This window comes from Saccoglossus kowalevskii, chromosome 19, assembly GCF_978046115.1.
Source record: "Saccoglossus kowalevskii chromosome 19, keSacKowa6.1, whole genome shotgun sequence".
Lineage (NCBI taxonomy): Eukaryota > Metazoa > Hemichordata > Enteropneusta > Harrimaniidae > Saccoglossus > Saccoglossus kowalevskii.
Genome location: NC_140659.1, coordinates 24,542,440 through 24,686,618, shown reverse-complemented (window position 1 = coordinate 24,686,618; position 144,179 = coordinate 24,542,440). Strand labels below are relative to the sequence as shown.

Sequence of the window (144,179 nt, the reverse complement as noted above, 5' to 3'; positions counted from 1 at the left end):
GACATTTATACTGCTAGTAATGAGAACCAGATGTTAGTAATACTGTCTTTAGAGTCTGCGTGGTGTATCGTCAATCGATAATTTGTTTATATTACGTAGTTAAAGAATTACTTCATTCGTCAAATGTCTTTCTGCAACAAATTCCATACTATTTGCGAACTTTTATGAAATCCATATTATGTTATACAGTACATTGAGATTAGTACAGTACAAATATATCTAATCGAGGAACAGGTTTACTAGAACTTTTCTTGCCAAATTGTGCTTAGATATGTTGTCGTATTATATTTCATGAACAATTTATGTTTCATGTTTGCGACTGACACCGCGTACATGCATTATTGTTTGCCGAACATGAAATAATTTTGTTATTGTTTTGTAAGTACTATGACTTCATTATTCTTATCCATTTCCGTCGGAATTATTTACACTAAATTTTAGCCAGTATTTGAAAAAAATAGGTATATTATTGCAATGTTGCGTCCTATTAGGGACTAATAAGCGCATCTATCTAGGGCCAACACGAGTGCATAAGGTATATTACAAAAACGCCTACTCTTGTTACCAGTATAGTATGTGTCGAAATATGGGGAATTCCTTAATTGAGCAGCTATTTCATCAGGGAAATCTTTTAAATAGTACAGTTTACATTCAGTATTCCCAGGACTTTTTCACCCTAGCCCATTGTGTATCTACCCAGTACTGTGCCATGTTATCTGTGTTTGATGACCGATTCTCTACTTGATAGGTGATTCTACTTACTCTAGACGAGCAGGTAGTGTATGCGCTTAATTCCTGGTACTTACTTACTTACACGCCTTGGAGTGCATCAGAAACGAAGTTTTTTATGAACAGAAACAAATTGCATTGTCCTCATTTATATACAATTATACGCCAATAACACTCGAATTATTGAATCATTGCTCTTCTTTAATAGCGTCAAAATTCATTACTTGCGAATACGAATGCCAGACTATGGATATGTTTGATCTTTAATGCAAAGACATCACTACGATCCCTTAACGATATGCAGTCAAACACAGTTAATGTTCAGTTTCTGGTCTCTTCTTCACCCACTCTGCAATCTTTGGCAATGCTAATACTCGATCCTTCAAAGCCTTCTGTTTTGGATAGCTGTCCAACATTTGGGGATTCAACATCTTTGTCATCTCCCACGTCACGACAAAAGCAATGTCTGCTATAGTCACCTGCAAGTGAGAAAACGTCCAATATTAGGGTATTGGTATATACCACGGATTGTTGCCGTACCTTGGCTGTATGATATTTATAATAATACTGATAAGTGTAAATATTGCTTGTTAAACACTTGGTATACGTGTGAATGCATCAAGGTGTGTGTAGCAGACTTTCTATACATTGCTAGTGTAAGTTTGCAAGAAAGGTTTCTTTATAATATTTGTTAGTAACCTTTTTTTAATGTTGATGCGTCGCTCGCCTATTTGGTAAACTCACTGTGAATTAGTTTAAAATGTTGACCTGGTTATTGATTTCAGCTACAGATGTATAACATGTATAAACCCGTCTACATTTCTTTATACTATTTGATGTGGGAGTACAATTCTTAGTATAGATAATATGTACACATAAGACATTCTGCAATGCGACATCGACTCCCAAACCATCATAGATAGCATGTAATTTCAAGGCCATACGACATAGCATAAATGTAACGCAAAAGGTTACATTTACCTCATTTCCCACGTAGTATCCATCTCCTCCATTGTTTGCGACGAGAATTTTCTCTAATCCACCATAAATTGCTGGGCAAGTTTTAGTGTTGTACTCCTCGACAGCGGCAGCCTACAACAGGAGAAGGCATGTATAATAGTTATTGTCCATATTATTAGCTAGAATCGGGTAAATGTCGCATGCTAATCGAAGTCTCACTGGGACCGTAATTTCATGCATTAAGTGCAATTATTGATTTGGTATGTATAAAGTTAAAATCCACTTTACACATAACATTTTATGCTGAAAGTATTGTTAACTTATATTTTCAAATTATTTTGTTTTATTTGTTTTCGATACGGCACGTGTAGAGCATACCGTCAGGATATTGATACATATTACACGTTTAATTACACAGTACAGCTGTAAACACAAATGCGCTTTTAAAGCAGGAGGGTCCTCACCTGAGCACGCGCGGGAATTGGGTCCCGAGCGACGTTAACAACATACGCTAAAAACGTAAAGGTTCATGGGTAAACGCTTGTTTGTAAAGAATGACACGCTATGGCCACCTGACGCATGCGCAGGTGACGACTCCGCCGCTTTAAATAACATTACAATTATTTTGAACATTATTAGCGCGGCCGTAATCGTGTTAATTACACAGCCAATTCAAATATATCATCCAATTCGCGTGATTTCGCGAGCTCGAATGTGAACACAGTCCTCCACGACCCCAGGCTGGATTCTACCGAGAAATCGCGGCGTATTTTACCTCGATAAAAGGCATAGGTCTGATTGGAGGCACTGAACACGTAACAACTGGTCAAACAAAATGCAGTGTTGTGTAGCCGATCGCGACGACACATTTTGGCGGCCTTTCCGCAGTTCCCACTTGCCAGGATTATCTTCGTTATGTAACCTAGTACTGAACAAAAACTATAGTTGGTTAAACTACTTATTTAGACTATCACTTGACGGTTGAAATCTATGTTTATATTATCCCAAGAGCATATAGCTTGCATTATGCACATCGATATTAGCGCACATTTCACGGTGGCGTATTTCATAGCTGAAAAATTGGCAAAAAAATAAATAGATTTAAGTAACAGATTGCAAATTAGTCAATTTCTGGCTGGGAAAAAAATCTTCTGTAACGAACAATTTGGCTGGAAAATGTTTTGAAGAAAATATCTCTAATATTGCCAGAGAGGGCGCACTTGAATATACGTTGGCTCCTCTGTGTAGTAGAGAAGGGGTGACCGAATAAACTTGGCTGGCAAATATTATTTAAATGTACATTACATTATTTTGCAATATCTAAAAAGGAGACCAAAATTACGCTGCTTCGTTAAGACGTGATTGAAAGAAATAGTCAATCACTGTGTTTTAGATGATCATAGCTAATTACGCAAACAAAGCAATTTCAACTATATTCTGAATATTATCACACCGTTAAAGTGGCATAGTCGTTACAGTGCGTCATGTTCGCCATCGTTTTCACTAAGTTTGACCACAGTGCGCTTTAATATACACGTCGCTGAAATAATAAATAACATGAGAAGGTTTTGAAATTGTGCCGCCCCACCGATAATCCCAACATTTAATACTATAAAAAAAACACTACAATAAATTCTAACACGATATATATCACTATTACTTATTAAATCCAGGATGGTTTTTATTTTAGGGGGGTACCTTAGCATCTTCATCTGCTGCAAAATACCATTTGCCTGCCACTTTGAGTAAATCCCCGAAGGCATCCATAATCATGTCAACTTTGGCTTTCTCCAAGTTATTTTTCCCAGAAAATCCTGAAAGACGTAAGTAGTAAACATACAGTGGGTTGAGATTACAGAGTCGTGTGTAACATTACTTGGTTTAATTGGTATAGACAACTCAGAATAAAAAAAATACATGAACTTTGTTGGAACGTAGAATAGTTAAACTGAAATCAAACTTCAAGCATGCGTATTGCATTGACACTCACCAAATTCGTTGCCCAAGTAACGGGCAATAGCGCTTGACTGGGCCAACATCACTCCGTCCACTTCTAGACACGGGACCGTGCCAAATGGAAACTCTATTACATGGAGAAAATAAAATATCACATGTAAGTGGGCATACAAATAAGTACGAGAAACGCTTTTATGGCGCTTTCATGTTATGGAGAGCGGTAAACGAGATATTGTTGGCAATGTTGAGGGCGAACTTACACACAGGCGTATGTAATGTGACCATGAATATTACACAAGCGTAAATTAGCTATCAGTTAGGTAACTGAAGCCGAAAAATTAAAAGAAATAATTATTAACAATAGTTGTTTCTGCGCCGGCAATACAAATAACATGTCTGCCGTTTTAGTTTGTCGTAACCTGATGTGGTAACTATGAAATTAAAATAGGCAGGGTGGTCTTCTTATGTTGCTTTACCAGCGCTGGATGCAAGGTTAAAACCACAGTTATGTCATGTCAGCATACTGGCCAAAGTAAGTTCGAATATTGATTGGAATCACATCACTAAACTGTCAGCAAAAAATAACATGCAAGGCTATGATACCAGTCTATTCAATTATTCAATCGTTAGAACAATATAACATAGTTGAACTCTGGTGACCTTGCCCTTTGTTATATAATACAATTCCCTTTATCATAGTTTATTTCAATATGAATATGCATTGTCATAATTAATTTTGAATACAAACAAGTTTTGGGGTTGAACCAACAGTGGGGAATCAGTCTGCCGAATGTCCCTAAAAGATGTAAATATCTTACAAAAACATTGGTGCCTTATTTGTTTAATTATTTTAAGGGACATAATTTTATAGCTTTATTCAAAGTAATTCAGATATTTTAGTATAAAAACAAATGTCTCATTGCAAAAAAAGTGCTGCATTTAGATGTGAATAGATTCATAAAACATGCAAGATAACAGAACATTTTAGCTGGCTTTAGTCCAAGTATTTTGTACAGGTGTCTGTCAAAAATTAATGATTCACTGAGACAAATATGAACTGCCTCATTGTGTGACTACTGTATTATATGAAAAGTAAAAAAACACACCCTTTATGAATAGCTATCATGTTGCAAGCTCTGCTTTGTAATGCAAATCAACTTAAATAGTTAGTTGGTGTCCAGTGGAGGGAGAAGTCAACAGTACTGTTGCCTCCTGAGAATCTACATCTTCAAACACTGCAATCTTTGAAGTGCGTTTTTAAACTAGTATTATAAAAAGTCTATCATTCTGTTCTAATAGCTGAAACATATTCCTGTGAGTTTCCATTTGTCGAATGAACTGTTTGTCAAATACAGAATACATATATTTTAGAATAATTTTCTTTTTAAAATGTAGATGAAATGTTTTGCTTTTAATGTACTTTTTATGTATTGTTTTTGATTTGATAATTTTGAACTAAACAGATTTTCTATTAGCTTCAGATCTTGATCAAAGTTAGACACTCATTTCATAGGAGTGCTTATATTGATTTTCTGACATCTTGTTTTCTGTAAAGATTTTATTGGTAGGTTTGCAAATGTGTATCAGACTGTGCAATCTCTCCATGAGTTGGTTTTGAAACCCATAAATCATTTGCTTCATTGAACACATACAACAATGCATATTTCCACTGAGATCAGTGACCTTTGATGTGTATCACCAGTGATCAGTCAAGTAGAAACACTCAAAATATTTTATCAGATTTTCTCAATTTTTGCATAATATTTTCAATACAGGACATCTGTTGTTCAAACTCATGGAAGATTTTATACTGATGAATAAGGTGACCAAGTTTGATAAAGTTTGGAATAGAATTAGTAAAGTTATTATGCACACAATAACAATTATTAACGACGACGACGACAACAACAACAACGACAACGCCGGACAAAATTTTCCCCTTAATATACCTTTCCCTTCCATCTTTGATGGTACGGGCAAGGTAAAAAGTGATTCGCCAGTAAGTTTAGCTAGCGGAACTGAGGAAGTTTACGGACGTGAATTGCGTGTATTCTATTAATTTAATTTGTGTATTGGGTTTATACGTAACTCTGTTTAGCAGTCATGCCGAAAGTATTTGCTTTGTTGCATTTAAGGTATTGTGGTTAGCGACGTTCTGTATTCATGTGTAGCGGATCTAGTGCTGACTATATGGGTCGCATACTATGGGATGCAGTTTATGTAAATTAGGTAAAGAAATGCATGATTCATTCTGGTATGGTGAATCTAAATTAATGCAGTGTAAAAGACTTGTCAAACTTGTTGTTCGGCGTCAAACAAAAAGACGCATTGTTTTTATTGAATTTGTGGTTTAAATAATAGTGTTTGTATTCTAACTTATACAAACACAAGGACGCATTATATTTGATGGACATACCAATTTTGCATAAAATATGTCCATGCAAGACCGAGACAGGTTCCGGAATAGCAGAAATGCTTAATTTTGATGAATTGTTAGCACTAAAGTGGCCGCCATTAAACAAATACTTGTGTTTATGTATGATGATGATGTTATATATATATGTGAAGTTTGAATATAATCGGCTCATGAATGTCAGAGATACAGAGAATGTATTTATCATCAGCTCCACCTACTTTTTTTTCAAAAATAAAGAAAAAATGCGTCGAAAATATGAAGGAATTATGCAAAATACGTCAGTTGAAGTTAAGGTAGCGAGACTATTATTTGCGTTGAAAATTACGATTTTCACATTTGTTTATTAATTGATGAAATGCACTATAAACTTTCATCTGATAAAGTCAACGTAACCTAGAATGTCATGTAAGTTGGTTAAAATATAGATTTTCTGAAGGGAAGCAAGGCAGCTTCAGTAGTGTTTTCCCAAATCAACAACACAGGTTTAATCTGTGTGCCTATAAGTTTCAAAGATATACTCAAGACAAAGCAATGTTAGGATGTGTTATCAGTAGCTATCTGACACACAATGAGTGTTTCCAAACATTTGAGTGGTTTGTCTCCGCCCCTGTTTATTTCACAGATTAGTCATTTGCATATGAATGTGTCAAACACAAGGTCACACAGCCACTGAAAAAAAATCATTGATTTTGGTGTTTTCATCTGCCCGATTTTATCGAATTACACCTACTCCATTCCTTTATTTTTTGGTTTCCAATAGCCTTATACATTTGAATGCCCCTACAACATGTTAAAACAGACCTTGATGTGAAAACAAATCGCTTGTGCCGATAAACAAGCTTAAAAATCTGTGATGTGACTTCATCAACGATTTCTATGAGTTTATGTTTTTCAAAATACTAGGTCTTTAACAAAAAATAACGTATACTTATTGTCGTCGGATTAACACCAAATTTTCACAGCTCTAAGGTTACAATGAGAGGAACTTGAATGTGTCCAGACAAACTATTTCATGGATTATTTACCAATGTGTTGTGGTTTGAGTTGGGGGCAATGCGACTAAAACAGTAATTGAAATTCAGCACACTATTTTTTAAAACGCGTTGCTTGAATAAAACTGACCAGACACATTCAATTTACCAGACTATTGAACAACTAGGAAAAGTGAAAAAAAAAACTTCTTATCACCAGCATAAATGCGTAATTATTTTTTTTTACAAAAAAAGTAATGTTTCACTTTTGATTAAGTAACGCAGCGTAGAATGCAGATACGGACATGGCAAACATGCCTTTGTAAAGCTTGAAGTCTGGCGATTCTAAAAATATATACTTTCCTGGGTCTATTTGTAGTCATTTGGTCACAATTAGAAGATGAAAACAAGTATGCAAATAATAGTCCCGCTACCTTAATTGGTATAGTGCAGTTCTAAATAACATCTGGGATATCAATTTAAAGCGGAGGGGTCGTCGCCTGTACATGCGCGGGAATTGGTTCTATGCGACGATAACAACCATACTAAAACACAAAGGCTCACGGGTAGACGCTTGTTTGTAAACAACGACACGATATGGCTGTGCATAAGTGTGTGTCAAAGACAGAAGGTAGAATTGAGAAGGCGACTTCGTATTTAGATTATTCAACAGAACAGTGCTGGGTATAAGCTGCCACGTCACCACTTGACTTGACATGTGTATACCTAGAAGTTTAGTAACCATGTCACTGGACCAGACACTGAGACCTAATTCGACGTTTCCCGATCAATTTCTCATTCTGCAAAGAATGGTGTATGCAGATGTCCTTTATTGCACACACTATATGTTGACCTATGTACACTAAATGCTGTGTACACATGACGGCTGGTTTTCACTGAAGTCTAAAGGTTTGATATTCTGCCGAGTAGTAGCATGTCCAATGAAAAAGGCCTCGACAGACACAACGTGGTTGACCTTTGTACAAACCCGCTTAGTAGTCTGCGTATCTGCATCGAGATTTAAATACATATAGCCCACTTACTTCCCGACTCTTTGGCTGCTGGCCATTCCTCTCGCGTGTATCGGATGTCTTCGTACTCGACGCCGGCTAACGCAAATATCATTCGACTCTGCTCTGCAAGAGCTCGACTGTTAAAATAGTATAACTTGTAGGTCGGCATGGTTACGTCGCGACAATGTTTAGGGCACACCGAGTTTGCTAGATTATGATACCAATGCGCCACACCAGGAGTTATATAGCTACGCCAGTGACTGAATGAGTAAGCCAGCTGTGACAACTGAGTTCAAACAGGTTGATCACGTGATGCAATTAGTCAGGTAACTGAAATAGTCCATGTTGAGGTCACTGACCGTGACCGTGTTTCGTCTGAACGACACAGATTTGAACTACAACGAGAATGCATGCCAATTGTATTCACTGTTTTATATTACGGTACAATTATGCAAACTGAAACAGAATGTCTTTAAAGAAAGTGAATTAACAACTTTGTATCACTGTATCATCATGACTCAGCAACATTGGCTTCTTATTTGAATACATGATGTCACGGCTTAAACTCATTGCACATGTTTATTTTTAGACAGCTGATACAGTCACTGAGTAGCTCTGTCAGCAGAATTTGATATACATACATATACCCCCCCCCCCCACCGGTGCCATGGTGGCAAAATGGTGTCTCAGTGACATGGTGATTGTGAAGTACCTTGGAATGTGCTGAACCCAGTGTTGTTGGCAGTGAAAATATATATGACAAGCTTGGATAAAAAGAGGTTTATTCCACTACTAAAATTGGCATCCTCTATACACTGATTTGCTATTTCGAGATAACTATTCATTTTATTGTTTACGTTATTACGTTATACAATTGTTGGTTGTGTTGGCAGCATTACAGCAGTTGCTTTCACGTGAGTTGGGACCGACTCAGCTCTTGCCGAAATCACGCCCTCATTCGTCGATCTGTTATTCGACCTAATATAAACATGGAAAACAACACGCGCGTTTAGACAGCAAATCCCGGCACGTACCGAGTTTCGGTCCTTAGCATCTATCAGGTAGAGATCGACTTTTTTCCCCTTTTCTCCTACGTATAGCACGGAGCACGGCACGGCCTCTCCCTCAAACATGGGTCGGTCTGTACAAAATATTGAAAGCCTATCCGTTCGCAGTTCATACCCCAGAGACGTACCGTGAATGCAAGTAAAATGATTTCAAACGTGTGACTGTTTATATTATACTGAGAGCATACAGCTTGCATGATGCACACAAATATCACCACGCATTTCACGGGTTCGTAATTCACAGTACTCGTAATTCACAGAACTGTTTCCTAAGTGTGGTATAGTGAAAAATGGGAAAATGAATAAATTGAGTTAATCTATGTAGTTTTATTTTTTCCATCAAGTAACAGATTGCAACTAAATCAGCTTAATTTTTTGGAAGAAAATCTTGTACTGTCAGTTGTCAATTTTATTCGTAAAATATTTTTAGTATTGCCAGAGAGGGCGCACTTAAATATACCTTGGCTACTATTTTGCATCTGTGTAGTAGTGAGGCGATGACCGAATAAACTTGGCTGGCAAATATGATTTAAATGTACATTACATTATTTTTCCATATCTAAAAAGATACCCAAATTACGTTGCTGTGATAAGACGTACTTGAAAGTAATAATGGGTCATAATTTACTGTACTGTAAATAGTGTTTCAGAGGATCTAGATTTCAATTTTTTTCTGGTGAGAAGATCTCGCCCCCCCCCCCATGCAAAATTTCGTGCGGGCGCCACATGGAAGAAATAAATTCATGTCAGTGGACATATAACTAAATACTCGAAACGCATTCAGTAAAGTGTAACGCTACGGAGGACGGTGAATGAAATATTGTTAGCAACGCTGGGGGCGAACTCACACACAAAAGAGATAATTATTACGGTAACAACATTTGCGTCTGCAATAAGTTAGCAAAACAACATGTCTGTCGTTTTAGTATGTCGTAACCCGATGTGGTAACTATGGAACTAAAATAGGCAGCGACGTCTTCTTAGGTTCATTGCTTTACAAACGCCAGATGCAAGGTTAAACAGTTATAATGTCAGTGTACTCGCCGAAATACGCCGTAACATAAGATAAGTTCGAAATAGTGATTGGAATTACATCATTTAACTGTCAGTAAAAGTAACATAAAATGGTATAATGGCAGTCTATTCAATTATTCAGTCGTTATATAAAAGTGCTTAGCTAGTAGAAATAAGGAAGGTCAACGGAAGGTTTTTAGTCCCTGTTTCAGACGCATCCGTAAGCTAGATCACTTTGCTTTTTATAGCACACCAAACTGGGGTGGCCCTCAGTAAGATTTGTTTATTTCATGACATCCCATCACATTACATTCAAATTTAGGGAATATGTTTGTCAATTTAGGTCAAAAATTGACATTTGGCATGAATGTTCTTGACATGGACTAGGCTAGACTTGTGTCTATTTAAATCAATATTTTTGTTTGTTTTTTTGCTTATTTTTGCATATTCTTGACGTCTTCTTCTTCTTTTGACTTTGACTCCAATACCGCCTGCTAGATTTCTTTGAGAGTCATAACGTAAACCCATGGACGGGTCCTCTTTCAAATTTGTTCATTTGGTGAAGATATCTCTGTTATTGTCAAAGTTATACATTTTTTTAATGTTCCCGTATGTTATATATGTGCTTTGTATAATACATAATACGCAATTTTCGTGAATTACATGAGTCTGAAAATTGCGGAATTTCGTAGCAGTGAGAAATTTTCTGGGGGGGGGGGGTCATACGACATGTCATAGCATATGCCATATAATCCTGAACATTTCTAGCAGTGAGAATTAATTTACAGTATTTTATACCCTTCGATATTGATTGAAATTTAGTAATATCACTGCATAAAGAAGACTTAAAACAATTATTGTTACTACTCCATTGAGATACCTTTTTCCTTAATTATTACTTGCTCAGAAAACATAGCTAATTATTTACAGGAAAAAATAACAGATTCTGCTGTATGTACAATGAATATATTTTAAATAATAAACCATACTGTGTTACTAAAAAATGGTATTTGTACAATGTGAGGATGAATATGGTGCTTAGTGGTGGTACAATAACCTGAATTAAAAAGGAGGCAAAGAAGATACATCAAGTTTTACTCAGATTTATGAGTGCAGTTCCTTAAGCAAATATGTGTTTGACAAATAGTTTTGTTGCACTTGTGTACTCTGGGATTCGAGACAATGGAAGTATTGAATAGTCCATGTAGTACTTCTTTAACAATATTTTATTATCAAGTGACGGGGAAGGGACTGTGCCATTCATGTCTTGTTATTTTGTGTAAATTTATACGTGACTGACAGTGTGTTTAGCAGTCCCGTAGGATGTAGCAGCTTCGTTGCATTCGAGGTATTGGTGGTTGGCGTCCTGCTGTAAAATGCGACCTCCATATCCAATTACCCACTGGGACAGAGTCTTATAAGGTGACGCATGAAACAGTTTATGTAAATTTGGTAAACAAATGCATGACTCATTTTTGTACGGTGTTTATAAATCAATGCAGTGTAAAAGACCTTTCGAAATTGTTGTTTGGGGTCAAAAAGACACAGACATTGTTTTTATTGAATTTGTGGTTTAAAAATAGTGTTTGTATCGTTCTAATTTATAAAAACGCAAGGACGCATTATATTTGATGGACATACCAATTTTTCAAAAAATATGCCCATGCATGAACGAGATCGGCTCCAGAATAACAGAACTGTTAGTTTTTGATGAATTTATAGCACTAAAGACAGTGACCGCCATTAGGTCATCTTGAATTGAATCATAGAACACATGTCTAAATATCTACCTACCAAAATACCTAGAAGATTAGTTCACATGTCACGAATAACATAAACCAGACATGAAGCTTTTCCTATCAATATCTTTCACATGTGGAGTCAATACACTACACCTTGTACTATGTACGCTAAATGCTATGTACACACGACATGGGTTAGTTCATGACAGTTCTGACAAAATACATCGTATCAACAATTGATGATCAATGAGAATGTTGACCACACTGTTGTCCCTAAAAGGAAGGCAAGGCCATTGAGTGATTTACGCATTATCTACCAAGCGAATTCATTATCTAATAGACCTATCATGAATGGTTTAGAACAAAATATTTGCAACATTTTTAAACATATACGTGAAATATTTGTCTGGTTGTCAACATGGCCTCGGATTGTGGTTATGGCCGTACCATTTAGTCTAGGTTGGCCTACATTGATTTATCTCAATGAAATGCCCCTGGAACGGCTTAGGACATGACTTTTAAGCTGAGACATTACGAGTCAGCATGGCGTGCTGTACGCCGTGATGTGCTTGACTTTATGAGAATGGCGGATATAACGTTGCTGCGTGCAACCTGTCTCTTCAGTGACCTAGTTCATCAGTCCCAAGTCTTACAAATCTAAGACAAAAATTAAAAATGAAAAGTTCTCCAATGACATAAATTAAAACCCAGCCTGGTTCATTTTCATGTTGTAATCCTGCAAGCAGTTTGATTTAGTTTGTTTTGAGTTATCCAGAAAAATGACAATTTCATTGGATTTATAAATGCATGATGTGTATTACTGCCACGACTGTTTTGTTGGAAATAGACTTGCAGAGTTTCGCGTAAATAATTCCTTATACGAAAAAATGACCAATCGCAAAGAGCTCCGCAAACTCGAATAAGCATTATACATAGATGCTAAAAATCAAATTTCAGATCAACGTGTTCAGTGGTCCTGAAGATTTTCAAGTGTTTTGTAGCATGTTAAATAAAACAGTTTGAGCTTCGAATTACAGGAAAAATACTATGTTAAACAAAACAAAAAATATATGTTGCCCATAACTCGAAGTTCTGTTAACAACATCGAGTTACAATCTGGGTGTGGTTTCGCAAAAGTGGACGTGTTTTCTAAAATATGGGCGTGGTCATTTTTTTAACTCTATTTTTTCGTAACTCGATGTTCGTAACTCGATGTCCGTAACTCGAACAATTCAACATCTCTCACGGTCTCACCCCACTACTTCATGATTATATAACGCGTTGGTTGGTCGAGTAAGTTATTTTGGAAATTGCTTGTTCGAATGACTTGAATTGCTCCCATCGGATATTACCTACAATGTATTCGTTACACCTACAAAAAGCTTCGTAAATAACATGTCTCTCATATTGAACCGTTCCCTCACATGACTTAACCCCAGTAACCCGGGCTGATATAGCATACCAGTTGCAAAAATCTATTTTGTCTGACTCATGCTGGTATATTGACTTAGTGCTTATGTCATCTAGCCGCCACACAATGTATTGAAATGGGTAGCCAATGTTGTAGACTCATCATGGCACAGTGCCACAGCTGTGACGTTACCAATTCACTTTATTTAAATAATCGCATGTAGCATTATTGTATCGAAAGGTTGAACATTAAAAAAATGTGCATGTTTCTTCGTTTTAGTTCAAATCTGTGCGTGACCTTGACAGACAATGGCACGGCATGACCTTTAGTTACCGGCTGATGGAATCACGTGATCCCAGGAACTGTTTACGGTCAGTTCAACTAGAGAACGCCAGCAGTACAGTAAAACTCAGCAGTTTTCACACAGACCTGCTATACGCATTGTGACGTGACCATGCCGTCCTACAAATTACATTATTTTAACAGTCGAGGTTTTGGCGAGCAAATCAGAGTACTATTCGCTTTAGCCGGCGTCGAATACGAAGACATCAGATACACGCAAGAAGAATGGCCAGCAGTCAAAGCAACGGGAAGTGAGTGACCTCTGTTTAACCTTCAATAAATATAAATAATCTTTATTGAACTTGAATTCCTCATTATTAGAGTCTAGATTTTGGAAATACCCCATTTGTACCCCATAAGCCAAACCTACACCCCAATTCAACTTTTCTATTCCCGCTTTAGATAACTGTAGGCGACCTGTGTGTAAAGCAAACAATTGGAGTCTTTGCAATTTTCGGCTTTTTCTACCGAAAGTGCGAAAAGTAATTGCCCCATTTCTATGAAACTTGGTACATAGACGCTCTTTGGCAATGCCTAGACCTGATACGCTTTGGATTATAATTCTTGCATAATGATCATCCAATTTACATAATAACTATTCAATTACATATTCTAAAGTGTTCTGTAAAGTATTATTGTGTAATTATTATACCGTTATTTTTTCATTATTTTATCACTACTGTGGAATTCTTTTGCCATTTTTGTTTTAATGTCATAATATTTAATTTTGGCATTAATCTCACCCCATAACAAACTACCGATAATAATGACATAGATGCATGAGCTCAGTGATTAATTCTTTTTATCTTCGAAGATTTTTAATACCCATCCATCACATTTTTATTGAATACATGCTCTAGGTCAATTCAATGTAGTGACAGATTCAGAGGTATTAACGAACGAGATAAGACTAACACATCACATGACCTTATTAATGATATGTATAACCGTAATTTCTCAAGCAAAATCATTGTGAGATTGTTAAAACTGCTGAACAAAAATCAGTAGGAAATTGAAACGTCTGAATATATGAACTGCAAAAAAAAAAAAAAAAAAAACAGGATTCTGGGTTTGAGTTTTCAATTATTGGCTGCTCTCTCCATCACGAATGCCGGTCACTAAGTAAATATCTGTTTTTGTAAGTGTTGGCGTTTGCTTGAAACCAGAAAAAGGATTTAATACATCATCAGTGGCAACTTCCGTCGGACCACAAGAGGGCGGGCTCATTTCCCAGACTCGTTTGAGGTTCTCGAACTAGATACGAGCTTCAGTTTTATACTGCGTATCTTGATTGTGTATTGTAGAAATCTTGAAAGCACACAAACTTTATAGAAAATGTGTTTTATTATTTTCTGTGCAATAGAGTTTCCATTTGGCACGGTTCCTTGTTTAGAAGTGGACGGAGTAATGTTGGCCCAGTCAAACGCCATTGCCCGTTACTTGGCCAACGAGTATGGATTTGCTGGCAAGAATAACCTGGAGAAAGCCAAAGTTGACATGATTGTTGATGCCTTTGGAGATTTATTCAAAATGGCAATTAAATGGTATTATGCAGCAGATGAAGACGCGAAGGTAGTGACCCTCTTGATTTTCCTAATACTGTTATTTTTCTTATGTTATGGCTAGTTAAAGGGCGTAGTCGTCGCGCTGCGCATGTGCGACATTTGTGTGGATAAACATTGATTTTCCCATAATCCAATGCGCTATACTAATGGGAATCACAAGTATGAGGTTTCACCTGGGTGCAACTAGCACTAATTACCGCTCGTGATTCATTCGATACCTTCTAAACACCTAATAAAATATCCAATTACTCTTTGTAACGTCTTATTTTATACTCGTTGATCTGCGCAACAGTCAAAGTCGCCATCTTTGTTTATATGAGACCCATATATTCTGCGCATGCGTGGAGAGACGACTACCGCCCTTTAACCTACCATTTGCTGTTGATATATAGAATAGCTGACGTAATATAGATGTTTGATAATGTACATCGGCAGGGAACGCATAGGTAACAAGAAAGTGTAACTCACTCCAATTATATGGCCGTAATATTAAAGTGAATGCCCAATGAATTTGTGGTTCGTGGCATACAATTGTCAGACGGGATGAACGCAAATATGGGCGTCCTTATTTTAGCCCTGTTGTCATGTGTGGTAGACGTTTTTTGGCGGTCTAGGCTAGGATTTCAAAATGGTCTCTGAAGGAGTCGGGAAGGCAAGATGGAACTTTTATAGGGGCAGACTGACATAATAAAGCACAATACACATTCAAATAAAATAATAACAACTAGATTTAATACTAAATATCCCTATCACAATTAATATATGCTAGCATATAAAGAAAGACTTATCTGATCAGCTTAGTGAAAAATGATAATAAAGAGTCAGTGTCAAACTTCAGTGATGTTCACGTGATGAAAGTCAAGCCCACGGTGTATACACTGTAGTTCTCCCACACAATGGAGATGAGGAGAGTAGCTGTGCGCAGTTGAGTAAAGTTATTGTAGCAAGTTCAGATCTGGAGCTCAATGCGGTAGCAGACAGCAAGTAGTCAAGCAGTGACACAAAGGTACTGGCAATAGGTAGACTCCATAGAGTAGGTTCCATCATTGGATACAGAGTCATCTGTAACCCCTATAGTCTGTGGTCTTTCCAGCTATCATTGACTGTATGTAACAGTACAACGTACAGTGTCATCTTGCAGGAGCCTCATACTTGAGCTCTTGACTGCTAAAAGTTTAACCGAGGACTGATTAAATGTTAGTTTAGCAGCTGTTGGTCAATGTCATTGGTAATGCAACAATAAACACATAGTTTCTCATGTGTATCTGTTTACGGAAGATGGGCAGTTTTAATTACTGTAACTTAAACTAAAAGAGTGTCTAATATTAAGTTTACTCAGTACATCAATAGCCTGTTTCACACATGGCACCTTCCTTAGTTCATTGACCGTCCCGGTCAAGCCGTGATTCCCCCACTTAGCAGATGGCTTGATCAGATATTCAAAACTAATAATATGTTAAAAATAGAAAGTAAAGTACAATATAGAATAATATATAAATAAAGTGTATAAAAACATCAAACATCATCCAACAGACGCACATTTCCAAGCATTCCTCGATCCATACTCAAATAATACTCAAACAATAGTACAACAACCATACACCCACCCACAATCTAATCAAACCCTCTCTAAATTTGTGCAGTAAAGGAAAACTGGATACTATTGTACATTGTATATATATATATTTTTATTTTTTTTATGCACTAAACACAGATAGGCTATAACTATTCTAATTTAAATCAATCTCAAATAAAGTTATGATCCAGAAAAGTTGCTGTTACTTCACACCAGATTATTGCTATTTTTAGACTATTCTGTGGGTTCTAACCAACTATGCATTGAATCACCTGTATAAAGTTTAAGGCGGTCATAATGGACTACTTTTGGCACTGCTCGTGGACTTTTCTGAATTCTGTATAGAACATCAGACAACTTAGTTACTATAATGTAAGGACCCTCCCAAATTGGTCGAAGTTTAATCGAGACACCCTTTTTCCTCTGCTGATTGAATAGCCATACAAATTGACCTCTCTTCAATGGTTTGTATACAAGTTTCCGATCATAATCTAGTTTTTGACATCGCGCACTCGCTCTGAGAACTATTCTCGCTCATATGTCTCTTTTAGTCTATGTCTCAGTGCTTGTACATACTCTGTACCGATGTCATCATTTTCCTCATTTATGACCCCACTCATTGCAATTTCAATTGGCATGGATGTTTCTCTGCCCAGCGTCAACAGATTTGGAGTCTCGCCTGTGGATGCTTGTGGAGTACTCCTGTATGCCATTGTTGCAAACGCTAGCTGCTCATCCCAATCTTTCAAATTTGGGTCAATTAATGATCCAATTCAATTCTGCCCAATATGATTTAGCTACATATGACAGACCTGATATATCCATCCAATTTGAACGACCATTTTCACCCTCCTTGGCTTCAACCATCCATTGTATGTCTGGATCAGCCAATTGTGCTCTCCTCTGGTCAATTTCTGTCCATTTTGATCTGGCTTCTATTAGTCTTATAACTTGTTCATCGGTATCCTTATCATATACATATGGCACATACACACCATTTTCTACAGTACCCCTTTTTGTAGCTACTTGTACTTACTGATTTCTTATCCTCAGGTTTCTTTTTAACTTTGGGTGACCTATTCTCTACCTTTTGGTCACTTCTTTCTTTCTTTGTCTTAGTTTGACGACCCTGTGTACGCCTTTTAGATTACCGAACCGCTTGAGGAACATCATCATTTGGCGTTAAATCTACAGAATCTGACTCACCTTCATCTGCCTCATATTCTCTTCTTGACATACCATCTGCATTTTGGTGACTTCTACCTGCCCTATGCTCTATTTTCATATCATAGGTATCTAGAGTCTCAATCAAGCGAGCTACCTGTCCCACTGGCTCCTTAAAGTTTCTTAACCAAGTGAGGGCACCATGATCAGTCCTAGCCCGAAAATGTACACCCCACAGATACTGCCGAAAGTACTTCACATAGGTAACAAGTGCTAACAACTCTTTACGTGTTACACTATAATTACGCTCGTGTTTGGACAATGTCTTACTTGCATATCAAATTACCCTTTCTACTCCATTTTGACTTTGAGATAGAACACCTCCTATAGCATACTGACTAGCATCCGTATCCAATATATACTCACCTTCTGGCAGTGGGTACGTTAGAATGGATGAACTGGTCATTTTATCTTTAAGAGTCTGAAAAGCTACCTGGCACTTCTCAGACCACACAAACTGAGTCTTCTTCTCCCTTAATCGATTTAGAGGTTTAGATATCTTTGCAAAGTCTTTTATAAAGCGTCTATAATACGATACAAATCCAAGAAATTGACGAACGTCCTTTACTATTTTTGGAACTGGCCAATCTTGGACTGCCTTCACCTTATCTGGATCAGTTTCAATTCCTTTAGCAGAAACTTTATGTTCCAAATAAATAACGCTACGTTTAAATAAATGCCATTTCTTGGCTTTTACCTTAAGACCTGCATTCCTCAGCTTCTGGAATACAATGTCCAATCTTTCCAGGGATTCATCTATTGTCTCACCAAACACTATGATGTCATCCAGGTATAACAATAGTATTTTCCATTGTAACCCTGCCATAACCCGCTCAACTAATCTCTGAAATGTCCCAGAGGCATTACTAAGTCCAAAGGGCATAACATTAAACGTAAACAGACCATCACGTGTCACAAATGCTGATTTCTGTTTGGCATCTTGGTCCAATTCAATTTGCCAATATCCATTAGCCAAGTCAAGTGTACTGAACCATTTTGCACCACCCAAAGAATGCAAACTTTCTTCTATCCTGGGGATAGGGTATGCATCTTTGACCGTACAGTCACTTAAACGTCTATAATCAATGCAAAAGCTCATAGTCCCATCCTTTTTACGAACTAAGACTACAGGGGAAGACCAAGGGCTTGTCGATCTTTCTATCAAATTTCGATCAAGTAGCTCACCCACCTGTTTACTTACCTCATCTCTCTGTTGGAATGGCAAACGTCTTGGTGGCTGCCGAATAGGCTGAGCGTCCCCAGTCTCTATCCGGTGTTTCACCAGAGTCGTTCGTCCAATATCCATATCACCCTTTGAGATAACGTCCTGATATTTTGTCAAAAACTCTCCAACTCTTTTAGATTCATACTCACCCAGGTGTTCTGTGGCATATTTCCAGAGGTCTTGTACATGAACTGGTAAAGTTTGATCAGGACCCACCAGTTTTGTTGACCCTTCTGTCTTAGAGTTATCACAATTATCATTGGTCTCATTATCAACCACAATCACTGTTCCATTCTCCTCCAAAGTATGTATTATACCTACCATATTACCAGCATTCAACTTGATTGGCTCATTGGTGACATTCAAAACTCTAATTGGTATCATTCTTTTGTGTGACATCACTAAGGTTCTAGCCAAAAGCACCCCTTTGTTAGCAATCAGATTCTTTTTAGTCTGTTCCACAATTCCCCAGTCATCACATTTAATTGCTCGTGACGTCTTTTCCATTAAAATCTGTTCACTGCCACCAGGGATCACAACAGATTTTTTCAAGTATACACAGGCACATGTTGGACCTGTGTATTTTGAATCACAGTGAATCACTTCACCATTTATATTGACACACCCTCCTGTTACATCAATTACACTTCCAATTTTCTTCATAAAATCCATTCCCAAGAGGCCATTATTTCTGATATCAGCTACTAAAACAACAACTATTACTACCTCCTTACTACCAACCCATATAGGCAGATCAATTTTTAGAGAACTACCGTCCGCCAAAATCCAATTATTAAGACTCACTTGTCTCAGTGTTGGACGATTTTTCTCAGGAATCCTCCTATAAAAATCTATTGAAATTATACTATTGGTTGCCCCAGTATCTAAACAAAAAGAAGCAGCTATTCCACAAACTTTGACTGGCACATAAAGTGTACTGGGTGCAATGTACTTGACACAGTATCACTTACCTTTTCTATTATTGGTTGGGGTTGTCTTGTTTCGATCCATCCTGCACCCCCGAGTTGGATAACCTATCGTTTCCCACTACCTTTTCTCTGTTTGGATTTGATGGGCATTTCCTGGCAGGATGACCTACTCCTTTGCAATAATGACATAAGAAACGTTTCTCACCTGTCAGAATCTTGGCTGCATCTGGAATACTGGGACAGACACCAGCTCTGTGACCACTTCCTGTACAGCGCCAGCATTGAATTTCACCACGCATCGTATATACTGAAATTTGGGGGGTATAATCAGTAATAGGTCCAACCTCACGGATATATTTAGTTTGTATTTTTCTTCCTTCTTCCTCTCTTTGTTTACTTACTTTTGCCTGGTAAATCTCCTTAAGCCTTGCAATGTCCACTGCATCCTCCATACTTTTAGGGGCTTGTTCACTCAAACATTCTCTTATACCTTCATTGCCAACAGCATCTCCAAACTGCTCGACAGACATTTTATTTATAATTTTAACACTCGCATCTGGGTATACTAAACGCGCTAAATGGCGTACTTTGTAGCCAAAATCTGTTATGGACTCATCGGGCATCCGCCTGCATGCACGGAACTCTGCTAAATATCGCGTACTTTGGTTCGCAGTCCCAAAACGAGCTTCTAAAATATTTACTAATCTATCAAAATCATAATTGTGACCGTTATCTGGATCTGCTCGATGTTCATCATTAACTGTTTGCAGTGCAGCACCTGTCAAATTTACAAATAATTGTAATCCTCTATGTTCTGCATCCCATTTAAGTAACAAGGCAGTTCCCTTGAACAAAGCCAAATAATCTTCCCAGGGTGTAGTACCATCAAAATGTTTCATTTGAATATTAGCATACTGGTGTGATTTATCAGGGCCCCTTCTGGTCTCTGACTTATCATATGTATTTGTTTTAGTCCCATCAAGTTTATCTGTGTTTAGGGCCTCTCTATATCTAGAGCTTTCAGTTTGAGAAACCCCTTGGCCTCTAACTGCAGACACACCCTTTCTACTAAATGGTAAATTCAAATCATCTGATTGATGCACACGCCTTCCACTTATCATTCCCTGTTTTTCAACCACCCCTTCTAATTCTAGCAGTTTCTCTTCCAAACATCTTCTATCACATTCTAAGACAAATCTATCTTTCTCACTGGCCTCTAATCTACTCTCAAGATCTTTATTAATTCTCATTTGCTCATCCATTCCACTAGCTTGTCTATCCATTTGTTCTCTCATTTTTTGAACCAACTCATTAAGACATTCATACTCTTTATGACTAACACCTGTCTCATTTGCAACATCCTGCTTCACATTCTTACCAAGATTAAATTCAATTTCTCTATCACTATCACTCTCACTGCCACTATCATTCTCCTTATTATCATTTCTGGGTTCACGAGTGACATCATTCCCATTCATTGCATCAGCCATTTTCACAAACAATATTGATAATAAAATAATATAAAACATTGAAATACACCACACCCAAGTTAACACTCAGTCTAAACTAATGCATACACTCTCTGTACGAAAGGGTTATCAAAGTGAGTACTGTTCATCATTACGTCAGTCATTTCCCAGCCTTCTCTAATCATCAATTTATCTCGCCATTATGCCACCATTTGTGGTAGACGTGGTTTGGCGGTCTAGGCTAGGATTTCAAAATGGTCTCTGAAGGAGTCGGGAAGGCAAGATGGAACTTTTATAGGGGCAGACTGACATAATAAAGCACAATACACATTCAAATAAAATAATAACAACTAGATTTAATACTAAATATCCCTATCACAATTAATATATGCTAGCATATAAAGAAAGACTTATCTGATCAGCTTAGTGAAAAATGATAATAAAGAGTCAGTGTCAAACTTCAGTGATGATCACGTGATGAAAGTCAAGCCCATTTGTAACCCCTATAGTCTGTGGTCTTTCCAGCTATCATTGACTGTATGTAACAGTACGACGTACAGTGTCATCTTGCAGGAGCCTCATACTTGAGCTCTTGACTGCTAAAAGTTTCACCGAGGACTGACTAAATGTTAGTTTAGCAGCTGTTGGTCAATGTCATTGGTAATGCAACAATAAACACATAGTTTCTCATGTGTATCTGTTTACAGAAGATGGGCAGTTTTAATTACTTTATAGGGGAACCGCCCTTGAAACTTGTCATCATCTTGTGATATAGAATCACACTTGTTACCTTAGTACTTGACAGTTCCCACGGCTAAAGCTGGGCCCAAGAGTGATAGAATGTAACTTAAACTAAAAGAGTGTCTAATATTAAGTTTACTCAGTACATCAAAGGCCTGTTTCACACATGCAATAATATAACAGTACCAAGTCCTTCATTTCAATTATACTATCTCAAAATGTCGTAAAAATAATAAGCGTACGTATTGTTGTATTTTGAGAAGGAAGATATCAACAAGATATCAACGTGTACGTGGAAAGAACACGTGGAAACGCGCTGATAGGTATGGATAAGTATTTTTAGATGAATATAATTAGGATTTCTTGACATTAAATAATCACAGAGGCTTTGCTGTTCAAACGATCCATACACATTTTGGGAAACATTGGACATGACTAAGTTTGTATATTCATCCATTGATCTCAAGCTTTGTTCAATTTATCGTCGTGACATGGTTATAATGTCGGATAGATCGACCACTGAGAATGCGGCGTTTCAATCAAGACGTTCCACGTTGCTAAGACGCGCACCCACGTATTTCAGCGGGCTCTGCGCGCGCTGCCAAGGAACGTGGAACGCAGAATGAAGAGCCAGTGAAAATTCGAGAAAAAGACAGGAACTCAACTTTGAAGTAATTCCGAACAATCAAATTTATATGCGTTACACACGCAGGGAACACATTTGGGACTATTTCGGGATAATTGGATTCGCTTAAAATGTGCTACTGTAGGGTAGTATTGTTCTTAATTTCCTCATTTCTGATATCAATACATGAAATTATCAGAAAAAAATCTAAAACGATCAAATAAAATATTTTTGTGAAAACAAACCATTACAGTAGCACATTTTAAGCGAATCCAATTATCCCGAAATAGTTCCAATTGTGTTAGGGGTAATCTTGTTACACTGTTCAGGGGAGTCTCAACAACCATCCCAAAGTACCGGTTTCTGAGAGTTTTCGCCTTTTGTTTTCACCGTGATAGTTGCCAAGTGGTGAAAAATCCCAGATGTTCGACCAAGAATAATGAGCAGCGCATGGTGTTATAGTACAAAATGAAAAAAAAAACGTTCTTTTTGCACGAGAAGTGTACTGTGGCGTTAGGAAATGTGATGTTACAGTGTGGCTGTACATTTTATTTCTTATAGGCAGCTGCTATCGAAGAGTTCAAAACCAAAACATGTCCAGCAATTTATGGAGGGTTAGAGAAAATTCTCGTAGCGAACAATGGAGGAGATGGATACTACGTGGGAAATGAGGTATATTTATCGATCACGTCGCCAGAAACTGCAATGTTGTATTTGGTTAAAAATATATAGTATTAAACGACACATTCTATCACATGTCGATACGGACATGACTGGACTGATTACATTCAAACTGCACACATACATAATATTATATATATGCACATCTATTTGTTTCAAAATCTTATTTTGTTTTAATGAATGTGGTTTTAGTAGCGCCTTATCTCTGACATGGTTTAGCTGATTATGATCAAATTTTATACATGTTTATGTTCCAACTTTATTACTATAAACAAAACTATGTATCACCAATTTGATAACTAAGAGGGACTGCTTATTTTTAGCTTGTTTAAAAATGGGTTGTGGGAATGTCAACACATCAATATGATACATTGTTAAAAAGTACTTGCTGCATAAAATTGGGAATAACGTTAAGGAATTTAAAAAAATGCTCATAATAAAATACGACAGGTAAATATGTATCATGTCGTATGGCTTTAGTAACTGAAATTATGATATTATTCAATGGAATTCGGAGCGTAATTAAAGTGGAAACAATATCATGTTACTCGAATTAACATTTTAAACACCAAATATGAACTCAGGAGCACATATCCTATAACTGTAATAACATTGGATGTTCCCTTATTTGCAGGTGACATTAGCAGACACTACGCTTATTATGGCGGAAGACATTACAAAGAGGATGAATCCCCAAGTATTAGACAACTATCCAAAACAGAAGGCTCTAACGGAACGGGTCCTAGCATTGCCAAAAATTGCAGATTGGATAAGGAAGAGACCACAGACTGATCACTAATTATTGTAAAGACAGTCTTTCAGGGATTCAAGTATATCATTCATGTATTGTGGCGTTGTCTTGGAAATAAAGATCAAAGATACCCAGTCATTTACATTCGCAATTATTAAATCGCGACGTTCTTAGTTATAATATTGAATTACACAGTAATACCATATTTGGAGGTTATTCGCGGCAACCTAGAAATACCGTGCAATATATTTTAGTTTGTTCCGAATAGTCTTTCCAGCATTAATTTTTCTGAAAATATTACACACATTTTCACGCGAGAACAATGTAACGTGCCACAGCTCAAGTAACGATACATTCGCAGGCCAGAGATGTTGTGTGATCCTGGGAAAAGCAGCATTTATATTTTTCCAAGTGCGTATTTCGAGAAACAAATGCCAATATTGCTTGAGCAATGCGACACGTTATCTCCAGTATTACCTGTGAATGACCTCTTTGTCATATTAGCAACAACATTTCTGTATCAGCACAAACATTGCGTAACTGGCCACTAAAGAGAGTAAGAGTTTGAAAAATCATAGCATCCGAAACCCCTGAGAGCACAATGCGCGTGTATAATGAATTATTTCTAAAACTAGCGAATGTTAAGCAACTTTTGAGTTCTTGCAAAAACTCAATAAATTTGCAAATAATTTTGAATTATCCATTGCAGCCAGCACTTTTGCCAGCATGGAGATGGATCAGCCAACTCTTCTTTAAAAGTAAATCAAGTGAGCTATCTGGGCAATATTAATATGTCTCACGCAAAATCGAATCAACTATTTATTGAAAGGAATATATGTAAATACATCTGTCTAATATTACCTTGTCCAAATTTACCATTACCACAACTACAGTATTAAGTTCTTGGTAGCAAATTATAACATTTTGCATTCCAGTTTTGTTTGCAAGCATATTTGAAAGGTTTCAATAGTATTCAAAATACGATTCGTCACTCATTACCCACAAAGGCATATGAGTTCAAGTATTAGAATTACTCACAAACAGAATGTTGGGATTTACTGATCTGCATGCCAATACTCGTGCTCGTTGCACCGTACAACACATACTTGTTTTAAAAACAAAAAGTCTCATAAAACGATGGTCGAAGCCTGTATCACTTATCTCACAATATCGCAGCAGGAACACACAGGGTACTCAGTAGAAATGGTGGTCTCAAACTGTTATCAGGGGGAAAATCTTCTCCTCTATGGTTCTCCACACATGTCAGGGGGGAATCTCGTCTCGTCTCTATATCTCGTCCCCTTGAGGTGTGGGATCGGGAAAGTCACTTAAACTTTACAGATAAATAGACGCACACAACAAGATACGTTTCAACTTTCGTCTTAATCGGTCAGTCGAGCACTGTACAAGACACAGCGCCCTGGGGAAAAGTCCCCAAAGACTATCGCAAGGCTGACCCAAGACTCTCTCTAGGCTGCATCAAGACTCGCCCCAAGATTCTCCAGGACTGGACTGCCTCTGTCCCTGTGTACTCGCCAAGACCAACTAAAAACAACTTTATTCATTTTCAAAACATTAACCAATTACAAAGCAGTAAAAAGACTCTAGGGCGTAACCTTCAATCATAAAGCCAATCACACCAAGTACTGAACACGTCATATTTTTTGATTAATCGTTCACTACATTAATAATTGCAAATACTGTCAGAAATAGTAGTCCGAATAGCGACGGTTATCTCATAATTAGTTCCAAATCACTGAACCGAGTTCCGTCCAGAACATCGCATGGCCTAAACGATGCCAGACATAACACAGTCATTCCATTTGTAATCAGCTAATTAAGTCGATTAACAGATACGCAAAAACAAATTCATCACACTGTCCTCAGTCTGTCCAATAAATGGTCCAGATTCAGGGACACCACCTCGGTTACCATATGAGCCAAACAGAATGTGGTCTTGCCAGCAGCTATCTCACGTAGGCAACTCAGGGTTTAAGGTAATATGGCAAAACATAAAATAAAGGATGCTGTCAACCACCTTTATGATAGTTATCACACGCCAATGCACACAGTTTATTCCTCTGATTCCGTGCACACTTCTATTTGCAGGGTTTGAGGTAATATGACAAAAACATAAAATAAAGGATGCTGACAACCTGTCAACCACCTTTATAACAGTTATCACACGGCAATGCACACAGTATCTTCCTCTGATTCCAGGCACACTTCTATTTGCATGGTTTGAGGTAATATGAGAAAATAAATAAAAAAAGGATGCTTACATAGAGCCCGCATGACGACTAGAAGCACGGAAAAAATAAGAACATAAAGCGATTAACATAAGTATCAGTTTCTGGGCATAGATGAATCATTGTAACGTAAAATTATTACTGTTTTCGTGCCGTAACCATCAAATGATACATCCACACAGTTTTCCGTACACGTCCTTTTGCACACATGCCGCTAAATACCAGACAAACTAATCATGAAACTGAAGAATCTTTAAAAATTGGACTGTCATTTTGTAAAAGTCATTTCCCATGTACATGATTTATTCCATTCTAGTTGCATGTTTTGTTTTCCTATATTCTTCTTTCTGTATTCTTCTGTCCGGAACGTCGATGAATTTCGGGTATTATTGTCTTTTGTTTATTATCCTATACTAACATGAGAAAACACGTTTAGCGTATTATTACATACAAAATGTACAGGCTGTTACGTGAGATACCATCGCGCATGCGCCCATTCATTACCTATAGTATCATCATATAATACACACATACATCTTTTGGTTCCTCATTCGATTCAGGTTTAGGGTGTTACTGGCAAAATGCAAACCAGGTAATGTAGTATTTTAATGGTGACAACTCTTTGCTGGCGTTCCGTTCTGTTGCATAATTGGTGATAATTATTGAAAAGATGAAGATGTCGAGTTGGAACAATTGTTAAACACAAGTTATTGTATTGTATGTAGGACAACTAAACGATGTATTGCGGTCACTACTATATCAATTATTTTGCTGTATATGGGAGTGTATATGATATTGAATCACAAATCTGGTTACACAGGCCGACATGTATTGGAGATTACAAAGAACTCATGGAGGTATGTAACAGCACAGTCACTCTCCTAGTAGAGTGACTGTGGTAACAGCGACAGTCGTTTTTCGTAACTGATGGCAGAAAATAATCTCGCTGCAAGCAATCAATTATGTATGATATTTAAGAAACGTAATACTACTATACAAAGAAACAAATGCTATGGTGGGCATTTTATTAAGCAGCGACATTTCTACTAATAGCATTATGTGTCGTATTTCGATTGCATTATAGCGGTTCCAGGAATTATATTCGGACAGTCATTTATCAAAATCGGCTGTAGCTTCGCAAAATACTTGTGTGCTCTGTTGCCACATGTTTGACTAAGTTAGTTGTGCAGCAAACAATTTGCCGAATAATGTGTAGCCCTGGTTTATTTCAGTGAGCGGTATCATTTTAAAGCGGAGGGGTCGTCTCCCGCGCAATGGCACACTATGGCACCTGACGCATGCGCAGATGGGATTCTCCCGCTTTAATACAGGGCGAACCAACTCTACTCGGTGTTCCACCATATATTTTATCGAGTATCTGAAAGCGCAGAAATCGACGCTTAGAGCGACGGTACGGTAGTATTCAGTTCTACATTTGTGATCGGTATAATCTGCCGTCATTTTTACTTATCGTGAGGGCATCGAAGCAGATTAAAAATAGCGGTATAAACGGACATTATACTGAACATGAAGCAGTTTCCTAACTGGACTTGCAGGCTGTCAAATGTGGTATGAGGTATCTGACAAATGCTCTACATGCAACAAATTATATAAACATAGTAAAACGGGTACGAGAGGGTGTTCAAAGTGTAGTAATACGTTTCCGATGTCAAATATATACTGAACTTGCACTATGAAGCGAGAGAGGTCAACCACTCTAGTGTTTTAGATGGCGCATCAAACGATTCGAATTCTTTAAAGAAGGATAAGGCATACACACGAACGAAGTCGGCCATGTACTCGCCGACACTGCTGATAGATAAGTGCGGATTACACAAAGAAACCCTATTCGATATGTGTGCAGCAACGCAGACCAATTCACTGTCCCAAATCAATACCCCTGAATTCAACACGACAGACGTGTTTGCATATCGATTCAACAAGTCTGCCATTATCGAAGCCGTTACTGAATACACCGGTATATCGTTTTAAACCATGACCAAGACGTCACACTATTGTATTATTCAGTTATGAAACCACCTGCAAAGATTTTCAGAACGGAGAGTATTTTCTATTGAACATTTTGATCATGGCCGTTCATCCATGACGCCTGTTTTTGATCTGAAAGTTAAATTGCAACCTTCTTTTTCTAGTGGCAATACTCGGGACACAATACCGGTCCCCTTAGATCGTTCAAGCTATGAACTGGTATCTCATATGTCTGAAATAAGTGGGTGAGTATTATTGAATGAAAAAAGCTCTTGGTAATACATGTATGTTTCAAGTTTTCTGCTTGTCACTCAGTCGTTCGTACACCACCACACACATACAGATACCCTTTTGTCTTTATAATGCTGACAAGACGATGAAGAAATGTGTAGAGCCAGTAAATATTGAGGTTGATTTCTGGCTTACCGGAATTTTATATACATATTTATGTGAATTTCTATGAATAATGAAGTTCTACTGTTTCATCTATATTATGTAACTAACCAGAATTTTCAGCGGGGGTTTTCAGATTGCGATCAAAATTTATGCCAGTTATGTGGCTGTCGACGCCCATCAACGTGTATAAGCTGGATGAGCTGTTAGTATTTCAAAATAGTCCCCAAACCTGTTATTCGATATTGATTCAAATGACCCATTATAAGCAGTTATGTTTATTCTTGGCAATCGTGGGAGTAAGCAGCGAGACAGTTGAAAACGAGTCAATTGTCTGACATCATTGTCGCCAGTGTTTGCGTATCGTACGCAATTGTAGGATTTTCGATCACAGCTGCCAATATAAACAAAAAATAAACATGTACAGAAAATAAATATGAATATTAGCTGATTGCATGTAAAGTTCTAGCCTATTTACAACATTCGGTCGATTTTCACGGTAAAAAAAGCTCTTAGCCTTCGTTGTTGGCGCTATAACAATTTAGGCATCCGAGTTGCATAGGGGGAACAGTGCAATCTGCCATGGGTTTTTGTGTACTGAATTCGGAAAGTGGTAAAAATATCAAACATGGCTGACTGATTGTCTGATTTTTTTTATGTGCATTTTCATTTCATTTCGATTTTTAGTGGCGAATCGTCCGAAAACATAGCATATTTTGTCCTCTCGAATATTTTCTACAATATAACGCAACTATTAATATTGTACTTGGTCATTGGTAGTCGGTGCTTCCGCTGTACTGTCTGAGTGCATACTTTGAGATATTCTCGTAATAACCTTTTAGTATACACCATAGGAATGCCGAAATCCAAAATCAGCGAAATTCTTTGTGTAGAGTCCCTGGTGGCAGCCATGTTTTTTTTATTATTAGATGACGCTTACGCGCGTAATCATTCCATATTTGGAACCCGCATTTCCTAATATGATGAAAATACCCCGTAAAAGGCTGTAACTTATGGCCTTACGGTGACAGATGTATAATACTAATATACATGTCTTTTAAGGTCTATGATTCGCGGTATTAGTTAAATGCTCAATGTAATCCGTCTTAGAGATCGAATAGTAGTTTTAATAACGGCAATGTTATGTGAGTCAATTTGAATTTGAGTAGCGATGCTTCTGATTCTTGTTTTTTTCAACAGAAATACCTTCCCTCATGACATTGTGATTACCAAAGCGGAGAAGAAGAGACATCAGCTTCCAGTTACTCCGTACCCAATTGTTAACATAACTGCGTTTGTACCGAACTTTTTCACTAAACTCGATCCAAAAAATGCAAGGAGGTACCTGAATAACGACACCATAACTGTATTTGTGCATCACAATAAAGCCGGGGGTACTTACATGCGACGATGTCTCGACGAAACAAATAAAGTGATGCAAGACAAACGCACCTACAATTTATTATCATGGGGTCATATTTTTCCATGGTATGCTCAACGGAAATTAAGAAATGGATCTCCCCGTAATGAAAGATACATCGTTGGCGAAGCTACATTTGGAATATGTGAAACTTATCGAGGGAACAAATCTTGTTCATATTTAACGATGCTGAGGGAGCCGTATGATCGCATTTTGTCTCTCTATGACCATTGTCATAATAAACCAGATGACTGGATATGTTCCCCGTGGGACATCGATAACATAACCGTCAACGAATTGGCAATATATACTGGAAGCTTTTTTTTCCAACAACTTTTGTTCAACATTGATATCTGTAACACGGAAAACACAACAAAGGCATTCAAAGCGTATTCACAAATAGACAAAGTGGTTAACCCGGAACAAACCCGTTGTGTGCATAAAATAAAGGCCTATCTCAATTACTACTTAGATATGAAGCAGAGAAATGAACTTCTACAGTACGTTCTTGATAATTTAGAGAATTGGTTTACTGTCATCGGTATGCAAGATGAATATTCTCTGAGTTTGAAGATGTTGGAGAAGGCATATGGCTTGCCAATTTACAAAACTTGCAACGGCAATGTCACTATGAAACATGCAAATCGAGCGCCTATAAGAGTCGAATATATGAAAAGTCTTAAAGCTGACCCTCGTGTTTACGAAGCTCTGTATTACGATATACGCATTTTCGAAGAGGCGCGGAGAATTTTTGACGAACAAAAAACAAAATTGTTAGGCTCATATTAGAATTCTCATTAAAATTGATGATACTTAATTTTGCATTATGATAATTTATTTCTTTACTCTTGTTTTGATAGATAGATTGATTTTAATTTAATAAAGTAGCTGGAATTTGGCGACTGACAATTAAAAAACTTTACCACACAAGCATACACATATTTTATTGTAATGAAAATTGTGAATTTGAGTTCTTGATTAGACGATAAGAGGCTGTAAATAAATTGGTCATGTTTTAGAAATGGAATAGGTGTATATTTCATTTGACATGTATTTTACTTGACCTGACATCAAAATATTCTGGCTTAATACAGTACTCAAATATACAAAAATAAACGATAATGATATGTTTGGTAAACTGTTTTGGCCTACCTGAAACCAACTTAAATAAGCCGTTATAACCTGACTATTACGCACCATTGGAAACTTAATATTTCTTTCGTCAGATTACATTACATTAATAGACAATAATCTGCTAGTTAGAGATTATTTTATGTTTCATTCATTTTGGGAATCATATTGCTCCAACTCCAAAATGAATAAAATATGGAATTATATGTTACATTTTGTGGAAATGAATTGCGCGGCTTACAACATTATAATATACTGTTGATTCTAAGCAAAGGTTTATAGATGATATTGAATTATAAACAATGATTAAAGTCTATAACACAGCGAAGAAAGAAAGTAAAATTCAATTTCTAACTGTTAACCTTAACTTAAGTCATTAATTTTCTTAACTTACCTAATGGCTGTGAAGTTTTGAATGATTTGTCATAATTTAAATGCCGAATGAATGCACACCAGATTTTATGCTAGTGTCGTGGCATATATCAAATTTGTATTGGTTTTTCGTCGTATATATGTGTGACAGTGACAGCAACGCAGTGACCATCAAGTTATATTGGTACCCATTACATCAGTACAGTTATGCATGGCGTCTATTTATCAACTAGATCTGGGTTGGAGCTTTTTGGCAGTTACCTCGACATAATATATTGTAAAAGAATAATAAAAATTAAGCAATACAAAGATAATATAGAGACAGGAAGTTAAGCCGTTTTTTATATGCAGTATGCTACTCATTAAAAATAACATTCAACAATAAAAATATAATTTCATTGGTATAGAAATATTGAAACTCACATGCATACATTACCTTTCTTCGTTGAACATCTCGACAATTGTGAATGAAATAAATGAGATAAAATTTCAAGAAGGAAGAAGTATTACTGTTTCATTTTCTACTTTGGGAACTTAGAATAATATATATATTTAGACAACTATCAAGAAATTATTAAATAACTGTAAAGTGATTATCTAAAGCACCGTTAGTATTAGATTAGGTGTGTGATCACTATTATTAATCAGTGTAAACATGTTTTGATGAAAATATGAATGAAAGTCACTCGTAGACATACATAACTAAATGTTTTTTATGTCTGACATCAAGCATTAAAAACTATCATCTGATACAAGCTTACGTTGGTCAGGCAACCAGGCTAACTGTGTTGCCAATAGTCCATGTATATGTGAATCATGAAGGTGTATTGTTGCATATTGAATACAACTGTTTTGATCAATTATACTGATAATACGCCCTAAGAATAACAACTGACCTCAACAGTATTGCGTTCATGAGTCTTCAGTACTACGGCCATGATAAACATTGCACTGAGCATTGCGTTCTTGTAAATAGAGAACGCCAGAATAAAATCTGAAATATTCATATATATATATATGAATGTCTTCATTATGACATTGGTTGCATGTCCCAGGATGCAATATTGTTTCAGTTTATATATAGCCATCCCTTGCCCAATGTCTTCATAGCTTCATAGTAGTACAGGTTTCTCTCTCCTATCTGCAACAGTTATGCATGTTGATGAGGTCAGACGACCTCACTCCATGAACCCCAAACCCTGTGACCAATACATATGAAAATGAATACATAAGATCAATCTGACAACACACCACGCGTAATTACACAATTTTAATTTTCACAGACTCGAAAATGGCAGACAAACCACTTTAGTGATTAAAATTGATATTTCTCGTAAAGTCTGTTGCTATAGTTTTTATATACAAAATATCAAGTTGATTGGTTAAAGCACTCATGAGAAACAAATATTTGGTAATTTTTGTCAAAAATCAAAGATGATGTCAAAAACTCGTGATTGACTTATTTTTCTCGTAAAATACCTTGACCATGCATGCCCAATATCAAGTTAATCGGTAAAAACAAATACACTAGTTTTTTTTGCAACTTGTGATAAAAATCTAAGATGGTGGCAATATAATTCAATGAATGCAACAACTAGAATCGACTTATGCTTTAGACCTGCAGCATCAAGCGTATGGTTTACAAATATTACACATAAATGTGCCCGCAATAGTTAAGGGAAAGCGCGAATGTTCTTCGTCGGTGGTGGCGCTATTAGTTATCCATGTCGCTTTTTCGAAGCTAATGGTAACTTACGTCTTTATTTATCTATACATGTAAATATTTTTGTGAATATTTACTACTCAGTATCTGTACATTATTTTTACAGATTATTCCATAAATTGTGTGCACGTTACGATTTTAGCACAACGAAAAAAACCATATATATAAGTATAAATATAAATTATATAACCACTAAATAACCGATTTGTTAGTGTTAATTGCCATTTAATAACTGTTCTGGTCGTTATGTCTTTATATAAAAATGCGAAATAATTTATAGCTACATAATGCTTATATGCAAGTCTACCTTGTATTTATTAATTAGTTTATTTTCAAGCACAGTTAAAATTCAAAACTGTCTTGAGTAAAGTGAGCTACGTACCCAACCGCCTTAAAGTTGGTGTGGTCTCTTGAATACTGTAACGCTGCGAGGTCATAGAATAGAGACGATATTTCAATTTCTGGCTACAATGTTATAAGTGTAATTAGGTCAAGAATAAAACAAGATAAAAAAGACTAAAATAGTGCAGCGTTTTCAAAAGTGAAGCTTGATCATGGTTCTTGCAAAGTGTGGGTTCTATATATTAATAATGAGCTGCGGACGTTAGATATATTCTGCCAAATATATGCTTGCATATTCTGCAAACATGGTAGGTTTTGATTGGCCTAATTTGGACATTCTAAACGAATTTCCTAATTTTACGTCACTGGTTAAAACTTAGTCGGTGCCGCTGATGGTGCAAAGAACACAAGTCGTTATTTGTTAACGCGATCAATCCATATTTTACTTTTCATTCCTATTACTTTTATATAACCGAACACTTTTGCATTGTATGAAAGTTCTTTTTATCTGAAAAAAATAGACTTTGAGAAACTAACTACTTTTAGGGGCTAGGCCACACTTCCTCCTCTTTCACCTTTTTCGTCAATGCGTTTGGAAATATGGTTTAAGCTCAGAACCTGAAACGTCATGTACTCGGATGCGTACCAATGAGAACTTGTGCACCTGACTACAAAATGATTTTATTCACAAAAACAGCAAAGGACGCTTGGAAATCTATTTCTTAAAAACCACTAAAGACGGGGATCTGAAATTTTGATTGTATAAAGTGCATCAATGATTGAGAACTTTCCAATGATTTGTGATGTGGTTTAGTCGCAATCTTGGATTATTTATAAACAGGAAAAATAATCTTTCACATTTGTCCTATTCATTTGAAATTTGTCATGTTGCATCTCTTCCCTCATCTCCTTTAAACAGCTGGAAAAAAAATTCTCATCAATCACGTGATATTGCCGCCATCTTTATCTTCGCTCGTGAAAGTACGGCCGCAGGATACACCGCATCACTCGTGAAAATAACCTCCATACGCAACGAAAGCCACGGGGAAGGGGTGGGGTTCTGTCATATTACGCCTATGTTGAATTAGTTACAATACCCAAGTACCTACCAAAAACAGGAGTAACTGCAATGATAATCGTTATGTAAAATTAAATTACAACTATTGACAAAAATTACGGATATTTTAAAATGCATTCGGATTCGCGCCTGCCGTACACCTTCTCCCTCATTTTCAAGCTCAAAGTATATTCACCTTGCATATAGATGACAGGAGACCAGTTTTCTAAATTATTACTAACGTACTGTAAATGTTTATTTCTTTGCTTCTGGTCTATATCATCACTGAGCATTGATTCCTCTGTTATCAATTTAGCAATGGGATTATCATTTGATTCGTTACTCCCAAACAGTGTCTCAAATGAATGCCACCAGAACGCGGAAATAAATATTAAGTTACATCCTTGCAATATCGACATTAGTGAAGTAGTTCGTGACACAAGAAGGGTATCGCGTAGTGTGAAATTTCAGAAATGCAGTGGACCCACTGATGACTGAAGTCACTTTCATGATTATATAGTCTAGATCAGATTCTTTACTGTGATCTACTTACAGAATGGGGAACACTTTTGTGTGGGTAATATACATGATTTACAGTTGAATTAACTTCAGCAAGTCAATGCTCTCATCTCTGAACCAACAACGTCGCGCTTTGCTTAGAATCACTCTTCTGTGAGTACTTAACTCTTTCTAAAGTTATAGTGTTTGCTTCACTTGACAAATTTGTATTTATTGTTCGATATTACTATTCATTGTTTGTTTTGTTTGTCTTTTTATATCTACTACGGTGCAAGTAATTGTCGTTCTAAAATGTTTTAACCTTTTTATATATATGATCAGATCAGAAAAACAACTAATCATGCAGCAAAGACTGCTCAAAATATGTCAGAAATTACTTGACTACAATCACTGCAACAACACAACCAGCACTAGAATTTATTCTTGAAGCTCAGATGGAAACGAAGTAATCAACTCATGATTGCAAAAAACGAGACTGCAACAACAATAAAACAGTCAAGTGTTTTGTTGATGCAACTATGCATAGTGTCTCTTTTCTCACACAGAATATCGCATCAGAAAATTCGCCTTATGTCGAGTTGATTTCAACCTCAGTCCAAATATATAAATCAGTAGGTAATGTCAATTTTACTTAGTGTTTCTAAAGAAGATGACGTTTTCTCCCAAAGATACATGATAACTATCTCATTCCCATGATTATTTTAGATTTTATTCTGGCTTTCTCTATTTACAAGAACGTAATGTGCAGAGTTCATCATAACCGTAGTTCACTCATAACGCAATATTGTTGAAGTCAGTTGTTGTTCTTGGGCGCATTATCACATTCATGATTAACATGGTTGCCTGTTCAACGTAATCTTGTATCAGATGATAGTTTGTTAATGTTTTCTCAATACGTGCTTTACACATATACTCATATGTTCCATTGAATCAGTGGTCTACACTAATTAATACATGTGTCCATCAGGTGTGCTGTATCACAGATACCATACAATCATATTGGATATATACACATGTACATATAACCCTCCAAACCCTGGTTTAGTGAAAATATCAAAATGGGTTTTCAACCATACAGTATCTGCATATATTTCGTGTTATTATATTGTTTGTGTCATTCACATCACATCAACTAGGAGAGACAGATTTCATCCATAGATACCCAGTTTTAAGGTATAATTGTAATTAATACTGTGACTCGCCATCACAGAATATAGTGCCCTAGGAATAACAATTGTAAAATCTGAGTAAAATACTTCTTTACAGTGAATTGATTTTAGCAATTTGCAGTGGTTTGATGTCAGACATTGTAAACATATAGTTATGTATGTCTACGGGTGACTTTCATTCATATTTGCATCAAAACATGTTTACACTGATTAATAATAGTGATGACACACCTAATCTAATACTAACTGTGCTTTAGATAATCACTTTACCGTTATTTAATAATTTCTTGATAGTTGTCTAAATATATATTTTATTCTAAGTTCCCAAAGTGGAAAATGAAACAGTAATACTTCTTCCTTCTTGAAATTTTATCTCATTTATTTCATTCCCAATTACCGAGATGTTAAACTTCGCTGGTACATTTTTGCAAACTGTGAAAAAGTAAGTAATGTATGCATGTGTATATCTATATTTCTTTCCCAATGAAATTATATTTTCATTGTTGTATGTTATTTTTAATGAGTGGCATCTTGTATATAACAAACGGCTTTACTTGGCTACATTTCTGTCCCTATATTGTCTTTTGCTCAATATTTTATTATTCTTTTATAATACACTATGTCAAGGTAACTGCCAAAAAACTCCAACCCAGATCAAGTTGATTTATAAATAGACGCCATGCATAAATGTACTGATGTAATGAACTTTTCAGGGTAGCAATATAACTTGATGGTCACTGTGTTGCTGTCACTGCCACACATACATCCAACGAAAAACCAATACAAATAGCATAAAACCTTTTGTGCATTCATTCGGCATTTTAATTATGACAAATCATTCAAAACTTGACAACCATTATGTACGCGAAAAGAATTTATTAATGACTTAAATTGCGATTAACAATGCGCTAAAGAAACTACTGAATTGAATTTTACTTTCTTTCTTCATTGTCTAAATATAATATAATAATATAATTCCCAAAATGTCAAGATGAAACATAAAATAATCTGTAACTAGAAGATTATTGTCTATTGGTGTAATGTAATCTGAAATATGTGTATGTGTCGCTAAGTTCAAGCTACTTTATTAAATTAAAATCAATCTATCCATCAAAGCAGGAGTGAAAGAATAAATTATCGTAATGCTAAACTAAGTATCACCATTCTTAATGAGAATTCTAATATGATTCTAAAAATTTAGCTTTTTGTTCGGCAAAAATTCTCCGAGCCTCTTCGAAAATGCGTATATCGTAATACAGAGCTTCGTAAACACGAGGGTCAGCTTTAAGACTTTTCATATATTCGACTCTTATAGACGCTCGATTTGCATGTTTCAAGGTGACATTGCCGTTGCATGTTTTGTAAATTGGCAAGCCATATGCCTTCTCCAACATCTTCAAACTCAGAGAATATTCATCTTGCATACCGATGACAGTAAACCAATTCTCTAAATTATCAAGAACGTATTGTAGAAGTTCATTTCTCTGCTTCATATCTAAGTAGTAATTGAGATAGGCCTTTATTTTATGCACACAACGGGTTTGATCCGGGTTAACCACTTTGTCTATTTGTGAATACGCTTTGAATGCCTTTGTTGTGTTTTCCGTGTCGCAGATATCAATGTTGAACAAAAGTTGTTGGAAAAAAAAGCTTCCAGTATATATTGCCAATTCGTTGACGGTTATGTTATCAATGTCCCACGGGGAACATATCCAGTCATCTGATTTATGATGACAATGGTCATAGAGAGACAAAATGCGATCATACGGCTCCCTCAGTATCGTTAAATATGAACAAGATTTGTTTCCTCGATAAGTTTCACATATCCCAAATGTAGCTTCGCCAACGATGTATCTGTCATTACTTGGAGATCCGTTTCTTAATTTCCGTTGAGCATACCAAGGAAAAATATGACCCCATGATAATAAATTGTAGGTGCGTTTGTCTTGCATCACTTTATTTGTTTCGTCGAGACATCGTCGCATATAAGTACCTCCGGCTTTATTGTGATGCACAAATACAGTTATGGTGTCGTTATTCAGGTACCTCCTTGCATTTTTTGAATCGAGTTTAGTGAAAAAGTTCGGTACAAACGCAGTTATGTTAACAATTGGGTACGGAGTAACTGGAAGCTGATGTCTTTTCTTCCCCCTTTTGGTAATCGCAATGTAATGAGGGAAAGTATTTCTGTTGAAAAAACAACAACAATTAGAACTCAATTGTTAAAAACTACTGAACGATACTAAATGCACTATATAAACTAATGAATATTATGATTTGCAGTCATGGAAATTAATATGTTATGAAATGCTCGGCTCGAAGTTTATACGTTTTCAAAATATACATGTACTCCGCGATTTTGAAATGCAATGCGTTCGATTACCAAGGAGTAAGTACAATGTTATTTATTTGCAATATTATTAGTTGCGTTCTATTGTAGAAAATATTCGAGAGGATAATTTACAAGAATATACTATGTTCTCAGAAGATTCGCCACTAAAAATCGAAATAGAATAAAAATGTACATGAAAAAAAATATGAATGCAATCACAATCAGGCAGCCATGTTTGATATTTTTACCACTTTCCGAATTCAGTACTTAAACGCTCACGGCAGATTGCACTATCCCCCTATGCAACTCGGACGCCTAATTATTATAGCGCCAACCACGAAGGCTAAGAGAGCTTTTTCCATGTTTTTTTACTGTGAACATCGACCGAATATTGTAAATAGGCTAGAACTTTAATTTTTGTTCGAGTTTGCATGCAATCTGCTAATATTCATGTTTATTTTCTGTACATGTATATCTTTCGTTCATAATTGCAGCTGTGATCGAAAATCCTACAGTTGCGTACGATACGCAAACACTGGCGGCAATGATGTCAGACAATTGACTCGTTTTCAACTGTCTCACTGCTTACTTCCTCACGATTGCCAAGAATAAACTTAATTACTGCTTATAATGGGTCATCCAGCGTATATACACGTTGATGAGCGTCGACAGCCACATAACTGGCATAATTTTTGATCGCCATCTGAAAACCCCCGCCGAAAATACTGGTTAGTTACATAATATAAATTAAACACTAGAACTTTCACATAAATTTGTATATAAAATTCCGCTGAGCCAGAAATTAGTCTCAATATTTACTGGCTCGATACACATACTTTAACGTCTTGTTATCATTGCAAATACACAAGTGTGTATGTGGGCGGATGGTTTACGAACGACTGAGTGACAAGCAGAAAACTTGAAACATACATGTATTACCAAGAGCTACGTTTTTCATTTCAGTAATACTCACCCACTTATTTCCGATTTTCGAGATACCAGTTTATGACTTGAACGATCCAAGGGGAGCGGTATCGAGTCCCGGGTATCTCCACTAGAAAAAGAAGGTTGCGCTTTAATTTTCAGATCAAAAACAGACGTCATGGATGAACAGCCATGGACGAAATGTGCAGTAGAAAATACAAGAAGTACTGGAGTGGTTTCCAGAATCTCTCCGTTTTGAAAATCTGTGCAGGTGGTTTTATAACTGAATAATACAATAGTGTGACGTCTTGATCATGGTTTAAAACGATATACCGGTATATTCAGTGACGGCTTCGATAATGGCAGACTTGTTTAACTGATACGCGAACACTTCTGTCGTGTTGAAATTAGGGGTTTGATTTGGGACAGTAAATTGATTTGCGTTGCTACAAACATATCGAATAGGGTTTGTTTGTGTAATCCGCACTTATCTATCAGCAGTGTCAACTTCGGCGAGTACATGGCCGATTTCGTTTGTGAGTACTCCTTATCCTTCATCAGAGAATTCGAATCGTTTGACGCGCCATCCAAAATACTAGAGTGGTTGACCTCTCTCGATTCATAGTGCAAGTTCAGTATACATTTGACATCGAAATCGTATCACTACACTTTGAACACCCTCTCGTACCCGTTTTACTATGTTTTTTTCAATTTGTTGTATGTAGCGCATCTGACAGATATCTCGTCAAAAAGCAGACAGCCTACAAGTACATTTAAGACAGTGCTTAAATATAATGTCAGTTTATTTCGCTATTATTTTTTATCTGCTTCGACAAGCGACAAGTAAAAATGACGGCAGAATATACCGATCACAAATGTATAACTGAAAACTACCGTCGCTCTAAGCGTCGATCTCTGCGCTTTCAGATACTCGATAAAATATATGGTGGAACACCGAGTAGAGTTGGTTCGCCGTGTATTAAAGCGGGAGAGTCGCCACCTGCACATGCGTCAGTGTCAGTGTTTGCAAACAAGCATCTATCCATGAGCCTTTGCGTTTTAGCATGCGTTGTTATCATCGCTTGGGATTCAATTCCCGCGCGTGCGCAGATGGCGACCCTGCCACTTCGCTTTAAAATGACCATAGATACCGATCACTGAAATGAGCAAGGGCTACACATTATTTGGCAAATTGTTCGTAGCACACCTAACTTACTGTAAGTATTATATATGGATATTGAATACATAGGTCAGATAATATTGCAATTCGCTGTGCGACTAGACAAAGCGTCTGTCAATCAGGTGGCGCCAGAGCACACTACAAGTATTTTGCGAAGCTGCAACCCATTTAGATAAATGGCTGAATTAATTCCTAGGACCGCTATAATGAAATTGACATACGACACGTAATGCTATTTGTAGAAATGTCGCTGCTGTTATTAATAAAATGCCCACCATAGCGTTTGTTTCTTTGTATAGTATTATTACGTTTCCTAAATATCACAAATAATTAAGTGCTTGCAGCGAGATGATTTTCTGCCATCAGTTATGCAAAACGACTATTGTTGTTACATACCTCCATGAGGTTTTTGTGATCTCCAATACATGTCGGCCTGTGTAACCTGATTTGTAACTCAATATCATATACACTCCCATACATAGCAAAATAATTGATATAGTAGTGACCGCAATACATCGTTTAGTTGTCCTACATACAATACAATAACTTGTGTTTAACAATTGTTCCAACTCAACATCTTCATCCTTTCAATAATTATCACCAATTATGTAATATAAGAACAGAACGTCAGCAGATTGTTGTCATCATTAAAATACTACATTACCTGGTTTGCATTTTGCCAGTAACACAAAGGAATTAAACCTGAATCAAACGAGCAACCCGATGATGTCAGTGTGTTCTATATGATGATAGTACAGGTAATGACTGGTGTGCATGCGCGATGGTATCTCACGTAACAACCTGTACATTTTGTATGTAATAATACGCTAAACGTGTTTTCTCATGTTAGTATAGGATAATAAAACAAAAGACAATAATACCCGAAATTCATCGACGTTCCGGACAGAAGAATAGAGAAAGAAGAATATAGAAAATCAAAACATGCAACTAGACTAGAATAAATCATGTACAGGGGAAATGACTTTTACAAAATGACAGTCCTATTTTTAAAGATTCTTCAGTTTCATGATCAGTTTGTCTGGTATTTAGCGGCATGTGTGCAAAGAGACGTGTACGAACTGTACGGATGTATTATTTGATGGTTACGGCACGAAAACAGTAATAATTTTACGTTACAATGATTCATCTATGGACAGGAAACTGATGTTAACCGCCTTATGTTCTTATATTTTCCGTGCTTTTAGTCGCCATGCGTGCTCTATGTCAGCATCCTTTATTTTATGTTTTTGTCATATTACCTCAAACCCTGCAAATAGAAGTATGAATGGAATCATGGGAAGAAACTGTGTGCATTGCCGTGTGATAACTGTCATCAAGGTGATTGACAGGTTGTCAGCATCCTTTATTTTATGTTTTTATCATATTACATGCTGGCAAATGTGTTGGCTGTAAGGCCACACTGATTTAATTTTATGGATGACATTCTCTGGTGAGCCCAAATCTAATGCGAGAGGGCGAAAAAAAAACTGCCAAAAAATTGCTTCTTTGACATTCAAACTACAGCTTTTAAAGTGACACTTCAGATAGACTAAGTGTAGACACAAACGCTCTAGAACTACTTCAACTATGTAACAAATTATAAGAGGCGCGATATTTAAAAAAAAAAACACCAACACAAATTTGGATGCAGAAAATTATGTACATGTATCTTCATGAAAATGTGTCATATGATCAAAATATTACTGACTGTGTGTGCAAGCAAATTATCCAAATCAGAAAATGAAATAAAAAATAATAAGAAACTTTTCTTCATCTCAAAAGCGGACAAAGCAACCGAACTGACTTGTCGCCTGACTGATATTTAGGCCACCATACGCCTCCACTCCTCTCCCATTCCTCTGGACTTTTATGCTCACGTATTTTGGTGGCGTGGTCGCCATGTTGGAATTCCCGGCAACGCAATACGCATGTACAGAAGATCATTTACGACAAAATTGGCACGTTTTGAGGTTGTCCAAAACGAGTTTTACGACAAGCCGGCGCTTTGCGACAATATGAGTCGGCAAGTTCTGGACAGAAAACCAATCTGTGGAGACTCGTCGTCGGAGATTTACTTTGTTGAGAACAGGCGAAAACTAATGCGCGCGCGGATGTCATCCATAAAATTAAGTCGGTGTGGCCTAATGAATAATTCAAAATTAATCAGAACAAATTCAATTTTATCCAGCTTTTGCAAGAACTTAAGAAAGTTGCTTAACATTCGCTAGTTTTAGAAATAATTCATTACACATGCGCATTATGCTCCCCGTCGCTCTCAGGGGTTTCGGTTGCTATGATTTTTCAAACTCTTCCTCTCTTTAGTGGTCAGTTACGCAATGTTTGTGCTGATACAGAAATGTAGCCAATATGATAAAGAGGTCATTTACGGGTAATGCTGGAGATAATGTGTCGCATTGCTCGAAGCAATATTGAAATTTGTTTCTCGAGATACGCACTTGAAAAAATATAAATACTGCTTTCCCCACTCAACATCTCTGGCATTGCCCGCGAATGAATATATATATATATATATATATATATATATATATATATATATATATATATATATGTAATATTTTCAGTTAAAATGAATGCTGTAAAGACTATTTGGGACAAACTAAAATCTATCGCACGGTATTTCTAGGTTGCCGCGAATAACCTCCAAATATGGTATTACTGTGTAATTCAATAATAATTGCGAATGCAAATAACCGGGTATCTTTTTAATCTTTATTTCCGAGACAACGCCATGTTCCATGAATGATATACTGGAATCCCTGAAAGACTGCCTAACTTAACAATAATTAGCTATCTGTCTGTGGTCTTTTCTTTATCCACTCTGCAATTGTTGGCAATGCTAGAACTCGTTCTTTTAGGGCCTTCTGTTTTGGATAGCTGTCTAATACTTGGGGATTCAACGTCTTTGTAATGTCTTCCGTCATAACAAGCATAATGTCTGCTAATGTCACCTGCAAATGAGAGAACATCCAATCTTATTACAGGATATGTGCTCCTGAATTCATATTTAGTGTTTAAAATGTTAATCCGGGCAACATGATAATGCAATTACGCTTCGAATTTGATTGAATAATATCAAAGTTTCAGTTACTAAACCCTTATGACATGACATATTTACCTGTCGTATTTTATTATGAGCATTTTTTAAATGTCTTAATGTTATTCTTACTTATGCCGCAATAACTTTTTAACAATATATCATAATGATGTACTGACTTCCCACAGCCCATTTTTAAACAAGCCATGCATGGCACAGTCCCTGTTAGTTATCAAATGTAAGATACATGTACATAGTTTTGTTTATAGTAATAAAGTTGGAACATAAACATGCTAGACATATGGATCCATAAGCTGATGTTTGATTATGATTTTTAACATTGAAATGGCATTTGTCCATATTGAGAGATATTGTTCTGGAACAGAATTGATTAAAACAAAATTGCCACCGGTCGACCATCTTCAATCAGATAGTCAAACTAAACATACCTGTATATATATGACATAATGTATAATTAATATATAAAATTTAAACATAATCAGCCAAACCATGTCAGGGATATGGCCGTAGAGCCACATTCATTAAAACGAAATGGCCACCAGTCAGCAATTTTGAATTCAATATGATAATATAAAACAAAATGACGTGCATCAGGGACCCATAATGTCCAATGTATGTACCAAGTTTCAACAAAATTCCTCCATAAAAGACCGAGATCCGGTACTGGAATGCCAGAAATGCTTGATTTTGCTGATTTTTATATATAATATTATGTATGATGTATGTGTGAAGTTTGAATGTAATCAGTCCAGTCATGGGCGCACGTTAATACATAAGTCCCCGTTATCGGACTTGCGTCAGAACAGATAATTTTAACACGATACAACATGGCAGTTTCTGGCGACGTGATCGATAAATTTACCTCATTTCCCACGTAGTATCCATCTCCTCCATTGTTGGCAACGAGAATTTTCTCCAACCCTCCATAAATTGCTGGACATGTTTTGGTTTTGAACTCTTCGACAGCAGCTGCCTATAAGAAATACAATGTACAGCCACACTGTAACATCACGTTCTTGCTTTGTTGGTGTTCTTGAGATCAATGGATGAATATATAAACAAGAATGTGTGTAACTCAGTCATGTCCAATGTTTCCCAAAATGTGTATGGATCATTTGAACAGTAAAGCCTCTGTGATTATTTCATATCAATAAATCCTAATTATATTCATCTAGAAAATTACTTATCAGCGCGTTTCCACGTGTTCTTTCCTTGTACACGTTGATATCTTCCTTCTCAAAATACAACTACACGTATATTATTTTTACCACATTTGTGGGTAGTATAATTGAAATGAAGGACTTCGTACTGTCATAATATTGCATGACAACAGGGCTAGAATAAAGACGCCCATTTTTGCGTTCATCCCGTCTGACAATTGTATGTCACGAACCACAATATCATCGGGCATTCACTTATTACGGTCATATAATTGGAATGAGTTATACTTTCTTGTTACCTATGCGTTTCCTGCCGATGTACATTATTAAACATCTATATTACGTCAGCTATTCTATTTAATACTATACAGTTTTTAACCTTATCACTGATATCCACAGCAAATAGTACGTTAACTAGTCTTAACATAAGAAAAGTAACAGTATTAGTTAAATCAAGAGGGTCACTACCTTCGCGTCTTCATCTGCTGCATAATACCATTTAATTGCCAATTTGACTAAATCTCCAAAGGCATCAACAATCATGTCAACTTTGGCTTTCTCCAGGTTATTCTTTCCAGCAAATCCGTACTCGTTGGCCAAGTAACGGGCAATGGCGTTTGACTGGGCCAACATTACTCCGTCCACTTCTAAACAAGGAACCGTGCCAAATGGAAACTCTATTGCACAGAAAATAATAAAAAAACATTTCCTATATAAAGTTTGTGTGCTTTCAAGATTTCTACAATACACAATCAAGATACGCAGTATAAAACTGAAGCTGGTATATAGTCCGAGAACCACAAACGAGTCTGGCAAATGAGCCCGCCCTCTTGTGGTCAGACGGAAGTTGCCACTGGTGTAGTATTAATTCCTTTTTCTGGTTTCAAGCAAACGCCAGCATTTACAAAAAACAGATATTTACTTGGTGACCGGCATTCGGCTTGCACTTGAAACACTTAATCGTCGTGATGGAAAGAGCAGTCAATAGTTAAAAACCCAAACCCAAAATGAAAACTTGCTGCATATAATCAGACTTTTCAATTTTCTACTGATTTTTTTTTCCAGCAGTTTTAACAATATCACTATGATTTTGCTTGAGAGATTACGGTTATGGCATATCAATAATATGGCCATGTGATATGTTAGTATTATCTCGTCCGCTTACAACTCTGAAGCTGTCACTGCTGTCATGTATCCAATCAAATATGATGCGTGTGTAATAAACATCTGTGAAGATAAAAATAAAATAATTGGGCACACGCACCTCCGAGTCGGTCCCACGTTCCAATGATATGTTATTGTTACCGGTAGTTTGTTATGGGGTGAGATTAGCGCCAAAATTATATATTATGACATTAAAACACTAATGGCGGACAAAATCCACAATATTGATAAAATAATGAAAAAATAACGGTATAATAATTACACAATAATACTTTACAGAACACTTTAGAATATGTAATTGAATAGTTATTATGTAAATTGGATGATCATTATGCAAGAATTATAATCAAAAGCGTATTAGGTCTAGGCATTGTCAAAGAGCATCTATTGTAAAACAGGTCTTTTTAGCTAGCATGTTATTTTAGCTAATTTGTAATTTCGCTAATTCAAGATGTCGCTAATTTAAAATAACCTATATTCTCACAATGAGAGTGTTGACACTTTAGCTAAATTAAGATTTAGTTAATTCATGCATGGAGTCAAATTCGCTAAAATATCATGTAGCTATTTAAACATGTTTTACAGTATGTACCAAGACACCAAGTTTCATAGAAATGGGACAATTACTTCTCGCACTTTCGGTAGAAAAAGCGGTAATTTTTTTTATACAAAGACTCCAATTGTTTGCTTTACACAAAGGTCGCCTGCAGTTATCTAAAGCGGGAATATACAACTTGAATTGGGGAGGGGGAGGGTGAGGGTTAGGCTTATGGGGGTACAAATGGAACTCCAAAATTTAAACTCAAATGAGGAATTCCAGTTCAATAAAGATTATTTATATATTATTGTAAGGTCAAACAGAGGTCACTCACTTCCCGTTGCTTTGACTGCTGGCCATTCTTCTTGCGTGTATCTGATGTCTTCGTATTCGACGCCGGCTAAAGCGAATAGTACTCTGATTGGCTCGCCAAAACCTCGACTGTTAAAATAATGTAATTTGTAGGAAGGCATGGTCACGTCACGATGTGTATAGCAGGTCTGTGTGAAAACTGTAGCGTTGTACTGTACCACTGGTGTTCGCTAGTTGAACTGAGCTCAAACAGATCATTGGGTCACGTGATGTCATTAAACGGTAACTAAAGGTCATGCCGTGCAGCAACCTTGCCATATTCAGTCAAGGTCACGTGCAGATTTGAACTAAAACGAAGAAACATGCACATTTTTTTAATGTTCAACCTTTCAATACAATAATGCTACATAAGATCATTTAAATAAAGTGAATTGGCAACGTCACAGCTATAGCACTGTGCCATGATGAGTCAGCAATATTCATTGTGTATCCATTTCAATACGTTGTGTGGCAGCTGCACTATTAAAGTCAATATACCAGCATGAGTCAGCAAAATGAATATTTCTTGCAACTGGTATGCTGTATCAGTCCGGGTTCCTTGGGTTAAGTCGTGTGAGGGAACGGAACAATAGTGTGACGTCTTAATCATGGTTTAAAACGATATACCGGTACATTCAGTGACGGCTTCGATAATGGCAGACTTGTTGAATCGATATGCAAACACGTCTGACGTGTTGAATTCAGGGGTATTGCATTGGGACAGTGAATTGCATTGCTGCAAAAATATCGAATAGGGTTTGTTTGTGTAATCCGCACTTATCTAATAGCAGTGTCACCTTCGGCGAGTACATGGCCGACTTCGTTCGTGAGTACGCCTTATCCTTCATCAGAGAATTCGAATCGTTTGATGCGCCATCCAAAACACTAGAGTGATTGACCTCTCTCGATTCATAGTGCAAGCTCAGCATATATTTGACATCGAAATCGTATCACTACACTTTGAACACTCTCTCGTATTCGTTTCACTGTGTTTATATATTATAATTTGTTGCAATAGATACCGGCCGCTCACTGAAATAAGCAAGGGCTACACGTTATTCGGCAAACTGTTCGCAGCAAACCTAACTTACTCGTCTTAAGCGCCTGTCAATCAGGTGGCGCCAGAGCACACTACAAGTATTTTGCGAAGCTACAACCGATTTAGATAAATGGTTGAATTAATTCCTAGAACCGCTATAATGCAATTGACATACGACACGTAATGCTATTTGTAGAAATGTCGCTGCTTGTATTAATTAAATGACCACCATGGCGTTTGTTTCTTTGTATAGTATCATTATGTTTCCTAAATATCATACATAATTAATTGCTTGCAGCGAGATGATTTTCTGCTATCAGTTATTAAAAACGACTATTGTTGTTACATACCTCCATGAGGTTTTTGTGATCTCCAATACATGTCGGCCTGTGTAACCAGATTTGTAACTCAATATCATATACACTCCCATATATAGCAAAATAATTGATATAGTAGTGACCGCAATACATCGTTTAGTTGTCCTACATACAATACAATAACTTGTGTTTAACAATTGTTCCAAATCAACATCTTCATCTTTTCAATAGTTATCACCAATTATGTAATATAAGAACAGAACGTCAGCAGATTGTTGTCATCATTAAAATACTACATTACCTGGTTTGCATTTTGCCAGTAACACCAAGGAATTAAACATGAATCGAACGAGCAACCCAATGATGTCAGTGTGTTCTATATGATGATGACTGGTGAGCATGGGCGACGGTATCTCATGTATGTACAACCTGTACATTTTGTATGTAATAATACTCTAAACGTGTTTTCTCATGTTAGTATAGGATAACAAACAAAAGACAATAATACCCGAAATTCATCGACGTTCCGGACAGAAGAATACAGAAAGAAGAATATAGAAAATCAAAACATGCAACTAGAATGGAATAAATCATGTACATGGGAAATGACTTTTACAAAATGGCAGTCCTATTTTTAAGGGTTGTACAGTTACCTGATCGGTTTGCCTGGTATTTATCGGCAAGTGTGCAATGGGATGTGTACGAGGAACTGTACGGATGTATCATTTGATGGTTACGGCACGAAAACAGTAATAATTTTACGTTACAATGATTCATCTATGGACAGGAAACTGATGTTAACCGCCTTATCTTCTTATATTCTCCGTACTTCTAGCCGCCATGCGTGCTCTATGTCAGCAACCTTTATTTTATGTTTTTGTTATATTACCTCAAACCCTGCATATAGAAGTGTGCATGGAATCATGGGAAGAAACTGTGTGCATTGCCGTGTGATAACTATCATCAAGGTGATTGACAGGTTGTCAGGATTCTTTATTTTATGTTTTTGCCATATTATCTCAAACCCTGCAAATAGAAGTATGCATGGAATCATGGGAAGAAACTGTGTGCATTGCCGTGTGATAACTGTCATAAAGGTGATTGACAGGTTGTCAGGATTCTTTATTTTATGTTTTTGCCATATTATCTCAAACCCTGCAAATAGAAGTATGCATGGAATCATGGGAAGAAACTGTGTGCATTGCCGTGTGATAACTATCATCAAGGTGATTGACAGGTTGTCAGGATCCTTTATTTTATGTTTTTGCCATATTACCTCAAACCCTGCAAATAGAAGTATGCATGGAATCATGGGAAGAAACTGTGTGCATTGCCGTATGATAACTGTCATAAAGTTGATTGACAGGTTGTCAGGATCCTTTATTTTATTTGTTTGCCATATTACCTCAAACCCTGTAAATAGAAGTGTGATTGACAAGTCATACTCGTTTACAACTCTGGAAGAGCAATTGGAATCTACCAGATGGGCTTGTGATTTACATAACAAAGGATGTTTACCACCTACTGGCATGATTATGATAGGCTCATATGGTAACCCAGGTGGTGTCTCTGAATTCGGGCCATTTATGTCTATAAATAGGCAAGACTGAGGACAGTTGGGGGCCATCATTTCATCATGAGAGGTATTAAAGCCAGGATCTTTAACTTGATATTTTGGTGTATGTGTATTTAAGTTACTATTGCCTTGTCTACCCCATTCTAGCAGTGAAATAACCCCCTGTCCAGTGTGAGATCCCTCTCAATAGCAATACGCAGGCTTTACACTGTGACGCTCAATACTCTACTACATTGTGCACTATCTATTCAGACACTAGCGATACAGGGTCATTGCAATGTCTGGTTATATTGAACGACTCCCAACTACTATTTTACATGCGTTATAGCTCGATATAATCGACTACACATCGACTACACATTGCCTTTTCAAATGTGCAATAGCGTGGTGTCAATCGTTGTCTTACGGAAACGAAAGACATAACGGGATAGGTAATAATTTTAGGCGATTCGGGGTACGGTGTCAATGAAATACAGGTACATTCATCTATAAAAGTTTATGTATTTACGAAAAGCTTTTTAGGTATACGAGATCCAGCTCGTAGAATAATAAAGTATCAATGTTTTTCATTTGTAGGTTTTTCTTTTCAGATTTATTTATTACTAATTTTTTCCGTCTTTTTTTTTATTTCTCGAATTTCCAATTCTCATATTCTTTAAATATTATTTTTTATAATTTAGTTTTTCAATTGTTATTTCTATATATATAGATTTTGAGAACAAGGCTATGAAATTCTGTTTTTTATTATTCTGTATGATAGAATATTTTTGCAACACTTGGCGCGCCGTAGCGCAACTGTTTTTCGTCGGTGGTGGCGCTATTAATATCCCCACATCGCTCGTGTACGAAGCTCATGGTAACTTACGTCTTTATTTATTTATCCCTGCATGTAAAATCGACAATGATATCAACTGTGAAAAAAACACGTAAATATTACTCAGTAATATTTCTGTAACTGGTACAGTATTTTTTAAAGATTATTCAACACATTTTGTGCACGTTACGATTTTAACACGACGAAGGAGGAAATATAAATCGCATAAACACTAAAAACCGATTTTGTTTAGTGTTAATTACCATTTTATGCAATATTAGAGAAATTACAATGCCTTGAATTCCAGAGCACATTTCTGGACGATTTTCATAAATAATGGCCCCGTTGTCCTTCATTTATTAGCATCTGCGTCATTGAAGTCGCGCGTTGACGTTAACAAGTAACTTTTATGGTCGTTATATGTTTTTATATCAAAAAGAAGAACTAATTTATAACTACGTATAACTTATATGTAAGTCTACCTTGTATTTATTATTTACTTTTTATTTTCAAGCACGGTTAAAATTCAAAACAGGCTTGAATAAAGTGAGTTATGCAGCTTACAGTCTGAAAGTTGTCACTTACCTGAACACCGTAACGTGGCGCCCTCATAGAATAGTTCAGCCGTTTCCTTCGAAATAGAGAGAACTGGATCAATAACATGTGCTTAAAATTGTATGGGGATGTTATGCAATGAGTTCACCACGCATCCCGCATGTGTTATTCCGGGGTGTTATTTAACTAGAAAACAAATTTCCACAATTTTATAAACATAAATAAACATCATCTACTAGCGTCATAATTCTAGGGTGTAGTAAAAGTTTCAAAAGGCAAGAAATAATATTTTTACAAATTATTTTCATAAACCATATCAAACTGTACTATTTAAACAAACAGACGGTCACGTGACTGCTGAGGGAATAAATCGTTTATTGAAGATTAAAATGAGTACTGTGAGGAATTAAAAGGAATACCACGATTATATGACATGAGAAACATAACAGTCGTAATCATCTTACACAACTTTTTTTCTTTTAAATGCCTGTTTTTGCATTTTTATTGGGATATGTTGTTCGTGTTTACTTTAGAATGCAGACATTTGACGAAAATCGCGGATAAAGTATTGTTCGTTTATACCACATCTGCAATGTCTAAAAAAGACAGAAATATGAAGAGTGCCTGCTGAGAAGTACTAATTTAATTGATAATGATAATTTTGTTGTAGAATTTGAACAAAAATAATTCACTAATTTGCATATCAATAGATGAGTTGCTGCATATATTTTGGTCATGAAATCTTCTGTGACTAATGTTTTTGATTTCCAGTAAAATTCTGACCATTGTTTATAATTTATTTCACACCTGTGTGATTTTTTTAATTATTTAAATACATGCAAATGTAGTAACAATATGGATTGTTAATTTTGACAACTGTTTAAATTATGTGCATTTATAATACAGCTCTGAAATGTTGATATCGTATTTAATATAAAAAGTTTATTTTCAATAACGTGTCAAGAAATCTCCTTACTTAGTAAATAAATTATATATAGGATCACATGATTAACTTTTCACCCACAATTGCAAAGCGATCTGAGTTGAAAATTCATTCAAGATCCGACAAGATACCAGAAACATTCCGACGTCGTGATAACGCACACATGGAGTCGAATATAGGTCAGTTTTTCAGCTGTTTTTAAACTCAATCGATAACACTAGCGAGTTAATAGCCTTCAGAATTGCACATTTGATATTTTCCCGGAAAACGTGGGACAGGTCAGGGTTAGATTCGCAGTTTTTACAATGCTAGACATTTCAATATTTCCGTATTATGCTATAGTCAATTGATAGCTGACAGTCGAAATAATTACATCCGTACTGTTTATTATATCATGTGTCATTACTATATTAAAACAGTACAACGAGGCCGCCAACTATAATGTCTAATATCTATCTAGCTATGGACTCATAGCAGTAGAATAACCAGACATTGGATGAATACTTAATGAGAAGTGCATGCATAACGTGCGTATCTCCACAGTACAAGACAGATTGAAAATGTATATCACGTGATAGTTAATGACGTCACATATTCATCCGACCATTTTTTCATTGTACGCGCTGCCAGATTTTTTTTACGCAGCTTCCGAGTTTACATACATCCCAATAACAATTGTGGAAAAATGGTTTGTTTTGTCAAGCTCACATGTTTGTTTTGTCAAGCTCACAGAACGTCATAATATATACAATAATATGTAAATGTATTCCTGTTTCTGCCCAAAATGTTGGTCAAGATGTCCATAAGTACATACCCATATTAGTATAATATCGCCGAAACTCATATAACATCGCTGGTACTCATATAATTTCGCCGATATTCGAATAACACCGCCGATACGCGTATAACATTGCTGATACACGTATATTATCGCCGATACTCGTATAACATCGCTGATACTCGTATAATATCGCCGATACTCATATAACATCGCTGATACTCGTATAATATCGCTGATACTCGTATACCATCGCTGATACTCGTATAATATCGCTGATACTCGTATAACATCGCTTATACTAGTATAATATCGCTGATACTCGTATACCATCGCTGATACTCGTATAATATCGCTGATACTCGTATAACATCGCTGATACTCATGACTCGTATATTATCGCCGATACTCGTACAACACCCACGACAATTGCATAACATAGCAAACCATTGTATTATATTATATTGTTTTTCACTGACAGAATAATGTAGAAAAAAACTCGCTGTCTTGAGTAGTGAGTGCTATTGTCGGCTTATACATGTATGAAGAGTATAAAAATGGCGGGAAAAGATGTGTGAATGTTAACAGGAACTGCCATTATGTATATAGAAATGACATATCAGTGTCGCATAAAAAGTGAAACACCCGTGGGTAGTAAGTAAATTCCATGTGCATGCACACATAAATATGTATTTCCTAATATATAATAACTCATCTTGATCTGTATAACGTTCATTTTAATACTGTGATACGAGATACGTCGTCGCACTCGTTCTGACTGACAAATAAAAAATAACAGGTAAATCGAGTTCTTTAAATCAGTGAATTAATAAAGACGACTCTACGTTTCAGAACCCTTTTTTACGACTACAATTTTTAATCAATTGTTAATGCAATTTTAATGCACGTTGCTTGTGAGTTTTGTAATATGTTGTATACTGAGAGGTTAAATGAATGTTACTAGGGCACTGGTGTAAACATGGTGTTTGATCATCGGTAGATCTACCACCGCCCATCGCAACATATTGAAAAATAAAAAGAATATGTTGATATGTGGGGTATTGTGACACTGTATATATATATCTGTATCTGTATCTATAATTATACTTTCGAAAATTGAATTGAAGTCAGTTCGTAGTTCGATGTTTTTTTGTAATATCAGATGAAATACTTTATTTATTTATTTTTCTCAAGAGGTTTGCCGAGAAACGATTTAAGTCTGTACATATAAGGGCCAGGTTTGAACTCCCGACCCGACGCATTTAACACTTCATCAATTGCAGCTATGACGTCATAATGGTGACTCACGCGTATGTGACAATAATTTTCATGTGCAGATGTTGGTGGAATTTAAAATAAAAGCTACACCATGCATGAATGAATGCTGTTAAGTTCACTGTGTGGCCCAGCGCCGACGGGTGTTTCTTTCACTATTCAACGAAGAATCATATATACAATATACAATCATATTTCTGTGGAAACGGAACAAAATATAGCACTGTATTTATCGTCTGAAAAAACAAAACATTTTAATTAATAAATAATAATAGTTCTCCTATTTGACAAACTATGTTGCATTTATTGGCATATGTCGTATGATGTAGCCATGTTCAGAGAGGAAAGGTTTAAATTATTTGAATAAACATACGTAGAAATATTATAAGTTGTGGGCGTATTAGGAAATCTCTGCGTTTATTGTTTTTTTTAACCCAATGTAATCCGAAGTCGTCTCGACATCATAATTAAGGTCTCGCCTGTAATAGCGGTCACAAACTCCAAGATAATGAGTGTTTTAAATCTGTTTGATTCATTGTATGTTTAAGCACACTCAGTTCATGTCGAAAACGATATATAGATGACGTAATAACGCCACTTGGTATTGTGTTGTCGACTGCCAATTGCCTTATATGAATGATTGCCAAATCACTTCGCCGTTCGGTTACCATGACAACAAATCCAGTGCTGCCACTGCGCATGTGCGAGAGGGTATATTAAGAAAAACTGGTTATTTGTTCGCGTATATGAAAAGCTGTCCGTCTATAGCGTCTACTACGATCGAACGAAGTGAAGCCATGCCAAGCTACAAACTGTATTATTTTAACGCCAGGGGTAGAGCCGAACACAGTCGTCTGCTCTTTGCAATGGCGGGCGTGGAATACCAAGACGTTCGCTACACTCGGGAGCAGTGGCCAGTGGAGAAAGCTTCAGGAAGTAAGTCGACCGTCCGTTGACCTTGATGTATCAGTAGTTTTCTAGGGTGATATCACGATTTTCTAGTATGGCAACGCGGAAAATAGGATGAAGCGTGCGCGGTCTCTTTTCAGCATCGTTTCCACGATGTTAATTGTTAGGCAATTGTGATTTGCGAGTGGTATTTCATGTTTTCACTGTGCGTGACGTTTTGAAACACTGGCATTACGATGCTGTATAGTGATGAATACCATTCCGAGACCGGAGTACAACACTATTCTATTGCTGCATCACGAAATCCTTACTGGATGATGTCACATAGCGGCCATTAATATTATATATTTTATTGACAGAGAGCTATAAATAGCAAACGAAGCAGTTAGATTATCCACTCTCACCTGACCTGCTTGCGTATATATGACTCTTTAAGGGCCCCACCGATTTGCAGCGCATGCGCACAAATACGCTTCCTTGATAACTTTTGACGTTTCTTTACGTCACATTCCTTCAGTTCAGAATAAATATAATACAGCTTTTATTCGAGTATATTTATAAATTATGCTGAATTCATCAATTATTATTACAGGATTTCCATTTGGACAGTTGCCATGCCTACACGTCAATGGCGTGATGCTGGCCCAATCTAATGCAATCGCTCGTTACCTTGCCAACGAATTCGGTAAGTGGGGCGTCCGTGTGTGTGTGTGTGTGTGTTGTCACTGTGTTCTATTTTTCGCCGTTAACGAGAAATACTAGAAGGTAATAGAATGCCTCTAAGCACAACTTGTCATGTAGGTCAGTTTGGAGGTTATTAAGTGTTTTTGCAGCCCATTAATCGCAGTCGCATTAAATCTTGGGCTTGCAGGTATGCGCCGCTTTATCTTAATATATTCGTGAGCAAATGTATGTTTTGTATAAATGGATTATACATCCTAGTATAATATGGTCATTTCAATACAGATCAACGCACTGTTTTGTCGATTTAAAGAGAGCAGTAAACAGAGGAGTAACCGCCTTGCAGTAAATGCTCTTTAAGGGTCAACATAACTGTATATTGACCCCTACTGTGGTTAGCAATTAGCATATAATTATACTGTTGAATACAATATAATATAATTGAATACAACATGAAAAAGAATATGACACTCCAAGTTGAGAACGTAAAAACACATCCGAATAAATGTTAAAGTGACGGACTGATTTTTTTTTTAATTTTGTCATTCAGGGATTGTTAATGCGAAAGCTTTAATTTTAAACTTCGGACTCCATGCAATATACTCTACAGTACACGAAGCAAGTGTTCAGGCAAAAATATCAAATTGCTCTGCATATGTTGATTTAGACGTATCACCACTCAGATTACATCATTGACATACAACAATACGTAAACAAATCTGTACGCAGAAATGATTTTCCATGGTACAATGCAGTCATTGGTGCTGACTCGCTAACACGACGCGCAGGCGCAGATCGACTTTGGCTTGGTTACTAAAGTAAACTCGGTGTAATAAATGAAGTCGAGCTCGAAAATCATCACTTTGTGTCCAATAACATGGTCAACTAATGAGGCCAAGCTGTCAATCTATGTGCCATTAACAAGTCATGTACATGAGTAGAATTGCGGCGGCACAGCCTAATATGTAAAGTAATGAATACACTGACACGCAAAAACCCAGAATTACCTTTAGTCCTTATACACAATGTTATATGACTATATGTATAAATAATGTAGCTATGCTAAAAAACCTTATTTATTTAAAATAAGACATGGTTTGGGCCTATTTTATTTATTTCTAATGTTTTTTTGATTATTTCCTATATATTTATTATATTATTTATTTGTTTTTAATTTTTTTTGAAGTTAGGTGACCACGAAAGCCCACACGATCATGATACGACAGTTAAATAAACAAAAAAATTATAATAATAAATAATGGGTGACACAAATGAAGTTAGAGTCGTCGATATCATTTTGATCTGTCGTCGTCCATCAATGCATATTGTGTTTTTGAGGGATTTTACGATATACTAGGTGACGAACGACTACACAATCGCACAAAGTGGTTGATTTGAATGACATCGCCTTACCCAATATGTCATTTTGACGTTAGAAAAGCGTACTATCACTAGAGGGCGCGTTTGGAAATAGTTGCCAAGTTGCACTTGAGTCAATATTATATATACTCTTCCCATGTGTTATAGACATTAAAACCCCAGTAGAGTGATTGCATTATTGAGTTAAATTGTACAATGTTGTATACTAATGTTTGAATAAATCTATACCTGATTTATACCTATAATAAATATGACATCAAATTGAAATACACGTGGAAATTGTATATTGGTATAAATATGTGTATCAGTTTCGTTGTAACCTAGGTCAACATACGGGAACTCTTGGCACCCGTTATCTCGTGAATTACATTTCACTCGATGATTGGAATATATAAATGTCAGTCGATTACTATAATTACTAACTGGCTGGTATGTTGTGCTTTTGGAGTTATTTGCGTGTATTGACTTCAAATGCTGTTTGGTATGATGTTATTTCATTGCCGTGTCATTCGTTGGCTTGTGCAACCTCTAAAAGAAGCCATGACATGATAATTATTTCAACCACGCAGCTAGCTTTACTGCGAACACGTGGTTATGTTTATATCAAAATCAATTGTGATGTCGTTTTAGGCATGGCGGGAAAGAACAATCTGGAAAAAGCCAAGGTTGATATGATAGTCGACGCAATAGATGACCTGGCACAAGCAATGGTGAAATTTTTTCATGAAAAGGACGAGCAGAAAAAGGTATTGTATTCGTTTGACACAAATAAATACAAATACAAAACGCTGTTTGTGTCACAAGTACTTGTCAAACTGTTGAACAATAATACGTGTGTGGTTCCTAATGTAGTGTCTAAAGACATGTAAACAACAGATGGACAGTTTTAATTTGAAAACCTCTTATTTCAACTTACGATTGCCATTTGCAGATACCCCTGAAACACATAAGATAATATATGTTCCTCTTTTTTGAGGTTTTACCCATAATCCATCTAATCGAGTACTTGCGTTTTACACGTATAATCTGGCCAGCGGTATTCATAGCTCTAATGGTCTGAAACATAATTACATGAAAACAATGCTACAACCAAGAAATAATTGTTAAAGCTTATTTAGAACCTTCATATCTTTCTTATCTCATTCGTGTTGGAAAACAGAGTATAAATAGTATAAGTATCAATTTAGTTAGCGAGTGGCCTCTATGTGAAACTGGGGCATGCTTATAGTATGAAATATTATTGATCTTTTAACATCCTTCACCCACTTTCATAGTGAACTTTTACCTCCATAATTATGTGATCGATGTTGTTTTTCTTTGAAAAATAAGTCTCGTTGTCCTCGTTATTGTGAACCATAACGGTGTAGCTGAATATAAAGCGCGGTAATCGTCGCGCTGCGCATGTGCGAGATATATGGGTCTCATATAAACAAAGATGGCGATTTTGACTGTTGCGCAGATCAACGAGTACGAAGTAAGACGTTTCCAAGCTTTAATTAAGTAATTTTCATTGTTATTGGAAGGTATCAAAGTAGTCACCGGCGGCAGTCAGTGCAAGTCGCGCCAAGGTCAAACCTCATACTTGTGATTTCCATTTGAAGAGCGCATTGGATTGTGGGAAAATCAATGTTTATCAACACAAATGTCGCACATGCGCAACGCGACGACTATCGCGCTATAAATAGTGTTTATTATCTAACAAACATTGCGGTTTAAATTATAGGCCGAGGCCAAAGATGAATTCAAAACTAAAACTGTACCCATTCTTTACGGAGCGTTGGAGCGACTATTAATAGCAAATGATGGCGGTGATGGCTTCTTTGTTGGAGAAGAGGTGAGTTATATTTCAATTTGTAGCTTCCTGCTGCAACACTTTTTTGATATGGTGACTTGTGTTTTGTTGCTGCCCTACACCGTTCACTTTGTGCTAACGTTTGAGTATATCATCAGAAGCTATAGCTATGATCAACTTTTCAGAAAATATATACCAAGAACAATCGAGTGAAGGATGGAAATATACGCTTCATTGATGTCAATATAACGTGCTGGAAAAATGTTGTTCATAGTTTGATGACGTCATCAGTGCATTAAAAAAATCAATACGTACCACGTGACGGGGAATGCATTCCAAATACAAATGCGTTTGAGTGAATTTTCGTATAATCCAAATCAATCAACGGTTTTATCTGAATCTTTTTGCCATTGCTAATAGTTGTGAATTACGATACCTCTTACAAAATTCAAAACCATGACGATTACCTTAACATGCGCGGGTACTATGGGGAAAATGTTGAACTACAAAAACTACAAAAAGTGTGGCTCTTCAAAAGTGCATTTTACCGCCGTTTTTGTCCCTCAGTTAACTTATCATTGGCGTCTTCGGACACCACTTAAAATATTTCAGATAAGCCCTGTCTATTTTATGAGGTTGTATCAAAGGGTCGCGTTGCACTGAGCAAATCATGGGACAACTCGCCAGGCAGCGCAAGCGCTGCCTCGTGAGTTATTTTGTTTCAGTAATATAATCACGACGACTAGACGGGCCAGACATCGTTTTTGTAGGGGGGGGGGTATCTAGACGCCCGTTGCCATAGTTAGTTGATTTGAGTTGCCTCGTACTTGGCCTCGTGCATTGCTCGGCGCGTTGCTTCAAGTATCACCTCATATAAATCGGCCTTAACATTCGTGAACAACAACGGCCAGCCCCCGTACGACGTTTAGGCCTTGTTTCGCGAACCCGCCGAATGAACAGGAGCCGAAAATGAAATGAAAATAAAATTTTATTTCAGCGTAATTTCTCGCGCCCGCCGACTTGTAAGTACAAACAATTACTAGTATTTTGATCTTATTTTTTTCCGCCCGCCGCTTAACAAACCTAAGTTTCATTTTCGTGGGAATATCGTGGTCAAAGTACCGAAGTCTCGCGCAGATGAGAAACAAGGTTTTACATGGAATAACATTTTATTTTATTTCATTCCTTCGCTCCGATCAATGATCTCATTTACAATTCTTTGGAATCACACAAATCTATTGGAAAAAAAGGAATTAATTTGTTTTCCGCCCTCCTAAAAAAATTGCCTTATAAAAACTCAAGAAACAAGGAATAAAAAAGTCTGGCCTTAGTGTCTGTTCTGGATTCATGGGATTATATGAACACTTTCATATTCACAATAATCGGACACATTACTTCTACTTCTGCAACGTGTCAAGCGTATAGTCCTACCATAGACCCTGTTGAGGGTATATGGTCGGACGTACGCCGGCTACGACAGTGTTTATATTGTTTTAATGCTCTGAAAAAATGATTACACTCAAAAGAAAGCTCGACCTAGAAATATTTGTTTAGAGGCTTATCTGTTAAGATTATACATTTATCAAGTAGAAATTCACACTCTTGCATTGATTTTATTGTCTATTCATAGTAGGAAGAATAGTCTAAAAATAGTGTCATTGGCGACATCATGCTTAGTCCTAGCAAGGGTAACTATTTTGCATGTTGGTGTTGAGACGAAATATAATTTGAATTCCGGATACATTACAACCTAGACGCTAATGGAGACCGAGATCACATCGAGAGCGAGTGTCGCGAGACTTCTTCGTCATCACGTCAACTTAAATAAGTCAGGGATCTGTTGACATGACGACGAGCGATAATGGAATACAGTTTGAGTGATAAAAACACGCCCCAAGACTTTCTCACTCTTAACGAGATCTCGGTGGTTTGTAAATACATGTACCGTCACGCGTCGTGATATCTCTTCTGTATGATAACATCGCAATCTCGCCATTGATTTGCATTCTTATGTTTTTTATTCCAGCCGACATTGGCAGATTTTGCGTTTGTGACAAATGGCGATTACGTGAAGAAATTTAACCCCGAGGTGTTGGACAATTATCCCAAACTCAAAGCTTTACAAGAACGTGTTTTTGAATTACCTCGCATTGCCGAGTGGGTGAAAAAAAGACCAGTGACCGAGATGTAGCCTTCCAATCGTTAGAGTTAGTAGTCCAGAAATCCGGAAATGTTGTGACGTAATACGTTTGTGGCTGTAGACGCGAGAGGGCGTTTCGATGTCGGCGACTTTTGAACTCGGAAACTGCCGCAATGTTTTTCTTCGGTTAAGCCCCCATATAGCCACATTGATGTTCAATAACTATTTCTATTTTGTTCAATGATAATTAATGCTCGTCGGTAGTCCATTGAAATAGCGCCGTATGAAGGGAACTTTTCACCAAACTCAGGTTTCTCAACAGACTTGCTACCAGTACTCCACACAAACCAGAAACTGGGAAATATTTCCTACCAAGCGTCAACAACAAGATAAACTATTTTCTAAATGCGGCATGTATTGTTATGGTGATATGTGATTATAAATATGTATTTTCTCACAATGCGGGACGTTTTTAGTGATACGTTGTAATTCCCTTTGTGCCACCATATCACATACGCACCCCGGTATTTTAATAATGTAATATGTAAATTGCTGAAACTAGAATTTGCTGAGTGGTTGAAGTGTACATCAGCCGAAATGCAGGCAATATATCTATATTATAACAGAATTATATATATCTTGGAGTTGTTTATTTTAGTAGTTGTGTTTTTATATGTGATGTGAATATTATGTGAAGAGAAGAAATAAAGTATCAGGTCCGAATATTGGGATAAATATTGTTGTTTGTTTACCACATCCAGTCAATCATAAATGAAATCGACTCAAGCATCAATGGCACCGGCACAGGTGAGGGGCGGTCGTCCCCTCGAAAAAAATGTTGGAAGGAGGAACGTCGCCCCCTCAAATCAAGCTGAAACCCTTGTATGTCAGCAAAATTTGCCTCTCAAAATGCAGGAAATAGCGTTTGAGATTTCAAAATTGAGCAGATCTCGCCTCCATGCAAACATTTTGCGTCGCCTCTGAGCATGTAAGAAAAAATCGGCAAAACGGATCTTACAATGTTATTATGATGTAGTGTAAATAATGTCACTCTAATACAACATCCACACAGGTAACACAATTATTATAAATTGCACCTATAGTCATTTGCATATACATATACCTATGCCATAGAACAAAGTAATTTGAATACAATTTACTCCGTGATATAAGTTTGTACACTAATTATTTTAATTTGTTGCCCGTTGCTCACGACTAGTGATGTTTTGGTATGGTTGACACTTATAAGGACTACTTCGAAAGGCACACCAGTATGAAATTAATTCATTTTCAATACAGTCTAAACAGATTTCAAAATATCCTTTACCCGGACCCAGACCCACACACCTATTCTCATGGATACACTATCTATACATTGCAATTGATCGGCGTATTTGTGGTTGTGTGTGTCTAAATTTTAGTTTGAAATAACCATTACGTATTTTCTTCTGATTAAAGGATTTGTTTTATAAATTACAATATGATATTTCAGGCAGTCCTTACTCATTTTACATTTGCATAATAATGAGTCTAATTCGCTGACTGAATATAAACATCATAACATGACCCATACTCGAAGTTTTACGTTCAAATCTGACGACGTGTCTGACCTGTCAAGTTACCAACTCCCTCAGATAATGTGCTTCCACGGGAAACAAACCTAATAAATACGTATACAGATTTACATCAATTGTTTTCCCTGCCATACTTTATTACTTGCAATGTGACTTCCTACGTAAATTTTTCTGCAATTAACTCGAAGTTTACATTTTAAACTAAATTGCTTTAGTACGTTATTGGAACGTTGCAGACAGGCAGCCGAGTCTGTGATTCTGATTTTGTTTGTTATGTGTTATTCCACTGAAACCCGTATAACCAATGATAGTATTACACGGTGACCTCCCATGGAGGAAGTTAATAGTGAGATTATTGCTTCCTATAAACACAATTTTTTTTATTTAAAAGTAGTACATGCTTTCTCTGACACAGCAACACTGTTATTGTTATCTATAGAGAAACGTCTATCAATAAAATGATACATTCAATATAAGGTTACATCGAAGGTTACTATTACCATTTTGGCGTTAACTAAACACAACATTTGTTTGCATTAATTTTGACGTGTAAGCATCTCTAAATAAAACCACTACTAGCAAAGACAAGTAACTAAAATTTAAAACATTTAAAACTTACTTAAAACAGTTTAGTTCCAGAATATGGTCGTGTGTGCCTAAAATTGCACATTTTCAGCTTTAATGAGTTGAATATTTCCAAAATAATCGCATACACCAGCAGTAAACACAATTAAGTCCAATTTTAGAGACCGTCCCAATATTTCGCTGCTTGATTTATTAGTACACCTGATTTGAACATCTGCGAAAGCACGTAGTAAATAAGTATATACATGGAATAGTATCAGGCCTAACTGATTGGAATTGGTGAGTTCAGATGGAAAGACACGCCGGTAATCAGCAGCCCATTCACCAACGTATGTATTAATCGATCGAGGTCAGCGTATTGACCTTATTGACCTTAATGCAAACACTAAAACTGTAAACTCATCTTAGTTATTCCATGGTTATTCGTACAAACTCTTGGTAAGATAAATTTGAAAGAGTTCTGGTGTAAACAAATTGTTATTAAGCTTTTAGTTGTAGAACTGTGTTCATGTGAGTGTTGCTTTTAAGATTACACTGACGCATGGATCGAATATCAGGATATATTTTATTAATCATGCATGGCCTACATGTTGAACTTCACCGACGTAAAACTGCTGACTCATTGTTTGAGTTAAATCCTTTAAAAAAGCCGTTGAAATCTGCTCTGCTGTTAGTACTACCCTTGACATCGCCAGTTTATAAACGATTGACTCACCACCATGCCGAAATACAAGCTACATTACTTCAACGGGCGAGGCCGTGCCGAGACCTGTCGTTTATTATTCGCACAGGCTGGGGTAGAATATGAAGATAAACGATATACAAGAGAGGAGTGGGCAACGGTGAAAACCGGTGATAGTAAGTACTGAATATAAAGGTTTCTGCCTGATTTTGGAAATGGGTTGGGGGAAGGATATGGTGGGTATGCGCCGCCCACTTATGGGTGTACATTTTATTATTCTGTAATATACACGTAGATGCGCTTGGTTTATTTTCTACCGAAAATTATTACCCTGGCGTATGGCTGTGGTAGATATTCCCTAAACGTGCTGGAATTTATAATTTGGTGATGAACACAATTGCGTGCTCACATGCACAGATGGAAAATCTATTTGCATAGAAATGGGGTATCTAAAACTAACAAAGTGGGCATAAACGAAGTGAGCTTGTCGGCACAACAGTACTCCCTTCACAGGTGAGACTCACTGTCGATTATCTGTATTTGTGACTGCGTTAATAATACTACTACTGAGAGTTCAGTATCATGCAAATGACGCTCAAGCCTGGTGTGTCGATTCGTACGCTATTGTTTGTCGTACACAACCATGCATATATAAGGGATACTAATGATACACAAAACACATACTTCTTCCGAGTATGTGCACAAACAAAAAGACACTTAGCGGTTACAAGGCTTGTAAACTTGAACTTTGGATGACCCCGTACACGTAACAAAGCAATAACATATCCACGACACTTATACTAGTATTCACCCCAAACCCAACGGACAGTCCCAACCGAGTAGGATCGATCATTGATAAGGTAAACTCGCCATGGTGTTATATTATTATTATTTGCGAAGCCCTGCCTGAATCGAACGATGTATGAAAGCCGGATTAACGGCATGAAAAGGAATTCTATTCTATAGGTCGTTCAATTATTATTGGGACGCTTTGTCTGTGCACTGTTTGTCCGGTCTTCCATTTTGCGAATGCTACGAACGAAATTGTCGTGTTGTTTCTATCTTTTTCATTGCGTTATTGGAAGTCATTAAGTTAGAAATCGTGACGGCAATAAACACACTGAAAGTTGAAGTTCAATGTGTTCCAGAAATGATATAGTTGTTGGAACCAAAAGGAAACACACCTGTGATCCTAGCAGTACCGTAACTGTATTAGTTTACAGCAGTTGTGTTTCACTGTCGACCACGAGCGAAACAAACACAGTTCAAAGTAAGCTTAGAAAGAACTCCCGTGGAAGAACAAAATACAAATAATGAATACCGCGTATACTTTATTAGTAGCACATCATAAAAATTGCATTTGTTGCATGCATAATCATAGAAGTATGTATTATTTTGAACACATACTTGCCTTTGTCATTTACATTTGAGCTGATGTGATTATAATAGAACAAATACAGCATTTAAAAATAAAAAATGCAATAAAGCAATTATAAGTAACAATTACAAGCAATTATAATGCTAGTTGCATGTTTCTTTCTGCAACGGCACGATATTTTAAATATGCAAAATACTGAGGTCACAGGATATAATATTCAGTCATCTAATACATTATAACACTAGTTGCATGTCGCTATCTGCACCAGTGATTACGGTTATGCATAGTAATCGGGTCACATGACCACACACGGTAATCTGATACGTTAGAAATATCTCATATGCAACTCTCTATCTCCAACAATGTCTGAGATAGTACAGTTATATATGAACATGTGGTGTGTGGTGGCATGTTAGTCATATTTCTTTTCAAAAGCCTTTATCTTAGCACTGCTTGCATGTCTTTAACTGCGACAGTACTTGAGATATTACAAACAAATGAACCATTTATATACTTTCACTCTGAAGTAATCAGATCAGTGGATTATCCTAAAGCATCTATGTACCAAATTTCATCGACATTGGATAAGTGGTACTCAAGATATTTGTGGAAAACGTATAAATTGGTTATTTTATGCAAATTAGGTAATTAGTATGCACACAATTCAACCATAAACTAAATAAGCATGTATATGGCTAATTCCAGAGCATCTATGTATCAAGTTTCATTGAAATATGATGAATATTTGAGATAATGGTGGAAATGCTAAAAACTGGATAATTAATATGCAAATTAATATGTACATAATGACCAGAAACTGTTAGGTAGCTCTTTGACAAAAAGTGGAAGACTTAAATTGGCTAATTAGTATGCAAATTAGATTATTGAATCATGCATTTCAACCAAAAACTAATATCTAAGTACAAAGTTTGATTGAAATATGTTTTATCATTCATGAAATACAAGTGAAAATGTTTAAATCAGCTAATTATTATGCAAATGAGGTAATTAGTATATACGGATTTCAATCAAAACCTAACCAGTGTTATCCCAAAGCATCGATGTACTATGTTTGATTGAAATCTGATAATTGTTGTGTGAGTGAAAGAGACACGCATATATATATATATATATATATATATATATATATATATATATATAAATGATTTAGGGTAAAACGTGGTACGATTTGTCATTCATTGTCGGAACATACACGCAGTCAATGTAATTTAGCAGTTGACAATTTATTTAATTTGTGGATATTTTATACAGTAGTAATTACCCCAGGACTTGTAAGTAACGTTTGGCAGAATATATAATGAGTTGTTTGGATTTCCATAAATACAAATATTCAAAGTGTATTATTGCCAATGCCATGCACACGTGAATATTGTTATTTGCACTGAAATATTGCACTTGAATGACAACTCTTTAAAGATTGGGTGGCCAATAAGGTAAATCTTGTTGGTAGCTTCACATTGACTCGAACCATTTGTGCGGGTTTTTCATTCCAGAATTTCAATTGGGTCATATGCCTGTGTTGGAAGTGGATGACACGGTGCTGTCGCAGTCAAATGCAATTGCTCGTTACCTTTCCAGGGAATATGGTAAGTGGCATAAAAAACATACACACGTGAAACGTCATGCACATTTTTTTTTAATTTTAATATTTTAGTCAATAATTTTCTTTAAAAGAGAGCATTAATATGTATAACTTCAGGCTTTTCGGGAAAGACCAATTTAGAAACGGCACAGATTGATATGATAGTAGATACAATGGTGGACATCGTTACCGCTTTTGGAAAAGCTTGGTTCGAGAAGGACGAAAAGAAAAAGGTATTGTTATTAATTATTATCATTATTTATTTATTATACATCTGTCACTGTAACGCCCTATGTTAAGGCGTGCCGTAATTTTGTGGTATTTTACAGGGTATTTTCATCCTATCATATAAGGAACTGCGAATTCAGAATATTGAATACCTACGCATGTTAGCGTCTAATACTGTGGGAATGCCCGAAATCCAAAATGTTTAGAACAGAATTATTTGTGTGGAGTCCGGTCAAATTCTGGTGGCAGGCATGTTTGTTTTTTCATTATAGAGGACGCTTACGCGCGTAATCATTTGTCAGCATGGTATGTCTGTATTGTCAGACTCTGAAAAATTCAAATTAGTATTAAATATTATTAGCATAAAAAATATTCCTGGTAACCACATGTACTAGTTTTCAGTAGGCTCGTACTTATTTCATACTTACGTCATCGTACCTCATGTTAAAGTGCAGATCGCGTGGGATCCAGAGATGACCGGTATTCTGATCAGTAATGGTCTTCAACAGCGAGTTTTTCATTTTCGGTTATTTCTCTGTTCTGGAATTACATTGAATGCATTCGGCTTCACCATGATAAACATATATTTCTGTTCATATTTTACACGTTAAACATCAGCTATTGTCTTTTAAAAATAATTTAGCGCCATAATGCCTATTAAAATTACTTTGTATATAGTCTTTGTACCAGAAACGGAATTTTATTTCCATTTTGTTTGTATATTATAATTAGTGGATTTATACGCGTTGTAAGAGATTAGTATTTTTTAGTAGGTGTTTGCGAGTATTTTATGTGTTATGTGTTATGTGCAATCAAGTACAAGAGCATCTAAAAATAGTACTCCAGAATGTTCTATGTAAATATGCTTGACTATATGAATATGCATCTGGTCACACATATTATGCATTCAGTCAGTCAACTCAATGCAGTCTGTTCTAAAAAAAAAACAGTATAGTAAAGTTCAAAGTAGACAGTGGTAACGGCAAGGGTGACTGTCAGTGACAAGTCTAATCGTGTCACAATAAACCCAGGACCCAGTGGTATATCGTCCGGCGACAAGGACAGTAGTTTATCATAGTGGGTAAACAACGTGCAAACGAGTTCAACGCTGCGGAAGGTAGCGGCTATTATACCATTTGGGAGTTATATCTACGAGAATATCTTCGTACCGTGAGCTATCGCGTAGAACAACTAAACAATATGTATTTGCGCTACTTAGTAATCGACATTGTGTTTCTAGTAGAAACTGCAATTATTTTCAATAATTATTTATTTTGTAACCTTGATGTGTTGGTTCATAATAATTTAAACGCCATTTGTTACACAAGTTCACACTGTACATCATTCTTATATTTGCACGGTGATCGCGTCGATTACAAAACCCATTGGCACTTTACGTAAACACAAACTTAAATTTCACAGAATTTTTTGTAAAAATTATGTATTGTTGCTGTTTTTTATTCAACTTGTTACGTCATAACGTTTGTTCATTAGGCTGAGATGCTGGAGGAAGGCAAAGCTAACACCCTTATACCAAAGTTATCAGCACTAGAAAAAGGTCTTATCGCAAATAATGGTGGGGACGGTTTTTTTGTAGGCGATAACGTAAGGAATTATCATGTCTCAATGTTATCTAATTATAATATTTAATTCCAAATTAAAATAGTTGGAAAATCTTCAGGAAATGTCCATTATGGAGCAAAAACTGCGGTACAAATGACGCACAGTTGCCCACAATTAAAGAACATTTTATATGAACGCATATCGAGAATGGTGTCTCGATGACGTCTAATATTCCACTGTACGAGACGATGTATACTAAGGTTATAACCAAATGTACACACTTATTTTCAGGTATCGCTGGCTGATCTCACTTTTGTAACATCTCACGACATGATTTCCCTTATGGTCCCGGATGCATTGGACACATTTCCGAAGCTGAAGAGCTTATGTAGCCGAGTTCTCGCTTTGCCCAGGATTGCCGAGTGGGTAAAAAAGAGGCCAGAAAGCACGTTTTAATATTGGTCGAAACCCCTTCTAAAAAGAATCATCATCTGTAATAGACTTCTGGGATTTTTACTTGTAGCGGTTCTTTTTCACTAGTTGATTGACCTATTTAACTCAAGCGTGAGAGTAGCAGTCTTAGCCATGGAAATTGTTGATGTCAATGATGTTTCAAGGTCATCATGCTATAAGCATATAGAGTCTAAAATAAACACTACATCAATACAGCAATGCTCATGGCCAAGTTCATACCGGTCAAATGCAGTTGGGAAATTAAGATACCCAATCAATGTTTATTTCGATGCATGGACGGGAACAGTCCTATTATCGGGAAGTTGAACTTGATATATGTATAAACTTTTAGGTTCATTTTCTATTCTATAAATTTCCATAATCCCATAATCTGGGTATTCTCCGAGTTGTTCTGCTGAATGTTGTTTTGGGTGGATTAAATATAAGCTACTTTGCAGTAAGTTCGTGAAGAGAAGTTTTCAATCTTGGCAATTCGTTGTCAAAGAACACATTCGATGAATAAACTGTATTTTACTATAAGATGATGAATATTGTGTTGTTATGACCGTTGTTGCATATTTACGATGAACAAGATTGTAACAATGTATATCAAATGCCAATCCATTTACTCAGTTTTCACAATAGCTACTATAAGTACTGAAACAAAAATACTACTAAGCACATTCTCTATTTACGAAGACGTACTATCTGATAAGAACCAGTGTAGTATTTAGCAAGAACAATGCACGTGCGAGCTGCCCCATGGAAATACGAATCTATAGCTTCAAACACAACATACATCATTACAACTAATTATCATAGTTTCCCGTCAATGTATATTTCACTAATTGACTCTGACGACTCAGCAGCTATGACCACAAACTTCGATAGCAGGCATTATTCGCATTTACTAGTAAGGCACTTTTCCTTTGCTCCTAGCAAAGAGGTTGTTATCAAACGATCCAAGTGGAGAATACAACAAGCTGTGCTGAAAAAAAAGAAAGAAATAAAAACCCGAATAATGACGAGAATAAAAAACTCTAGAAATCTGCACCGGTCACATACTCGAACGCACCTGCGGGAGGGTGGGGAGTATCAACTCTCGCTATGCATGTAAGGGGAGTTGTAAATCTACGAGTATGCTTACTGCATTGAACACATAGTGATGTTATGTAAAATTCGTAAATACCCTGCTTAATAGCTACCTTCGAAATAAAACTGAATGAAATGAGTGTAAAACACAAAGCTAAATGCTCCATGGCAACGCGTAGACTGACGAAAATCTGTCAAATTACACACAAGCCACCGCGGTATGCGGGGAGCGCCCTCTAGGGACAATGTAAACATCCAATTCCTGCTATACTGCGTACAGGAAGGTAATTTCATTCGTGCGCTGCCCTGATAGTTCTAAGCCAAAATTCTATGGCTGGCAAGTTTGCAGTATCAATCTCTGCTTCGGTATAACCCGGTTACAGTTGAAACCATGTAAAGTTGATCAACCATTTTTCAATTTGCTGCTCGAATGTAAACGTCTTCTTAAGTTAGATTTTCCTTTTTTTCTGCTAGTTTGCTCTATGTACTATTTAAAACAACGACACGAGCATTCTTCAATGACATTTTAATTAATGACTGAAACGATACACAAACATTGTTGCACCAATGAAAACATCACGCAGTGTTTATCTCACTTCAATTTCCTAGAAGACTACCCGTTTCGCAATTGTCCCCACTTAAAGATGAATTTTATTCGTTTTTAAGTTCCTCTTTGTATGAACCAAATTTAGCAAACACTGTAGTGAATATTTCACAAAATATTTAGAAACAAAATGTTCGTTGACCTTTAATACGTCAATATTTTGCCATTTAATGGTCTGACATTGACTTATTCCCTTTTCCATTAACTGAATAAAAAAATGAAGATTGCGAATTCCCATGAGTGCTGATTATCAATTACGCCTTAGCAAAATCCGGTTCCATAAAACAATTCCGTTTTTTAAAACTCGGCTGGATCCCAGTGGAATTGGTGATTTTCAAACCCTGACCTTGATACGACATTTAAATACAGACTTTAGTAGAATTCAATTTAGTTTGTCAAAATTGGTTAACGAATTAGTTGGGTCACATTACCTTATGATCATTAGCTGTTATTGTAGCACGTGTCAGCCAATACTTGTGAATTTGTATTATCTAGTAAATACTCGGGTGTGTGCATTATATAAGACGACATGCTGCCAACACCAGAGCTGTCGACCTGCAACACGATTCTGAATACCATGTAAAATGCATTTTACAGGCTTATCCGTGGAGAAAGACAGAGATATATTGCTCTGATTGGTCGAATTGTTTTCAACCGCCATTTTTAATTTTTACAAGTTATTTGAATATTTATAAACTAAACGTAAATAACATCCGAAAATCACGTGCGTGTCGCATTGTAATAACACGTTGATTTCGCATTTAAGCTTACCTCAAGATGAGCACGTGTAACCAGAATTTATTACCTTGGATTGGTAAAAATTTCACGAGTAATCAATTCAGTATTTGGCGCAGTGTCACGTTAATTATTTAACGGCCATCGAGTGTCATAATTTATTATACAAATGAATCCATTCACCATACACAAGTGGGCATAGAAGAGTTCATTAATCGTCGCATCGTTGTTCATTGTCGGAACACCGTTATTCTATGGTCAAAATGTTCACATGTCTTGTGTCATGCCTGGCTGAAATAACAGAAAGATCCAGATCCAGTCTTCTAATCGGGTAAAAATTAAAACACCTGCGAAGTGTCAATATATTGACACAGTGTTATTTTTCATGTTTCTCGAAAAATGTAGATAAAATCTCCAAAATTAACCTCTAATATGCCAATAAAGGGGATAATCTCGGACTCGATCCAATTGCCATACACACATGTCTCAATATGCAGCCAATGGTTTGGTCACCGCGTACAAACGAGACGAAAATTGTAATAATGTCTTGTCGGAGTACGACCTGACCGATGACAACTGGATGACTGGTCCAGTGACAATACCACAGAACATCGGCAATGCCCAATTGACGTCATCAGAATGCGTTAGTACAGTTTCATATCTATTACAGGCATACGATACAACAAGTGTAAATGACAGTCTTTAATGTTTTTTAATATATATTTTTATTCAAATCATAAAATATATCAATTCATGTTGTATTCCAAATTGAACACATAAGTGTACATATCTTATACAAATAGATTTACATGTCAGTCTTTGGTCTTTTTTCAATCCATTCTGAAATTTTCGGCAAAGCGATTACTTTCTCGTACAGAGCTTTCAACTTTGGGAAAGCATCTACTGATGAGGGACCTGGCAAGGGACGTTGTACGTGGTTCACAAATACCAAGTCGGCCCATGTTAGCTGTAGAACAATTACAACGAAAACAATTAACACAATATCACAGATCCATTTATCATTGAATACTTTGGGATTTGTTTCAGTTGTAAGAAACACTGCGATTCAAAAAATCGTAAACTCGTCATGGTTTGCAATTGAATCAGTATGGTGCTATGTTATCCTCCATGATTTATTTCGGGTACATAAATTAGTCAATTTACGTAATCCAAGCTAACAGCATCTACGAAATATATTTTTAATTTTAGCTCATTATCTCACCTCGCTTCCAACAAAATATCCATCACCTCCGTTGTTCTGGATAAGAAGTTTCTCCAGGGATGTATTGCATGCTGGTAATGTTTTACTGGTGAATTCCTTCTTCAATTCGTCCTAAAATTAAACCATTCATTTCGGAAACATTTGACAGGGGTTAGGCAGATATTTGATTCAGATCATACAAAGTTGGAATTACACGAACTTCCATTATACGAATAAACGCATTAAGAACATTATGTTTAACGATGCCGAGTGGAATATACAAACTACATTTCCATATTTTAGGATACAATACCCACTTTCTTAGTTTCGTCTTGTTCTTTGATTATCTTGACAAGGTGCGGCGAAAGATCTCCCATGGTATCCACTATCATATCAGCGCGGGCTTTCTCCATGTTATTTTTACCAGCAAGGCCTGTGTAGTGTAATAAAATAAGGTTATTACAGCGTACTGTCTGAGTGCATACTTTGAGGTATCTTCGTAATAACCTTATTATTATACATCTTTTCCTTCCAAGGATACATCATGGGAATGCAAAATTAATATATGTGTATATATAAGAATGCATACCAACCAATGTGATACTGTAAATTAAGAATGTATGTACACGTATTATAATATAATAAGTCATTGTATGGTTAGTAATTCATTAAATTGCTTTCTTACCATGCTCGTTTGCAAGGTAGCGAGCTATAGCGTTGGACTGAGCAAGCATGACACCATCCACCTCCAAACATGGCATCTGACCCAATGGAAATTCTGTGACAAAAAACATATACACACGTGTATGAATTCATATATTTAATTGTTTTTGTAAAACAAAATTATTATTAAGATTTAGCAGATTGAAGATTTTATAACTCAATAACAACAAGTGTATTGTACCAGTAATTGGTACATTACTAAACAAATGCTCATGAATTATAGGTAATGTAGTTAGTTTGTAATTCGGTTGTTATCGTGCAAATTAAAATGATTGCTGTTTTCAGTTGTTGGTTGCAGTGTACTGTAAGCACCGAGTGCAGAAGGGGTGGTCGCCCCCTCGAAAAAAAATATTGTGTCAGCAAAATTTGCCCCTCAAAATTCAGGAAATAGCGTTTAAAAAGGTCTAAATTTCAAAATTGTTAAGGGGGAGCATGCTTTTCAGAGGGTCTAAATTCAAAATTGTTAAGGGGGAGAATGCCCCCGGACCCCCTAGTAAGGTAGCGCTTTCGACGCCAGGTTGGTGAGCAGATCTTGCCCCATGCAACATTTAGTGTCGCCGCCTCTGGTGTGCTAAGTCATCGTGATGAACTATACTGTCATAACTGGGAAATGCTACGTTTGAATTGTGTTAAGTGATCTTTCTGAGTTCGAAAACGGTGGGGGGGGGGGTTCCTCTGTGTAAATTATAGTATGTTCAGTTGAGGGCAGTGTGGTATATTTCAAGCTTGTATTATGTTTTCAAATTGGTTGGTTGTGTTTATTTGAAATGTCCGGTTTCGAGTAATAACATTTATTTACTGTCTGGCATGAAATTGAAATGGCTTGTTGAGCAGTTCACGAGCTAGAAACGGTCATGTTCATGGGTGGTGGCTGGAAGAGCATAGAACAATTGAATAGGCAGCGTGCATGCCAACTTGGTTGGAGACTAATTACACCATGACGATATTGAACATTACTCATTATATAGTGTCAATTATTTAAATAGGGATAACTGGTTCTATAAGTGAATTCATAATAGAGCGGCAAGCACAATATGAGTATTCCAAGTTTTATAAGGCAGTTTGGTGTTTCTCCGTTTTTGGTTATTGTGTTTTAGCTCTAAAGTGTGTCTGCACATATCCCTAAGTAATCTATGTAACAAATTCGCCCAGAATTTATAAAAAATCTACTTTTGAGATCTTGCTTTAATAGCCTGAAATGAGACAAATAAACAAATTAGCTACTTAACATGCATATACATTGCCCCATATATATCTATATATCTGCATATAGTATATACATATATGATTTAATGACTGCAACATGCAGTAAATGCATCACACAAACTTGCAAAACTTTGTTATGACATATAACGTACTACACAATGAAACAAACGTAATACATGATATAACGAATGCAAAACACGATATAAAACGCACACCAAGATACAGTGATGTCTCAGATATTAATTGTTGAATTCCCATTCTAAAATGGTGCAGTCCTATTCAAGAAATAGAACATAGAGGGTTGTCACCAACTCGAAAATAATTAGAATATTATTCAATTGCCAGTGAGACAGTTATTAGCCTATTTTTATGTAGATACCTAGAGTATCAAAATTAACAATTTAACAATGATACGGGTAAAACACGTATCTTAATATGATGACACTAAGTAGCTGGGGAGTGCTGTCCAGTTCATGCGCTTTGTGTGGTGAATACCATGTTGTTCCCCTGTAAGACTCCATGTTGTTTGTCTACCAGTACTACTGACAGTGACTTGATGACGATGTGTTTTCAGAATAAAGACATTATATTTACCCCTTCAATGTAGGCATGTGTGTATCACTTTACTATCCTATCTGATTCCATACTTTTCATATACGATGATTCGTTCGAAATTGTCTTGGTTCGTTTATATACGCACAACTGTTTGCACCAATGTTTGTGCCTGATAAAAAAAACAAACTACAGACTGACTGCCACTCGAAATGAGACGTGTGAATTAATCATACACTCCCACCTCGATCGAAGTAATAAAACAACACTGCCACCTTTAAAAGCGCCAGCAACTGCCTTGTTTGAAGAGAATTCGACAACACAACTATGACGAATGTGTAGTACGTGATTGATATCAGATGATTTTTACCAAACAAGTTTCGACCTAACATCGAGTTGTATCATCATAATTTATAATTGGAATTACTAATACCATGGACGCACACAGCACACCAATATAAGTCTAAGCTAATACAGAATAGTTTAATAAATACAATAACTGACCAGACATATAAACAGAATATCATTGTTGATAATAGTAAAATCTGGATTTTAATTTAAAAGCACATTCTGTATTGTGGCTATCGGCACTGGTTTTGGCAATTGCTTTCCTCTGCTCTGTTGTGGTGCACGAATTAATCAAACTGATAAATTGAATCGCCAATTTACAAATGACAGCATTTATCCATCTTGCAATATGTTGTGCAGTGAACTGTACCCTGGATTCGTGCTACATAATAGCATTAGTACTACATTATATACGACCAGGTCAGGTTGTTGTAATCTCCCACTCTCCGACGCATAACATAAACCTGTAGTTTGCACAGCGTCTATGTTACGTTTATGTTCACTTACTTCCACTTGCTTTTTCTGCAGGCCAATTTTCTCTCTTAATTCTCACATCTTCATAGTCTACACCAGCCGCAGCTAAAATGAGACGACTTGGTTCAGCCCGGGCACGCAAGTTAAAGTAGTATAGCTTGTAACTTGGCATGGTTGCTACAGAAAGAACGTTCGATGTGTGCTCTCGTGAACCTGTGAACTTTACCCTGTTAATAGTTCTTATCAGGTCGATCGTCAGGTGACCACCACCTCTCATGTTGATTCATTGGCGTTGGCTATAATTCTGTTTCTGTATGTAAGTGTGTTTGTATTAATAACCGTGTCCACACGTTTGCCAAGAAACGTGTTGGAGACCAGCTTTACAGTTAAACCGGCGTTGAAACACTTATGAACAAAATAAGCTGGCGCCATGCCGATCTAGTTTAAGACGTCCTAAAACACAAATCCCAACTAGCGCCTCGTACTTACGGGAACGGTTTTAGCACGCGTGAACAATAACGCCGCCCTAAGGACACACCCTCAACGTCAGCCTCGCTCTGGAGTTACATTCATTTTAAGTATTTTAAAGAAACATGGCGGCCGATAACAACGCCGGTTCTGTTTAGTCTTTATACACATGAACACTTGAAACCACTGATACCGATTGGTTACCAAGTTAGTCAAGCCAGCCAAGGACCAATTATTTCGCCGAAGCCTCAACAGTAACCCTTGGCAGATTTCACCACGATTTTGTGTGTGGCGCACGCCCTCAAGCGATTAAAAGATTCAATTGGGCTCATTTGCATTACCCGATCAGAACTCACGATAGAAACTACAAATACAAGAAAGCGCTTAGTGCTATATCTGAGGGAAATAATGTATTTATTGCAACGAAGACCGGCTCGGGCAAGTCTATATGTTATCTGTTTCGACAGTTTACTAAAACACGATTTGCACAAATATTTAGACATTCCATCGTTTTCATTCATTCGACTACAAGCAATTTTCACGTTGGAATAAACAAACATGGAAATGTGTTCTTGACCGGCGGTGAATCAGCGCAAAGCCCAAACGCCGCCATTGTTTTAATATGTGATGGTTCACATTGATACAGCCATGCTGATTGGTGTAATGAAATACCGCTTTTCCTATTACGATCACGCACGGGTTCGAGGGTCGGTTATCAATGCCCGGCTTTAGCGAAACCATGTGATTCCGAGGATGGTCAATCCGGCTCTGTGACACACGTGTGAATATTGTATACGTTACTTGAATGAGTTCCTTAATCCAATTTAACAAATCAAACGAGTATAACTTGTTACGCCAGTTACGTGATACAAAAACAGTTAAATGGCATTTGAGAGGGGGTGTAAAACCAGACCTGACCAGACATGGCACGATAGGAGATAACCACTTATGTCAGTGATCATAAACAACGGCGGACGGCTTTCGGCCACCATATACGAGTATACTAGCAGACTACGAATCGACAGAAACCAGTGCGGGAAGAATTGTATGCGTTTCATTGGCCGGACAGGATAAAATTGAACAGACGGAATGAATCAGTACAACGTAACGGAAGGGTTACATGGGATGCTGTATTTATATTCAGAACAATGACGACTTTACCAATATAGCCGCCAATAGACAGAGGCGGCGGCACGAAAATTTGCATGGGGAGGGGGGTCTGCTCACCATCCATCCCTCCGAAGGCGCGACCTTACTAGGGAGGTCCGGGGGAAATGTCATGAATTAGTTTTCGCGTAGCTGTGAATGGCTATGTTATGTCTGTCATCGTTTAGGCTCATGCGAGGTCCTGGACGGAACTTAACTCAGTGATTTGGAACTAATTACGATATAACCGTTGCCACCCGGACCGCTGTTTCTGATAATTGGGTATTCGCAGTTAGTAATATAGTGAACGATTAATCAAAAGATATGACGTATCCAGTATTTGGTGTGATTGGCTGTATGATTGAAGGCCACGCCATAGAGTCTTTAAACTTCTTTGTAATTGGTTAAGATTTTGAAAGTGAATAAAAGAGTTTTAGTTGGCCTTGGCGAGAACACCACGAGAGACACAGTCTTGGACCAGCCTTGCGATAGTCTTATAGAGTACTCGACTAACCGACTAAAGTCGATACGTATTTCGTTGTGTTCGTCTATTTGACTGTAAAGCTTAAGTGACTTTTCGGTCCGGTACCTCAAGCAGACAAAATATAGAGACAGACGACAGACGATATTCTCCCTTGACACGTGCTGGAGAACGTACCCCGAGCCCAGAGAAAACTTCCCCCGTGATAGAAATTTGAAATCTAGACCCTCTGAAACGCCACTCCTGCATTTTGAGGGGGCAAATGTTGCTGACATACATAACATCCCCTAACCCAGGTGCCGCCACAACTGCTACAAACACCGCAATGCAGTGATGACATTCATCGCGAAACACTTCGAACAAAGAAACTGTTCAGCATTTTAATTCGAAACCAATGCTTACTCGTGAAGGCGGTCGGCGAATTACCAATGAGTTGTAGCACACATTGTTCAACATTTAGGAGTTCACTCAGATAGTACTCTTACTACGTACAGTGTTACAATTCATTATCAAGTGCCACATGTTAATACGTTAACCATTGAATCAATTATGTATATAAAATTGAATATACCCTGAACAAAGGTTTTGAACCAAAACATTGTAAAGGTTTTAAATGACAAAGTTCACTTTATTAATTATTCACTATCTTATTCCATAGTCTCATATATGGTTAGCTCAGAGTTGTTCGTTCTGAGTTTTTCGTTTTTGAATAAATTATAGAAGGGTTGAGCTTATCCAATGTGTGCGTGTTCCATTAGTTTTGTAAATTGTTGTATATACTTACATAACAATCATTGTATCGCAATGTTTTGCTTGTCAAAACGTGATAACATGTTTGGCATCATTTTTGAATTAACAGATTCAGGTTTTTACCGAATTAGATATATTATAAGTTGTCATCACCACATTTGGTAATTTTGATCTATTTGCTAAGTTCAAATTTATTGCACTATTCAGACTTAGTAAGAAAACAAAAACCTGATATAATCATCTCTGTAATACAGAGCGAGTGTTGACCTTTTGAAATTAGATATACACAGAAACAGGGATGGTAAACATTAAACAGTATAATTTTTGTCACGTATTTTATTGTTTGCCTATTATTGTTAAATGTTAGTTACTAGTTACATAATTTGAATTCTGTAATATTGTTATCCATATATTAAAATTTAACTATTCTATCTAATTCAGTGTTACATGCGATTCTGGCCACAAATGAGAATAGGTTCTAAATAACGCAAGAAAAAGTTGAGTGCGCGGTGAACTTTTGAACGTCGCGATATTCTGCTTGAAGTTATTTAAGTTTGTGGTATCAATGAATAACTGTGCATGTAGAAAGTGACATTCTAATGTGCGTTGTGTGCATTTAATACACAGGTACATGACACACTGGTGAATGCTAACCATATTGTGTACAATCAACCTCTCATCAAGCTCTACTGAAATTATGTGAAGCTTCACTCGCAGATATTAACAGGAACATAACCTAGGTAAAATCAAGTTGAACTAAACACTTCTTAAAATCATTTAAATGAAAACATGGCAAAGAAACACTGAACCACAGGGTGGCATCCGAATTAATAAGCAGAATTTTTCTAATCACGCAAATATTTTAACAACTGCTTGTTATCAATGGATTTGGCACCGTATTGAAAATGTGAGCGAAGATGGAATCTTAGAAATTGAAATTTCTCACGATGCCCACCACCAATACAAATGAAGGACACAACCTCAAACTAGGTATGATTGTCAGGTCAACATCATACATGTTTCAATAATTATGCAGCAATTGGTGTGCGCATCTCATACAAACGGAAGTTCTTAACAATGTTTAGTTTCGTTTCGTTGGCCTGTTCGATTTCGTCTGTGTCAGGGGTAACCCCTCAAAACTCGTACGACATATATAACAAGTGCACATCAGTTTTTAATTACCGAGCTGCACATAGTTGAATTCAAACATCAAATGTGCATTTTTTAATGTTATATTACACACGTAAGTGAACGTATTTTTTGCATATACATTTACAAGTCAGTTTTTGGTCGTTTTTCAAACCATTCTGCAATTTTCGGCAAAGCAATTACTTTCTCATACAGTGCTTTCAATTTCGGGAAAGTATCTACTGATGATGGGCCCGGGAAAGGACGTTGTACGTGGTTCACAAATATCAGAATTAAAGATATTATCTATCAAAATTTGAATCCAAATCACACCAAACAGTACTCAATCACAAAAACACTTTACACTAAATTTTACAAGTTGATTAAATATGTAATTTGTTTATAGAAATGTTGCTAATATATTAATCGACATGAGTAATGACTTGATTGAAGTAGATAGAGGTGATAATGCAAGTCACATAAAAAGAGTTCTATCACACAGAATTGAATTGGTGCAGATGCTGCAAAATATATTCATACATTTCGTTGTAAAGACTATGTTATAGAAGTGACAATGCATTGGAAATATAGTCTTACCCCAGTCTTCTCAGAACAGATAAATTAAAACAATTAACGAGCTTAGTCTAACTATGCGCCTACACTTCTGAATAATAATATGGCGTACACAATGAAATCAGGGGAAATGTCCAGGGGAGCTACATGACTTGACTGGTTGAAATAATCGCAAAGTTTTCATAAATTAGTATTCATGAGCAATAAATCAGTTAAATTGTGCCAAAATTCATTCTGATAGCCATCATAGTAATTCTAATTTGACTGATTCTATCGCTGCGATATTGTTTTTTAAGACACCTTTTTGATCGGAGTCCAGCAAACTTTCGAAGTAATCAGAGGTTTATTTATTAGCGTGATCATAGAAGGTTACGAAATTCATGGAGGACGTTGATATTTCACTATAGTACCATTGCTTGAAATGGAGCAATTTTTGAAAGCAATAAAATCACGCGTAGAACTTACTACAACAAAAAACTGGTCAAACTAGTTGTCAGTTGATTTTTTTTTTGCAATAGACATAATTTTAGAACCCGAATATTTCTATGTGATGTTTCTATATATTGTTGAGAATTATTCTGTAAAGAAATCGATGAAATTATTTTATCTGTTTGTAAACGGGACATTGTTACTTCTACGATGGTCTACGAACGACTGACTTCGAAACGTTCCATCCAGTACGAACGGCGCCCTCTCATGCCAATCCCCCTGGAAATATCCATATACATGTGACCCATTGTTCTGGTCGTTGGATATTTTGTGGGGTAAATCTACACATGTCTCTTTGCGTGTATGTTAATTGTAAACCGTCCACACTTGTATTCATGCGCAAAGTGTAATTTTTACAGTTGCATTCATATGTTATAAATGTAATTGCTTCAGATAACTGTGGCATGTATTGTAATTGTAATTGTAAATCAGACCCTGCACCTCAGCTAGCACTTAGCTGTTGAAACTTCTGGAGCTGATGAGGAGCTAGATCTTTTTCACAAATATTGAAAATATTGGTCAGGGGCTGAACCCACAAAATCAACCACGACTGAGATATTGGATTTCTGATGGAGGTTTCATGGTGAAAATGGGTATTAAAAAGGTCATGTCAATATCAAATGATATGTATTGAATTTGTCTCTATGTAGATTTACATACGTACAATGCTTTGCACTATGCTTTGTCTGAGACACACACACACACACAAATGCGAGTTTGCATATATATAAACACGACGTTTTATCCATAGTTTTGTAAATACATTCGGACTGACACCAATCAAGATAATGACGAAGCTTTGATTAGGTTTATCTTTTAGTTCTATGAAGCAACAACTGAACTGAACAATGGTATGGTTTACTATATTTGGAAAGTTTATTTTTCTATTTTACTTATTTTGGATACATATGAAAATAAAAAAAGAACTTCCAGGTGCAAACGTATGTTGATAATGAAAAGCCTTCACTTTGAATTGTGACCTGACCTGTGTCAAGACATTTTTATATTTTCGTAAGCAACGTTTAGTATTTGTATATAAGAATTGTGTAAGATTTCAAGGACAAGTGTAGTAATGCCGACTACAGTTAATACCAAAATAAAATACATTGTAAAATAATCTATAGTCGGACTATTTGCGTTACATGAAGGTCAGGAAACACATGACCTTCAAATTCCTGTAGCATGCATCAAATGTCAGGAACATCACACCTATTATTATTTACATTGTTAAATTATTTACATGTATAATTAACCAAAGAATAACATCATACCTAGGAAAAAATAATTATAATTCTAAAAAGCAATTTGGATTTAGGAGAGATTGTCGCACATCAGACAACCTCTTCATTTTAAAAACAATAATTAATAAGTACCTATATCATAACAAAAATCTAAATGATCTTACAGGAAATAAGAACAAACAAAACCCTAAAAGACTATATGCTTGTTTGGTAGACCTTAAGAAGGCATTTGATAGTGTGTGGCATGAAGGAATGTTTTTAAAATTATTAAAATCTGGCATAACAGGCAATATTTATAACATTATAAAAGACATGTACAGTAAAGTAAACTACAAAGTCAAGGTTAATGATGGATTAACAACTGAATTCACATCACATACCGGGGTGTAACTTAAGTCCAACTCTTTTCAATTTGTTTATTAATGACCTACCAGGAATTTTTGATACTGCAACATGTAATCTACCCACACTGGGAAACAGTAAAGTTGGATGCCTCCTCTTTGCGGACGACATTATCGAAACAAAACATGGATTAAACATGTATACAAAACACTGGAAGCTGACTGTTAATACAGAAAAAACAAAAATAATGGTTTTCAATAAAAATAATCGTCTATTAGACAACAATATCTTCTTCTATGAAAGTAAACAAATTAATGTGGTTAGACACTACAACTATTTAGGGGTTGTATTAAGTTTGAACGGCAAATTTAAGGAGGCAATGAAAACATTAAAACTAAAAGGCCAAAAAGCTTTATTTAGTTTAAAAGCAAAACTTGGACATAAGGCAAATTTAAATCCACTTACAATGCTATCCCTTTCGATAAACTAATTAGACCCATACTAGTTTACGGAAGTGACATCTGGGGTCACGTAAGCACATACAAATCAAGTGTGGAAGAAATTCACCTAAACTTTTGTCGTTTTGTTTTAGATGTCAGGAAGAACACATCAATCTTGGGTATTTATGTGGAACTGGGAAAATACCCACTTGACGTATTCATCAAAAACAATTAATTAAATACTTCAACAGAGTAATGAATACATCAAATGAATTGGTAAGGAAGACAGCAATTATGAACAAACAATTAAACAGCAAATGGTACAGTGCCATAACTACACTGCTAACTGAAATAAACCAACCACAAATTATCGAAACAACAATTATACTGAACGACAGAGAAACCAAGAAATTAGGTTTGGAAGTTGAAAAAATATATAAATTATACTGGAAAAGGGAAATTAACATAGGGACTGATGTTAACCAAAATAACAATAACAGAAGAAATAAACTCAGAACGTACAAAAATTGCAAAAATGAATTTACTTTAGAAAATTATGTGATCAAAATAAAGAATGCCGAACTACATGAATGTCTCAGTAGGTTCCGTCTGAGCAATCATAAACTAAAAATTGAAACAGGGAGGTACACCAAACCAAAAACGGAAATAGGAAAAAAGAATCTGCGAACTGTGTTCAAATAACAAAGTAGAAGATGATTGAATGCCCCTTTTACGAAAAATCGCGGAAAGCATTATTTAAAGAGACTACTAAGCACATTATAAATTTCATGAATATGAGTGACTACAACAAATTTTTAAAATTAATGGGTGATACAAATCTGAATGTACAAATAGCAGTTGCCCAATTTATCAAAAATAACACGAACCTTAGACAGCAACATCTTCTGGCAAATTAACATAAATACCTTTCTCCTTTAATACGTTTTTTTCTCTTTTCCATCTTTCATTGATTTACTGTTTATTGCTTTTTTATTATTATTATTTCATCTATTTTTTTTCAATATTATTACCAACATATATCAATATTTTTTTTTGTAATTGTAGTCTGTTGATTTATTTTTTAAACCATTGTTGTGCTTTAGACAGTAATTCTTGTAAATTTTGTATGTTTTATATATGTGTTTTAGCAGTTAGTGTAACCATTTTAATTCCTTCTGAGGAATTTTAAGTTTTTCAATAAACCTAAGTTATATAACTAAGTAAGACTTTCCGATGTACCTCCAATCTTTACCCTAACCTTCCAGCCCCTCAATTCAGTTGTATATGTCCCTCTAGTTAATGTATAGGTTTCCTAAAGAGGGGCATATACAATCATGTAAGAGGGAAGTAGGGGATAGGCGTCAAGTTCGAGTTAGGATTAGAAAAAATAAATAAAGACTACATACATAATCAATTTAGTTCCGCACTCTCGAACCAGGTACCAGTAAGAAGCACATAGAGACTGGAACATTATTGTTCACCTACTTCCACTAGCTTTTTCTTCAGGTCACTTTTCTCTCTCAATTCTCACATCTTCATAGTCCACACCAGCAGCAGCAAAAATGTGACGACTCGGCTCAGCACGGGCACCAACGTTAAAGTAGTAAGGCTTGTAACTTGGCATGATTGCGACAGAAAGGACAATCAATGCGGCTTTCGCGAACCTGTGACCTTTTCCCTGTTTCTTTGTTGCTACCAGGTCGATCGTCAGCTGATCACAATCCACTCCACTTTCAATTCATTGGCGTTTAAACACGGGCAGCGTTCCTATAAGTCTGTTTATGTATGTATGCGTGCCTGTGTTATGTGACGTGAGTTACTCTCTGAAACTTCAATTCACAAATTCGAACGAGTGTACTACAAAAACAGTGAATGGTATTTTGTAGGGTGCGTAAAACCAGACCCGACACGAGATGAGACGACTACTTATGTCAGGTATTATAACGACGGACTGGTTTTCGGCGATCATCACCAAACGTCGTTTTTTGAGCATAGTGCTATCGGTGATGATAAAACTAACTTACTGGCAAAATTTGGTAGACATCAGTCCAGAAACGACTGTGGGCTGCATCGACCGAACAAGTAAACATTGCGAAATGGAATATATCAATACACCGTTACAGATGGGTTACTTGGGACGCTGAAGAGTGAACAACTGTGCCAATATATTCGCCAATACAACCAACGCAACACAGTGATAACATATTATCGCAAAATAAATTGTAGGACGTTATTCTATATTGGGATTTTCGCTCTGACAGGATTCTAGTACAGTGTTACAATTCATTGCCTGTTGTCACGTGTTAGTCTGTGACCCCGTGTCAACCACAATGGACGAGGTTCATTCACAGACGCGGTTTTACGATTTTCTTTCAATAAAAAATAAATGCTAGCAATTCATCTGAATTCTTAAGACCTAATATTGATCACCGAAGTGCTAGAAAGCATATTAATATGATACTTTTCAAAATTATCGCTATATGGTAGGAGAATCACAAGTCTCCTTAAGAAGATTGAAAATCAGTAAACTAAGGGGTCGAGTTTTAGATGTAACCAAGATCAGCTTGCCCTAGGTCATTGATAAGAACCTATGCATTTCGGTAACAAAACTACCGAGCTCGGGCTTATATCATGTGGCAAATTGCCCGCGACAGTCTAAATTTCTACAGTTATATCACTTGACACATCACTTGATGTCGAAAACCTAAATCTCTAGGTATGTATAATTGGATCGTTATATTCCATCGTGGGATATGTGTATTTTGAATTTTTTAACTTTCTTAAAATTCGTTAAAGTTTTGATGTCAAGATATTTTATACGAAGTACGTTTTTTAAATTCATTTCGTGTACGAAACACCAACAAGCAATGACGAATATAAATGATGGCAACATTTTGTGGGTGGGCTTTCGCCCGCTCTTGCCCCGGTGCCATCGCCAATGATGTCACAGTATGAATATGTTTCATCGACACAGTGGTTGTGTTGAGCAGTCGCTCAGACTATCTGTTCAATTGTAGATGTTAAACAAAAATGGTTAATGTGCAAATGTCCTGCATGTTGATAAGAACATAACGAGAATACTCGTTCATAACTAATTTTTTTTTTAAATAAAAACGCATATCATGATAACGTTTTACATGATAAGCAACATGAAGGCTGGCACTTAGAAAAGCAAGTTTAAATTGCTGTGTGTTCGCATACATTTACACAATCACTTTATCACACGACATTGTTTAGATATGATCGTTCCCATGAAAACGAATTGTTGAGACAGACTATTGACATTTTACGACCATTACTTTATAATAGTACTTTGCTGTGCCAGCATTGCAATTGTCTTTCTCGTTACATTAGATCTGATTATAATTTACAGGGATTAGAACCTAGATGGTATTTTCGACCGTTTGTTTACTCTCTAAATTTCAGGAGCTTGAAGTTTCACATATTTTTATAAATTATTTGCGTGTGTTAACTAACTTGTTGAGCAGGCGTGTGAAGCTGCAATGCCGGACGAGCGTAATTTAAAGTGCGGTAGTTGTCACGCTGCGCATGTGCGACATTTGTGTTGATAAACATGGAGTTTCCCCCAATCCAATGCGCTCTTCAAATGGAAATCACAAGTATGAGGTTTGATCTGGGCGCGATTTGCACTGATTACCACCGGTAACTCTTTCGATACCTTCCAGCTTATGCAAATTACATAATTAAAGCGTGGAAACGTCTGAGTCCGTACTCGTTGATCTGTGCAACAGTCAAAGTCGCCATCTTTGTTTATATGGAACCCATATATCTCGCACATGCGCAGCGCGACGACTACCGCGCTTTAATCTACATGTTTGGTATTTTGTTTATATTATTGAATAGTATTTACAATGCACTATTCCATATTGTATGTACGTATCGTTATATACGGGTACTGTAAAACTGTGAAAGTTTAATTTCACTACTTCGATGTTTTGATCACTTTCATCGAGTTTTAAATTCACGAATACGTCAGAGAAACAATGAGTTACATTGTTATTAAACATGTTCCTGTGGATTTAATTTAGCGAATTTTACACAAGCAAACACAACAAAATTAAATACCGATTACATTAATACGTTTACAGTACATTTTTTACTTATTCTTTTGGATTTTTTCCTCTAGACATGTTATGTCAATACAAAAAGTGGTGAATATTTGATTATTATAATTTTGGTGGAATTATTGGACTCATGTTGAGTGCTGATCAGAAAGCTAAATATTTGCCTGACAAGTAATGAATGACGAATAATGGCTCTTTTTAAAATGTGTTTACAGTTATAATATATATCTTTAACTGTACTATACTGCATTAAATTCTCAATTGCTTCTGCCGGGCAATTACACGAGGCGTAGGAGTATAATGCAATTTGTCCATTTTGACGTTTTCCGTGGGGCGATGACCTGGTCGGAAACATGTTTACTCAGTCTGATCAATTTCCCATACACAGCTTAATATACCTTTGAATAACTTCGCTTGTGCATGTGATAATAATGTTTAATCTCCATGTCGGCTCGTTCAGGACAAATATGTTGTATACGTACAAACAAAACCTCGAAAGTTTCATCAAATGGTTTTGAATCGTTAAAAGCCGCCATTTCGAGCAGATTCCACATTTAGTCCACTGGAAAGCCCGTCGGGTAATCTGTTGTATAATTGTACTGGTATTGATGTAAAAATTATTTGATTGAGCACGTGCAGCGTACGATTGTGAAACATTATTGTTTGACGTGCAAAATATCGGGGACGTGATTGTACAGTTAATTCCAACACATTCAGTGTATACCAATTACACATACTGTTTAGTTCTAAGATTCAAAGTATCCTCTACCGGCTCATACCCACTCGCCCCATTTTAAATTGCTAAATAGAAAATAACAATAGTCATCACAACAATAGTCTTGTACTATCTCCGTATTGGAGTTTTATTAAATTATTCGGAAAGTCATTGAATATAATATTTAATGTTATGGACTGGCATAATTGTACAACGTGTCGCTTTAATGACTGTAAAATATTATTAAAATAATCCACAAGTATTGTAAGATTGAATATTCTCAAAGGAAGCTGGATGCAATACCAATAAGTACTCATATAAAAACAAATATATATGCAACGAATACCACAGTAGTCACAATTAGACTGCTGATTTTATTGTAAAAATGCCGTTTTAAAATTGAATATTTTCAGGCATTAAACCACGAACAAAGACGGATGTATCACGAGAATTTGCACAATTCACAACCCACGCACGTGTGTGAAGTGGATTGTGCACAATCAAGAAGTTTACCGATTCGTGGTGATTTATTGCCATTATATTACACCAACTCTAGGTCTATTAAATTGAATTTTGAGACCTGAAATGAACTTTAAAGTACAACAAATCCAATGGCACTCTCAGCCAACCACAAACCGTCGATTTGTACGCCCACACATTTGTTACATATTATGTGAGAAATACAAGAAATAAATAAAGTATAATGAATGAGTACTATTTATAACATTTGAATGCATTCTGTTGAAAGAAAATTGTAAAATACGACTGTGGTAATCATCTAAATAATAACAATATTTGTTCAATATTAAAACTGGCTTTCTGGCCTCTTTTTGACCCACTCAGCAATCTTGGGCAAAGCGAGAACTCGACTTTGTAAGCTCTTCAGCTTCGGGTACTTATCTAGAGCGCCTTCTACCGACTTCGAAAACATCTCATAAAAAGTTACAAAAGTGATGTCGGCCAGCGATACCTGCAAGTAAACAAGTGTATACATTTCGTCATATCATTTGTACAAAATGTCGCGTACAGTAGACCACGTGACGTCATCTAGATGTCATTTAGTGGTAGCATTGTTAACATGCATTAATAAAAGTATGAATATGAACGACACTGTGCCAAAGATAGTGTTTATCAACGGTGAATAATAACAGAAATATCAAAAAAATATTATTTAAAGCGGAAGGGTCGTCACCTCAGTCCCACGCGACTGACGATAACAACACACGTAAAAATCGCAAAGGCTCATTGGTAGACGCTTGTTTGTAAACAATGACACGCTATGGCCATCTGACGCATGCGCATGACAATCTCATAGACATAGAGTGAACCTGCTGCGGAGAACCGGTGACGTCATCGAAACGAGGGTAGAGCGCCAATTGTGGGCGTGATAACTTCTAATCACCGACACCGTGGGTTAGTAACTGATATTATTTCAAAGTATTATTTTCTGGTTTGATACAACGAGCCAAAGACGGTGGCAATCCTGAAAATCTCGGTATCTTCGAATAGCCACATTATATAACGTTATAATGTGACAAAATTGCGGTGTAGGTGTGTAACTAGACTGTCGACTGTCATCGGGCCTAATGTGATTGTGTTTCCCAGACATTCGAACGTCGAACGCGTTTGATGGAAAATGCGAACCATTTCACGCGAGGGATTTTAGTTCAGAGAGTCGGTCGTGCCGGACGGCACTCCATACTTCCTGTCCCGGCGTTCGCAATTTATTCACGCCTATTACGTTTATACACAACTTTGAATATTTATTATTAATAGCAGATTAATATTAGGTATGACCGACTGTCGACAGTCTAGTGTTTAACCAAAAACGTCGTGCTTCAACTCACCTTATCGCCAACAAAATAACCGTTTCCTCCATTATTTGCGACTAAAAGCTTCTCTAGTGCTGCTAATTTCTGCGTAAGGGTCTTAGTCTTGAACTCCTCTAGCAGCTCAGCCTGATGATCAAACGCAGTAAAAAGAAAATTAAATACCAATAATTATATTTCAGTCAATTTCAAAAGAACATTTAAATTTTAAAGAAAGTTAATTTTACGCATGTTTCAACTGTGCACTACACCCTGTACTATATTTATGCTCTGATTAAATCATAACGATTGTTTTCATTCATGAAAATTAATATAACGACAGCAATATTAGTCGGTCAATCTACACAATCCTTACAACTTTGGCCAAAATATCTTTGGTAAATTTAAAACATAATTACCTTTGTTTTTTCGTCTTTGTTGAACCAGGCCTTCATAAAAGAGTTCAAAATATCCACGAATGTTTCAACTATCATACCAATTTTCGCCGTCTCCAAATCGTTTTTTCCATTATAGCCTGTGGTGAAAAACATTAATTTTGTTTAACTAGTTTTATCGAGCATGACGCGTAAAATGAAAACTATTTTTTGTTCATTCTACTTACCATGAACGCTGGCAAGGTAACGAGCAATTGCATTTGACTGGCTCAATACTGTGTCGTCCACCTCCAATACAGGCATTTCGCCAAAAGGAAATTCTACAATAAAAAAAAAACATATCATGTCGTTTAAACTATTTTTGTGGCGTTACACTACTTACTCTAGCGGTACCGGTGAATATTTATCTACTCCAGCTTCGGTGCTTGTGACATGTACAACTGCCGGAGATTGTGCTATTAAGCACGTTCAACAGATGTTCTCAGAAATACCTAAATTAAGTCAGTGTCAGACTAATTTCGTTGCACTATGATGAAAGTGAGTGAGTGCAACTTTCTCCCCGATTTTTGAAAAGTATTTCTATAGCACACGGGAATCGAACCCCTTTTCTTTAGATCAACCAAGTCACGGCGGATCGGAGTGATCATACACGAGAGCTGAATGCCAGTAATTGGCGAGGAGAAAGCAACAAGTGACCCCGGAATTATCCATGCATTCAAGTAGATGTGTTAAGTCGTATTCATCTTTTTTTTTTTTAATTTTTCCGCAATACATCTACACACAAAAAGTCATGTGACTGACGTATACAACAATGACCATAAAATATGTACAATATTAATACCGGGAGATATTCTGGCTATTGACAGAAGGTATTTAGACAGAAGCGACGACACAAAATAGCGTATATTCTCGGAGTTTCTGACTTAAGTATTACCTCCGGTCCTTTTGGGTGCCGACTAACTGCAGCGAGACCTATCGCCCGAATGCTTGGGCATAGCAAATTTCACCCACAGAAAATAATGTCATATAACATAATGCCGAATTGAAAACATATTTACAATTAAAATAATATACATGGCATATTAAATGGGGTTGTGTGACCGATTCACCAAACATGACCAATATTTAAAACACTACATAAATCAAACAACTCGGATTTATTTGCTGTTACGCAGAAGTCTACTCAACCCACATATTCCCCACGTCATATCTATACTATTTCACTTATAATACATTATATACTACTATATATATCAACAACAAAGTGTTTAAATTTTAATAAAGTCATACTTACTGCCACTGGCTTTGATTTTTCCCCATTCCTCGCCCGTATAACGTTTATCTTCGTACTTGACCCCAGCCAAGGCTAGTATAAAACGACTGGTCTCGGCACGACCACGCGCATTGAAATAATGTAGCTTGTAGTTTGGCATGATGACTGGTACCTCGGACGTTAAGCGAAGTTGCAATGCACACGTTATGTATACTACTAATGAAAAGGGCGGTTGTTCTGCTTTTATACCTGTACAGGTAAGAGAATGAGTCGGCACTTTTATTGTTCGGGGTTGGAAGGACCTAGCGGCTAATACAGTATATCAATTATTCGATGGATCCTGTTGCAAAGCACACACTATGGTTTGTGTATTACTAATAAACCATATTTAAGGACACTGTTTCCTGGTGTATTTTGCTAAAATACGTTCTGTTTTTGTCTTCTTAAAAATTACCAGCCCGTTATTTTTTTGTTTACCAGATTTGACCAATAAACGATAATATCTACCTTTACTTAGTAACTAATTTGCGAAGCGTTTTTTGAAAATGCAAGTCATTCTTACTCAGAATTCTTTTCGTTACCATGACTCTGATTAACTGTCTTTACTGAATATTTTTGCAGACATATTTATTGATTTTATCATACATAAATTTTCCGAGCTTTCTATCAGTGTTATTAATTGACCTCTTCATATTGACTGTTTTCAGTATTTATCCATGTAGACATCATGCAAACTTGTTCATTCATGGTGGCGACGGGATGCCCTCAACTTCGATTTGTATCCATGATTGATGAATGTGACGTATATAGACCGATGATAAGCATGTGATAACAGCCTGAGTCGCCCTACAAAGTCCAACGGTGGTTTCGTAAGACAGGGCACAGACAAATATTTACACAGTTATATATATGAAATAACTATACAATGCATCCAATACATTTTGAAGCCTTCGTGTTAAACATTCAGTTTAAATTACGAGAGAGTACTCATCGAAAATCTCTCGTATCTTGGACTAGCGGAGGTGTTTTTGTCGATTTCATCGTTTTGTAGTGTTCAGTAGCATTTTTATGAATAAAATTGGTAAAAAATGTGCAATGTAGTCTCCCCGTTTTGTTCGCAGCCCACACATACGATATTTTTTTTTTATTTCTGTTTCTGAAATTGAACATTTCCAACCACCAACTGCATCCACACTTGGTTGGAACTACGCTCGAACGATGTGCACCGAATTGTATCGCGTTCAAACTTCAAGTTCGCTAATCGCGAGAATTCGCTTCTCGCGAGATATTCATTGCATATCACCACACCTTCTAGCCAAACGCATGTGTGCACGTGTTAGAAAATATCAATATTATTTTGATAATGTTATTGAGTTTTTCAAAGTTGTATACAGTGGCGACGAACAATTGTATTTTTGACACCATGCACGTCAACTACAGGTTTTACGCTATCGGTTTAACGGTTGCTGTGCTGTCTGTTTCTTGTACAAATGGCAGGATACTTGGTGCATGTGAATAGTTCAACTCACCTTGGCAGGCATCAAAAATTAAATAGAGGTCACTGCTCTATGACAGTTGTGACCTCTCAGCACGGTACAGTGACATTGTGATATTGTCGCTTTCTTCAATGTCAGGGGCGGATCTAGGATTCTGGAATAGGGGGGCCGGTAAGTTGGCCGAAGGCCAAGTTCGCAAGCGCCGATGTCGCGAAGCCCTGTTTGTTGTTAAAAATAGGGGGACCGCGGCCCCTCGGCCCCTCTAAATCCGCCCATAAATGCATTGCAAACTTTTATTTAAAACACCAACTCACCAATACCAATATTTTTTTTTATATTATACAAAAACAAATTGAATACATTTTTCAACGGGGTGGGGGGATGCCGGACCCCAAGAACCCCCTCTAGATCCGCCACTGGATTAATAATGGAATTTGTATGTAATGTATGTAAAACAATGTATTAATCGCTCGGCCCTGTTCGACCGCCACGGTCTGTCAGACAGGTATTTACTCCAACCATGGCGATCTGCAATATGCCCAACTACAAATAGTTTCTCTATATGTATTGTCATACTGTTGACACGTTTTACAGTTAGAGCCAATGTCATTTGTAATCTGTATTTAAAAAAATATACTCTTAAAAGTGTAAAATAAAGAAAAAAACACAAAGTTCAGATTTTAAAGCCCTGGACGTGTTTCACTTGAATAAAGCATGCAATTAAATGTAAAGAACAGTATAGTGCGTGTAACCATATGGCACCTGAATACAAGTTCAAGCAAGTTCAAGCTGTAGTGTGGCCTAAAAACTGCTGATTCACTATTTGATCGCACCAACCGAAGGTATTCAAGTTACACGGACGTATACAAGTTTAAAGTCTACTGTGAACGCATATCTGCCGATTCATTGTGGGCTTTCAACAAAGCTGCTTCCTGTCACAACAGTTTTGTCGCCGTGTGACCGTTATACCTTAATATCATGCCTAGTTACAAGCTGCATTATATGAACGGGCGTGGTCGTGCCGAAATCAGTCGTTTAATATTCGCCTTGGCTGACGTTGAATACGAGGACAAACGTTACACGCGCGAGGAATGGGTAACGGTGAAAGAGAGCGGACGTAGGTGATTTTTAACTATATTGATCAACCACTATAAACTGAAGGGAAGGGGTGACATATACATTATGCGGACAAATCTTCACATCATCGTTACGTCAGCATTTTTTATTTCTTACTACTATATTTACCATACCGTACGTATACTCCCCCGCAACATGACTCGTCTATACAATGGTGTACAGCAATACAGTGACCCCTCGCTAAGTCGCGATTTCGGCTTAGTCGCGGGTACTTGGATGGCTCCCAAAATTTATTTTGTTTTTTGACGGCAGTTTTGAAGTACAAATACCAATGTTTCGTTGCATCGTGTATTTAACTAACTGTTAAAGAGACAACTTATTTTTAACACCTACTGTCCGTCACTTACTGAGATACAATGGGTGACGGCAACCTTACTCAAGGTGTCAACAGGGGTGTCGAGTAGCGACCGTACGTACTTCTCGGCCTTCGACATACTTCTATAAAACCCGCTACAATGAGTTGAATTTATCATTCCGATCTCTACTCCTGTCAAGAAAAGGTGAAACCAAGTCACGTGATCTAACAGTCGGCGAGTCCACTATCCGCGACTTAGCGAGGGGGCCACTGTATTCCAACTGGCAATTAGCATTCCAGACAAGGAATTCTGTTTCAGTTTGAACTATTAATTGTATACATATTATCGGAGATGAAGGGAAGTGTTTATTATGCTGATTATAGTAGAAACTTCTTGATCCAGTTTAAATTATGAAATTCAGCGAAATTTATAAAGATAAAGAAGAAAATGACATTGTTGCGCCAATTGTACAATATTACAGTACATACAATTTCCTGAAGTTTCGCATAATTATTCAAGTGTGTATTAATTCCAAATGAAGGTTGAAAACAACTTGACCACTTACAAGCGGTTAACATATGCATAGCAGTAAATCTGTCAATAATGGAAGGGAACCCTGCTAATTGGTCATATGACAATGACGTAACGAAATGGCCTTTATAGTCCATACAAACTTAGTCTTTAGATTTGTTCATGCGCGAGGGTTTTACAGGCTAATGTTATTAATTTATTAATATTGGCATCGATAGTTTGAAAGTTAGTTTTATTTTTCACTCCAAGATATTATTGTTGATATAATCCTTAGTTTATACTATGCGTTGAAGTAATACACACCAAGTCAATGGATTACATTTCTTTAAATTCATTAGTGTTTCCATTCAAGCAAGTACCTGTATTGGAATTCGACGGCGAGGTGTTAGCACAAACAAATGCAGTTGCTCGTTACCTTGCCAGCGAATATGGTAAGTAGGTTGCGTACAAGTCTAGGGTCACCTGGGGGGGTCACTTGTAATAAATGGAGTGGGTGTAACACGTTAGGTTAAGAATCCATACCCACTTTAGCCGTTGGTACCCACTTGTATGGATACCAACAGTCTCGTCTGCACATAATTACACATTTTCTATAGAACACGCCCTCCAGTGACCAAGTGATTATTTGACGTAAATAGGCGACACGAAGGAAGTTTAAAGCGTTTTTAATAAAGACTATATCTGATAAGATTTTACTATGTTGTAGATGACGAAAGATTACATAATCAAACACAGTTGTCGTTTTGAAAATAATCTTTTTACCATTCACGTCATTTCACGTTCCAAAAGTAAATCGTCAATAGAAAGCACGAAGAGTGCAATAATGTGACATATAATATATATATATATATATATATATCGTAAACATGACTTTTTAGCTAGTATGTTATTTTAGCTAATTTAGCTAATCTGTAATTTCGCTAATTCAAGATGTCACTTATGTAAAATATAGAATATAGTATATTCTCACAATGAGACTGTTGATACTTTAGCTAAATTGAGATTCAGTTAATTCATGCATGGAGTCAAATTCGCTAAAATAGCATGTAGCTATTTAAACATGTTTTACAGTACTTTTATTATAATTGATTTATGTATAGTAAACGTCAGCGTCTATAGAATTTCCTGAATCTTAGATAAAGTTTATTATTTAAGTATATCAAAAGGAAAACTGTTTCAAAAGTAGCATAATTTGCCTTGGCCAACACGTTACAGAATCGCAATGATACCATTCACAAACGTATGAGAACTCACTTCATATACACGTTACCGACAGGAAACGTACATTACCAATGCAAAAACAGTTGTTATTCATTCAGAACGTTCCCCGCAACATGTTTTGCCTTTTCTTTGGCTGGGTATCTTTGATTTGTTAATATCAGGTTACATGGGCAAGAACAATTTGGAGAATGCTAAAATTGATATGATTGTCGATATGATGAAAGAGTTCGCCGATGGAATCCAAGCCCTTTGGTATGAAAAGGACGAAGCTAAACAGGTATGTTTCTTCTTCAGATTACATCTAGGTAAATAATTTACGACTACATTGCAAAAAAATAACTGTATCGGTGTTATAAATATGAGTTGTCTGATGGGAAAAGATGCGGCCAACTCATCAGAGACAAATTAGATCATTGTCTATAATTTTAATTGTAGTTATCCATGTCATTATATATTTAAATATGCCGATGAAAATGAATTATATTAATACAGTGACAACAATTATATCGGGTTTATGAATCAGTGCGATTAAAATCTGATGTATATATAGGCTATATTTTATTTATACATAATTTGTTTTCAGTTCTGATATTTCATTTATTGTTTCTTTCACTTGCCGTTTTCTGTTTATATGTAGTGTATATCGATCGCCAGAACTTAGAAACTAAACAGAAATAACAATAAATAAAAATATGGGAAAAAGGAACATGTACTTGCATTGGATTGAAATATGGTTCAGAGTAATATGAAATTGAGTGTATCTTGAAATATAAATGACGTACCCAGCAATCCGGTTACTCGAAACATCTTAATGTGTTTTCATGATTTTTACGTGTGTATTCTGTATGACTTTTATTTATTAGGCTGAAATGATAGAAAAATTTAAAACCAAAACAATGATCCCAGGATATTCAGCAATGAAGAAAATTCTTGCTGCAAACGAAGGTGACGGTTTTTTTCTTGGCGATAAGGTAAGCTCACATGCAAGATTAGCTGAGTAATACAATATTAGGACGATCAAACGTGAATTTAATATCACAGCTAGAAAGTTGTGAAGTAATGAAATGCTGAGTTAGATAACGGAAAATATGGGGTCTGATCAAGAGATAATAATGTGTACGGCGACAGATTAAAAAAATGATAACAAGTCATCACCACTTATTTGGGTGGTTATGGAAATAGCAAACTTATTGAAACAAATTTTGTAATTAAATGTGATAAAAATAATTTATATGTAATTTTGCTGTTCACAGGTAACGATGGCTGACCTCAGTTTTGTCACATACAATGAATTTATCGTGCAGAAGATTCCGGATGCATTGGACAATTATCCGATGCTTAAAGAATTAACAGACCGTGTACTCGCGTTGCCTAAAATTGCCGAATGGGTGAAAAAGCGCCCAGAAACGACATGGTAGAAGATACAAACACAAATAATTGTAATGCACTATAGTTATCGACAAATATTTTAATTTTCACTTCTACAAAGTAATCGGCTTTTATCTCGTGGAGTTTTCATCTTGGTTTATTATTATCCTAATTGTGTAATAAAAATTACCCAGAGGAGATCAGGGACCCATAATGCACCTGTCTGTAACATTAATGACATATTGTGTTTCTTTTAGTGTTTTGTTATTTCCAACTTATTAGCTATTAAACTCATTCAAGGGATTAACAAAGAAAGAAATGGAAACATACAGAATACCTATCTTCATTTGTACTGATGTTTGCTTGAAACAACGGCTTGTGAAACTCCATCACTTTATTAGTACGGGGGAAACGTGCGTGGCTTTGCTTAGAAAACATTCGTTGTATAAACAGGTTGTTTGTTTTGTACAACATGTTTACATTACTAGTGATTACAGTTGAGGTATCCTCGTAATATTCTCATATTATCACATGCACAATCTATTCCCTCTGAAAAAACAAAAGCTCTACTCAAATAATATGCTCGTTCACCATATAAACAGTGCATAGGTATTTGATTTAAGAATAATAATCCCGACAATACAATCGATACTGTAACAGAGATATAAATATTATTAGTCATTTATTGTCACAGTGAATATGATCTCTTAAACAAAGTCCCAAAGAAAGGCATTTAAAAACAAATGAAAAATTCATATATCTTTCGGAACAAAAAACAAACGCAAACATGAAAACAATGATTGTTATATGCAAAATAGTATTCTCTGATTTGTTTCTTCTTGCCTAGTTCGGAAAAATAATCGTAACGCAAAAAAGTATTGATCATTTGTAAATCACTCCTTCATTACTGTCCAGTCGAGTAATCAAATTTCCGATCAAAACTCCGATCAAAACATGCCATGCCCCTATTTCTTTAAAAAGAACATACAACAACGAAAAGTATTATTATAGTGAATATTATGCGTGAATGAAGCTTACATTGAATACTGAAATCAATTTTAAATATTTAATTTTTAAAATCGAATCTACAGGTTGAGCTGTTCAAAGCCGATCGATTAAACCTCGAGAACTTTGCATTGCAATGCACTATAAAAACAAGTATTTTAAAACTTGACACATTTTTGTTCCCACTTAAAAATCATCAAGTGTTTTATCATTTATATTTTTTGAATAATAGATTAAAAGTGTCTATAATCAGCATAATTATGAAAAAAATTATGCAATGAAAACACTTAGTCAGTGTTTTTGATTGCACCATTTCGGAAGTGTTTGTTGTCTATAGCACATTATGTAAAGTGTCCCCATCTGAAACATGTATTGAAATGTGATTATTATCACAACACTTTTAGAACTTATTCACTATACACACATTTTGGAAAATGTTTATGATCATTTGAAATAGCGTCTCAATAGAAGATATGTTTTAATGACATTATAAGGAAACTGCCTCTTGAGAAATCGGGTGGCACCGACGGGATCAGTGCCGAGCATTTAAAATACGCCAGCTCTACACTGAAGTGTACACTTATCTATGTGTATTACAGCAATCATAATTCATGGAACAATTCCTCAACGTATGACAAAGGTAATTTTAGTGCCAATAATTAAGAGTAAGAATAGTGATGTCACCAGCCTGGACAATTATCGCCCAATAGCAATAACATCAGTGTTTTCTAAAGTCTTGGAGCGAGTACTGCACGTGAGGTGTGAATCCTACATTGACACTCTAGATAACCAATAACCCTAAAGAAAAAGCTCCAGAATTGCAGGAGAATACAATTTACAGTTTTGTTGTATCACTTTTCATTCTCTAGATATTCCACTTTTCATCGTTATTATGTAGTCAGCCATCTTGATTTTCAAGCAAAGGATTATGGGTAAAGTATGACATCATAGAATCTGTTGTCAGAAATTGAGAAAATGATTTCATCTATAACTTCAAAAGTTGAACTTCAAATTGGCTGAAAGTTTAGAAATTGGTAGCATACATGTACTGGTGCCATCCATGCTTATAAAATAGTTGTCATGGAAACAGAACTGAAAATATTTATTTTTATGTTTTTCTACCAAATGCTAAAATTTCCTTATATTGTATACAATTTACCAACGTGAGTAGGTTATATAGGTGATATATCACATGTTGAGCAAAAAAGGGGACAAAAAGTGTCATTCTATATTTCACAACTAAAATATTGATTTTTATTTTTTTAATGTTTTTAACAATATCTTCATTTTATGTGTATTTGTAAAATTCCAATTTCCATTACTATAATTATATACATGATTAATATGCACAACGAAAATTTGAACTAATTCGCATCAGTTATAGATGAAATAATTTTCTCAATTTCTGACAACAGATTCTATGATGTCATACTTTACCCATAATCCTTTGCTTGAGAATCAAGATGGCTGACTACATAATAACGATGAAAAGTTGAATATCTAGAGAATGAAAACTGATATAAAAAAAGTGTAAATTGCATTCTCCTACATCTGTGGAGCCTTTTCTTTAGGGGTCATTATGTTGTTTGGATTGAGGTTCCCTTTAAGAAGAACACTCAACTTATTTGTGTATTCTTGTTCTCAAAGAAATTGTTCGTCATTATAACACCATGGGAAGTAATATGTCTGTGTGTTTCCTCATGCTTCCAAGGCTTTCGATAGAGTAAATCATTGGACGTTGTTCAACAAACTTGTGCATCGGAAAATCCCCCCATTCATTACTCGGCTCTTAGTGAACTTGTATCAACACGATCATTACTGTGTTAAAGCGGGAGGGTCGTCACCTGCGCACGCGCGGGAATTGAGTCCCAAGCGACGATAACAACACATGCTGAAAACGCAAAGGCTCATGGGTATACGCTTGTTTTTAAACAATGACACGCTATGGCCATCTGACGCATGCGCAGGTGACGACTCCCCCGCGTTAAATGGAGTAACAGCCTGTCGCGGTTCTTTGAGGTTACCAATGAAGTTCGTCAAGGTGGTATTATGTCACCGACTCTGTTCAACCTTTATGTAGATGACTTAGGTTGTGAAGTATTAAAGCTTGTATATGATTGTCAGGTTGGTACCAAAATTGTTAATAATTCACGTTATGCAGACGACATGTGACTTTGTGCGCCCTCTATCAAAGGCCAACGCAAACTTTGAAGTACATGTCAGCTATATGCTAACGATCATGATATTATTTATAACACTGAAAACAAAATGTATGTATTTTCATAACCGCCATGAACCACTAGTGATATACCACTAGTTTATTTATTTATTAAGAATTAGAATTTGTTGAGTTATTTAATTACTTGGGTCACAAAATTACTCCTGATCTTAAAGATGATTATGACATTGATCACCAGAGACGTTTGTTTTGTGTTCGTGCCAATCTCTTGTTGCGAAAATTTGTGAAATGTAGCACTGAGGTTAAGCAATTGTTATTTAAAATTTACTGTTGTAGTTTTTATTGCTGTCAATTATGTTCGTTTCGAAAGGCTACACTTACTAATGCCATGAGGGTTTCATATAACAATGCTTTTCGGATTTTTTTGGGGGGATATCTCTATGAGTGCAGTGTCAGTACAATGTGTGTTGTGAACCGAATACAAACATTCCCTTGTTTTAATAGAAAGTTAGTATCGTTCTTTACTGAATGCGTTTGTATATCTACGAATCACATTGTATCTATAATATTTAATAGTGACATACGTTGGAAATAAAATAAATAATAATAATAATAATGAAGTGTTTCAATCACAAACTTTCATAAACTAATCTTATAAATCCTCATATATAATGTACACATTGAGTGTTTAATCTTCGATTTGACTGGTGTGCTGGCAATGCGCATGCGTATACTTGAACTTTGAGCCGAACCGTCAATGTATGACTCTAATTTAACACGCAATTGTTTTTTGTTCACTGGTAGCTTGTTTTTTGTTCACTGGTAGCTACTTGCAGCAACGCAGACGCAATATATATAACAACTTTCACTTTAGTAAATGTTTATTATGTCATATTGATATATTTCTATAACTGCATTCGTATCAAAACATTGTTTCACTTGGTTATATTTATTACTATTAAACAAACAATATGGACTATATGAATCATGTATTCTACGATTTTCCAAAAATCTGATGTGTCGAGTTTCTTCAGATTATTCTAACAGTGAAGTTTCTACACACTTGACGGGTGTGTTCTCATCAGATAGCTCACAAAGTGAGCCGGCGTAAAGTGTGAATAATTCAAGTGGTTGAAAAAATACACGAGACATTCGATCGCTATGAACAAACGGTTTAGTTTGTGGCGGTCTAACAACTTGCAATGACCCAGCAAAACAGATGAAAGTCAATCCGTGAAACTATTTTATCGACAATATTTATATTTGAATAAATATGATTTTTTAAGAGCCACTCTTTGTATATCTGGTATATTTTATATTTTGCAGGTTGTACATAAATTTACGGAAATTAACGCTCTAATACAGTTCATCTCTGAAGTTGCAAAACAGCAAATTTTGAACTGACCATCGTAAAACTGCTGAATCACCCGTCAGTGGACCGCAGCATATTTACATTAGTAATACATCTATGTTCATGGTCAAATCAGAATGTTTGTTTTCAGTATCGAGTCACGTGTTGTTTGCTAAAAAATTACAGATATATATATGACAAAGAGCTTGATATTGTCCGTATTTCTCAGTTAAGCGCCAATCATGCCAAATTACAAGCTCCACTACTTCGACATACGAGGCCGTGCGGAGCCATGTCGTCTTATCCTGGCCGCTGCGGAAGTTGACTACGAGGACATACGTATACCTATAAAGAATTGGCCGGAAGAGAAGGCTAGCGGCAGTAAGTATTATACCATATTAGATAGAATGAAATTTGTTTTCAAGATTCAATGGCAATTCGCGAGATCTGTTTAGAGACTCGCACATGGACATCAGTTCAAGGACAATCGCCCCGAACAAACGCTCCAGATATTCGTCCGGTCAAACAGCACGTTGCACAATCGCTCCTGACATTCGCCCAGGCAACCGACCCTCAAAACTCTGGTAATTGGATATGCAATACTTCAAGAAGTATAAGTGACTGACACATGCACTTCAGTGTAACATCTTTAGTAGTATAATGCACTGTCATGATTGCAATTTTGCGATAATGGCCAAAGAGCAGCATATATCACAACTCGATCATGAACATTTGATGAGTCACGTCACCGAGTTGACAAGGGTCAGATCAGACTTTTTTTAATCCTTGTTTCTCGAGTTTTTATAACCAATTTTTTGAGGAGGGCGGAAAAAATAAAATTATATCTTTTTTCCATTAGATTTGTGTGATTCTCAAAGAATTGTAAGAGAGAGAGAAGAAATGAAATAACATGTTATTCCATGTATAACCTTGTTACTCATCTGCGCGAGACTTCGGTACTTTGATCATGATACTCCCACAAAAATGCAACTTGAATTTGTTATGCAACGGGCGGTAACAAAATGAAGATAAAAATAATATTTATTTAGCATTTTTTTGCGCTTACAAGTCGGCGGGCGCGAGAAATTACGCTGAAATAAAATTTTATTTTTATTTCATTTTCGGCTCCTGTTCATTCGGCGGGTTCGCGAAACAAAGGATAATAAAAGTCTGGCCTCATGCTTGGTGGCAAGTTGGTTGGTTTGTTAACACATATATACAATAATTGTCAAGATAATACATACAGTCTAAGCAACAATTTGCAATTGGTTCCTACTATACTTGTATTACAGAATATCCATTGGGTCAGCTACCATGTATGGAAGTCAATGGTGTGATGCTGGCCCAGTCTAGAGCTATTGCACGTTTCCTTGCCAACGAGCATGGTAAGTATTAGCCACTCATATAGAACTCGGATTCACATGATTCCACTCACTAAGACAGCGAGTGTTATATAAGGGGTGGATACTTCTTAGCAAATGATATGAAATTATCTGATAATACTACTAATAATAATAATAACTTTAATATGCAACTTGACCATCTGTGGGTTTAGTAAGGTAAAAAATGATTAAAAATTATAATATAACCAATACACCATGTGAGTTGATTCAAGCTCGACCGTCGTCGTCATTTTATATTTTCGACTTCTAAACCACCACCACCTCATGACTTTTGATGAGTCATGCCACCGATAATAGTGAATATTCGTTTTAGATATAATTTATAACAAAAATACATTTTTGGATTATTGTTAAAATTTCTTGAACATTTTTTTGATATACACATTTTTAAGATTTGTTTGTAAGAAATGATATTATCAACTTTGCAGAACGTGTAAGACTTACTGTTTTCATATTTACATAATAAATACAGTATATTATATTGGTATGATTGTAAGCGTAAGATGATATCTACGGGTCTAGACTTCTATTTTTTTTGCATAATAATAGCTAATGTAACAGTACCGTGTCATTCACTAAACCTACATACAGGATTGGCAGGTAAAACGTCATTGGACAAAGCACGAGCTGATATAGTGGTAGACACCTTGGGAGATCTTAGTCCGCATATGGTTAAAATGGTCAAAGAGAAAGATGCTACGAAAAAGGTAAACACGGATTTTACATTCAACAGACACAAGCAAGGGTTTATTTCAAATCATTCAGAGAAGATTCAATACGGAAGCAAACATTCTAGCTTGGAATCGACACTGGATCAAATATAATATTGTGGGGAGTTCACATTGATAACGTGCGAATCTCAACAGTGTAGCCCGGGCGTAAAACAAAACAGATTAAAAACACCTATTACTTGGCTCGACGTAACATGTTTTCGAATTTTGTCCATTGTACGCGCTGTCTGAACATTTTTCTGGGCTCCCGGGTTTATTATCAGACCCGATGACGGCGGATAATGGTAATAATGGTTCACGTTGGTGATCATCACTCGTGTCTGCTGCCGCCAATCTAAGTGATATATATATATATAAGTGATGGATTATATACAGTTATTATAAATCATGAGAAGGATTTATGAGATAAGCGTATGCAATTCTCTCAAGCAAGTTTGGTGGTATGTGATGAAAATATTGTGAAAAAAACTCGTGCTTTTTGCGAGTATTTGAAAGCGAGTCTATTTCGTAAGCATCAGATGAATACATTGCTAACGAATAGCGTCATACAACGCATAGTATTGCTAGAAAAACATTCGGAAATGAAGACAAACAAGTTTTGTCACAAAGTCGCTAGATATTCATATTTCTAGAATGCATGCGATTTCGCGATCTTATCGCCATTTGTATACTTGTTTTCAATTTTCACACAGTCGTCATCGTATATCATAAAATGTCATAACTTAAGCTTATAAATCATCATATATATACACGTTGAGTATTTAATCCTTGAATTGACTGGTGTGCTGGTGATGCGCATGCGTATACCAGATGCGGTGGCCCTCTACACTAGAACACGCAGACGACACACTGAATATGTAAAATATATGTAAAAAAATCAATACCGGGAGGGTTGCATGATTTGTCGTGATCAAATTTAGTTTCGAAATTTTTAATGAATGAATAAATTATGTTGATTATCAATGTCGTCATACTTATTTGGCTTGTATCGTTAATTCAGGCGGAATTAGAAAAAGAATATGCCAGCACTACATTACAAGCATGTTACAAGAACCTTGAGAAGCTCCTCATTTCAAATAATGGAGGTGATGGATTTTTCGTTGGAGATGAGGTAGGAAAATGTTAATCTGCTAGTCTCGACGTTACTATACCAACATTAGGATGATTTATGCAAGACGAGTTTTGGAGAAAAGGTGTCGTTCGCTTTATGCAATTCAATGCATTCTGTCACATTGGTAAACATGGATATGTATTTATGAGTAGTCTACAATTCAAACATATTCTAAATAGGTCTGATAAATTGTCTGTAATTCTGCAAAATATAAATAACAACGTTATTGTGATTTATATAATTCCACAGTTAACATGGGCTGACTTGGTATTCATGAATACTACAGAGATTCCAATAACCGGACATGCATCATTAGACGAATTCCCAAAACTAAAAGCGTTATACGAGCGTGTGAAAGCTCAGCCGAAAATTGCCGATTGGATTGCGAAGAGACCGGAGACTTATAACTAGTTGCTCTGTCATGAATTTGTTTTTGCGTATCTGTTAACCGACTTAATTAGTTGATTATTAGCTGAATTGCTGTGTTATGTCTGTCATCGTTCAGGTCTATTTGAAGTTTTGGACGGAACTTGGCTCAGTGATTTGGAACTAATTACAAGATACCGTCGCTATTCTGACATCCGTAGTTATTAATGTAGTGAACGATTAATCAAAAGATATGACGTATTCAGTACTTAGTGTGATTGGCTTTATGATTGAAGGTTACGCCCTAGAGTCTTTTTACTGCTTTGTAATTGGTTAGAGTTTTGAAAATGAATAAAGAGAGTTTGAGTTGGTCTTGGCGAATACTCCACGACAGACGCAGTCCTAGAGAGTCGAGTGCAGTCCTGGGCAGTCGCAGTCCGAGAGAGTCCAGGGGCGAGCCTTGAGAGAGTCCAGTCTTGGGCGAGTCTTGGTTCAGCCTTGCGAGAGTCTTGGGGATTTTTTCCCCAGGGCGCTGTGTCTTATAGAGTGCTCGATTGACCGACTAAGACGAGAGTTGAAACGTATTTCGTTGTGTGTGTCTTATTTGACTGTAAAGTTAAAGTGACTTTCCCGATCCCGTACCTCAAGGGGACGAGATATAGAGACGAGACGAGTTTTACCCCTGATACAGTGTGGAGAACCCGAGAGAAAGAGAATTTACCCCTGACAGCTCACTGAACGACTGTGAGCACATGTACACTCGATGTTGCTATTATTTGGTTTGTGTTATACATATACATATCGCCTTTTATATCACGCTTTGTAAAGACTAATAAATGCATTCGAAGATGTCTCGCAGCACCACGTGATGTGGATTAATTTAATGAAATGCGCTGAGTGAATTTATTGAGTTGAGTTAATTATTACAATCAATGAGAAGACTTATCGAGGGTGTGCGTATATGTTCGTATTTCATTAAAACCGTTAAAACTAATTCAAGTTGTTTGAGGTGTGAATTGGAAGGGACAATTGAAACAAATGATCCTGGTTTATTATCGTGAAACTATAATTTAAAAAGACCACAAAAAGCGAAATAGCAGCTAAATTGCAGTGAAAAAGAAAATGAATCGACGTCACTGTTAGTACAAATTTGTTGGTTGTTGATTCAAATAATGTATTATGAAATCTGGGGACTGTTGAGTGACGATCACACATTTCGAGCTCAGAATAACGCTTATGTGTCATTTATTATTCAAAATGCAAGTCAGGTCTGCATACTGGCTGTCAGGTCAATAACCTTAATTTGTGTTTTTTTCCATTTTCAATATCCAATACAAAGCATATCAAAATTTATCTCTAGTATCTGTATCTATGTAGTCCACGATAGTATATGACGGTCACCCGTGTTTGGAACAACGTAAATCGATTATTCTAGATTCGATAATACCGGAATTTTGAACATTCAATTTGTCTTTATTCGAAATGCTCAGTTATTGGTAAAGTAAAATGTTTCTTCTGTTAGAGGCAACTACAAAACTGTTGAGATAGACTTCGTATGCGATGTCTGCAGCGTTTTATGTAAGCGTTTCCTTCGCCTGGGGGATTTGCGTACATGTAATTTATGGGTCTCAATCTGCATCTAGACATTATTCACAACTTCTGAGCACACAGGAGAAAGTTATGGACAAGTTTTAGGGACATTGAAAATTGCAAAATCGTTAAATTGTTTTTTTAACATGCCACATGATGTACGATTGCCACAGTGACTAGTTACAACTAGATGTGACCATAACTTTAGGGAAATATAATCTATTGGTAATATATAACCTCCAGTAAAAATGTATGCAATTTTTAGTTCGGAATTACCGACTTATGGAAATATAATAATGCGAAGAAACAGCTCACTGGTAAAACCATGTATGTAATACTATGTTTAAGTCCAGTGGTAATAACTATATTAGCGTTTAGTATGTGTACATGCTTAGCTTACAGACGTCATCCCTCCAGAGTTCGTTCAAAATATTATCCCTGACTCTCTGGCACCAGACTAACTGGTGATGTAGGTGAAATTATTACCTACATAACCAGTCATTGTATTCAATATTATATGTACATATACGCACATATAAAAATTAAACACGTGATTCGAACTCACAACCAATACTTGTCCCGTGACAACAAAAGACTCCGAGTCAGCAATCGATCTTACTTCAATCTATGTGATATTTTCCCAATAGATTACTCACTGGAATGACATGTGAACTTGTATCAAGTAAGCATGAACACTTTACTCCTTCAATGAAACAGAATTCCCGCGATTAAACCCGAGCAATCACTCCCACAATCTGTTCTCGTTCATTTCAAATACCTACCCTATGACATCAGTTCCGAGTTCCCTGTCAGCTACACTGCGGCTAGTATGAGACGTATGTATGTCTCTATGGTAATGTACAATTCCGTGCAGAGGTAATCGTAATAAAGTCAACTACTGCCTTGGTATACAAAGCTATATTGACCAATAACCAACCCCATAATAAAAAAAACAAACAAACACAAAACAGAATACCAATAGTCCAATACATGCAAGTAAATTAATAATTTGCTCGTACCATAAATACCAAGTGAACCAAATATCGCTTTCAAATATAAACCAATCTCACTTGACATAAATTTCAGACGATACGTTTTACATGTGTTGTACAAATATCACCCAAGCCAACACTCAGTTAAAGCATTAACGTTCATAAACTGTTGTTTACTTTGAGGCCTTCTGCGGAGTGATATGCCACTGTTATATATATGATAATGTACCAATTTTCATCTGTGAAACTTGTATCTATACTTTTTCTGAGGTAATATGGAAACAATATATATATATATATATATATATATATATATATATTCATCTGGAATGATCGCCCTCAACGGCATCATTTTATTATCAACATCATCTTCTAAGTGAACATATTACATTAACTGTAATTGTGACGTAGGAAAAATAATACGCATACTATTCTGTTATCTTTCTTTCTTAGATAATACTAGCCAGAGACGTGACTCGTATCAAACAGTCCCACAAACACTTGGTAAACTTATATTTTATTTCCCATGCTGATTTAATCTATAATTTTATTCTCTATTTTCAATTAACAGGATAAAGATCCTGGGTATTTAATTGGCACAGTACGTGTCACAGATAACGATTCTTAGTTTCCGAACGCAGTAATCATGTATTAAATTGATAATGAAGAGGTGACGGATATCAAATTATCAACCACAATTAACAAACATACCTAACATACATACTCACTGTGGACGGCGAAACATTGTACTATACGAATTGTGTGGCAAATTAACATAAATGTCATTGTTATTTTATGTTACGATAAGTGTGTAAAAACGTTTGTTGTGTCTGTACGTGAGCTCAACTAAATGTTTCATATAGAAAGATTCACTGGTGATATCACGCTACACAAAATGCTGGATTACGATAAAAGAGACGTATACCAAATAAATGTCGTCGACCGTAAGTGCAACTAGTGATGATATATGCATATGTCACATACATAACTCGTCACATCGGTTAATATATTTATTGATAAAAAAATAATTCATTAAATTATACTTATGGCGAAAACGGATATTCTAATATTGTGCTTTAACTGCTATATAATGAGCAGATTAATATATAACATTAATTATTTTATATATAAAATACATGGTACACAATGCTGTTTACAAACATATCAACTTCACTAAATGCTTACTTTGAAAAGGATTTGTTAAAGCGTTAAACAGTTGTGATTCTTAATTTTTTTGTTTATTTGACTATAGCTACACAACGATGTGCAAATCTTATCGAAATATAATAAGGAAATGAAACATAGAAAACTAAGAGCCGAGTTGTCGCCATTTTGTTGAAATCGATCATGTAGTGAGGACCGTCGCAAATCGTGACGCTCGACGCACACAGTTATGAGAAATGACAATAAAATCATCAGTGAGAGGTCATTAGAGAGAGCCTTAGCCTCTTCAAAATGACAACATAAATGACATTTCGCCTAGGAGCCCCAGTCAACATGTTCCGTAATTCTTGAGATTCGCTTAACAACTTTGAAGACCTGAACGCAACCCCATCATCATCTTTTTTTTTGCTTGTAAGTAATTTAATGTATAATTTCAGTATATACTGCTCATGCGACACTTTCAGTGTCCATATTTCAGCGATGGTCTTTACAAATTTTGACACTAATGAAACAGGAAGAGTTTTATCAATCAGAGAAACCATAATTACACCTAGTGCCGCTTTGATACACCATTATTTTAACTTCGTGCACTGTTACGCATATAGTTAAATGAAATGTCATTCAAATCGACAATTGTCGTTGTAAAGTCGTTCGTAATCTCGATCATAATAAAATCTCTCAAAATCATAATCTTCATTGATAGACGACTACAGAGCTAAACAATTTTATATCGACGATTTTAACGGCTTTTGTGTCACTCATTTACGCCAAGCGTTTAGAAATGCTTCATCGCACGACTTGTAGAAAAGGTATTTGGTTCAATGACAACTGGATAATTCATGTTTCCAGCCACCCATTTTCATTGTCATTATGGTTTTCGGGTCCAGGGGATAGATCCCATCCCTCTGTCTTCTTCAACCAATGTGATAATACATTTGTCAAGTTAAAACTTCCCTCCAGTGTTTTCTACGATTCCAGGCACCAGTTCGATCGAATACTATGACATGCATAACATCGTATTGAGTGGATTGACACGGGTTGGTGAGTATAGGTAATGCGATGTGGTGTATGTTATAGCGTAGCTGTATATTAATATGAGAATGAACATATATTACTCTGATGTATCCACAATCATGTGTAGTTCCCCAGCTATTATTATTTTTGTATAAAAAACGTGTTATTATTGCAGTTTGCTTGGAGCAATATGGATGACCGACTGTATGTATTATTAGCACGTCATTGAAACTTTAAGCTAGCATTTAATATGACCTTTTCCAGGGGATGTGGTTTATACGCTCATAGCGAAATATGTCGATGATGATTGTATCAATGTTTTTGTTGGCGAGGGGAGAGACTATTTCGCACGGGCGTCCAGCAACTGTACACATATACACGTAAATCTCATTAAAAAGTTGGATTACAAAGTCAGTCAAAACAGTTTAGGTAAAACAAAATAGTGTAAATGAACAGACCACACGCTCAACTGCATAGTTTGGTTAAATGCAACACGAAATTATCTGATGTGACAAAATATTGTAATTAAGGTTGCTTGAAAATCTTCCATTTTAGAGTACAAATACGAATAATTGCTACGATCGCTGGACTGACGTGGCAGGCTTTTATATTAAGTCATCTTCGTTCTTAGTTCAGGACATGATTTCATATATTGTTTGTGCTTTGTACGAGGTCGTTGACGTACACACTGCGATATTGGACACAATGTACACAATTCTTGCTTAACCGTCCAACTATTTCCGTCGGAACTCGACAAAAAAAGTAACAAAATAAAATCCTTTGTTACTGTTAATGTGTACTTTTAATACAAATGGAAGGAAATTTGTCTGAGGCTACTCTTCCAATATTTCCTAAATTTGTTAAAGGTAAACGCTTTGCATGCCGTGACATTATATCTGTATGACGGTCACAGCGTGCCGGTAAGGAGTACATTATTCTTATAATTCTGAAACATGTCTGGATCTCTATAATATAATAAATATAAACTAATTTATATCACACATCTTTACACTCGTTGAAACTTTACAAAAATACTAACAAGAAAATAAAGCGTAATAAAAAAAAACAAAAATATGCTAAAAACACAATTTAAACAAACACATAAAGATGACAGACTGCCCCATTTATGCGAACACAAAACATGCGCGATATATACTGGACAATCTAGTCATTTACTTGGCAATCTAGGGGGCCATACTTATCAGCTATCATGTGAGAACGTTGGTGGCGTGCACCGTAATGCAAATGAAAGAGGAAACGTAATGCACTAAGAGGAGTAACAACAACTTGATTATATTTGTGCATATCAGTGAAGAATGATGAAACTCAACTTCCTATTTTTTTGTTTGCTGTCGATCATGTATACCGTTGCAATTGCAGGTATGAATGAAATCACTATTCAATTAAATACCCTGTATTTTATACAATTTAAGGCGCAAATGTCATTGCTCGATATCACACGTTGAAATTAGCAAACATACTCGAGTTAAATTCAAAGTTATGTCGTCAATGTTAAAGAATACTACACATTTAATCCATGTACTCTTTTGTCCTTAGTACGTGAGCACAAAAACGGCTGGGCAGTGAGGAACAGATATTATACTGATAGTGGAAGTCAACAAACATTCGTTGATAAGAATTTGGTCTTTAACCGATCAGGTCAGTGCCCTCCAAATGTGTTTACTCACGTAAAAGGAGGTTTAGTTTGATGTGATGCTGACATTCTTACTTACAAATCCGAGATCATAGCAAATATTCGTAAAATACGCTAAATTCATTGAGTTTCTACTGTATATTGCAGTCAATATTGGTTAAAGCGGGGAGGTCGTCACCTGCGCATGCGTCAGATGGCCATAGCTTGTCATTGTTTACAAACAAGCGTCTACCCATGAGCCTTTGCGTTTTTGGCGTGTGTTGTTATCATCGCTTGGGACTCAATTCCCGCGCGTGCATAGGTGACGACCCTCTCACTTTAATATTTTTTTCTGGATCATCAAGGACACAGAAATACACAGAACACGAAGTATCCGATTAACTTATCATGTTATTCAATGTATTTCCCTTAACGTGTATTTTAATACTTAAGAAAGCCATGAAATGTGAGTGTTAGATTTTATTCACTCTAAGTATATCACTGTTTGTAGGAATAATAAACAAGTGGAGATTCTACAGTAGAAAAGCAGGAATCATAAATCTTCAAGTATGGCGCCCTGAATCTGAAAATGGATGTAGAATGACGCTTGTTAACCAGACGACCGTTGACGTCGATGACAATTTCGGGCGATTACAAATCGTATGTTTTTTCTCTTAAACTCATTTACATCGTCACGATTGTTGATTTTTTTTAAAATCTCACAAAATTATACTCTGTTTTGTTTGAAGATAACTTTGCCAGATGATCAAAGAATCAGAGTTAAAAAGGACGATTTGATTGGATGGAATAATCCTGGTATTGGCGTGATAACTTGGAATACCGATTGGTCATCAAATGACCAGCACCACTGCTTCAAATGGGGACTCAAACCTGAGATTAATCATGTTTATGATCTAAACCATGATATTACGTGGGGACCTTCTAGAGTATACTCAATAATGGCGATTTTCACAGGTAAGAATATTTGAACGATTGTCAGTAAAGCGACTGCAATTTGGAGTTGCAATATAACTCATTCAGTCGTTATGAAAGAAATTGACAAACAGTGTTGGATACCTCTATCCAGCATTTATAAGACAACAAATGATACGATTGGTAAGTTTGAATGTATTTTTATTTTGGCCTATTTTCAGTCATTTAGTTGCATGTATGAATAAAAATCTACCGTGTATAACTTTGTAATTTCAGATTTGCAGGATAACGTGACTAAAGGTATGTCAGTGTTTATATTTTGTAGAAATGTCTCAACGTACACTCGAGAGAATGAGAACAGCATACAGGACATTAACTTACCATTGATTCTATTGTTATTTACATAGGAAAAGAGAGAAGCAATATGTCTGTAATGAAAACCTCGTCGTTCAATGAAATTCAGATTGGGGGTGTGAAAATAACAGCGGATGCTATCTTTGAATTTAAGTGGCAATGATGATAATTAATATAATGAGTGTGACATTTCGAAACTATTGTGCTTTAATTATCTCGTTTTCGTACTGTTTCTATATCAGAATGCACTCTCGATCAATTTGTGCGGCGTTTATATTGTATCGTTGATGTGATTACATATTTTTAAAATCATAACACAAAATACAGTAATGCGCAAATATAATATTATAGGAACACAATAAATAGGAAAAAATAATATAATATTCCTTTCTCGAGTGGCATGTACATATTTAGCGTGATTCAGGAAGCCTGTTACACACGCGGATTCCTAATCATTAGATATTCATGCTTATAAGAAGTTAGAAGTAAGTAATATCTACTGTTGACAATATAAGTGACCGTCTCATAAAAGATAAATAAGGAACGCTTGATATTCATTTCCATTTTTTCCTACACGGATTTCACAAAATCAGTCTTACATATTTGTGATGTAAAACGTTCCCCTTGAACTCCCGTTATATTATTTTAAACAACAAAGTTTCGCCATTGCCTGTCTATATTTAGTTTCTTTAGTTGTATGCGATATTGTTCTTGTTGCAACATAATTTTCAACTTACAAAACAACTTCAGTGAGTCTTTCGAGCGAACTTTACCAAATCAATTTGACAATGATACGGTTTTTAAAATTTCTATTCAAAGTAGAAACTGAATTACAAAAGCAATCGTCACATGTTCGACTGAATAGAGGACATTACCAAACGACGAGGTTTCCTTTCGATTGCGTCAGCATGTATTCACTCATGGAAAAGAATTGGTGTTACCTTAATCCATGTTTAACTGAAAAAACTATTTACTTTAAGTCGGGATATAAAGATCGGGTTACTAGTATATAAGTTGTTGATCAACTAACGTTACGCCATCAAGTTAATTACATCAAAGACGAGGACAACAACGCCATCAACCTGTAAAATTATTATACTCTTTGTATTATTTTAAATAGTGCCCTCTTGTGTTTGATAATATTTTTAAACAGTCTATTTTTTTAAAAAGTAATAGTGCCATCTACGTTGGAAATTGCAACTAGAATAACCAATATTAGCGCCCTCGACGGGTCTCCATTTTCAAAAGCCACGGCGTGGATGCCGGGATGACTGATCAATTATGTTTGTTGTTTTGTTTGTAAATCATATATTGTAAACTCTATTCAAATATTTTGATCATGTATTTATGGAGAGAGGAGTGGTTAATTGTCATTAAAGTTGTACCATGTACATCTGGAGGTATCAGAATGGATAATTGGGCTTCGTATAATTAACCAGAAGAGGGCGTGTCACAGCTCGCAACAATGTTTAAAACTACAATTGATATGCTGGTCACTGATGAACTTAATCTTTTATTCTGTGCAGCATTTCCAAAAAAATGGCATTTCAATCAGTGATATTTTAATATGTAGGACCCACACGAGAGCGTAACCGTGACTGGAGATCAAATATCTGAACAATGTAGGACAATAAGTTACCCAGCATAATAATTACCCTGAGTAATATCAGAACAATCCGCAGTAATCTGGGACATCTGTATTTTAATAGTGTAACATCAGAATAGACCGAATAGGGTAAATTATCCAGTATTCTTCCTGGAAAACGTCCGTGATTTTTCCCAACCGGGCTTTTCAATCAATTGTAGAAATAAAACGACCTTTGCGTTTTCTCCAGTTATTGTCACGTAATGTGTAAAATAATCAATTACATAAATAACTTTGTGTCGGGAACGCAAGCGAAAGTGCGCCATCAGCATTGCTGATGAACCTTGTGTGAAATCACACCTTGATGCGCGTTGTGTTACGTCTCTCCTCTTCAATGCAAATACCACATAATTGTAAGTGTTTTTCCTTAGTGTGGTAAATTGTTGGAATAATACTAATTCCCAACCCCATCCATAATTTGGCCCCACACACATTTGTTCAACAAACTTGATTTGCTTTTAGTCAAGAGTTAGGAATTTTAGGAAAACTTTATTGTTTATTCAATTAACTGGATATATTACATTGTAATCAGGATTTTTTATTAACTTTATTGTCGTTTATTTGGGCAATTTTTTCACATTACCCAAATATTTAATGTTCTTGTTCGGCCACAACTGGGGTGTCCAAGTTTGAGTTCCCAGTTCTCGTTTTTTTCCAGCCAAATGCAAGTGTATCTCAATGTGTAAATGGGTTCCAGGCAAAAAAAGAATGTACGATATAAACAAAATGTCACGTGCTTATACCGCGAAATCCATAATATCAAATTTGCGTTACAAAACTTTGAAGCATATATAAAAATATCTGCAAACAAATGGAAGTGTCGTCTCGTCTGTTAGACAGGGAACTAAACATGTACTTAGTATTCCCGAAATGTCTGTATAGCAGAAATTAGATGTTACCAAATAGGGTTTAATGAAACTGTGTAATATAGTATGATCGATTTTGAACTATAAGTTTTGTGCTGTGGTGCAATACATCAAATATGTACAGATACTGCATTGTGGTATAGACATCCCGTATAAGGAATGAACTGCCGCAGACGAGAAAGGTGTATTTTTACTGACGAAATTGTAGTTTACTTAGATTGTGCAATTTCGATATGAAGTTTTTCGAGTTAGTGTTGTGTTAGAATATTTTTTTATTTTTTATGTATTCGATTGATGACAGTGTAACTAATTTATTAAATATTTTCATCTGATTAGCGCCCTCAATATACTGAGTAAATGCTATGTCTAACATGTATTCTTTTACACCACTCATGTCGATTTCATTGATTGATTTGGCGTTTGGTTGCTTAAGGTATTAAATTGAAAGTTGGAGTCGCCGCTTGGAACTACTTCGTCGGTCACGTTTTGTGAATGATGTGGTACTGCAGAACAACTTTAACTCTGTACTCGGCCTCTGTTTATATACGCTCACTTCGCTTCTCACATTTGCTTGGAAAACCAACTTCCGTGTTGACCTTAGTTCATAAAACATAATAACAAGATCGGGCAATTCAGTCGGGTGGTCATTATTACAGCGGCATCAGGTACGGAATTAAATTGTTGTGTAGCAAAACATCTAATTTGAACAATTACGGCAATTGTCCCCGTATAAGAAAGGAACTGCCGGGCCCCGGACAAGGAGGGTGTATATTATTGACGAAATTGTTATCTAGTGGAATTACCTCTGACATTTGAGGGTTTTGTAAGTTTATGAATACTACTGTTGAATCAAGAGATTGTGCAATTTTGATATAAGTTATATACTCGCGGCCTGACAGTGTAACTAATTTATTTTGTAATCTGACTAGCGCCCTCAATGGTTCGTGATTGCATCGGGTGATAATTACAACACAGTGATGTACAACAAGAAAATATATAATTTATGTTTGTTTATAATGACAATGATCATGAACAAAAATGACAACTCGTGAGAACGTGCTTTGTCGACCCCGGCACGAATGGGCACAATAAAGAGATATACACCGATCCATGTCAATAAAAATAGACTTGGTTTTATTTTAATAAGATTTGATATTAACTGTTGTTGTCTGAAAGGCTGCTTTCTGTCAATACTACCGCTTAGCAAGTGATACGGGTGATCCGATAACGAGGTCAATACGTGGTGTACAGGATTGTTTCGTGTGTATCTTTAAAATAATCAAATTAAATCTGGTATATAGCGAACCGTTGATGAGAGCGACTCGTGAAGTGGTAAAGTGTCATGTTTGACGTCAGTATGACGTGCATTGCTACGACGTTTATGCTTCAAGCATTGTCACGAAGACTCCTTGAAATGCTGGCATAACATACACAAGCAATTGTACGAACATTTTCACTCGCTGTAAAAAATAGACAAGATTTCGTATGCTTGTTTTTTTACACACTGTCACATAATCACATTCATCGAAACTCATCACCTAGTCTCACTTCGATACACAAAGTACTTTGATATATTGAAAATTACTTACAATAAAATTGACCTAACATAACATATTGAATAAATCGAAACGAATATATAATTAATATTGTTTGAAATTTGTTTTTATTTGCATTGTTTTTACTGTCCGACTGTCTGGGGTTTGTTTAATATCAGCTAATGTTCCCGTAATTACTCCCACTGTGTGCAGCATATATTTGTGCGAGGCGTCAGTCGAGAACAGATATGGAGTACAAAGTGTGTTTCAGTTCATTATACTATGGGTTGGCGGGGTGTTTATTGTTATTATTAGCAGCGTTGTCAATACCAGTAATGTTGCTGTTTTTATAATTAAAGCAGAAAAATAGCGAATGGAAAAGTGGCTGATCTGTGGCGTAGAGTAATGTTGTAGTGAGCACGCGAGTGAACGGTATACTGTCTCTGTACCTGGGTGTTGCATCGCATTATGCTATTCTGATCACGTACTCATAGTTTCCTTCATATCTCCAGTGCGGTTCGTCCGTCGTAAGGGGGTTTACCGGGCACATTGCGTAGTTGCATCGTTACTCCGCTTCATGACTGTTTTCAGGGTAGATTTTATTGGCAACGGTCTTGTTTGCGTTATAGATATTTACCCATTATATATACGGGAGTCCGCTGTTTACTTTGAAGCCAAACGAAAGGCACAGCATGCAACTGAATGGTGCTGGAAAGCCTGTGGGTGATTCTAGTAAGACTGTTTCAAGTAAAAGCATATCTGAGAACAGGAATTTGTTTATAAACCTGTGACATTCATCGTTGTAGTCACCCCTGGGGAAATACAAGCCTCTTCGTATCGTGTTGTGAATAATGTAGTGCTTTACGCTGCAAAACATATTTTACTCTTTGTACTCGACCTCATACTCTCACTTCGCCTCTATCGCCTTAAGCTTAGTTCATAAACCATAATAGCACGGTCAGGCGGCCACAATGACAGCGGAATCTAGAAGCGCTGGTACTAGATGGGGCGCCGTTATCGAACACGCTTCAGCACATAGAACAGTTGGCTGGTTCCCGTTGCTTGTTCGATTTCCCTTAATTACCTGACGTCAGCGCTTGCGCTCACGGACGTTCAGGGGTTTCCTTGTACATTCGAAAGTTGGGCTAATACAAAAAAAAAAACTGTTTCTTTTGTTATACATTTGCGCAGAAACAGCGAGAAATGGCAGAAACCTCTCAAATATGTAAGTCTAAGCAGGCAGAATGTATGGGCATGCCTTATTGTAGTATTACAGGCACGTTTACGCAGAACGGAACTTGGAATGTTTTCAAATTACGTCACTCAGTCACGTGCCTTAGGGCTGGAGGCTCAGTGGAACAATATGGCGATTACTAGTTACCCGCGTCGTACTTGCCATTCGCAAGGGACATCGGGAACCAGCGAAATAGAACAGATGACAATGTTCTCACTTACAAATTTGTCTGATTTTCAATATTTAAAACCGTTGTTATTGACAATGAATCATTTTATTTAATTCCAATTTTATTATTAAATTGTTCTTACCTAGTTACTCTCCTTTTCAAGTCACCTCTCCTAAATTTAACTTAATTCAATTCTTCAACGACCATGGTATATATATATCATAGTCGTTATGTAGTGCTTCCTTGATCAATAAATCGAAACAGAAACCACGTGACTGTATTTAATGCTGTTTTGTTCCTTGTGAATACACTAGTGAACAAAGGCAAATCCTTGACTTTTATCCCGAATATGTCTTCTAAATTCTAGTATCAAGATATGACGTTAAACAACAAATGTGTGACGTTATTCGCTTGATACAACTACCGTTGTAAATATTGCGTCACCACGTCCAAGGGACATGCTACTCAATCAAGGTCTTAAATATAGATTCGTGTCAGGTTTGACATCTGTCAGATAACATGAAATTTAATCAATACAAATAATTAACATCTGACATTGGATAACTGTTATGATCTACATCGAGTAAACGTTATGAAGACACTTATCCTTGTTGTTAAATGTGCCACAGTCTGTGGAGTTGGCGCGTATAAAACAAACAAACAAAAACCCACGGCATTGAGACACATATCCGATGTAGAAACCTCGCTAGTTGCAATTTGATCTTTAGCATTTGTCCTAGGGTTATATATATTTGCATTTTAACGATGTTCTTTCTATTGTAAAAGAATCGAGTAAATAATAATAAGTGATTAACTGCTGACTTTCTTGAACCGTATTCACTGCTTTAAAGTAATCATTATATGTAATTAAAACGAATACTGTAGAATACTTTATTTTCGCTATTTTCGCTGAAGGGATGATTCCGTGAAAATAAAATCCAGCGAATATATTTTTTTCCTTTATTTCACATTAATCTCATCAAAAATCAGTGAAAATAAATTCCAAGCAAAACGCCCAAAAAGCCTTTTCAGCGAAAATTAATTCCAGCGAAAATAAAGTATTCCACAGTAACGAGATTTTCGAGCCACTGCATCCCTGCTGAAAAAAATGTAATACGCACAGTCACTGGTTTGTTTCTAGTTCCAGTTAAATAAATCACAATCGTGCAATAATTTTACACCAAATACGTGTTGACAATAAACGAATGTATTACATACTATTATTGTGTCATTTTATTTTCCTGTTTTCACTGGCTTGTTGTTAGCTCCAGTCAAAAGAAAAGTGGCATGACCCGTTTTGAAGCAATTCGCATCACTATTCTACAATATTTGGTCCATTATCAAGTACTAGCCAAGCAAATTTGAATAATAAATTTTAAAGCATGCTTATTCTAGAGCACGCATTTTTTCTGCGCAATAATTACAAAGTGAGATGACGAAAAATATTGTCATGGTAACACATTACATACATTACAAGAACCTAATTAACAGAATTAACTTCAGGTCAGAAGATTAAAATCTTAAGGCCATGGATTTGCAATAGTTGGCACAAGTTTCAAATAAACACCTGGATGAAATGAATTATTCAAAAATAATATGCAATTACTTCAAACATGGAATCCCCACACGTGGCACTTGCTTATGCTCTGTGAGCATGCACAGTTTCCTGTTGGCAAGAACAAGTTAAGTCATTCGCACTTCTCGTTCGTTTTTTCTGCGGTTGTTATTATTTAAAATACACATGTCTGTGTTCCTATTAATAGAATTTTATTGCCGCAGTTCGCGAGCCTGTGTGCGACGGCCTTTAAATTTGTGAATCTGGCACTTGACAATGTCTATGTCATATTAGTTTATTTGCATTTTAACAAAACTCCTCAAATTGCGAAATAGATACTACTAAGTACTACTAATTTAATTATTAAGGATTGATTTACTGCTTGGAGCACGTACTTGTATCTACTTATATATTACGTGGGTTCTGTGATTTTTCGTGAAATCATCATCGTAGTCATTTTTTAGTTTTAGTTTTGGTTTTAGTTTGAGCTTATTGGAGGCAATTGGTAAGAGCAAGAGACCTGTATGAGGAAATGTTAACAAAGGAAGAGTCCTGACTTTGGAAATGTTAAAAAAGGAAGAGTCCTGTCCGAGGAAACGTTGACAAAGGAAGAGTCCTGTCTGAGGAAATGCTGGCAAAGGAAGAGACCTGTCTGAGGTAATGTTGACAAAGGAAGAGTCATGTCTGAGGAAATGCTGGCAAAGGAAGAGACCTATCTTTGGAAATGCTGAAAAAGGAAGAGTCCTGTATTTGGAAATACTGATAAAGAAAGAAAACATACTGAGGAAATGTTGACAATGGGAGAGTTCTGTCTGAGGAAATGTTGACAAGGAAAGAGCCCTGTCTGAGGAAATGCTGGCAAAGGAAAAGACCTGTCTGAGGAAATGTTGACAAAGGAAGAGTCCTGTCTGAGGAAATGCTGGCAAAGGAAGAGACCTGTCTGAGGAAATGCTGGCAAAAGAAGAGTCCTGTCTGAGGAAATGTTGACAAAGGAAGAGTCCTGTCTGAGGAAATGTTAACAAAGGAAGAGTCCTGACTTTGGAAATGCTAAAAAAGGAAGAGTCCTGTCCGAGGAAACGTTGACAAAGGAATAGTCCTGTCTGAGGAAATGCTGGCAAAGGAAGAGACCTATCTTTGGAAATGCTGAAAAAGGAAGAGTCCTGTATTTGGAAATACTGACTAAGAAAGAAAACTTACTGAGGAAATTTTGACAATGGGAGAGTTCTGTCTGAGGAAATGTTGACAAAGGAAGAGTCCTGTCTGAGGAAATGCTGGCAAAGGAAGAGTCCTGTCCGAGGAAATGTTGACAAGGAAAGAGCCCTGTCTGAGGAAATGCTGGCAAAGGAAGAGACCTGTCTGAGGAAATGTTGACAAAGGAAGAGTCCTGTCTGAGGAAATGTTGACAAAGGAAGAGACCTGTCTGAGAAATGCTGGCAAAAGAAGAGTCCTGTCTGAGGAAATGCTGGCAAAGAGTCCTGTCTGAGGAAATGCTGGCAAAGGAAGAGACCTGTCTGAGGAAATGCTTGCAAAGGAAGAGTCCTGCCTGAGGAAATGTTGACAAAGGAAGAGACCTGTCTGAGGAAATGTTAACAAAGAAAGAGTCTTGTCTTTGGAAATGCTGACAAAGGAAGAGTCCTGTCTGAGGAAACGTTGACAAAGAAAGAGTCCTGTCTGAGAAAATGATGGCAAAGGAAGCGACCTGTCTTTGGAAATTCTGAAAAAGGAAGAGTCCTGTCTGAGGAAACGTTGACAAAGAAAGAGTCCTGTCTGAGAAAATGATGGCAAAGAAAGAGACCTGTCTTTGGAAATGTTGACAAAGGAAGAGACTAGTCTTTGGAAATGCTAACAAAGGAAAAGTTCTGTCTGAGGAAATGTTGACAAAGGAAGAGTCCTGTCTGAGGAAATGCTGACAAAGGAAGCGACCTGTCTTTGGAAATGCTGAAAAAAAAGAGATCTTACTGAGGAAATGTTGGCAAAGGAAGATACCTCTGTCTGAGGAAATACTGACAAAGAAGCGACCTGTCTTTGGAAATGCTGAAAAAAAGAGGTCTTACTGAGGAAATGTTTTCAAAGGAAGAGTCCTGTCTGAGGAAATACTGACAAAGGAAGCGACCTGTCTTTGGAAATGCTGAAAAAAAGATATCTTACTGAGGAAATGTTGGCAAATGAAGAGTCCTGTTTGAGGGAATTCTGGCAAAGAAGCGACCTGTCTTTGGAAATGCTGAAAAAAAAGAGATCTTACTGAAGAAATGTTGGCAAATGAAGAGTCCTGTTTGAGGAAATTCTGACAAAGGAAGAGACCTGTCTGAGGAAATGCTGACAAAGGAAGCGACCTGTCTTTGGAAATGTTGACAAAGGAAGAGTCCTGTTTGTAATGAGTAAATGTTGACACAGGAAGAGTCCTGTCTGAGTGAATGTTTACAAAAGAAGAGTCCTGATTGAGTACATGTTGACAAAATAAGAGTCTTCTCTTTGGAAATGTTGACAAAGGAAGAGTCTTGTCTGAGGGATTGCTGATAAAGAAAAAGTCCTGTCTGAGGACATGCTGACAAAATAAGAGATCTGTCCGAGGAAATGCTGACAAAAAAGACCTGTTTGATGCATTACTGGCAAAAAGAGTCCTGTCTGAGGAAATGCTGACAAAGGAAAAGGCCTGTCTGAGGACATGCTGACAAAGGAGTAGCCATGACAGTTCGTAGACACGGACGAGGGTTAAAGGGCAATGAATATAAATACAAACATTGCAACGTCCTTGTTTTTTAGCACTGAATGATGATACTTTGAGACTATATTTTTTGCATATGATTCTTTTAAAAAATATTTACACGTGTTTTTATGGATATTTTATACTTGTTTGAGCACACGTGACTTCCGATGTGAACGAGACTGTGGGACTATTGATAACCATGATTTTCTCAAAAGGATAATTGGTTGACCCCTATTTGCCTAAATATTTGTGTAAATTATAGGTATGCAATCGTACTCGAGTCTTCGCACTCGTAACGTATTGCGTGATTGATGGAACTTAGTTGTCTTGTAAATCAACGAACTGATGCCCCGTGTTATTTTAGACCGCAAGCAACTGATCTTCGCCTGACAACTGACTGCTGTTTCCCGATATCAGTGAGTACGATTAATGAAAGTCTTTGCGAATTTCACAAACATGAAGCGATACTATCCAACTAATAGCATCGACTTACACATACGTATTACGCATGTAATGTTGTTAGTATCATGAGGAATTTCTTCTCCTCTTGGGTTCTCCACTTGTGTCAGGGGGGAATATCGTCTCGTCTCTATATCTCGTCCCCTTGAGGTACGGGATCGGGAAAGTCACTTAAACTTTACAGTCAAATAAGATACACACAACTAAATACATTCAACTCTCGTCTTTAGTCGGCCAGTCGAGCACTCTATAAGACACTGCGCCCTGGGGAAAAGTCCCCAAGACTATCACAAGGCTGGCCCAAGACTCTCTCTAGACTGCGTCTCTCGTGGTGTTCTCGCCAAGACCAACTAAAACTCTCTTTATTCACTTTCAAACCTTAACCAATTACAATGACTTTAAGGCGTAACCTTCACACATTCAACCAATCACACTAAGTACTGGACACGTCATATCTATTGATTAATCGTTCACTATATTACTAACAGCGAATACCAACTGTCAGAAATAGTAGTCCGGATAGCAACGGTTATATCGTAATTAGTTCCAAATCACTGAGCCAAGTTCCGTCCAGGACCTCACATGAGCCTAAACGATGACAGATATAACACAGCCATTCGCTAGTAATCAGCTAAATAAGTCGATCAACAGATACACGCAAACAAATTCATCACATTAGTCTCCGTTGTGAGCAACAATATCTAGGCGCTAAGTCGCGTGTCGTAACTGATCTGTCACGCGTTTGTGTGTTCCTTTTGTACTACTACTACGCTGCTTACAAACGCCAAGGTGAGGCGTCAGTGAGTGTCCAACAACCAGAATACTGATCGGACTATCCATGTAATATTCCGCAATGCTGTTCTAATAAGTTTTTACATTTATTTGCATAATTTTGGTTTAGAATCTTTTACACAATATTCAAGCTGATCAATACTATGACCCAGGATATTGAGTAATCAATGAATTATTTTCACTTCATACATGCAGCTATTATTTCTGATGTGTGTTACCATGGCTGGAGGCCTGGGTGATTAATATGGTTTAGAATTTATTGTAGTTGATAACAAGTATATCACACTGTTAAATGCTGACCATTTGAACACTCTACTCCGTTTTATGTAAATTGCATAGGGTTTTGCTCCTATTCACATTTCTACACATTTTCATTTGTTTGCACTCATACAGTGCGGGTCGACACATATTGCGTTGATTTAAATTCGTGCCCTTGTCAATCATGTGAACATCCCTAACGTAATTTGAAATCGCACGAGGTTCAATATTACTATTCCTTAGTGTTGAATATACTAGTACTACATTGTTAGTACGCCCTCTATTGTAATTGAGGGACTATTGTTGTCATTCTCTGCCTGTGTATCTTTGGGCATGCAGTGTATAATTCGTTGTTGTATAAACGATAATACATTCGTTGAAGCGATAATAATCACTGTTTGTGTGGGTGCCGAGACCGACTGGACATCTGGCGAACATATCCCTGATAAATTATATCAATGCTAGTTTGTTTGTTTCGGGAGGGACTTATATTGTCATTTCATTCCGACCTCTCTGTAAACTGGTAGCACTGACAAAGGAAGAATCCTGTATAAGTAAATGCTGAAAAAAAAGAATCCTGTTAGTAGTTTTATTTTACATTGTTGAATTGTGTCTGTAGTATTGTGGCAAGTGCGCTAGCGCTCTTGTAATAACAAACTGAGATAGATACAAGTCAGATCACTATATTTTAATCAACACGGTGAGTATTGTTTAGAAACTTAACCAAATGTATGTGTTTTATGACTATTGCACCTGATACTACATGATACTATATGATATGCATTTGTTTTGACGCATGCACATATGATCCTGTAACACTATGCTATTTAACATACAAGACCATATTGGTGTCGAGACACTGTGTAGAATTCAATCAGATTAACAGTACATTGCAGTTTGTGAGAGAATGTGTTTTCTTCTAAAGGATTGGCTTCCATAATTTTAGATTACGTTTTTAATTTGCTGAATCGTGTATACATATCATAATGAGTAGTGTGCTCGTTCACCAACAGGCAGGTCTCGGGATTGACTCCTGTGGACAGCTGCGCACTCGCCAGCCTGAGAAAAGGATTACATACTGCCCACTTGGTTGGTAATGTAGCGTCCAGTTGAAAGGAACATAAAGCAGTTGGTCACGTGTGCTGTTCACGTGAACAGTTGCATCATCCTTGTCGCAACGAATATTCCCAGATCTGTAATTGTGTTTTTTTCTTGTTGATCTGCGTAATAAATAAATAAATACTAGATAAATACATCAGTTAGGGTGCCCGTATACAGTTTTATTTCTCATTTTTATTTCTACTATATTCTGCCAAGATTCTATGTACATATTTTGACTAAGATCGAGTGGACCTATGGTAACCTTAAAGCGCGGTGGTCGTCGCGCAGCGCGTGTTCGAATTTCATGTAAATCAACAATGTATTTTACACGTGTTGTATACGTCGCTATAAGTCCCATATCGAACACGACTGCCGCCCTTTAAGCAAGCAATGTATTTAGCGTGATTTAACTAATAATATTACATATAAATGTATCATAATTTTGTACGACACCCATCATTGCATTCATGAATATTCACACATTCATCATTTCATTTTTCATAGAATATTGTCTCTCGTACTAAGAGATAGATTTGGTTTTTATCGAGCATAGAACACTTTTTTCACAATCTAATTCAAGATGACCGAATGGTGGCCTCTTTTGTGCTGAAAAATCAAGTATTACTGGCATTCCGGAACCGCATCTCGGCTGTTTACAGATGGATTTTGACATTACAGATCAGATTCAAAATAGCTGCTGGCGGCCATTTTGTTTTAATGAATGCGGGTCTGACATGTTTTGACTGATTATGTTCAAATTTTATATATTCATTGTACATCATGTCAAGGATATGCAGATTTATTGGTTTGACTATCCGATAAATGGCTGACCGGTGTGTTAATTTTGTTTTGATTAATGCTGTTCCAGAGTAATATCTCTCAATATGGACAAGTACTCGTTTTACGATCAGATACAAGATGACTGAATGTCAGTCATTTCAGTGTTAACAAATCATAATAAAGCATCAGCTTCTAGATCCATATTCCCTTATGCTACAACTATATTACTATAAACAAAGCTATATACCTTAAATTTGATAACTAACGGGGACTATGCCACGCATGGCCTGTTTTATTTAAATTTAGCTGCATATTTTTTTAAATAATAAACAGTAACATTCATCCCTTACTATTATTATTATAATTAGTATTATTCTCTCTTAATTATTCGTCATATTTTAGTTCCTTCAAACATGCTGTTTTTTTCATCTGCTCGGTAACCTTATCCCAAATGCACCTAACAGTACAACTTGTCTCGATTTTCAAAGTACAACTTGTCTCGTATTTTAGGAATGTGTTCTCATTGTATTATGTTGGCGTTGGTACCGCGATGTAATGACTGGCGGTAATGACAGTACACGCTCAGGGGGAAATGTCCTGTAATAACCAATAAAAATACAGACAATGCTGACAATACGAAGTAGAATACTGTTGTAGGATTAGCACGAAAATTTATTGTTCTGAAACTTATATATATATATATTATGCGACATATGGAACCTGATTATACTATATATTAAGCATTAATCCTGTAAATATATGCGATGCAACATGGAATGACCATATTGCTATTGAAGGCACTTTGTGTGGAATTTAATCAGAAGGGACAGCAGTGGATATTTATTGCACACAAATGTACAACTGTAAAAAAATGTGTTATATTTAAAGGATCGGTCATGAAACACGTTATTACTTCAGGGTTTTGACGCATAATTATGACCGTACGACCCTCATAAGCAGTGCGTCCTGTGGGACGCAGTAAATTTGGCGTCAAGTCGATTTTAAATAGAACGCTCCAAATCGTCATTCGTAATAGCGTCGCCATTTACACCAATCACAAAAAATGTACTATGTAGGCGCTTTGTGTTTATACTTTTTCAAGCTATTAGCTTGTTTCTAAACTTCTAATGGTCTTCAACATTCAAACATGGCGACAGTGCCACGGCAGGCCGACCTCCGTTGTTTCTTTGGCGGCAGGCCGTCCAGCCCGTCTACTAATTCTCCCGTTGAAGCTTCACCAGCTACGTCCAGTGAAAAGCCCCACGTTTTACCAAGTAGGGATAGTTCATTCAGCGATGGGTGACTAAATCGTTTTAAATGGCTTTGTTACATATCAGACCTATACGTTATGGAATGTGAAGTTTGTGTGAGAGCGAAAGCCAAAAACCCTTTCACTGACTGTTCAAATTTTCGAAACTCCAGCATCAAGACTCTGGAAGTCCATGAAGTCAGACTTTACGGCCGCTCGTCGGGTAGCAAACGAGAGGAAATATCAAGGTACAAGTGACAATCTGAAATCATACGCAGCTCAGCTGCGAACTGTTTATGTTATGGATAAACGGGATCTACCTTGCGATGTTTTTATTGATTTCATGCATGTTCAGAATTTGTTGTATGAATAAAAACCTGGATAAAACTTAGTAAATTAGATCTTGTTTTCATACCGGGACTCCTCCATTGAACTCAAATAATCTCATTACTTCTCCATTGTATTGTTTTCCCTATTTAACAGATATCAATTTATTGATTTGTGTATGACCCTTAAATTTGCAATTACGACCCCCAAATTTTCAGACAAGGGGTCCCAATGACCCCCATATCTAAAAAATCATGTAAAACCCTGTTACTTTTTTTGAGACAGATTATGGAAGAGAATTTGAGACAAACAAAACACACTTTCATTTTATATTTCAATACCAAGTCTTGGCGTTACCCCAAAATGGTTAATGTTTTTAACTTCAGATTACTATAAAATAGGCTAGTAGCGTGGCTTTTCCTTTCGTCAGATGCGTGCCACGTTTGTTTTCAGGCTTAACTCTTTAATCCAATAAACAACCGATCGAAAATAACGCGACTATAACGTAATAACGCCATATCAATTATTATTCTATCAAATAACTTACGCGAGATAGTATGATATGTACACAGAGAGTAGTATTAATTGGGTATTTTACTTTTTTTCTAGTTAAATATCCTCCACAAATGCGAAAAAACATATGCAAGATATTTCTGTGTTTACTCACCATATCTCTGTAATTATGAACCAAACGAGAATAGAGATAACTTCCTACTGCACATTCAAGGACTTCAATCGCTTAGTTGCGTGAGCATAACGGATTGCTCACAAAGACTACGAAGCGTCCACACAAAAGAACACTGTCGACACCAGCACCGCCATTTGACCTTTCAAAATAATGAGAAATACTATTATAAAGGTACTCATTATATACTTAACAAGCAGCCTGGCGGCTGAGATAACTCCGCTGTTAGCAATGCACATTTCAATTGAGAACTGAAGATAGCATTAAAAAATGAACAATATGTATAGTATCAAAGCAATGGGACTTGCTGTTTTCAGCAAGAAGTCAAAAATATCACTTTTTACCAAAGATGACCAAAATATTCATCAAAATTAGAGAATTAAAGATATCATCACGAAATGAACAAAGAGAGAGAGAGGTCCACATGTAGTATCTATATATGTAATATCAAAGAAATTGGACTTGCGGTTTTTAACAAGAAGTCGAAAGTATCACTTTTTACCAAAATATTCCCCAAAATTAGGGAAAAGAAGATATTACAAAATGAATAAAATCTGAAAGAGTTTCACATGTAGTACCTATATATGTAATATCAAAGCAATCAGACTTGCTGTTTTATTACAAGAAGTCGAAAATATCACTTTTTACCAAAAATATTCATCAAAAATAGATGATTTGAGATTTTTACATGAAATTAACAAATCTGAGAAAAACACCATCCAAGATACTTGCATAAAATCAATTTGAAAACATTCTGACTTGCGGTTTCAAGAAAGAAGTTGAAATTGTAATGTTGACGACAACGACGACGGACACCCAAAAATTGGCCGATTTGAACGGAAAAAATACAGGTCGAAAGATCAAAAGTATACGCCTGCGCGTTTGGCACTAGAATGACATTACAAAAAAATTACGAAGGTGAATTCGAGTGTGTTCGGGAATCTTTGGGTAAACGTACGTATGTCAATAAATTAAACTATCAGCAAGGTCTGCCGATCGAGGCATGCATCCTACGGGCGTAATCCTCAATTCACACCTACAAAAATAGGCGTTTCTAATTTGTTCTATAGTAGTCAGAAATTTAACATTTGCCAGGAAGTTGAATTTGTTTTTTCTTATGATCGTATTCATTGAAGATGCTTGTTAATTCTCTGGTCGCACTAAAACACGAGAGGAATGGAACAATAAAGTTTAAGATGAATTAAAAACTTGTATGAAACTTCTTGTTGTAAATTTCGCATGTGAAAATGTGACATTCTACTCACAATTGCAGACAACGTAGACAATACCCTATATACCACTAAAAATCGATGTCAGGAATCCAAAGTTTAATTGATTCCCAAGTATTACGCCCTCCCTGTTAGGCTTATAAGCTTTTAAATGCATACGTAATTTACATAGAAAGGGGAATATTTTTATGACTTGCTATAGGTGGAGAAATAAAGAAATACTTAATAGATATATTGCATGCACGAATTGTTACATTCTTCGCAAGGAGAGCAGCCTGATTGGACGACAAAGAATTTACCTAGGGTGAGATTTGTCTCCAAATACTATGGTACCGAAGACTTTATGATTCCCGAATGACGTCAGATGCGATTCTGCTGTGGTATGAACATGAATGTCTTGGGCCGAGGTGATTCCAGCACTCTGTATGAATTAGAGGTTAATGAACTTTGGTGAATTTGGTTAGACGGGTCAACCTAATGGTGTAGTTTCTCGCAATTCTGTTGGTTTCGACCAATTAGAAATGAGCAGTGTAAACAAAGTGGTGTCATCTTGATTTACATATGTTCCCCTACAAATTGAACAAGAAATCGTGCCCTGGGCTGCGTGTTGGACGATCCACCAGAAGTACGGTATAACACAGACAACGTCACCATTGAACTCCTAAATGAGAATTTACTCTCTGGTCGCTCTGGTATCAGCTATGGTACTGTACAACGTTCTCGTGATGTGAGCCACCTCTGGAAACCAAGCCGTCTGAAGTTTGTCGCCACGTTTGTTGCTCCAGTTCGATATCGTTACGTTCGGTAAAGTACATCTGCCTTACACGCGCAAACAGCCAGGTTTCAGTTTCCCCCTGCCTTACCTGCATATTTCGACGGCGGTTACGTTTATCGGAACCGTCTAAAATATTTAGGCAGTGCAGTAATATTTAATTAGCAGATTTTGTGAAGCTATTTGTATTTTTTTTATTCATGGTTATAGCCATACTCTCATTGTGTATTTATTGTTAAACTTTTGTTCTTTGTATTGAAGTGTGCGTACGCACATTGTAGTTTATTCAAATTTGGTGTCATTTAGTGCTGTGCGTGTATGATGAATGTGTTCGTTCCCTTATTTATAAATTCTCTATGATTCTTAGATGTCCAATTGTTATTGGCCTAAGATCATTGTCGGCTTGTAACGATAATCATCTTAATGATTTCCAATGCCTTTATGGCCCGTGAAAAGAACCCTACAACAAGTGTGATCTATATAGTTTATGTCATACAAATTACAGTTTGGCATCCCCATTCGCTTTGTATGAATCATTTTGGATTTAATACAAATATATATAGACCTCTTGACAATCGATATAACTTTCTTGCGGAAACTTGAATTTGCATATGAATCTGTAACTTTTTCTGTGTTTATGTCCGATTGGCTGTGTCTTGTGTAGTGCTATCACTGTACTGCTCCTATTGGCGAATGCAGTGGTTTAACACAATAACAAGTGCTGCTAAGATGCATTTCGGCTCCGTCTGTCTGAACATTAGCCCTTTTCAGATATTTTTTGAAACTGTTTTTACCCGTAAGATAGTGGGCTTTTTGCACAGTTAGATATAACACTAGTGTACGGATAAGCAAATGTACTGAAATAAAACATCTTACGTATCAGTAATTACTTATAATGTCGGCCCCACAATCTGTTATGTAAACCCTCACACACTGGTGTTTGTATTTGTATATTATGTCTGTGTTGTCGTAATTTAACAAGTAATATTTCGAATTATTTGAGTTTTAGGTTTACTTTTTTGTGATAGATTTCAATATTCGTCTCGGGCTAGTTTTCCCTCTACCAGGGTGGTGTCAGAAAGACAGAGACCTAGCAGTTCACAACTCTGTTTCTGAAACTCGCATATGTGATGACACCATGGTCGAATCAAGACTGATGCTGTACTTGGAGAAAGTACTGTGATTCCCACTGCTCCGAGTTGTCATTGGTAGTAATAAGGCCAGTACGCATACCACAACGACTTATTACATCCGATGCAGAACCAAAAGATCTTCCCAATATTTCAATATTGGAGGCTCTCCAGCAATTGACAGTGAAACAGAACTTTTCGATCATTTGTTTTTTACTAAGATCTTTTGCGTACTGCAATTAAATGATACAGGGGTACCTGATACCGGTAGTTTGTGCACTCACTGTTATGGGCCGGGAATCAGATCAAGGGACCACCTGATTGGAGCATTAGCTAGTTTTAGACTCACTACGTCTCTGTATGAGCCACTGAAACTAGTGTTGCTGAAACATTTGATAATCAAGGCAGTGTTCTTGCTCGTGTTAGCCTCAGGTAGGAGGCGATGCAAGATTGCGCCCCTCTCAAGATAATTTGAAATAATACCTAGTGAAGTCAAACTTATCTTACCCCCGTCTCCCTCCCATCATAACAATCCTGTATGTGATGTAAACAAAATAGAACTGGAGATGATTGTTAGCGCCTGGGTGCTTCATTTCTGACCTTGGTCTAAATTCTGCCAGTTTGTCTATCGTCTATCCAACGTTTGCATTTGTTTTTGGTAAGGTAAGTATGAATTTACTAAGTAAATTTTCAAATTATGGAATTATGGACATGGAATTAAATGACAGTGATAAATATTGAATCTTTGCAGACAAAATATATCCAGTCACTGAAAGACAACATGGATCACCGTTCTCGGATAGTCTGAGTGTACTTACATGTTTTCATATTTTCAATCCCATGGTATTGCCAAACACTAGCAATTCAGAGTTTAAGAATTATGGAACTGATGAAATAAACACACATTACTATGGAAAATGATATGGAAATGAGGGAATACTTACCCTAGAACTCCAAGCAGAATGGGGAAAATTCAAATTTGACATGATGGTCATGAAAACACAAATGCCAGAAATTAAAAGCAAATACAAAATGAAAATAAGTAACAACAAAAAAATGACAACTCAACATTAGAACATACAGTGACAACTAATGAGTGGACACTGTTGAAAATAATGAAAATGAAATCAGAATTTGGATCATTTTATCCAAAGTTGGTGGAACTGTTGGAAGTAGTACTGTCCACTCCAGTTACCAATGCATGGCCAGAAAGAGGTAAGAGTGCACTGAAACGTATAGGAACACGATTACGGAACAAACCTCACAGTGATATGATGTGTCTCCGTGTGTCTATAAATGGTCCTGAATTGTTTTCTGTTGAAGCAGAAAATTTAATAAAATTGTCAGTCAAAAAATGACTAGCCAAACTGGGATATTGTCCAACAAAAAAACCTGCAGTGGAATATGTAATAGAATTGCAAGATATCCTAAGCATCATGGGGGATGAAAGTGTTTAGTGTGAGTGGAATGATTTACTTCAGGATTCTGATCTTCAAGAATTCCAGACAGCCAAACAAATTTTCAATTTAAAATGATGATGATGAGGATGATAATGATGCTGAATGTTAAGTGCTAGTGACAATTATTTTTAAGATACTGTTACAGACTGACAGCACTCACATTTCATGCTTGATTGATTATCATGTATTATCAATAAAAATGTTATCATCATAAAACCCACCTGTAGTGTCAGTATTTTTATAGTACAGCTATAGTATTTAGATTTGTAAAAAAAAAAAATATTCCAGCGAATTGTATCATTGTATCATTTCGTTTGGATAAAAATGTAATAAAATGACACCAAATTGTCTCCATAATATTTTAAGATTTTCCCTCCCCTGAAACATCTCCATATTATGCCTGTGATGGCGCTATGCAGGCACGTGCCACAGTGACCTTGTCCGCCTATAATTTCAGTGTAATTATTTTACACCATTACAAGTTGTTAAATTGAGAAAATAAATGTATAGACAAATATTTGATACTATAGTTGGTGTAAAAAACTCTCGTTTAATTATTTTACACCATTACAAGTTGTTAAATTGAGAGAATAAATGTCCAGTTCAGGAGGTAAGTTATTTTATTATTTATTCATTTAGGTTTGCATGGTGGAGTTTCGTGAAGTTTATTATTTCATCGCGACGTTCTTTGTTTACCTGTTATGGTTTGAGGGATTATAGTTTATTTGATTTACGTTTTAACGGTAGCTCTGAGCGGACTCGAACCTACTGCCTTTCAAGGTATTTTTGTTTTATCTCGATGGCATGCTTGTGTACCACGCCACTGACTATATGATTGTTCAGTTAAACTGTTAAGCTAGTATTTATTACCGTTATTAGCATTACATTGTCACGTGATTTGTTCCACCTTATGTCTTAAGTATCTTTATTGTAATTTGTATATAACAATTCGTATATACCGAGGAAACGACCCCGTTCGAAGGTCGTGTTTTTGTGACGTCATCAATGCGTGTGTAGGCACGGCTTCTAGAACTGTGCCGGGCTGTTTTCCAAAGATTTTGTGCCAAAGCTGTATTTAATAAGGTAATTAGACATAATGTATTTGTTTTAATCGTTTTAAAAGATTTTTTGTTCGGTTGTTCGCCTGACGTTTATTCACATGTTTGTTTACAATTTACGATCTGAGCCCCAATTGATGCGTTGGGTACTGTTAACAACATTCAGTTTTCAATTATTTTTATGGGGCAGATGTTATCTTTGATATAATGAATCGATAAATCTTCAATAGTGCCCCTTTAGAAATAACAAAATTCTCGCTCTGAAAAGGAATTTTAATGCAGCACATTTACCAACGCAAACGAGTCCCTTTCTGGTAACATGTTTTCTCACATTATATTTGTTTTTCACCTTTATCATGATACGACAACGGGAATCCAATACCCCAACACCAAGAAAAGTCAAAAGAGGGCAAAGTTCAGTAACACCAGCAAGCATGACATCTTTATTTGAAAGCAGTATTACAGCAAAGGTGTGTATACTAGTTTCTGTGAAGCTTTTACTTCTTGTTCTGACCAGAAAACTACAGCGAATATTAAGACTGTGGACTAGGAAAGAAGCTGCTTTGGATGCTACTGTGACAGCATGGCCAGCACTAAAGATGAACATTTTTGGAGAAAATGTGCTGAGGCTATAGCAAGCACAACAAAAGAAGTGCAAGTTTTTTTTATATTAAAATTTGAATTTACATTTTAATTGTGAAATAATTGTGAAATCCTTAAAAGTTTTTTTTTTGTCATTCCACCACCCCCAAAACATAATTTTGCTTTTGTTTACTTAGAGTTATGGTGTAAATTCTCTAACTTTTTATCGAAATGTTGATGCTGCTTTGTTAATTATTACATTATCTGTAAAAAAAAAAAATGTGTGGTTCCGGTAACCCGACCTACCTTAATTTTAACCCGCCAACCTCAATATATTTTTAACGCAAATATCAGAAATCACGCATTTGATGGGATCTCGCGAAAATTATGACGTCATCCAGACGATGCGCAAGTGAATAAAAACAAAATGGCGGTCGCAGAAGTACATCTGTTCTCGATAACATTTTGTGAATGCGATCACGTAGATAAAAAAATAAATATTGACTGCAATTCATGGAAAAACATTTGTACAAATCTTATCTTCCAGGTTATTTCGAGTGAAAAACGCATTCAATTACTATCGGAAGTGCACGACAGCTTTTGGTTTAAAAAATTGCATCATGGAATTTAAAGTTTGTTTTATTGTGGACTAAGCCAAATTCATGGAAATGCACCAAACCTGGCTGAAACATGGAAAGTCAGTTGCAGGTCTCTCAAGTAGTTTGCTGCCATTTCAATTTAACATCATATTTCCATATTTTCCATGCTACATCTTTAAGGATTCATAATGAAAATGTATGGTCACCGTACTTAATTTGCAGCAAAACTGAAAAACAAATCCATGAAAATTGTTTTGGTTCCTATATGGTATTGGTTAAATAATTTCCTTGTATCTCAAAATTGAGCACGATTAGAGAATGAAAAAGATCATGTATTATAGTCACCCTAGAATGTGTGTATTGTTAAAATGCTTTACCATATACTATAAAAATTCTTTCTGGATGGACCATTTTTGCATATTGTAACAGTTTAAATCGGAGATATTTTTTTTTAACTCAACAGTCCATCAGACCGTTGAGCTATTGCGATCATGCGGCGTCCGTTGGTGAACGACTTTTTTGAACCGTTTGCTTCGATTTTTGGTCTGTAGGTGTCTGAGGAGTTGGAGACAGACGTGAGAAGACGATCCGCCAAAAACTCTGCAAATTGTCATTTTTAACTTCTCAAAAATCGTTAGCCGGAATGCTTTCATATTTGCCTTAGACAGTCCTCTCTCAGATTTGTTCATTTGGTGGAATTATCTTTAATTTTCTGTTGTTGGCGAATTTTTCAATTATTATTAGTCCCCGTTCAGCGAAGCCTGAAAGGGGAGTACTAGAATTACTTTCTTTCTCATTTTCAAGTTTCTGCAAGTCATCTCTCACATTTTTTCAGGGACTCTGCAGCAGATGTCAATGAAACTTGGCAGGTTGGTGAGCATGTCTGTGTTACATATGCACGTAATTTTTGTTTCTTGATCTGAAAATCCTAAGTGGGTCTTTTTCAAGATTTTCATCAAAAATTACCTCTCCCTACTACACTGACATACCTAATATAATCAAACCTAACTAAATGAAACACAAACTCAGTTTGCACTATATATCAAAAATACAGAGCTAAGAAACCCAAACACTTAGGACAACTGAGATTAAGAATTTGTATTACAGAAAATATTCACAAACAGTATGAAGATGCATCATGCCTTATAATCATGAATGTAAAATTGTTATTACATAGTATGCACTGTTTAAAATAATAACTTTTTATTTTGAAAAACATGAGTGTTGTATATGTCCTTTATGTGTGCAGTTTTTAAGTAATGAAATCCTTGATTTGCTAAATATTTTCTAAGAACAAAAATGTTGATTTTATGAGCAGAGAAACCTTGAAGCACTTGCAGAGTATCAGGAGTTACTGTCGCGACAGTTCTAGTGAACAAAAACGTCAGTGTAGTGACATTTTAATGTCAAAGGTTGGTACTGGTACTCCTACCGTCGATGGGCGTGGTAACAATTACCTTCCAATGGCCCCCATGCAGTTTCAGCATCTCTCGGCCGTCAACATCGGGCATGGCTCAAGTACAGTGTCGGGGAAATATCTCCACAGGTGAAACGGTATGCTCAAGCTTAGTCGCCACAGAAAACGACAACAGAATCCTCGAAAACGACAACTTGAAAAATTTCAAACCGCCATGCTCAAATTTTACTACTCTTAACAAATTGTAATGTATTAATCCGTGTCACATGGTTCGTCAGAAAATCTATCACAATTGGTCTGTTCTGTTTATCTATACATGTCCAGCCTCTAGACAGTGTGTTTAATACAGCCAGGTTGGAAAATGTTTGTGCATACGTACACTTGGCGGTCAGGACGTCACGATGCCACCTAGGCATGCTCTTGGCAGAACATTGTAGTTTATAGACGCGTGTTTATGGAAAACAGCGTATTTGCAAAAACGTGAGAATTAATTACTACCGAACAGTATCACTGACTTGGCTGAAGGACATTGTGAATCATGGCCAAATTGTATAGAAAACTAACTTGACTGAATTACTGCCAGATTGGAGACATGAGGTCACTGACCTGACCACTGGAACAAAAGGATAGAAATAACCTTTGTCCCCACTCCTGCACTCCTCCTGGAGAAACCCCAGTGGAATTGGGAGCACATGTAGATGCAGTCTTCCCTTGGTGACCGAGGTGTGAGCAGGTTGTGGTCATGGTCTCTCCCTTCAAGTTGTGAAGAGACTCGGGCCATGCTGCATGAAAACTGAACAAAGAGCTCTACTGGGCCTCCACATGGGTAAAAAATAATATGGCTTCTTCCCACTTCACTTTTTATGGGTTTCTGCAGTTTCACTCTTCACATTTTATAAAAAAAAATCAATTCACTTCATTTTTTATAACATAAATATTCTTCACTTCACTTTATATAAGCAATCAATTATTGTACTAATTAATATTACTCAGTAACTAGAAACTTTGCATTTCAGATACAATGATTTATTTCATTACAGATGTTATCAGGGTGAACAATTTTCATACTAATAAAGCACTATAGATAGTACTGCTGTTTCTGTTAGTCCCCGATTTGAATTATCAGTAGTCAAAAAACCGGCATATACAATATACCTTCTGTGCATCCAGCCATAACTCAGCTATATATTGTTTTTTGTCATCTTAAGCACATACATCTCATATTGAGGAAATGATGCATGTGCAGGAGTTCATGATTGGACCAAAGATATGTGACTACATGTATTTTATTTGTGTGACTGCTGGTAAATGAGAAGCATATTATGAACACTTTCCCTGCAAATAGATATAGTAATATCATCTTTGAAGTTCGGAAACAAATGCATACAATAGACATTTATTCATAATTGTTACATAAACAACATTTTTCATGTTACTTTCTGTTTTAAAGCAGGATGAAATGTTGTAAACATAGACACTATTATAGCCATGCCGTAGTTGATTTATATTCTGAGTTGGCAAGTAATATTAACAATAATCATTAATACCTATAATAAATTTCAAAACAAGAATATGATAGTGCAATAAACTAATTCAGTGACATGACAAGCTTAATTCGGTAGAAATCTCCTGGAGTCATGTTACAGAAGAAGAAACTTGAAACTGACCTACTCAATTGCAAGTTTCAAAACTTGATATTGTTTTATAATTTTGTGTCCCCAGGGAATTACATTTGTAGTCTACATGTATTTGTATCTGAGGTTGACCAAAATATTCCCCAAATATACATGTTTGAAAGCCCAATCAGCCCAATCAGATGTTCAATAAGAGCTATCACTCTCAAATATATTGCATCAAATCTTTTACTGTAATTAAGCTCACACAAGTCCTAAATATCAATTTTGACAAAAAACGCACCAAAAATACATATTTCAAAGCCCAAATTTTAATCAGCACTGAATCTCACGTGACTTTATAAGATGTATTACTCGCAAATACACTGCATCAAAACCTTTCATGTAATCAAGCTCACAAAGGTACAAACTATTTATTTTGACCAAAAATGACAAAAAAAACACCAAAAATATGTTTCAAAGTCCAAATTAAAAAAAAAAACATATCATAAAAACTTGTTGTGTAATTGGGCTCACCAAAGAGTACTTAAGGTAGCGAGAGGGGGAAAACTAGAAAAAAAAAATTCAAAACAATTGGGATTATGAAACATTATATTGTGTACTTTCTTTATCTTTGGCCCAAATTTACTGTGCGCAATGCAGTTGGTGCGTAATTTAAGTTTATTCACAAAAAATGTAGTTGGTAGTGAACATAAATGAAAGTGACCTGGGCTCATATTATAGTCAGCCCGCAGAGTGGTTTGAAGAAGAGCCTGTCGACAGTTAGAACAAAAGTTCTGAGTGATTGTCACGGTGACACCGACAGTTCAGACAACGACGGCATCGAGATGGAAATCCTAGATACAGACACTGGTTAATGGTAGAATTACAGTCTGTAAATAAAATTGGCAGTGAAATATTGATGTGTCATTATTGTAAAAAAGGGAATGTCGTTTTGGCTGCAAACACGAACATCCGCCATGGCTGGGGGAGCCATTTTTACTATAAGTGCATGAATCCAAAATGCAACTCCACGACTGACATTTTCCCGGCGTCAACAAGGAGTGGACATTTCTTTTGATGTAAACCGTAAGTTGGTGATCGCAGCTCATGGCATTGGAAAGGGTCGTCGCGCAATGCGTAAATTTAGTAGTTTCATGGAATTACCGCCTCCTCTGTCTGGAACCACTCTTCAATACCATCCCGCTCGTGGTTCTCTGTGAGCATGGCCAACGCTACATTTCGTTTTTCATCGGGAAGAAAAAACAGTGCTGTCTTGGAAATAATTGATTATAACGAATCCGATAAGGGTACACTCTCCATAGGCAGAAAGATATGCAAACATATCTGTACTTAAAGGCATGTATATCCCGTAAGTAAATATATGCTGTCATGATGGCCCGCCCTGTATTTAGAGAACCGATTGTACTGTTGACGCTGTTTAACATAACAAAGGGGCTTGACAAAATGATTGCGCGGTACGCCATTTTGTTCAAGTTAGCACACACTTTTTAAAAAATAACCAACCATGTTTTCACGATATAACTGTCCTCGCAGATATGATACTTGTATATTTATAAAGTATGATGGGAATGGTAAGCATTTGGTAATTAATTTGCTGTTTATAAGTGGCCAAATTCAAAGGAACATTTTATTGAGTTTTTATGGAAACTAATTTTTGACTATCATAACTATTGAAGATGTCATCTTTTAACACTTTTCTCTGAGCGAACGATGTACAAATTCCACAATCTATTCGCCACAAAATGGGCTCAAATATGATGTCTCATGGATGTTTATGTGAGCCCTTGACGTTGAGTTACGGCCTTGAGAACATGAAAATTTAGTCTATAAAGTTCAACAGATTTTATCTCCAGAACTATGAGGCACATACAAATTCCGAGACGAATTTTCAAAGATCATTATCTTATAAAGCAACAGTGAGAAACATAGAAAAAAGGAACACCGAGAAACGGCCAATCCCGCAAAAAAAACTCTATATATTTAGGAGGTTCACGGGAACAATTGTAACTTAATCCCCTGAGCAAATATCAATACGAAACATACATGATCACGAAACATACATGATCGTATTCTGCTATATCTCAGCTTTCTGAAAACATATACATTGCCATAACTACATGTTTAGTAACTGGCGAGGAAAGTCCTTATCTCAATTAAACTATAACTTGTATTTCCCTTCTCGCTACCTTAAAACTTTGGAACCACCTATTCAAAATATAATCTACAAATGGTCACAAAATGTAAATAACAGGTTATTAGACAATATATAGCACAATAGGGACACAATGTTTCTGTTTCTACAGCTGTATTTTATGGCTTGCAAGAGGGGACCTTGAACTGTGCTGGCTGTGCTTGTGACTCCTATGGTGGTGGTGTTTTTCTTTTTTCTTCCTCCTACTTCTTTGGTTATTTTCTTCATCCATACTTAGCCTGAAATTTCACATTTTATGTATTAATATAATGTTACAGTCCCCTGTCCAATATTGGGAAACTTTTAATACAATCCTTATACACGCTCTTGTTGAGTGAAATATATATTTGTTGGCTGAAAAATACCACCTAAAAGTGCACAGATCATCATCAAAACATCACATGAATGTGTAAATAAGTTGTCTGAGTTAGTACATGCATATCTAAATACGAGACAAAACATCATTTTCACCTCAATGTTTGCCTCAAAAGACCCCTAACTTTCCCCCCAATCATATGTAATGCACAAGGGAAAAAGAACAAAAATTGCTTGTTTTCGGTAAGCCTACCTAACCATATTTTCGAGGAAATCCAAACACTTATTTTATGCAAATTAGCAGGGTTTTTTATTTTATGCAAATTAGCTATGCTCATTCAGACAGACCTGTGACTAATTTTAATTAATTTTACTGCCTACTGTCTATTGACTTTGTCATTTTGTAAAAATCTATCATTAAAACCAACTTGGATTTGAAGTTCGACCATGATTGTACATTATTACGATTATTATATTAATCACCAAAGAGTGCAATGAAAAACAAATTAAAATAAAATGAAAACCCTACCTAATTACCCAGTTGTCATGGCATTGTATACTGTATTAATTTCACAGTAAACAGAAACACAACCGGTCATTTGGGATGTCTGCAAACTAATGTAACCGTGTAACATGCAACCTGATTCGTTCTGTGATGTCAAGGATGAAAATAACGACCAATCACAGTGGGCGATTTGTACAACACGGATAGCAGGCAGTTTTGCTTTTCACTTCTCCATCATTCATGCATCGGCCATGTGGGGCAGTCATGTTGCCTATGATTATGGATGTCGTCGCCAGTGAGCTCTACTAAACAGTGGGGGAACAACTGTAATCCTTTGTACCATAAACGTTCGGCATATTTGTTTTTAAAGACCGTTAAAGCAGTGTTTATTTTTTTGGTCAGGCGATCGATTTTTCTCTCGCCCGATTTGCCAAATCACAGGCCCTGTCCAGTTTTACAGACCAACTCAAACACATGGCTGAGGAAATAAACAGCAAAAAGGGTAAACAAAATCAGTAAACTAAACTTTTTATGCGTAGTCATGCAGTACTGTCAGTCGTTCCGAGCACCAGCTCGTCTACAAAATTGTTCCGTTTTAGACTTAACAGACATGAAGACAGGGGAATTATCGATTTGATACCACCACGGACTGACTACAAAGACCATGGCATTTGTTACCAGTAACCCATACACACACTCACATTAGTATAGGGAATTCCAGAGGCTGTAGTATTGATTGTTATTATTATTATTATTATTATTGATTGTTTGGAGACGCTTATTTATTGTACGTGCTATTGCATAAGTGTATTAAATCTATTGATTTTACCAATATTGTGTTTTCATTACATAAGAGTGATGTTATACCCTGCAATTACTATCTTACGATTCCAATCTGGTTATTTATCGAGAGGTCCCATGTGGCCCTGTTTGTTATGGGTAAAATAAAAGAACCCACAATCACGGGTATTGGGTGGTATCCTTCACGGACAGGATTGTTTGTGCCGAATATCATTCAACCTTGTGACAATCCGCGATATTTATTATGTCGATTCATGTGCATATTTTTTCTGTTTTATATTTGTATAAACCTTTTCTATTTATTGACGATGTATTTTAAGTAATAAACTTGAACATTTGCAATTTTATAATAATATGTTTTCACTTGGAATTACATGCCTGTGCGAACATGTCTTGGGGTGATTTCTATTGAAAGTGTATGACGAGGCCCCAGAACGTGGTAATTCGTCCCTCCCCACAATTCGTTTTGGAAAGATGCCGTATTTCCGTTAAATATTAGTCCTTTGGAACAACGGTCCAACGGACTAATGCTATCACAATTTGTAGGCCGTAGTCCGTGTGCTGTAGACAAAGATATCTCAAAAACCCTTCAGTCTATTTTTCTGAAACTTGGCATTATGATAGCTTGTGTGAATATCTCCAGGGCATTTTTTTTTATTTGGCTTGAATCATTTTAAAATTACTTTTTGGCCCAAAAACCTTCCAAAATCAGGCTTTTCTAGTGTAGGTAATCTCTGTCCAATTATCATACATGGTGAGTGGCACAATTTGCATAGTAAACATTTTGCGTTATTTTTTCTGATACACACTTCTCTTATCAAATTGTAGTTTCATAATAAAGAATGTATATTATTTTATGTGTTCATGTATGTTGTGATGGTTTATCGCATAAATTATTCGTTTAATGATAGATTAAATAGTACTAATTCGAATTTATCACGCATGCGCAGTTACGCATAAAACGACCATTTGACGATATGGCAGTATGATTCGATGTCTCAAATTTCGCTATGAAAATTAAAGTATAATAATTGTTTTGATAGAATACAATGCGTGATGTGTATTTGTGATTACATGGGCGCTGTCTTAATAAAGTAGTGTGCGTTATTGGACGAATTGAACACTTGCTGCGCTGTTTTATTGCACGAACTGGTCACTGACAGGCAACAACCAGCGGCTATATCCATAGCTGCGGTTCCATAGCTCTTTTGTACGA

At 36.3% G+C, this 144,179-nt stretch overlaps 11 protein-coding genes and 1 long non-coding RNA gene across 12 annotated transcripts; 8 read left to right on the top strand and 4 right to left on the bottom strand.

Moving 5' to 3' along the window:
• Positions 1-909: 909 nt before the first annotated feature.
• LOC100374610 (S-crystallin 4-like) lies at positions 910-8,433 on the bottom strand. Its single transcript, XM_002731440.4, has 5 exons — positions 8,076-8,433; positions 3,680-3,772; positions 3,388-3,503; positions 1,711-1,821; positions 910-1,208 (listed from the first exon to the last, which is right to left on the bottom strand). The coding sequence occupies exons 1-5, from the start codon at positions 8,212-8,214 to the stop codon at positions 1,044-1,046; spliced, it is 624 nt and encodes a 207-aa protein (XP_002731486.2). The 5' UTR covers positions 8,215-8,433; the 3' UTR covers positions 910-1,043.
• A 5,125-nt stretch (positions 8,434-13,558) lies between these two features.
• Positions 13,559-24,545, top strand: LOC100374759 (hematopoietic prostaglandin D synthase-like). The gene is made up of 4 exons (XM_006812348.3): positions 13,559-13,872; positions 14,985-15,193; positions 23,537-23,647; positions 24,291-24,545. Exons 1-4 carry the CDS (start codon positions 13,734-13,736, stop codon positions 24,453-24,455), a joined length of 624 nt encoding a protein of 207 aa, XP_006812411.1. The 5' UTR covers positions 13,559-13,733; the 3' UTR covers positions 24,456-24,545.
• A 2,638-nt stretch (positions 24,546-27,183) lies between these two features.
• LOC146730909 (uncharacterized) lies at positions 27,184-31,275 on the top strand. The gene is made up of 4 exons (XM_085493536.1): positions 27,184-27,248; positions 27,382-27,513; positions 28,810-28,890; positions 30,239-31,275. The coding sequence occupies exons 1-4, from the start codon at positions 27,238-27,240 to the stop codon at positions 31,245-31,247; spliced, it is 1,233 nt and encodes a 410-aa protein (XP_085349662.1). The 5' UTR covers positions 27,184-27,237; the 3' UTR covers positions 31,248-31,275.
• Positions 31,276-43,915: 12,640 nt separating this feature from the next.
• On the bottom strand, positions 43,916-47,716 carry LOC100374909 (hematopoietic prostaglandin D synthase-like). Its single transcript, XM_002731442.4, has 4 exons — positions 47,480-47,716; positions 45,912-46,120; positions 45,146-45,256; positions 43,916-44,176 (listed from the first exon to the last, which is right to left on the bottom strand). Exons 1-4 carry the CDS (start codon positions 47,616-47,618, stop codon positions 44,012-44,014), a joined length of 624 nt encoding a protein of 207 aa, XP_002731488.1. The 5' UTR covers positions 47,619-47,716; the 3' UTR covers positions 43,916-44,011.
• Positions 47,717-55,519: 7,803 nt separating this feature from the next.
• On the top strand, positions 55,520-62,430 carry LOC100376457 (hematopoietic prostaglandin D synthase-like). Its single transcript, XM_002731453.3, has 5 exons — positions 55,520-55,729; positions 56,295-56,387; positions 58,394-58,509; positions 59,487-59,597; positions 61,582-62,430. The coding sequence occupies exons 1-5, from the start codon at positions 55,540-55,542 to the stop codon at positions 61,744-61,746; spliced, it is 675 nt and encodes a 224-aa protein (XP_002731499.2). The 5' UTR covers positions 55,520-55,539; the 3' UTR covers positions 61,747-62,430.
• A 2,143-nt stretch (positions 62,431-64,573) lies between these two features.
• Positions 64,574-69,764, top strand: LOC100375159 (S-crystallin SL11-like). The gene is made up of 5 exons (XM_002731444.4): positions 64,574-64,712; positions 67,429-67,521; positions 67,635-67,750; positions 69,240-69,350; positions 69,600-69,764. Exons 1-5 carry the CDS (start codon positions 64,574-64,576, stop codon positions 69,762-69,764), a joined length of 624 nt encoding a protein of 207 aa, XP_002731490.1.
• A 3,142-nt stretch (positions 69,765-72,906) lies between these two features.
• Positions 72,907-76,888, bottom strand: LOC102809579 (hematopoietic prostaglandin D synthase-like). The gene is made up of 5 exons (XM_006812353.3): positions 76,730-76,888; positions 74,079-74,171; positions 73,711-73,826; positions 73,415-73,525; positions 72,907-73,159 (listed from the first exon to the last, which is right to left on the bottom strand). Exons 1-5 carry the CDS (start codon positions 76,866-76,868, stop codon positions 72,998-73,000), a joined length of 621 nt encoding a protein of 206 aa, XP_006812416.2. The 5' UTR covers positions 76,869-76,888; the 3' UTR covers positions 72,907-72,997.
• Positions 76,889-88,676: 11,788 nt separating this feature from the next.
• Positions 88,677-92,293, bottom strand: LOC100375306 (S-crystallin SL11-like). The gene is made up of 5 exons (XM_002731445.4): positions 92,052-92,293; positions 90,985-91,077; positions 90,782-90,897; positions 90,402-90,512; positions 88,677-89,524 (listed from the first exon to the last, which is right to left on the bottom strand). The coding sequence occupies exons 1-5, from the start codon at positions 92,188-92,190 to the stop codon at positions 89,360-89,362; spliced, it is 624 nt and encodes a 207-aa protein (XP_002731491.1). The 5' UTR covers positions 92,191-92,293; the 3' UTR covers positions 88,677-89,359.
• A 2,211-nt stretch (positions 92,294-94,504) lies between these two features.
• Positions 94,505-98,293, top strand: LOC100375458 (S-crystallin SL11-like). The gene is made up of 5 exons (XM_085493762.1): positions 94,505-94,643; positions 95,829-95,921; positions 96,810-96,988; positions 97,575-97,682; positions 97,965-98,293. The coding sequence occupies exons 1-5, from the start codon at positions 94,505-94,507 to the stop codon at positions 98,127-98,129; spliced, it is 684 nt and encodes a 227-aa protein (XP_085349888.1). The 3' UTR covers positions 98,130-98,293.
• Positions 98,294-102,811: 4,518 nt separating this feature from the next.
• LOC100375606 (hematopoietic prostaglandin D synthase-like) lies at positions 102,812-104,841 on the top strand. Its single transcript, XM_002731447.4, has 3 exons — positions 102,812-102,995; positions 103,907-103,999; positions 104,609-104,841. Exons 1-3 carry the CDS (start codon positions 102,857-102,859, stop codon positions 104,839-104,841), a joined length of 465 nt encoding a protein of 154 aa, XP_002731493.2. The 5' UTR covers positions 102,812-102,856.
• Positions 104,842-105,748: 907 nt separating this feature from the next.
• On the top strand, positions 105,749-106,613 carry LOC146730908 (uncharacterized). Its single transcript, XR_014927423.1, has 2 exons — positions 105,749-105,859; positions 106,109-106,613. It is a non-coding gene; the product is annotated as an uncharacterized LOC146730908 (long non-coding RNA).
• A 5,730-nt stretch (positions 106,614-112,343) lies between these two features.
• On the top strand, positions 112,344-114,248 carry LOC102809931 (uncharacterized). The gene is made up of 6 exons (XM_085493761.1): positions 112,344-112,365; positions 112,543-112,644; positions 113,130-113,278; positions 113,368-113,593; positions 113,828-113,851; positions 113,959-114,248. The coding sequence occupies exons 1-6, from the start codon at positions 112,344-112,346 to the stop codon at positions 114,066-114,068; spliced, it is 633 nt and encodes a 210-aa protein (XP_085349887.1). The 3' UTR covers positions 114,069-114,248.
• The last annotated feature ends 29,931 nt before the right edge of the window (positions 114,249-144,179 follow it).

Coding starts and splice junctions, on each gene's coding strand:
- LOC100374759 (XM_006812348.3), top strand. CDS start 13,734: ATGCCGTCCTACAAATTACATTATTTTAACAGTCGAGGTTTTGGCGAG. Junction 15,194..23,536: donor CAGCAGATGAAGACGCGAAG/GTAGTGACCCTC, acceptor TATTTCTTATAG/GCAGCTGCTATCGAAGAGTT. Junction 23,648..24,290: donor GATACTACGTGGGAAATGAG/GTATATTTATCG, acceptor CCTTATTTGCAG/GTGACATTAGCAGACACTAC.
- LOC100375458 (XM_085493762.1), top strand. CDS start 94,505: ATGCCTAGTTACAAGCTGCATTATATGAACGGGCGTGGTCGTGCCGAA. Junction 95,922..96,809: donor TTACCTTGCCAGCGAATATG/GTAAGTAGGTTG, acceptor TTATTCATTCAG/AACGTTCCCCGCAACATGTT. Junction 96,989..97,574: donor AAAAGGACGAAGCTAAACAG/GTATGTTTCTTC, acceptor TTTATTTATTAG/GCTGAAATGATAGAAAAATT.
- LOC102809931 (XM_085493761.1), top strand. CDS start 112,344: ATGTATACCGTTGCAATTGCAG. Junction 113,594..113,827: donor AATAATGGCGATTTTCACAG/GTAAGAATATTT, acceptor TTGTAATTTCAG/ATTTGCAGGATAACGTGACT. Junction 113,852..113,958: donor GCAGGATAACGTGACTAAAG/GTATGTCAGTGT, acceptor TTATTTACATAG/GAAAAGAGAGAAGCAATATG.
- LOC102809579 (XM_006812353.3), bottom strand. CDS start 76,868: ATGCCAAGTTACAAGCTATACTACTTTAACTTGCGTGCCCGGGCTGAA. Junction 73,827..74,078: donor CTACCTTGCAAACGAGCATG/GTAAGAAAGCAA, acceptor TACACTACACAG/GCCTTGCTGGTAAAAATAAC. Junction 73,526..73,710: donor AACAAGACGAAACTAAGAAA/GTGGGTATTGTA, acceptor GTTTAATTTTAG/GACGAATTGAAGAAGGAATT.
- LOC100375606 (XM_002731447.4), top strand. CDS start 102,857: ATGCCAAATTACAAGCTCCACTACTTCGACATACGAGGCCGTGCGGAG. Junction 102,996..103,906: donor GGAAGAGAAGGCTAGCGGCA/GTAAGTATTATA, acceptor CTTGTATTACAG/AATATCCATTGGGTCAGCTA. Junction 104,000..104,608: donor TTTCCTTGCCAACGAGCATG/GTAAGTATTAGC, acceptor ACCTACATACAG/GATTGGCAGGTAAAACGTCA.
- LOC100374909 (XM_002731442.4), bottom strand. CDS start 47,618: ATGCCTTCCTACAAATTACATTATTTTAACAGTCGAGGTTTTGGCGAG. Junction 46,121..47,479: donor AGCAGTCAAAGCAACGGGAA/GTGAGTGACCTC, acceptor TCTGTGCAATAG/AGTTTCCATTTGGCACGGTT. Junction 44,177..45,145: donor GATACTACGTGGGAAATGAG/GTAAATTTATCG, acceptor TCTCATTTGCAG/GTGACATTAGCAGACATTAT.
- LOC100376457 (XM_002731453.3), top strand. CDS start 55,540: ATGAAAAGCTGTCCGTCTATAGCGTCTACTACGATCGAACGAAGTGAA. Junction 55,730..56,294: donor AGTGGAGAAAGCTTCAGGAA/GTAAGTCGACCG, acceptor TTATTATTACAG/GATTTCCATTTGGACAGTTG. Junction 56,388..58,393: donor TTACCTTGCCAACGAATTCG/GTAAGTGGGGCG, acceptor ATGTCGTTTTAG/GCATGGCGGGAAAGAACAAT.
- LOC100375306 (XM_002731445.4), bottom strand. CDS start 92,190: ATGCCAAACTACAAGCTACATTATTTCAATGCGCGTGGTCGTGCCGAG. Junction 90,898..90,984: donor TTACCTTGCCAGCGTTCATG/GTAAGTAGAATG, acceptor TTTTCACCACAG/GCTATAATGGAAAAAACGAT. Junction 89,525..90,401: donor GTTATTTTGTTGGCGATAAG/GTGAGTTGAAGC, acceptor GTTTACTTGCAG/GTATCGCTGGCCGACATCAC.
- LOC146730909 (XM_085493536.1), top strand. Junction 27,514..28,809: donor ATTACAAAGAACTCATGGAG/GTATGTAACAGC, acceptor TTCTTTTTCTAG/TGGCAATACTCGGGACACAA. Junction 28,891..30,238: donor CATATGTCTGAAATAAGTGG/GTGAGTATTATT, acceptor TTTTTTCAACAG/AAATACCTTCCCTCATGACA.
- LOC100375159 (XM_002731444.4), top strand. CDS start 64,574: ATGCCGAAATACAAGCTACATTACTTCAACGGGCGAGGCCGTGCCGAG. Junction 67,522..67,634: donor TTACCTTTCCAGGGAATATG/GTAAGTGGCATA, acceptor GTATAACTTCAG/GCTTTTCGGGAAAGACCAAT. Junction 67,751..69,239: donor AGAAGGACGAAAAGAAAAAG/GTATTGTTATTA, acceptor TTTGTTCATTAG/GCTGAGATGCTGGAGGAAGG.
- LOC100374610 (XM_002731440.4), bottom strand. CDS start 8,214: ATGCCGACCTACAAGTTATACTATTTTAACAGTCGAGCTCTTGCAGAG. Junction 3,773..8,075: donor AGCAGCCAAAGAGTCGGGAA/GTAAGTGGGCTA, acceptor TCCATGTAATAG/AGTTTCCATTTGGCACGGTC. Junction 3,504..3,679: donor TTACTTGGGCAACGAATTTG/GTGAGTGTCAAT, acceptor TACGTCTTTCAG/GATTTTCTGGGAAAAATAAC.